The sequence below is a fragment of the Pseudophryne corroboree genome, chromosome 6, assembly GCF_028390025.1.
Source record: "Pseudophryne corroboree isolate aPseCor3 chromosome 6, aPseCor3.hap2, whole genome shotgun sequence".
NCBI lineage: Eukaryota > Metazoa > Chordata > Amphibia > Anura > Myobatrachidae > Pseudophryne > Pseudophryne corroboree.
In genome coordinates this window covers 265,456,158-265,600,336 of record NC_086449.1, presented here as the reverse complement: position 1 = coordinate 265,600,336, position 144,179 = coordinate 265,456,158, and the positions used below count along the sequence as shown (strand labels likewise).

The 144,179-nt window shown below is 45.9% G+C and overlaps 1 protein-coding gene across 1 annotated transcript; it reads left to right on the top strand.

Moving 5' to 3' along the window:
- The first annotated feature begins 81,172 nt into the window (after window positions 1-81,172).
- GATM (glycine amidinotransferase) lies at window positions 81,173-123,188 on the top strand. Its single transcript, XM_063925985.1, has 9 exons — window positions 81,173-81,335; window positions 87,037-87,240; window positions 88,470-88,665; window positions 95,773-95,963; window positions 98,656-98,793; window positions 114,740-114,904; window positions 115,039-115,102; window positions 120,865-120,981; window positions 121,805-123,188. Exons 1-9 carry the CDS (start codon window positions 81,267-81,269, stop codon window positions 121,915-121,917), a joined length of 1,257 nt encoding a protein of 418 aa, XP_063782055.1. The 5' UTR covers window positions 81,173-81,266; the 3' UTR covers window positions 121,918-123,188.
- The last annotated feature ends 20,991 nt before the right edge of the window (window positions 123,189-144,179 follow it).

The following is a 144,179-nucleotide window of genomic DNA, read 5'->3' as shown; positions in this document are numbered from 1 at the left end:
AAGAAGTTTATGAACATTTACTGTATTTGCACTTACTTATCCATGCGGCGGGAAACCCAGTTTCCCTCCCACCCGAGCTGTTGGAAATAGTCACGGCCCACCTGTATGAATCAACCTATGACCTTTTGTTATAGTGCGAGGAGGAATTCCTGTGTCCAATGAACAATGAGATTGTAGGGACCATTGAATTGTATTGTGTGTGGGGCATAAATAGACAAGCCGATCACATCCAGCTCTCACTCTTCAACGGTTATCATTGCTGAAAATCGGGAGCTGGATGTCCAGAGGCGCATGCGATCGTTTCCTTTGTGCGTAAGTTTTTCTCCGCAACTATATTGATCTTGTTGTTATTGTGGGCCAATTTCTCTCTCTCTCTCTCTTCTCCTCTTTCTCTCTTATTTTCCCTTAAATAGTAATTGTATTATATTTCCTGTGTAGTTATCTGGTTAGGTAGTCTATGTTATATTGTAGTGTATGATTTGTATTTGTATTAATTCTTTTGCAAGTATATCATTCATAATATATATATATTAGGCGTTGGACCCTAAGCCCAGGTATCTGTGTATTTCTTATAGTGTTAAGTATTCTCAGAGCGTCGGTGACGCTCAAACAGCTTTTGAGTTAATAAGGTTACACTGTGTTGCATCTACACCCTATCTCTACACTAAGGTTTTACAGCATATTACATTGTTTATGGTTTAGATTTAAAGGTTTAACATTGCGAGCATCAGCGCCGCTGGTGATCTCCTCGTGGTCCCGAGCGTCCGCTACGCTATAGCGAATCATTACGTTAGTCAGCAGCCAATAGCGTGCCTGCTTGTGATCTCTTGGCCGTGAGCGAACGTGACGCTTGAGCGTCTCGACTACGGCTAAGCGATTGTTACGCAACGAGCGTACCCTTACGGTACTTCATACGTAAATAGCGTACAGTGTTCTTAGACCTCATAAAGGGTTTTATATACGATAAATATTCAGCTTTATCAATTGGCGGCTCGCCCGTCCTTCACATATCTGCACTAGGTAATTTCAGCAGACATTATCCAGCAGCAAAGGGCGGGAGATCATATTCCTCGTAGTGCTGTTTGGATAAGCGTCTGCTTCGCTTAGTAAAGGGTGCTGAAGGAATCCGGGACCGGAGGTAAGAACAAAACGATAGTGTCCTTTTAAAACTGTTTATTTCTGTCTTGCGTACACACGCACGCATATCTGCATTTCTTTTCATTCGTGTATTTTCATATATCACTCTCCTGTTTGCCATTGTATAATTGATAAACGTACTAAGAGAGATTTGTCGCTATTTCATAGTTAAAGTGTAAAAGTAAAGGTAATACAGTTAAGGTATAGAAATACACGCAACTCTACCTAAAGGTATAAAGAGAGATTGGTGTGGTGCTTGGTAGATGGTCACGGATCATCTACATTGATAAAACGTGTTAGTTGTGTTACGGTAGACAAAGACTGGTGTACACGTGTCTCTAACAAAGGGAGAGACTCGCGTACGCAACGGCCGACGCACGCAGCGTAAATTACGCAACGGAGCGTCTGGGTACGCCCACGTAACTCAAACAACACGCGATAAATAACGCAACAGGCGATAAATAGCGAAAATTTATTTTAACATTCGAAATTTAAATTAATAGATCCTTCTCCTAATTTGTAACACATCTGGTCTAAAGAGAAATTTCTGCGCAGAAATAGAAATAGAAACAAAAGTGTACATGTGGTGAGTGAGTGTTTTTACATACAATTTTGAGGTTGAACCAAAAGAAATCATCGAGTTCTCGTGAGGTACATACGTGTAAGTGACATGCACGGTGGCTAGGGAGGCATCCTTGGTTAAACATAAAATTTGAGCATTAGAGTATAGCAGACCAGGAGGTTATACTGTAGCAGACCAGCAGGTTCAGGTACAGCAGACAAGGAAGTCCGCTATACAGTCCACAGGCACAACACCTAAAAGGGTTGGTGCAACACCCATATAGGCCATACAAGCTCTTGCTGAAGGAATTCGCAGCCGCAATTTTCGATTCCACTGGTCGCTCCGTACATAAGATTAGTTGCTTATGTGCTGAACGATTGTACCGCACGTAATTGTGTGCATTAGTAAACCTGACCGGTACTATTTGTGTACGAAGGTCATAAACGCTATTTGTACATTCTGACGTGATTTGTGTAATTTTTTATTTTTACAAAGGGAAGTTCGCTGGTCACTCAGGAATTATCCAACAACCTCACCTTTACTGGAAAGAGTAAGTGTTCTGCGGATATCCCTCGCATGTTCCAGTAAACAAAGGTTAAATAGGTGCCCTGGGTCGAGTACGCCAGCACCATATCGGTGTGATCAGGTCGTATTGGTCGGCGTGGGCAGAGTGAGTAAGGTGCTCGGTAAACCTTACCGTCAACCTATTGTGAATATCTTGGTTTTTTGTAAGGGTCCGTAACACCTGCAAATTATGGGGGCCAGTTGTTCAGGAAGGGGGCGATCAACCTCGGTTCGGGTTGATTCCATAAACCGACCAGTCGGGTCGGCAAGGTACGTAATGTGTGAAAAGTACGGAAGTCACACAGAAGCTTTATGTGATGAATGGGAGAGAATGACAGTACATGACGGGGAGAAATTCCCAAGAGTAGGTAGCTTCAGCACAGAAGTGTTAACGAATTTAAGGAGAAGGATATGTCTCATTAAATCAGCAAAGAGACGAATCAAGCATTATGATTATATGCAGTTGTGGCAACAGGAGGGTGACATACAGAGAGGATTGGCTCAGGCGGCGGGATCTGGCTCGATCAGGAAACTGATAGCCACGGCCCCACCGCCACCATACATATCAGGAGAGAAATTGGTTGCGGAGAATGACGCACTAAGGTGTAACACACAAACACTTAGCAACTGTGTAAATGTTAAAGATAATGTTAACCAATTAACCAATGCAAGTATTAACCCGTGCAAGTTGTACCCTGTTTTGAACTTTCCTCAGGAGTGTGATCAAGAGGACGAATCGGCAACAATTTCAGCGCTCTCTCTAGCAGCCACCATAGCAGAGACCACAGTAGGCACAGCTCCACCCCCGAGATTAGTAACAAAGGCCCCTAGCGGAGGGATAGGTGAGGTCGTATCAACGGGTAAGTACGGCACCATACACTATGCTGAAACTATTTCACCACAGCCTGTAGAATCTACACAGAATGAGGTTGTTAGAGTTAATCCTGTTAAGGTAATAGTAGTTCCAAATGGGAAAACAGACACTTCAGGAGTCACTCCTGTTAGGAACATTGCCATGTATAGCCCATTTTCCCGAATGGAATTAAGGACCATAGTGTCTGAATTCCCTGACCCTAGAAAAGACTTAGTTGCCAGCCAAAAATACATCAGAGACCTAGGTAACACGGTAGAGCCCAACAACAAAGACTGGCAGATATTGCTGAGAGCATGTTTACCCTCCAATGTTGACGCAACTCAATTTTTAGCTGACTGTGGATTAGATCAGGATGTACCTCTTACAGATGTGTACAACAAAGACAATGTAAAAAGAATAAGCTTACAGTTAAAAGAGTATTTCCCAGCGGTAGTTAAATGGAACAAGATTTTCTCCATTAGACAGAAAGAGTCAGAAACTGCTGCAGAATATTTTCACAGGGCATTATTAGAAATGGCAAAATACACAGGCATAGAGGACATTAAAACAAACATAAACCATCGAGAAGTAGCAGTATCGGTACTGATGGATGGTTTAAAAGAGTCATTAAAGACTAGGGTACAGACCACACAACCATGTTGGCGAGGTCTGTCTGTGGCTACTTTGAGAGAGGCTGCTATTGATCACGACCGGAATATCACCAGACACAGGGAACAACAAGGTGATAAGTTAATGGCAGTAAGTATACAGGCCTTGACCACAAAACAGCCTGTGTTAATATCACCAAACCCTGTGGGTAAGTCAAATGTGGTAACATGTTATTCTTGTCACAAACAGGGACACTTTGCACGAGACTGTAGATCGAGAAATATACAAAAATCTTATCAACCCCCTAGACAACGACACGATACACGACATTGGGATCAGGGTCCGCAGAAACGGAGTTATGATCCACATGCAGGGGAAACAAAAAGATATCCCCCGAACAGAGACTGGCAAGCCTCTGGTAGCTCCCAATTAACTCCATCACAAGTAGTTGCTGCCAGCGGGATTCAGGGAGGTCACCATACCCAATAGGGGTGTGGCCATACCTGTAATCTGCAGCCAGTAAAATTGATTGCAAGTCTTGGAAGTGAACCAGAAATTGCAATCAATGTAGCTGGTAAATCATTAAACTTTCTTGTAGACACAGGGGCGGCCAAATCAGTGATAAATTCGACAGTGGGCATGAGAACCACTGGTAAGACAATTCCAGCCATAGGGGTAACGGGAGTAGTCCAGCACTACCCTGTTAGCAAACCAGCCGAGATTACAGTAGGGCCTTTACATACCAAGCATTCCTTTTTGCTGGCTGCATCGGCACCGACTAATCTCCTGGGAAGAGACTTACTGTGTAAAATGGGGTGCGTCATTTATTGTACTCCTGAAGGTGTATTCTTGGACATACCTGAGAATCACGCTCAGGAAGTGCGAGACATGTTAGACTCCCCATCAAAATTAATGTCACATACCATTATGACAAATAGGACTCCCTCCCAAGTAGAAGAAATGACATCTCAGATACCAGAGTCACTTTGGACTAAAGATGGACAGGACACTGGATTAATGGCAAACGTAGCTCCGGTAGTTGTACAAGTAAAAGATGGTAGGATAGCTCCAAAAATCCCACAGTACCCTCTGAAGCCAGAGGTGGAATTAGGAGTTTACCCAGTAATAGAGCGCTTGCTACAACAGGGCATTCTGGTAAGAACGTCCAGCACTGCCAATAGTCCCATCTTCCCTGTTAAAAAGAGTGGGGGGAGGGGTTACCGGCTAGTGCAGGATCTAAGGGGGATTAACAAAATAGTTGAGAGTCAGTTCCCCGTAGTGCCAAATCCAGCTGTCATCCTAATGCAAATCCCTCCCGCTGCGAAATTTTTCACTGTTATTGACCTCTGCTCCGCTTTCTTTTCGGTACCTCTGCACCCTGACAGTCAATATTTGTTTGCATTTACATACAGAGGAGTCCAATACACATGGACTCGATTACCACAAGGATTCATAGATAGTCCAAGTATATTTTCCCAGGCTTTGCATGATTGTTTACAGTCTTTCCAACCAGTGAGTGGATCAGTATTAATACAGTACGTGGATGATCTACTACTGTGTTCTGATTCATTGGAAGCATCCCTGAAGGATACGAAACAGCTCCTGTTTCATCTTTCAGACACAGGACACAAGGTTTCCAAAGACAAGTTGCAATTATGCCAAACTAAGGTAAAATATTTGGGACACTGTCTAACACAAGGACTGAGACACCTGACCGCTGATAGAATTCAAGCAATTAGAGACATGACTCTGCCACAAACCCAGCAACAGATCAGAACATTTTTAGGAATGTGTGGGTATTGCCGTAACTGGATCCCAGGGTTTTCCATTCTAGCGTTACCCTTGCAGGAGATGGTCTCCTCAAACAAACCTGATCGGATTTCGCATACAGACGAGTCTGAGACAGCATTTGAGAGACTTAAACAGTGCCTAACGCAGGCACCAGCATTAGGTATGCCAGACTATGGGAAACCCTTTGAACTATACGGAACAGAAAGTGCTGGTTGCGCGGCAGGCGTACTAACCCAAAAGCACGGTGATGCCAGCAGGCCAGTAGCATATTACAGCGCTCAGCTAGATACGGTAGCGCGATCCCTCCCCACATGCTTGCGAAGCGTTGCTGCGATAGCATTGCTAGTAACGAAAAGCGAAGACGTCGTGGTAGGTCACAACCTCACAATTCATACACCACATGCAGTGTCAGCCTTGTTAAATTCTGCCCAAACCAGACACGTCTCATCAGCGCGGTTTACAAGATGGGAATTGGCACTAATGGCCCCCGTAAACATCACCATAAGGAGATGCAGTGCATTAAATCCTGCAACATATCTCCCAGGTGTGCCTGGACAGGCACAAAGGGTGGAGGATGAGAGTGGTGGGGAAGGAGGATTTAATACAAAGGAAGACACACATGATTGTATGGAATATTTGACCCAAAATTTTACCGCAAGGCCTGACATCAGTGACAACCCACTGGAAGATGTAGAACTTACGTTCTACACGGACGGTAGTTGTCATAGACAGTCAGACTCAGGAGACTTGTGTACTGGATACGCAGTCGTAGATGACCAAGGCACCATAGAAGCGGAACCGCTAGGCCCACCTCACTCAGCCCAGGTTGCTGAACTGGTCGCCCTAACCAGAGCATGTGAATTGGCTAAGGGCAAATCAGCCAATATCTACACCGATTCTAGATACGCATTCGGGGTAGTCCATGATTTCGGAGCCCTATGGCGCCTCAGAAATTTCATGACGGCAGCTGGTACACCGGTAGCGCATGCAGCTCACATAAAAAGGCTTCTAACAGCGATACAGGAACCCGACAGAGTGGCTGTTATCAAATGTAAAGCACACACATATAGCCAAGACCCAGTATCACTTGGTAACAGCCGAGCAGACGAAGCTGCTAAATTAGCAGCTGCTACCCCCAGACAGACAGACAGACACCACACAACTGATGGTATTTAATACCATCAACACACAGAAGTTGTGTGAGATGCAAAATTTGTGTTCCACACAGGAAAAGGCAGTCTGGAAGGCAAAAGGATATGGCCAGGAGTCCTCAGGACTCTGGACGGATGGACACGGTAAACCAGTGGCCCCCAGAGCATACCTTCCATGTTTAGCTGAGGCAGCTCACGGGCTGACGCATCTGGGCAAGGAAGGGATGTGCAAGTTGGTAAGAGCATATTGGTGTGCCCCAGGATTTTCATCTCATGCGAGTAAAAGAGCAATGTCATGCCTTATCTGTTTGAGAAAGAACATCGGAAAGGCAATACCTACAGAACCATCTCATATCCCACCTGCCGGCGGCCCTTTCCAGGTAATACAGATTGACTTTATTCAATTACCCCCTTGTCGAAATTTGAAATATGTACTTGTTTGTATAGATGTTTTCTCAAATTGGGTCGAAGCATTTCCAGCGGCCACAAATACCGCTATGTTTACTGCTAAGAAAATTGTGCAGGAATTTGTATGTAGATATGGTATCCCTAGAATTATCGAAAGTGATAGGGGTACCCATTTTACAGGTGATGTCTTTCAAGGAATGTGTAAATTGATGGGAATTGATAGCAAGCTGCACACTCCATACCGTCCACAGGCGAGTGCGAAAGTGGAAAGAGTGAACAGCACTATTAAAAATAAACTGAGTAAAGTGATGACAGAGACAGGATTGACATGGCCAGAAGCTTTACCCATTGTACTGTACAGCATCAGAACCACTCCCAGGTCCCCTCTTAATCTGTCTCCCTTTGAAATCTTGTTTGGTCGACAACCGCATGTTATGATTAACCCTCAGGATGATTTGAAGTGTAACAATGAAGTGACTGTAAAATACTTGATTAACATGAGTAAACAGTTAAGGAATCAAAATGATAATCTGAAGTTAGTGATTCCTGATTTACCAGATAGTAATTGTCATGACATTGAACCTGGGGATTATGTAATGATACGGAATTTTCTACGCTCAGGTTGCCTTATTGACAGATGGGAAGGACCATACCAGGTCTTATTGACTAGCACTACAGCATTGAAGGTTGCTGAGAGAGAGACTTGGGTTCATTCGTCCCACTGTAAAAAGGTTGCTGATCCAGAGAGGCCCCGTGATAAGGAACAGACGGTAGAGGTTGTATCACTGGAGTGTCTGTTCCAGGAGGATTGAGGCGGCACCTGAGCATTGAAAATCACAAGACCAAAAGCAGTTGTCGATCCCCTGTTCCCTTTTATTGTTTTTCTCCAACTTCCCATCCCCTCTCCCTCAAATTATTTTTTTTCCCCTTCTCATTCTTCTCCGTTTCCTCCTACAAGATGGACTTGCCCCAAGAGACTGTGATCCGGATTTTCCTGTTGACCATGATGTTGACCAGAGCAGTCTGTTCCGGCGAGAGTACCATGGAGGTCGAGAGAGGTTCTGGAATGGGTTCTAAAGATAAAGATGGAGGCGTAGTTTTCCAAGAACAACTTAATCAACAAGTAAAGGCGAGTATCAGAAAACGATCCGATAGCATTGACCATAGAAGGAATTGTGAAGGATTGTTAGCTGAAGAAAACTGTATCTGTCGGCTCTGTAACAATGTCATTGAGGATGGGTGCATAAAGAAATGCCAATCCAGTTTTAATATCCATATGGACCGGCATCCATTGAGTGACTATCACTCCTTAGTGGGTAGTGTGTTAAATAAAACAGATTGTTGGGTATGCTCTCAAGTACCTCAAGGTCATAGCAAATCAGGGCTAGTACCATTTCCTTTAACGTTAGGGGAGGTACTTGAGTTAAGTGGTGGGAGACCGGTGGACAGGAGATTTAATATCTCCAGCCCTCCTAGTTTGAAGCTCCACCAATACCATGTGGATAGGTCCCTATTATGTTTTAACATCTCCAATCCCTGAAAGCCGGGAAATTGGGAAGTGTCATGGAGTAATCAAACCATGACCTTTTCGCATAGAGCAGATAGAATGCCTACAGATACAGAGCTTATACGCCACATAGCCAGTAGAGGAAAATCTTTCCGGTATAGGTATACCTTAGGAAATAGGATTACGAGAGTTGGAGAGGTATCACCAGGATACTGTGCACATATCGTACAACCTGATACGTGTACTAAGCAGATGGAAGAATTAGGGTTAGGAGATTTCACATGGAAGGTGTGTAATATGGTTATGTCCTACTCCGTCCCATATGTTCTCCCCGATGATGCATATTTCATATGCGGGAGAAAGGCGTATAAGTGGCTTGCCCCAAACTCTGAAGGATTGTGTTATATTGGAAAAGTACTGCCTGAAGTAATGACTGTATCACATGACAAAATGAAAGACATACACCGTGTTGCCCAAACCCCTTATACTCACACCCATTACGAGCACGTAGTTAAACGGCACCTGATAGAAAGAACAGAGCATCCGGCCTCTGACATGATCCATGAATCCACCGGGATTCAGTTTCTAATCGCGTTAGACATCACTCGCACCGCCAGAGGAGTGTTGAATTATAAATACATATCTGCGCTTGCAAATTTGTTAGATAATATCACTGAAATGTATGATGACACGTTTAGGTATACTGGAAGGGAACTTCAAGCTTATAAAACAGAACTGGTACAGCATAGAATGGTTCTTAATTACCTCACAGCAGTGACAGGCGGATATTGTGTCACACTGGCAACACAATACGGCGTGAAATGTTGCACATATATTACGAATAGCACCGGGGACCCGGTCGAGGTCATAGACCAAAAGATGGACGATATTCTCCAACTGAAGTGGGAATTTCGCAGGAGACACAATCTCACTCTTGCTGCTGTAGGTAATGAGCTGACTGGTTGGGTGTCATGGTTGAACCCGCGAAATTGGTTCTCTGGTTTAGGAGACTGGGCTCAAGGAGTCATAATGGATGTTGGGAAGTTTCTCCTATGTATCTTAGGTGTTGTCATATCAATTGGTTTGATATTTAGATGCGGTCAGGCTTTAATGAAGTGCAATCGTCGTACTAGGGTAATGAGTTTAAGGAGTGAGGAAACTGTAATTCCAATGGATTTGATTTATGACCCAAATGTAGAAACAATGATGTGATGAAAATGCGATTTCTACGGTCCGTTTCTTTCACCTGTTTTTCCGTTTCCTCCAAGGTAAAAAGACCCACTTGGACGAGGAATTTGATGAGCCGATATACAGACAACAGATGGATTAAAGAAGAAGTTTTGACAACCTGATACACAGATTTTTGATGAACTATGCCATGGATCCCCAGTTTCCCTAGAAATTTTAAAATTACGCTAGCCCAACACTTTTGTAAATCTATGGACATTGACAGCTTTTGCTCGCACCTTATGGGCAAAAGCACAAAGAAGACTGCATTCAACAGACACCAAACAAGACCTCAATCGACGAATGTACATTTACTTGACATAGAATACCACCGCATTTACCGTAATTATGTCTTTTCTTCATTTCTACAACCCTCAGGTAATGACACACATAGTCGATAGGGAATACAGGCACAGATATCAGCAATCACATATCTCCCCCATTCATGTATCATCAACTAAAATGTGCTCCCCCATTTTGTTACAACCAAAGCCGAAAAGAGCTCGGTAAAGTTTGACAGCCCATCCACAGACCCGTACCACGGGATAAGAAGGAATTCAAATGTATACTTCGCAATACCTCGAAGCTTGATTTAAAACACGTACGGCACGATGATACATGACCCCCAAGCACGGATTCATACACACATGCTTCTGCTGTCTCACTAGGTCATACCCTTTTCCTACCTTCTCCTCTCCTCCCCTACCCAACCATGTAAATGTATTAACCCCTGACATATATTTTTCTCTTTTTTGAAATGTTTTAGAAGGTGGCAGTTATTGTTGACTGCCAAAGGGTGGACTGTCAAAGTCAGAAAAATATCTCTATGCACACTACCATATTTGCACCTCACACAGGTCCGTGCTGCGCATACTCACAGTCGCGGGCACCCGCAGGCGCACGGTATGCGTATTTACGGTAGAGTTTATGTGATCGTAGCGTGCGACTCAATCGTTACATATTTTCACTATATAATGTATTTTGTAGATCATGGTCCCTTTGATAGATTCTGAAAGTTTGGTTAATATAGAATGTTCGTGAACAGAGAAATCTCTCTTTGTATGATACGAAGGGACAGACAGGAGTAATACAGTGGTGTTTAGTACCCATCGGAAGAGTATTTAATTAGCAATATTCCGGTGTTGGTTTGAAGCGGATTAATCGCTCGTGCGAATAGTTATGGACATAAGAAGTTTATGAACATTTACTGTATTTGCACTTACTTATCCATGCGGCGGGAAACCCAGTTTCCCTCCCACCTGAGCTGTTGGAAATAGTCACGGCCCACCTGTATGAATCAACCTATGACATTTTGTTATAGTGCGAGGAGGAATTCCTGTGTCCAATGAACAATGAGATCGTAGGGACCATTGAATTGTATTGTGTGTGGGGCATAAATAGACAAGCCGATCACATCCAGCTCTCACTCTTCAACGGTTATCATTGCTGAAAATCGGGAGCTGGATGTCCAGAGGCGCATGCGATCGTTTCCTTTGTGCGTAAGTTTTTCTCCGCAACTATATTGATCTTCTTGTTATTGTGGGCCAATTTCTCTCTCTCTCTCTCTTCTCCTCTTTCTCTCTTATTTTCCCTTAAATAGTAATTGTATTATATTTCCTGTGTAGTTATCTGGTTAGGTAGTCTATGTTATATTGTAGTGTATGATTTGTATTTGTATTAATTCTTTTGCAAGTATATCATTCATAATATATATATATTAGGCGTTGGACCCTAAGCCCAGGTATCTGTGTATTTCTTATAGTGTTAAGTATTCTCAGAGCGTCGGTGACGCTCAAACAGCTTTTGAGTTAATAAGGTTACACTGTGTTGCATCTACACCCTATCTCTACACTAAGGTTTTACAGCATATTACATTGTTTATGGTTTAGATTTAAAGGTTTAACATTGTGAGCGTCAGCGCCGCTGGTGATCTCCTCGTGGTCCCGAGCGTCCGCTACGCTATAGCGAATCATTACGTTAGTCAGCAGCCAATAGCGTGCCTGCCTGTGATCTCTTGGCCGTGAGCGAACGTGACGCTTGAGCGTCTCGACTACGGCTAAGCGATTGTTACGCAACGAGCGTACCCTTACGGTACTTCATACGTAAATAGCGTACAGTGTTCTTAGACCTCATAAAGGGTTTTATATACGATAAATATTCAGCTTTATCACCACGATCTCTGAGGGCAGTCCTGGTGGTGACTGCTGGGATATCTGAGGGCAGTCCTGGTGGTGACTGCTGGGATATCTGAGGGCAGTCCTGGTGGTGACTGCTGGGATATCTGAGGGCAGTCCTGGTGGTGACTGCTTGGATATCTGAGGGCAGTCCTGGTGGTGACTGCTGGGATATCTGAGGGCAGTCCTGGTGGTGACTGCTGGGATATCTGAGGGCAGTCCTGGTGGTGACTGCTGGGATATCTGAGGGCAGTCCTGGTGGTGACTGCTTGGATATCGATACCATCCTGCAGGATAATATAACACTGCAGCACCGGGCTCCCGGTCACTGCGGAGGAGCCAGCATTTTGGTGTCATCGTGGTAGTATTAAGAGAGGAGGGGGGCCCATGTGCAGTTTCTGTCTGGGCCCTCTCCTCTCTAGCTGGCAGCGCAGAGACTCTGGACACTAGGATCACTAGGAGACAAGCGCTGTCCCAGAGTCTAGAGCACATGCCCAGGTCTCCGGAGAAATGGTGCAGCAATCATTTACCTGCTGATTTTCCTACTGCGCATGCCCAAAACGCCAGGAAAATGGCCACCGCGCTATTTTCCTGGTGATTTGTGTGTTACTGCTGCTGCAGGCAGGGGATAATGAAGAGGTACTGAAAAAATGGATGTAGGATGTTCGGTGTGGGACCCCTGGACCAAGGGGCCCGTGTGCACTGCACCCATTATAGATACGCCACTGGCTGGCAGGCCCGGCCTGATGCATACGTCGGTTACGCAGCGGCGTAGAGCGCCGAACTGCTGAGGGCGCTGCTGAAATCAGCATCACTCTCTCTGCCACCCGCCGCTCTTCACTACCCGCCACCAGCTGCTCACCGCCCGCCTTATACATGAACTCCGCTCAGCGGCTGCCCTGCACAATTCACCGCCCGCTGCCAGCCCTGCACAATTCACCGCCCGCTGCCAGCCCTGCACAATTCACCGCTCGCCGCCTGCCCTGCACAATAACAGCCAGGCTCCTCTGACAAGCGCACAGAGGAAACCTGGAACTGCATGAATCCTGATTTGCCTATCAAGCGACTGCTCTGTCTCCACAGCCCTTCCCTGATGCCAGGTAACAGGGGGAGGGAGACAGTACAGCATCTACTAATGAGGGGGAGCTATGACCTACAGATGGAAGGTATGTTCATGTAAGAGGCAACTCCCCCTGTACAATGTATATGTGTTTCACTGTGCCACTGGTCCTTTACAGTGTGTGTGTCAGTGTGCCCCCTATATAATGTGGCGTAACGTGTATAAGCGTCTCCTCTGTGGCGTAACGTGTATAAGCGTTTCCTCTGTGGTGTAACGTATATAAGCATCTCCTCTGTGGCGTAATGTGTATAAGCGTCTCTACTGGGGTGTGTATTCTGAATTTATGCTATTCTGTGGCCACGCCCCTTCCCCATGAAGCCACGCCCCTATATATTCCACTAAGGGGCGCCAAAATATATTTTCGCTTACCAAAAATTTTAGTTTCGGGCCGGCCCTGCTGGCTGGGTGTCTCCCGGCTGCAGGTTACACCCTCCACACTCCCCTCTTGTTGCTAGCATACACTTTTCTAACTTGTACATGATTCCTCAGACTGAAATCAATACAGGAGAAAAAGTGGGATGCGGTAAATTTACCTACAATCAAAATCCCGACTGTCAAAATACCGACAACCATTGATGACGGTCTGAATCCGACAAGGTCAAAATCCCAACATGGTCAAAATACCAACATTTAAAATACTGACTAGGTCATAATACCGAAATTTAAAATGTCTACATGAGTTTTTCATGATTTTTTCATTGAAACCGACTTGTTCATACTTTATCATCCCAGTGGACCTGGAGGGGGAATATAATAGTGTGCCAAGCGCAGCGAGGCACTGTGCCCGAAGCATGGCGAAAGCAGCGAGTCATGCGAGGGGACGCGGTACACTTACACGGTGTACATGTCGACCTACACACCAAAAAACAATGGAAAACTTTTGTCGACTTTTTGACCTGTCGACATTTTAAATGATGGCGTTTTGACCTTGTCGGTATTTTGACCATCGGTCAATTGTTGTCGGGATTTTAACCGTCAGGATTTTGATTGTAGGAATTTCATACTGATTCCGAAAAGTGGATATCAGATTTTATCAGTAGTTGATAGAAAATCTGTAGCTGAATAGGGAGATTGCAGGCACTCAATATGGGAATATACGCCTTCGCCATTTCAGTGGTAGAAGGTGCCTGATAATTCCCTTTAAGAAGCACACGCTGAGCACATCCATCATGTCCTTTTCCCTGTCCTCACCTTACACCCATCTAATAAATGAACCAGTAATTAGTATATACTGCTCACATGTCATATAAATGTTATCACTCTGTCTTTACTTTTCTGTCAGTGGCTAATCCAGAAAAAAACTTTTGTTGCTTAAAAATGCATTCAGTGTCAGTTAGCACTGTGACTATGGCCCTCATTCCGAGTTGCTCGCTAGCTGCTTTTAGCAGCAGTGCAAACGCTAAGCCGCCGCCCTCTGGGAGTATATCTTAGCTTAGCAGAAGTGCGAACGAAAGGATCGCAGCGCTGCTAAAAAAACAAATTGTGCAGTTTCAGAATAGCTGCAGACTTACTCCTACCTTGTGATCACTTCAGACTATTTAGTTCCTGTTTTGACGTCACAAACACGCCCTGCGTTCGGCCAGCCACTCCCCCGTTTCTCCAGCCACCCCTGCGTTTTTATCTGGCACGCCTGCGTTTTTATACACACTCCCCGAAAACGGTCAGTTACCACCCAGAAACACCCACTTCCTGTCAATCACTCAACGATTAGCAGTGTGACTGAAAAGCGTCGCTCGAGCTTGTGTAAAACTGCATCGGCTTTTGTGAAAGTATGATGCGCGTGCGCAGTGCGCCCCATACGCATGCGCAGAATTGCCGATTTTTTGCCTGATTGCTGCACTGCGAACAACGGCAGCTAGCGATCAACTCAGAATGACCCCCTATATGCAAAGTATAGAGGTTATTCTCTTGGATTTATGTTAAACAGACACGTATTTACTTTTAAATAACAATGCTCAAAGCATTTCTTAATTACATATATTTGTTTTAAGACAAAGGAAAACAATTCACTGTACAGTTATTCATTAATAACAGTAAAGATACAAGCTATTAGTGTAAAGATGACATCCCTGTCCTACTCTGTGTTACAGTCCTGCTACTAGTGTATATGCATTGGTGACTAAGCATGTTCGTAAATAACAGCAAATAGATTATAAAATGCTATTGCAGGAATAAATAACCTCTGCTACAGTATATAACTGTAAATTTGAAAATAAAGGTAAAGCACTGTCTAATTATACAAGGGTCATTCACACAGTATTACATATTAGAGAACAGAAAATGCCTTAAGTCCTGCGAGTCTGTATATATTCTTAAAGCAGCAATCTTTTTTTTTTTTTTTTTTTAGTTAGGTTTGCTTTACCTTTTAAATCAGGGATGGGGAACCTTTTCTCTGCCTGTCAATCAGGCTGAGGTGGGAGGGGGGCGGCAATGCTCCATTTTCTGGGTGGAAACGGAGCATTGCGGGGGGCGTGACAGCTCAAACGGTGGGCTGGAACACGTGAACGGGGGCGTGTCAGGGGTGCGGCCGCAGCGGCTGCGTGACGTCACGCACAGCAGCTGCGACAACAAAAACGGTGCCGGGACTCCTGCGGCCGCAGATAAGCTGCGCTGGCAGGAGTCATCCTTAATTTCTGCTAACAAGCAGAAATTGCGTGCTGTTCGCAATTTCTGCTTGTAGCAGGGGGGGAGGCGCCGGTCAGCATGCTGGGCGGCCTTGCCCGGCGCTGGGCGACCCCCAGCATGCGTGCTAATGGTTAGTAAATTCTGCTGATTAGCAGAATTTGCTAACCTTACTGAATTGGCCCCTATAGCCTCTGATTACTGTTTGATAAATGGGCCACTTATATGGACACAGTGACAGCGCATCCCCTTACAGATGAACACAGTGACAGCACCACAGCCCCAGCAGCACACTTGGACACCGCAGAGCAGAGCGCAGCATGCAGAAATGTGACTGGACGTGAGTGAAATAGTGCAGATTCTCGGCCACGGCTCCTTATATGGAATCCAAAACCCTCCAGAATCCGATGCCGGGTATATGACGTTTGCCCTTAATCTGAGAGCCGAGTCTGGTGGGAAACCCTGAGCCAGGGCTCGGTTGAGGCTCTGATTTACAAGTTCAGAGTGGTCAGATTCAATGTAATCCAGACCGCTCATCTCTATTCTTATATATCGAGGGCAGTAGTTTTGTATCATTTATTGCAGCCTTTGGCACTGCACACTCACCAGACCAATAAAAATAAGACTGGAAACAAGACTGGATACAAACTGGGGAATGGCACACAACAAGACCATTGGCTTAAGTTGGTACTAAATGCCTCTTCTGCAGCTGTGTGTTTCCTGCCAAAGTTATGTCTCCTGCAGTGGTCACTTGTATGGGGTGACCAAGGACACAAGCACTTGTGGAATACTGCCTATTGTCTAAAGTGTAAATTGAGTTTGGAATATATTAATGAATACAGTTATACAAACTTTCTCAAGTGTTTACTGGAGCAAGTGAAGATGAACCTTTAAGACATGAACAGCAATAAAAGCATCCGAATGCAAATATCTTCTGACACCCTCTTATAGGAACACAACACAAAAGAGTTTATCAATCCAGTTTGTTTAACCTTCAGAGATCAGCAATTATTTAACACTTTTTAAAAAGAACATAGAGGCTTCTATTTTAACATACAAATAATACTGTACAAATATATTGTAATTTTTTGCAACTAATTGAACATTATCTCTAATCCATCAAGTGCAAGTTCCACTACTGACAACCAATGTTGTATATGATTAGTGGGTAGAATTTAGAATATGTGTGTTCATTGCCGTACAAGACACAGTGTTGTTGATGAGGCAGATGAACTTTCGTTTGAGGTAGAATAGTTCACAAGCATAGCTGGGAACGGGATCAGTATGTAAAGCCTCCTCCTCTAGGGATCCAGTTCTATACAAATGTTACCTTATACTGCACAGGAATATGGTGTGTTCTGTACAGTACATTGCTGTTATTAATACATTCAGGGGTCTATTCATAAAGCAGTGAAGAATGTGGAGAAGTAAGCCAGTGGAGAAGTTGCCCATGGCAACCAATCAGCATTGAAATAACATTTATCATTTGCATACTGTACAATTGTACGGAGCAGCTGATTGGTTGCCATGGGCAAATTCTCCACAGGCTCACTTCTCCACTCTTTTCAGTGCTCCATGAATAGACCCCTCAAACATTATCATGCATGCACTAGCAGTATTTACTATATATATTTAGCAAGGGGCCTAGACCATACACTCTCTACATACTTACCGACTTTTTTGCTGCTCTCTCCGGGAGAGAGCAGCCAGGTCGGTTTGGCAGGGGGGCGGGCTGCGATGTGTGTGCAGAGGGGGGCGGGCCGTAGGCAGACCGGGGGCGTGGCGGAGGTGGGCCGGGGGCGTGACTATGGGGATCGTGTCGTGTAAGCCCCGCCCCCTCTGTGTAATGGCGCTATTATGGCATTATACAGCAGGGGGCGTGGCTATGATGACGCGATTCAACAAGAATCGCGTCATCGCCTGCCCGGACCGCCCACTTTACTCGCTAAGTGGGCGGCCGGGCTTGGGGGACCCCTGTAATCGGGAGACTTGCCTGCTCTTCCGGGGGGCCGGGAGGGTCACCCGATTTTCGGGAGCCTCCCGGCCATTCCGGGAGAGTAGGCAAGTCTGACTCTCTAATGATTAGCCAAGCCTCTGTGGTGAATGGCCACACCCCTCTGGAGACTGGCCACACCCCTAAGCATGGGCCCCTACCACTACATTCCTCCGATGGGCCCTTCATGCCCCAGTCCGACACAGCCTGTACGCCAACACAACTTGGGGATAAATTACCAAGATGGGATAAATTACAAGTCAATTAGAGCCATTCACCGGTGCAGAATTAGAGCAGATCCAAGCAGTGCTTTTTATGGATACTTATGACAGGAGTTGAAAAACCGTACTCTAAATACTGTAATACAGATGAAGATATGTAACTCATGATAGGAGACCTTACGCTTGGCAAGCCTGCAGCAAACATATGCATGTAAAAAGCTAATACTTTGCTGCAATCCTTACACTGACAAAACCATTGGAGTAAAACTGTAGTTGAAATGTATCTTGCCTGTACTGTATATTCTTGCCTGTATATAGAATGCATATATGATTCACTCACTCACTCTCTATTTTCTCTGGCCAGTTGTGCTGCAGTCTCTAGTCATTTCCTCCATACCCTCTCTACAATGCTCCGCTTACCAGTTTTACTCTGTTAGGACATAAGTAGGAACCCTGAGCAAGACTGTTAACTCTCATAAATCATTATGTGAAGTTGGATGCACTCTTTTTCACATGCCAGTAGAGGTGCTTTTGGCATAATTTTATAGCTACTTTCTCTTAAAATAAACAACATTGATACAACAGTATGCAACCTACATTGGCAATAGTAACACATTTATGGCATAAGAACTCTGGGGTTATTGGCCTACCTAGTTACCTAAAAAGCTATCGCAGGTTACTCTGGCTCTGGTACAATGTTACAAAAGAATATTAATAAATAATAGAAAGCAGCAACAGTGCAAGTAATCTCTGTTGGAAAAACTTACAAAACCAAGAAAATGATCACAGATGTTTTTCTAACCCTGTGGTACTGTAGTTTGTACCACTATGGCATCATGACACTTTATTTACTAATCATAAGTGATCTGTTTATTGTACATGCTCAAATATCCCATGTAGGTATAAATTATTCAATGATGTGATTGTCTATGAATGAGATCATTTGATTATAATTCATAAAATCATTGCAGTTGTGTGGGATCTTTATAAGATAAAACTATGGGGCATATATATCAATGTCCAGGTGGCCTGCTGCATTATGAATGTCCAGGTGACAAGCTTACTGTCACCAGTCATTTCAATATTCTTCTTTAAATGTTGATCTTCACGCACATACTAGACAGTGACTAAAAGCACAACTCCGCTCCAGTCAGTTGTCTGTCCGTCCTTCTGGTCTCTATACTTCTTTGCTGAATCTTAAGCCTAGATCCTCCATCCAAAGTGCCTCACTGGTGCACAAGGGGATGCTGGGAGGTGTGACATCATTGCCAGTCCCAGCAGGCAGGGACCACTGGGGGAGATGTATTATAGCACCACGTATTGTGCCACTATAGCACTTCCTGCTTCACCTCATTACTGAGGCGAAGCAGGAAAGAACAATGACAAGATGTATTACCTCTTGTCTGCTGCAGCGGTGGTGTGAAAACTCCCACGCCCGGCTATCCCCACCTGAGCCCACAGCGCATCAGCTTAGTGGTAATGCATTGTGTCTTCCTGCCCGGCCAGCTCCAGTGCGCATGTGTGAGATCTCACTACTATCACGAGATTTCACATGCAGCCCAGAGACGACAGCCACCACAGCCAGGAACAGCTCTTGCTTTTTTCACAGTTGTGCAGATGGCATGCTCACTGGTTTGTTCTGACTTGTATAGTTGTTTTCTGGCATTGTTAGTTGATGCTCCATTCCATACTTCTTTAGAAATGTTGTTATGTTCCTATTTTCATATTCTCCACCACTGTCAAATTTCAAGATTATTATCTTCCGACCACTTTGAGCTTCTGCTGATCTCTTGTAATCTCCAATCCAATCTTATCTACAGATGTGTCATCATACATCTAGTCTCAATACGCCATGCAAGCGAGATACCTGGTGCATGTGAGCCGCCAGATCCCGTGCACCTCTGCTAGCATACTGTATATATGACTAGGATGCATCAGGAGATATGTGACACTTGCACAGTCATTTGATATGCGACACTTGCTTATCTGTGTGCAACTGAGTCTATACTGTCGAAGTCAAAAAAATATTACATAAAGAGAACATACAAACTACACACATTATGAGTCGCTATACTTGCAAATACGCGCAGCGAGCACAGCAATATATGGTAACACACGCATTTACACGGACATGCCACAGAGATGGATTCGACACTTATTTCATACAGTACATAATTATAATAATATCAAGCGCCAGACATCATGATGATTTAAAATTATCTAATGAATTAATGACATGAATGTGTATTATTTGAACAAAACAAGATAGACCTGTCATGTTTACTATTGAGGCAACCAGATTGATGTGTAGATTCATTTGATGCTTGTTGTGAAGTTGTGGGACATTGCAGCGGATAATTATGATTAAATGTATAAAAGCTAAAATCACTCTTATTAGGTAAGTGGACAGGAAACTCAGGCCAGCCCATTGGATGTCTTCAAGGCTGAACCTGATTACCATATACAAAGGGACTGGTGACTCATCGTGAACCCCTCCCCCAGAAACTAGATAACACATTGATCACACAGGAGCTTAGGTGGCTTTTTGGTCTCAGAGGATGATGGACTTGCTGCCAGTTCAGTTCCTGTATTTATTTACAGAGAGAGAGAGAGACATAAGATGCATTGGAGGGAATGGTAATTGTATCGCTGGCCTGTAACTGTATGTAACTGTATGTAATTGTATGTAACTGTATGTAATTGTATGTAACTGTATGTTTTAACTGCTTACTGTGTGAGTTGTAATCATGTAACTATAGGTATACTGTGCTTTGTAATATATATTGAATCCATATCCTTTTAATAACAAATATATACGTCAATGAGCTTTGGAACTCAGATAATGTGTGGGTGTATTGTTTTCTCTTATGGGATGCAGTGTTTTGCGATGTATAGCGCACATTCATGGGATATGGTAATAAGAGGTGCAGGCATTTACAATATATATTAGAGCGGTCATTTTAAATATTTGTGAGAAATCAATTTGGCATGCTTAATATACAGAGCACAATGGAACTTGGCATGAAATAAAGCCATGGCCGCTGCAACGTAGACCTTTAGAGACTCAGTTGTGCACAGATATACAAGTGTCAAATATTATTTTAATCAGCAGAGTCTTGTAGTGTGTCCTAGAGCCTAATTAAGACCTGATTGCTCTTCTGCGAATTTGCAGAGGTTTGTGATCAGATAGTCTCCACCCAGACAGAGTGAAATTCTGCCCCGTGCAAGTCTGCGTACGTTGTGCGAAAAGTCTGTGCAGTCTGTGCGTAGCTTAGGACCTACTCCTACTGTGCGATAAAAACAGGCTGATCGGGCCGGAGCTGACGTCACACACCCTTCCTGAAAACGCTTGGGAATGCCTGCGTTTTTTCTGACACTCCCAGAAAACGGCCAGTTACCACCCACAAACATCCACTTCCTGTCAATCAACTTGCATACGCCTAGCGATCAGAAAAATCGTAGGATTCTTTCGCAGTTTGGCCTTGCGAGTGTGCACTATGATCCGTATGCATGCGCAGTTGATCGATAATCACCCGACTTGCGAATTTACACAACAGCGATCAGGTCTGACTCTGATTTAGGCCCTTAGTCACATGGTATTGTGATTAAGATGCATTCATGACAGAAATACTGCAAAAAGATGACCCATGCTAGCAGAGCCTCATAGGACTTGGTACACTGAGAGGGGCTGTTTCCCGCCACTGCAGTAAATGGTGTATGAGAATACATTTGTATTACTTCGTTCTTTGCTTTGATGAATTAAATGTGTGTCATTCTTGCAAAGTCATTGATGAATGTCAGAAAGTATCTGTACTCTCTTCCAACGGACCACACACATCTGTAGGTAGTAGTTTTTGATTGAAAAAAGCATGTTTTATTGGCATAAAGATAGCAAAAAACATATATAAACATTACATACAGGTGTACTGTGTCACAGCACAGCTAAAACACAATACACCACAAAACATAATCATGCATGCATTATAGTACATTACAAGACATTACGGATGGTGTAATGGTTGGGATCCAGACTATAGGTTGACATTCATTATGTCGACAGTCATTAGGTCGACCCCATATGGTCGACCGTCAAAATGTCGACATGGACAATATGGACAAAAGGTCGACAGTTTCATATGATCATCATGACAATGGTCAACACACATATGGTGGTTAAACGATTTTTGGTGTTTTTTTTATGTTTTTGGACTCTGTCTTTCCTTGACTTTCCATGTCACAAATCCTAACCCTTAAGGTGGCCATCCACTACACAGACTTGTCTGAACTGCAGATAGCATCAGATTTCTCTTGAACTCTACCGGGAGCGTCCCGGGAATCGGATCAGACCCTGGCTTTAATTTTAATTACATTCACTTCAGATATATCTGATGCAATATATCATGTGCCAGATCGCATCAGATATATCTGATGCACACATGCTACATGCGATTGATCTGATGCTGCTGCTGCCGCTGTTCCCCCTCTTGGTGGGTGGGAGTGGCCAGGGAGATGCCAGTCAAGTGACGCTTCAGATGAATCTGATCAGATACATCTGAAGTAAAAAAAACAATCCAATGTGCACCTGATTTCTTCAGATTCAGATAAATAGTTGGGGCAGCCTCAAAGATCTGTAGTTCAGACAAATCTGACACGGGAGTGCGCAACGGATCTGAAGAGCCATCCGATGTGACACTTTTCTTCAGATATGACGGTCAGATGCATCGAAATCTGAAGAAAACTGCCCAAATCTGACTAGTGGATGGGGGCCTTTAGTCACCTTGTGGCGAGCAGAGCAGTGTGAGACATCATGCCCGAAGCATGGCAAGCGAAGCGAGCTCTTGAGGGGACGCATTTCTACAAATGGTGGTCCCAGATGGAAAAACGTTCCATGCTAACCCCAAAGATGCAAAAAAAGTGTGTTGACCATTGTTTATGCCGAACATTGGGGGTAATTCAGATCTGATCACTGCTGTGCGTTTTCACACAGCAGGCGATCAGATCCGAACTGCGCATGCGTATGCACAGCACTGCGCCGGCATGTCACACAGCTACAACGGGCTTCGACGTTCAGCGACGGTATGGTGCGAAAGATACAATCACACGGGCGTTTACAAGGAGATTGACAGGAAGAGGCCACTTGTGGGTGGCAACTGACCGTTTTCAGGGAGTGTCCAGAAAAACGCAGGCGGGCTCAGGCGTTTTCAGGGAGGGTGTCTGATGTCAGCTCCGGCCCCAAACAGCAGGAATCAATCGCATGGGAAGAGTAAGTTCTGGGCTGTGCAGAGACTGCACAAAATTAGTTTATGCAGCTCTGCTACACATGCGATCGCACACTTGCAAAGCAAATTTACCCTCCCCCTGTAGGCAGCGACTATCTGATCGCAGGGCAGCAAAAAACTCAGCCCAGCGACCAGATCTGAATTAGGCCCATTGTCCTTCGACCTTTTGTACCTGTTGACCTTTCCAAAGTCGACCTTTAATATGTTACCCTTTTGTTCATGTTGATACAAATCCTATATTACAGTAAACATCCCCACAGCGGCTGTGTGTGATGTCACGCATCCACCCATAAAGCGGTCTGAACACGCCTGCGTAGTCCGGACCACTCCCTCCTAATGCTGCGTTGCTGCCCGCCGCTGTCAGTCACAGTGTGATCGCGTCCTTCCGGGATGTGATCACAGTCACACTGTAAAAGTTCACGCACGTGCTGTGCAGCCACAGCTCATGTACATTAGTCTGAATATCGCCCCTTCACAATATTTGGATTATTGCGACTGAACCTGAATTAGGGGTCTATTTACTAAGCCTTGGGTTGAGATAAAGTGGCTGGAGATAAAGTACTAGCCAATCAGTTCCTAACTTACATTTTTCAAACACAGCCTGTAACATGACAATTATGAGCTGATTGGCTGGGACTTCCATCCACTTTATCTCCGCCCAAGGCTTAGTAAATAGACCCCTTAGTCTCTTTGTCCAACTGCACTAATTGGGTCCAGAGATCTAATTAGCCAGCTACTTCCAATTTGGTCATGCATATATGAAGGGGTGGAGATTATTATTATTACACTTTATTTATAAGGCGCCACTAGTGGTCTGCAGAACCATACATTTACAGCAAACAATAAGACAGTACAGGGAGAACAGAACAGTGCAGTAAACAGAACATAGCAGTACACAAGCAACTAGCAGGTTAGAGCAGCTGCAAGAGATGATCGGCTACGATCGAGTGGATTATAAGGACATGGAACCTGGTCCATTTGACAGATGGCCCTGTGGGCGGTGCCATCTTCCTCCCCACTATGGCCCTGTAGCAGCAGTGTGGCACAAACACAGGCAAGCTTGAATCTACAAAGATTCAGGCTCATCCAGTGGCTCTGTGGCAGTTTAAATATGGCACTGTCCGAGACCCAATCATGTCTTGTGCACCGGCAGCCAATCCAGAACAGCCACAGTGAGCCAATCGCAGTGAGCTGCATTATAGCTATGCCCATTTGCTGCATCCTTTATTAGATGCCGCAGAGTGGGAAAAGGTAGTCAAATGGCGGAGAGCAGGCAGCGAAGATCATTGCCTGCAAAGAATTGTTCCAGCGGTGCAGGAATACTCCTGGAGCAACTGGGGAAGATTGTGCCCCTGCGGCATCGCTTTGAGGATGGTGGCAGGCGGCAGGAGTAGAAAACCAAAGTTGAAGACCAGAAAGGACTGCAGTAGTGGATAGCAAAGGAGTTATATGAATCACTCCACTGCATCCTTTCCCATCAATACTATTAGGCAGCCTTGTGCCACCACCACCTACCTATGTCCCCCTAGACCACCAATTTCCGGGCATTAGGCACAGCGCTATAGTCAAGCATCCTGGCGGTCGGAATGCTTGCGGTCATGTGACCGATGCCAGAATCCCAATACCACTCAGGAGACCGACTCCGGAACACCAACAGCCGACATCCCGAAGGTAAGTATTGGGTTCAGATTAGGGTTAGAGCCCAGGGGTGAAGGGAGGGTTAGGCACTAAGGGGTAAGGGTTAGGCACTACGGGGGTGGTCAGCCCTAGCCGCCTTTCCCTGAGGGATAGCCCTTGCCACCACCCCTCAAGGGCTAGGGTAGGGTAAAAGTACATGCCCCCTCCGATGTCAGGCTCTTCAGTGTTGGGATGCCGTGGTCGGTCATGTGACCGCCAGCATCTCAACCACCAAACCCATCAGGCCTTAGGCCTATGCGGCAGATAGGCAGACAGTTTGTCTGAGCTCCCCATGGTGAATGAGTGGCATTTGGTCCAGGTCACTATAAATCAATTAGACAGGCACAGGCCTGAGCCCCTTTGTAAGCAATCTGAGAAATAGGCCCAAGCTACCTGTAACATGAGTAGTGAATCATGGAGAGGCGGGCGTGCAGCATGCATATGCAATCTGAGAAATAGGCCCAAGCTACCTGTAACATGAGTAGTGAATCATGGAGAGGCGGGCGTGCAGCATGCATATCCTCTACAAAGATGAGTACTCTGACACTGAAGCGGAGAAGGTGGGCATCGCCTCAGTGACCGGGAGGTAGTACCGTTTCTTGCGGCAGTTGAGCCATTCAATCACACGAGGCGCCCACCTCGACACTTTGTCCCCTTTCTGCTCCCTCTCCTCCCTCCTCTTTCCTGGTACGCCTCTCGAGGATAGAATTTCACGGAATGACACGGTTGCATCGTGACATCACAACTCAACCGTGTCATTCTGTGAAAATCCCCCCCTTAAACGGAGTACTAGGGAAGAGTGATGAGGGGGAGCATGTTATTAGTGCTGGCGGATCTTCTTTATTATTCCCCTTGGCAATGAGCATTCCCCTTGGCAACGAACATTCCCCTTGGCAACGAGCATGGATCCCAGAGCATGAAACCCCTGACAACGAGCATGACACCCAGCTTGTGAAACCCCTGGCAACATGCATTACATCCAGCGCATTATACCCCTGCAACGAACATGATACCCAGCACATGAAACCCCTGGCAACGAGCATGAAACAGAGCACGTGAAACCCCTGGCAATGAGCAGGTAATTTAAAGGAATTAGAAGCTTTACTGTAGGGCATAATTTATCAATGGGCATTACTGTGTGAGGGTTAATATGGTTGTATCTTTTTTTTTTTTTTCTGTGGTGGCCGAGGTCTGTTGCAGGGTCAAAAACTGGGGTGTAAGGTAGTCTTTTCCTGCAAGGCCACACCCATTTTAAATGAAGCTATGCCCATTATAGTGATGCAACGCCCCCTTGCCGGGAGCATGTGCACCTCTGCCGTGCGCAAAATTGTGAATGCCTATGGAGGGAGGGGCGCATTTTTTCCTGTTCGCACTGGAAGCCAAATTGTCTAGAAACAGCCCTGCTTTGACATTATGCAGCGCCTGCTCCTGGCTTCTGTCATTTTAGTGTCGCCCCCTCGGATGGTGTCACCCAGTGTAGGCCGCAGCCCCTGGCCCCACCAATTGACGCTATTACTTTACAATCTTCGGGGGGGGGGGGGGGGGGGGAAGATAGGCTCTTATTGGAGCCACTGTCTCACTGGAGTATCATTTTGCTCTGATTGTATATGGTATTAATGGTAAGCCAGGGAAGTTGATAACTAAATATTACATAGGTAATACAAGGAAAAATACAAATAATAGGGATAACCATTGTTAAATCTGTGCTACTAGATGAAACTGAAGGAAGGAAAATGACTGTGACAGAAAATGACATATTTAGCTATACTGAAATGAATCTTAAATGAGGTAATATTTATTTTGTGTTACCTTGTAATTGTAGATAAGTATTTGCTCTCAGCAAGATTCAGAGATAAAAAATAGCAATGCTAGTAAGATCTGATGGACTCTTAAGGACAATGCACTCTGAGGTTCAGCTATTTAACTGGATCACTGCTATTGTATCTTGAATCGCTGCCAGCATAAATATAATACTGTATACAATATTTTGGGTGTCAGTCAATATAAACGAGGCATATACTGTCCAGGAAAAAAGGACAAATACTGGGCTGGCAGCCAGTTCCGGCATAGCACAGTACTAACTAACAAACAAATTCACATGACACTCTGCACTTCAGCCATAGATTAGTATTAGCTCAGTGGTGCTAGAAATAAAGCTACATAATGCTCAATGAAGTATTACATAATTATTACATTGAAGGACCTATAACATCAGCTTCATTGCATAACTGAATTGCATAATTGTGCCTAGTACAGGTTATGCTGTCTGTCATATTTTCTATTCTCTAAAACCTGGTGGCCTATTATGAAATAACCCAGAAAATGTCCATTTTCTATTGCCGTCATGGTTAAATATTAAAAAACAAAAACGTTATGCTCAGCTCCTTATATGCGTATGTGGGAATATACATATATATGTGCTGCTGTCAGTGAGGCAGTGATGTGTTGCTGTCAGTGAGGCAGTGATGTGCTGCTGTCAGTGAGGCAATGATGTGCCGCTATCAGTGAGGCAGGGATGTGCTGCTGTCAGTGAGGCAGTGATGTGTTGCTGTCAGTGAGGCAGTGATGTGCTACTGTCAGTGAGGCAGTGATGTGCTGCTATCAGTGAGGCAGGGATGTGCTGCTGTCAGTGAGGCAGGGATGTGCTGCTGTCAGTGAGGCAGGGATGTGCTGCTGTCAGTGAGGCAGGGATGTGCTGCTGTCAGTGAGGCAGTGATGTGTTGCTGTCAGTGAGGCAGTGATGTGCTACTGTCAGTGAGGCAGTGATGTGCTGCTGTCAGTGAGGCAGCGATGTGCTGCTGTCAGTGAGGCAGGGATGTGCTGCTGTCAGTGAGGCAGGGGTGTGCTGCTGTCAGTGAGGCAGGGATGTGCTGCTGTCAGTGAGGCAGGGGTGTGCTGCTGTCAGTGAGGCAGGGATGTGCTGCTATCAGTGAGGCAGGGGTGTGCTGCTGTCAGTGAGGCAGGGATGTGCTGCTGTCAGTGAGGTAGGGATGTGCTGCTGTCAGTGAGGCGGTGATGTGCTACTGTCAGTGAGGCAGTGATGTGCTGCTGTCAGTGAGGCGGCGATGTGCTGCTGTCAGTGAGGCGGTGATGTGCTGCTGTCAGTGAGGCAGCAGTGTACTGTTGTCAGTGAGACAGGTATGTGCTGCTGTCAGTGAGACAGGTATGTGCTGCTGTCAGTGAGGCAGTGATGTGTTGCTGTCAGTGAGGCAGGGATGTGCTGCTGTCAGTGAGGCAGGGATGTGCTGCTGTCAGTGAGGCAGGGATGTGCTGCTGTCAGTGAGGCAGGGATGTGCTGCTGTCAGTGAGGCGGTGATGTGCTGCTGTCAGTGAGGCAGGGATGTGCTGCTAAAAAAAAACAAAAAACAAAATGGCACTTCCCTGCGCTGGACGTGTTACAGCTGCAAATCTAGATATACTCCGGAGTTATCGACCGGAAAAACAACAATGTCACAATGTAAAAAGTTATATCATATGCGCTAAAACACTTGATGGGTATATAAACACAAAATATCAGACCGGTTTGTTTTCAAATGTCCCAAAGATCTCAATTGCAGTCTCAATAGGATTTCTCCATAAACAGGTACATGTGAAGAAAAAACAAAAACAAAGATCTCCAATGTGTAGTAGTTCCTTTCAGAATGTGAGAAATATGGCGTAACTATGGGGTATCGATTATCCACTCCTTTGTGTCTTCATATGGTGTTATGGGACCACCCGGAGAGTGTCTTGGTCAAAAAACACAGAATGCTCACTTTCTTGCTTACTTTAGAATGCATGAACGAACTCCTATAACGGTTTCTTTCAATTTCTCCAAAGAACACCCCCTTCACTGGATAACTTGCTTTTGTAGACGTATCTCCAGATAATGGTATATAAAGGAAAAGAGAAAAATCCCAATGTGTGGTGGTTCTCTTGAACCATGTATTATAAGTAGGTGAGATTTACGAGTTATAATATGACCCTTTTTCCTTTGTGTCTTATGAGATATTCAAGGACCACCCGAAATGTGTGATGGGTCACCAGTACAAAATGCTTACTTTTGCTTACATAAACACAGGCAGGTATATGCATATAAAGGTATCTTTCAGACTTTTGTAGAATCCACAAAATCTGGATTCTTCTAACATGACATGCTTACACGTATGCTTACTTGAAGTGTGCAGGGTATGTTCCTATAGCGGTTTCTTTCAATCCCCTCCGTATGGTATCTCCACCAAAAAAAAAGGCAGTTTTATAATAAAAAACGGATTTTTATTGTGTACAAAATACAAATTAAAAACATAAAAAACAAAAAACACTAAAAATGAGAGCGAGGGTCACCTTATTTAGGCAGATGTAATGATCCCAGTAGAAGGTGGGAAACACAAAGGGGCCCAGATGTTCTCACCAATTCTGCTGGGTGCCACAAAAATGAAGGTTACCAAGTTCTCACTAAAAGCATGCCACCAACGCGTTTCGACTACTCTAGTCTTCCTCAGGGTGATGTTGGTGGTGGGATCCCAGAGCAATCTATTTAAGCTCTGGCCGATCCCACCCCTTTTCCAATAATTAGCGGAGAAACGGGCTGCACTGCCTAAATTGTGGATATATGACACATATTGTACAAATAATATTATTCCTGGTACAAAGGAGGTATAAAATACTAAAAATGACTTGCATAAAGATTTAAAACAGCCTAGATAAATTATTTCGCCGTCAATAGGGGTTGTCATGGAGACCCGGACTTTAACCAATGAAAAGATGCTCTAATACATAAAAAACTAGCGGTAACTGCAGGTCCTCTAGTGATGGGAGGTTCGTGGAACGCACTTTCCGGGTTTGCGCCTCAAACACCGGAAGTGCGGGTGACGTATTTCCTCTACACGTCCGCGATTACAAGAATTGGCTGGGATGTGCTGCTGTCAGTGAGGCAGGGATGTGCTGCTGTCAGTGAGGCAGGGATGTGCTGCTGTCAGTGAGGCAGTGATGTGTTGGTGTCAGTGAGGCATAGTTGTGCTACTGTCAGTGAGGTGGTGATGTGCTGCTGTCAGTGAGGCGGTGATGTCAGTGAAGTAAGTAAATTAGTCAAATCAAAGGGGGAATGAAAACTACAGAAAAATGTGGTTATCTATATTTACATGCTAGTAAATGTTTTAATCAAAAAATCTATAAATAAAAAATCACTGGCAGATGGCACATCGATATCTGTATTACAAAATGACAGCACAGTTGTGTTTTATTTTTATTTTTTTAAACAGCACTATTTCCCACTATGGTTTTTTTCAAGGCATGTGTCCCTATTTTTTCACTCAATGGCCCTCATTCCGAGTCGTTCGCTCGGTATTTTTCATCGCATCGCAATGAAAATCCGCTTAGTACGCATGCGCAATATTCGCACTGCGACTGCGCCAAGTAATTTAACAATGAAGATAGTATTTTTACTCACGGCTTTTTCATCGCTCCGGCGATCGTAATGTGATTGACAGGAAATGGGTGTTACTGGGCGGAAACAAGGCGTTTTATGGGCGTGTGGATGAAAACGCTACCGTTTCCGGAAAAAACGCAGGAGTGGCTGGAGAAACGGGGGAGTGTCTGAGCGAACGCTGGGTGTGTTTGTGACGTCAAACCAGGAACGACAAGCACTGAACTGATCGCAGATGCCGAGTAAGTCTGAAGCTACTCTGAAACTGCTAAGTAGTTTGTAATCGCAATATTGCGAATACATCGGTCGCAATTTTAAGAAGCTAAGATACACTCCAAGTAGGCGTAGGCTTAGCGTGTGTAACTCTGCTAAATTCGCCTTGCGACCGATCAACTCGGAATGAGGGCCAATATATTTATCTCAAAATGCCTTTTTTAGAAAAAATTTATTGTTTTGATGCACTCGCCTAATTCAGAGTTGTCCGCCTGCGCAGTCATTCACATTGTAAGCGCATCCCCGAAGGATGCATCAGCAACATGATTGACAGAGGTGGGCATTGGGTGGGCGACAATGCAGCCTTTTGCGTGCGTGGGGTGCCGAACGGGGTCGTGCCGGAAGCATTTTTGTGATGTTGTGCAGCCGGTCCAATTAAAAAAATTGCAATGGACCTCCTGACAGAGCAGCCAGGCTGCGCTGGCAGGGGTCAACATTAATTTGATGCGTCCACAATTAAATTGTGGATTCATCATAAGGTGGCGCCAAACATGCTGGGTGGTAGGGAAGCCAATCTGGGGCCATTTTTTCAATCCCGGGTTTCGGGATTGAAAAATGTCCAATCCCGGGATTCCCAGGATACCTGGGATTGGCTTTTAAGTGTGTGGCCGCCCCCTTGCCCCATTCCGCCCGCCCCGCACACATTACTAACCGTATACCGAGGGCGGGCAGGTGGGGATCTCTTCCTGCACTCCCTCAGTGACGGCTGACGGCACAGCGTGACCTCATGCTGCGTCGGGGGAGCCAGAAGGATGAAGCCGTGCAGCGTCTGAGCGTCCTGTGGACGCTCAACGCTGATCCCTCAATCCCCGGGATTGGACCTTCCAATCCCGGGATTAAATCCCGGACTTTTTTGGGCCTAAATCCCCGGATCCCGCCGATCCCGGGATTGGCCACCATACTGGGTGGCCTTGCCCTGTGTTTGGTGGCCCCAGCATGTGAAGAGATGGACACAAATCTTGCTGCAGATGCAGCAGTCTGCGTCCATCTCTGAATAGTTGGACGCAGTGTCCTGTGAAGTGTCAGTGTAGCGCTATGGTGATTTTGTCAGTCAAACCTGTGGTTTGTAGTGCCCAAACATAAATCATTGGTGATCTGCAGGAGTTGTGAAACCCCTAAATCACTTGACATTTAACCCAGAAACTGCACTCAGACTGTAGAGACTTCACAGGTACAGTATCAATGCACTTGAGCATCTGTGTCCCACTCACTTATGCCTTACAGGACATATGTGGAAAGATCATTCAAAAATGACTTACAGCTCTCCTCTAAAGGTAAATGTAACCTTTACCCTGTTGCATGGAAGAATAAAATGATTACTAGATAGGGTAGAGGTGATCAACCTTGAGGGTAAAGTATAACATATTTAACTATATGACAAAGAATTGCTTTATTTACTTATTCTGTATTCATCAATATAGTACAGTAAGTTTCAGATTTACTGTGTGTTTTGGACACATCAGTGTTATGTGACGATAATATTATTTTTATCATCATCTATAGACAGAGATGCCAATTCAGAGCTCCACGCAAGACGGCCGCAATTACACTGGCATTGTGTGCATGGAACTAAAGGCAGATATTTGCCTGTATACTGAGTTGTACACATCTATTGTGTGTAATCCCCCTATTTATACAATTAGTCCATCATTGAGAGCAGCACTTGCTCCAGACCATTGCCCATGCACAACTCCGCACAGCCCGCAGTTCTGTCTAACCCATCTCTAAACGTAGCCTACAAAAAAATGTTCCATCACCACCCGATTACACCCATTTAGTCACAAGTGAAGTTGTGAATAAGCAGTGTAAAAAAGTGGAGAAGTGAGCCCATGGCAAGCAATCAGCTTTGAGGTAACATTTATGAAGTACATTATTATTATTATTATTAATATTATTACCAGTTATTTATATAGCGCACACATATTCCGCAGCGCTTTACAGAGAACATTTGGCTATTCACATCAGTCCCTGCCCCAGTGGAGCTTACAATCTATTCCCTTCCACATTTACACGTACACACATTCACGCTAGGGTTAATTTTGTTGGGATCCAATTAACCTACCAGCATATTTTTGGATTGTGGTAGGAAACCGGAGTACCCGGAGGAAACCCACACAAGTACGGGGAGAATATACAAACTCCACCCAGTTAGAGCCATCGTGGGAATCATTCTATAAAAGTATAGGTAGAATGGTCATATAGTGCCACCCTTCTCTCTATGCCAGCGTGTATCTATAGAATTTACTGACCAAGGGGTCTATTCATGAAGCAGTGAAAAGTGTGGAGAAGTTAGCCAGTGGAAAAGTTTCCCATGGCAATCAATCAGCATTGAAGTTACATTTATAATTTGCATACTATACAATTGTAAAGAGCAGCTGATTGGTTGCCATGGGCAACTTCTCCACAGGCTCACTTCTCCACTATTTTCACTGCTTCATGAATAGACCCCCAAGAGAGGTATAGCGGTCTATTCATGAAGCAGTGAAAAGAGTGGAGAAGTGAGCCAGTGAAGAAGTTGCCCATGGCAACCAATCAGCTGCTACATATCATTTGATAGAATGCATTTTATAAATGTTACCTCAGCACTGTGGGTGCCATACTGACTCACTTCTCGCACTTTTTACTGCTTTATGAATAGACCCTATAGTTCTTTAACCAACATTAACATTCTCTCACATGAATCAGAAATCAGAGGTTGTTTTGGTGGCTGGGAGGTAAGCTTATGTGGGGGGAGATGTATTAGCACGTTCTCAGTCTGGCATTGAACATTCACCATGTTTACCATACATATCTGACAGGAGCATTATATTTTGGGAGGAATATTTTGTTCCATTTACGAAATTCTGGTGTGTTTTTTTTCACAAAACCCACTAGGGATGCCATCAAACTGAACTGCTAATGAATAGGTCATGTTTTATTAGCCAAATAAGAGAGTGATGAAACATGTCTTGCCTTTTACAATGATTAAAAACAAATAAACCTAACTAAAATAGTAAAGGAGTTATCCATATGTTTTTAAACTAAAGGTGAATTGTGAATGAAGCGACTGGAGATGGACCATGGTCTCCCAGTGAGGTGCCGTATTTATTATGCACCTTTCCCAGCAGCTGGAAACCCAAGAAGGGGTTCAGCCTGCAAACGCTACCACTTCTACCTCTTGTGCTATGGACCTCATTGAGTTTGGAGGGGAACGAGATCTAACATTTCCCCTGCATGCCTCCTACCCCTTTGCCCCTCCCCCCCCAAATAAAAATAAAAAAAAACATTTGCACGTCTTGCATCCCAACATGGGGGTCATTCTGAGTTGATCGCTCTCTGCCTAGTTTTAGCAGCCGTGCAAACGCTATGCCGCCGTCCAATGGGGAGTGTATTTTAGCTTAGCAGAAGTGCGAACGCATATGCAGCCGAGATCTGCAAAAACAGTTTGTGCAGATTCTGAGTAGCTCTGAACCTACTCAGTGCTTGCGATCACTTCAGCCTATTCGTGTCCGGATTTGACGTCATACACCCCCCCCAGCGAACGCCTAGCCATGCTTGCATTTTTTCAGACAAGTCTGCGTTTTTGCAAACCCTCCCTGAAAACAGTCAGTTGACACCCAGAAACACCCCCTTCCTGTCAATCTTCTTGCGGCCGTCAGTGCGACTGAAAACTTTGCTAGAACCTGTGCACAACCACAATGGGCTTTGTACCCATACGTCGCGCGTGCGCATTGCGGGGCATACGCATGCGCAGAAATGCTATTTTTCAGCCTGATCGCTGTGCTGCGAACAACGGCAGCTAGCGATCAACTCGGAATGACCACCATGATCTGTCCAGGTGAAACTTTGCACTGCATAGCTACATTTGCTCCTACCCCTAAGAGTCCTATTTATCTTTAAATTTTTCAGCATATCCCCTGAAAACACACATTTTTAGGGGATACCAGCAAATATTAAGTATCATTGCAATGTATGAAGGAGGAACTGCAGCGGATATCTCCATAGCATTCTGGACTTTTCCCCAGCAGATAGTGTTACATAGAAACATAGAATTTGACGGCAGATAAGAACCACTTGGCCCATCTAGTCTGCCCCTTTTTTTTTATCCTTTAGGCAATCTCAACCCTTTTTGAACCTTAATTCTTTGTAAGGATATTCATATGCCTATCCCAAGCATGTTTAAATTGCTCTACAGTCTTAGCCTCCCCCACCTCTGATGGGAGACTATTCCACTTAACCAGTACCCTTTCTGTGAAGTAATTTTCCCTTAAATTTCCCCTGAACCTCCCCCCCTCCAGTCTCAGTGTATGTCCTCGAGTTCTAATATTTCTCTTCCTTTGAAGAATGTTTCCCTCCTGGACTTTGTTAAGACCCTTGATATATTTGAAAGATTCTATCATGTCCCCCCTTTCCCTTCTCTCCTCCAAACTATACATGTTAAGATCTTTTAGCCATTCTGATATTTTCCAAGAATCTTGCGGAGCACATAGTACAGGTCAAAGAGGTACTTCACCGTCTACGAAGGAATCGTCTCTACGGCAAAATTTCCAAATGTACCTTTGAGGTCCCTTCAATTCCGTTTCTTGGTTATGTCATCTCGGGTACGGAACTTCGCATGGATCTGGAAAAACTCACGGCCATTCGGGATTGGACTCAGCCTCTCTCTCTGAAAGCAGTACAAAGATTCCAGGGCTTTGCGAATTGCTACAGGAAATTAATTAAGGGATTCTCCACCATTGTTGCCCCCATTACTGCATTGACCAAAAAGGGGTCCGATCCAAGTCTCTGGTCTTCCGAAGCCGTAGTAGCGTTTGCCCGGTTGAAATCAGCTTTTATGTCAGCTCCGGTACTCCAACAGCCAATTTTCACAGAACCATTCTTCTTGGAAGTCGATGCCTCCTCAGTCGGCATCGGAGCTGTTCTTTCTCAGTACTCTTCTGATGGGAAGTTGCATCCATGTGGTTTCCATTCTCGTAAGTTCTCTCCTGCTGAACGGAACTACACTATTGGAAATCAGGAACTTTTGGCAATAAAATCCACCTTGGAAGAATGGAGATATTTATTGGAAGGTGCTAAACATCTCATTACTATTTACACCGATCACAAGAACTTATTGTACATCAAAACTGCCCAATGCTTGAACCCCCGTCAAGCTAGATGGGCGCTCTTCTTCACTCGGTTCTCGTTTGTTATTAAGTACCGGGCTGGGACTCTCAATGCCAAAGCTGATGCTCTGTCCCGTTCTCTAACGGCCTCGGATGAAGAGAATTCCTTTGAAAAGAGTTTAATTCTCAGTCCAGTTTCCATTTCTGCAGCTCCCACTTCTCTAGGTCCTCCTCCTGGAAGAATGTCTGTACCAGTTGAATTTCGACCAAAGATACTGCAGTGGGCCCATATCTCCAAGTTCTCCGGTCACCCGGGAGTCCAAAAAATGTGCGAATTTCTGCGAAGGTCATATTGGTGGGACACCATGAAGAGGGATACACAAGATTATGTTAACTCTTGTCCTCAATGTGCCCAGTACAAAACTCCTTGTCTGCCTCCTGCTGGTTTGCTTCGTCCACTGTCCAATACCTAGGAAACCTTGGACCCATATTTCTATGGACTTCATTACCGAGTTACCCCTCTCCAAGGGTTGCAATACCATCTGGGTGATTATTGATCGCTTTTCATAAATGGCACATTTTGTTCCGTTGACTGGTCTACCAACGGCTCCCAAGTTGGCTCTACTATTTATCCGAGAACACTTTCACCTGCATGGGTTACCTCAGGAGGTAGTCTCTGATCGAGGGGTACAGTTCACTGCAAGGTTTTGGAGGGCTCTCTGCTCAGCCTTACAAATAAAACTCAAGTTCTCATCTGCTTACCATCCACAAACCAATGGGCAGACCGAACGTGTCAACCAGGATTTAGAGACTTTTCTCCGCGTTTATCTCTCTCCTTCACAGGACGACTGGGTGGAGCTGTTACCCTGGGCTGAGTTTGCCCATAACCATCTGTATCACTCCTTCACTGGCGAGTCCCCATTCTTCATTAACTATGGATTCTATCCACGAGTTCCAGAATTACCACTCCTTCCTTCGGAGGATGTTCCTGCTGTAACTTCCACTCTACAGCACTTCAGTCAAATCTGGAGTAGGATTCATGCTAACCTCAAGAAAATCTCCAGCCGATACAAATTCTTTGTGGACAAAAAACAGCGGGCAGCTCCTCAATACAAAGTTGGCTACAGGGTATGGCTCTCAACCCGCAACCTTCGTCTTAGAGTACCTGCTATGAAATTTGCTCCGCGATTCATCGGTCCTTACCCTGTTTTGCAAGTCCTGAATCCTGCTGTCTGCAAATTAGGTTTGCCTCCTCACTTTCGGGTACCAAATTCTTTCCATGTTTCTCTCCTTCGTCCTCTTATTTTAAATCGTTTCCATTCGGAGTCTCCTAGTCCAACCTTGGTGGAGACCGAAGCTGGAACAGAATTTGAAATCAAAACTATTCTTGACTCTCGTTACCATCACAAGAATCTACAATACCTGGTAGAATGGAAGGGTTATGGACCCGAGGAGAGAAGCTGGGTAAAGGCTTCCGAAGTCACTGCTCCTCGACTAGTTCGGATCTTCCATTCTAGGCATCCAACGAAACCAGGAAAGTGTCCAGGGGCCACTCCTAGAGGAGAGGGTACTGTCACATCAGCGGCGCTGCGGCCACCGTGCTTACCCCTCCATGTGCGCTGGGTCTCCCGGCGGTCATCACCTCCGGTGGGCTCCGGGTCTCTGCGTCTCGTCGGCGCTGTCCCCGGCGGTCTCCCGGAGTGTGGACGCCGCCATTACACCCGGCGTCCACGGGAGGGCAGTGAGCGGGTGACGTCATCGGCCCCTTCCGCCAATCAGTCCAGGGCTGGGAATTCAAAAGCAGACGCCGGACAGAGCCCCGGCGCCTGAGTATCGTCTCTTCTTTGGAAGTGATCTCCAGTGCCCCTGTTGCTGTGCTCTGCTGCTGTACAAGTTTCCAGTGTTTCCAGCATATTTCTCTACAAACCATTCTGTGTGCTCCCAGCGTCCAGTGTGCTTTTCTATGGTACAAATCTCCAGTGTTTCCAGCATATCTCTCTACACACCATCCCGTGTGCTCCCAGTGGTCAGTGTGCTTCAAGCCTCACACCATTCAGTGTGCTTCAGCTTTGCTCTCAAGCCTCACACCATTCAGTGTGCTTCAGCTTTGCTCTCAAGCCTCACACCATTCAGTGTTCCTCAGCATCGCTCTCAAGTTTCGATCATTCTGAAAATCTCTAGCATCAACCACGAACTTTGGTGGCTGCTAAATTCTGCATGAGGAAAACCTATATCCGCCCATCTCTACTCCGGCCCAGCTGTAGTCCCTCTTCCTGATCATCAGAAGAACCCCCGAGTTCTCAATACTCCCAACCCAGGTCAGTGACAATAGTACCCTTGATACTATATTTAGCCTTTGGGTTTTTGAGACCCAAGTGCATGATTTAGCATTTTTTAGCATTAAACTGTAGTTGCCAAGTTCTTGACCATTTCTCAAGCCTACCTAGGTCATCAATCATTTGTTTTACCCCTCCCGGTGTGTCTACCCTGTTGCATATCTTTGTATCATCTGCAAAAAGGCATACCTTCCCTTCAATACCATCTGCGATGTCACCAACAAAGATATTAAAGAGGACTGGATTAAGTACAGATCCCTGGGGTACTCCACTGGTAACATTTCCCTCCATAGATTGCACTCCATTAACTACAACTGTCTGTTTCCTATCCTGCAACCAGGTTCTTATCCATTTAACTGTTTTATAATCCACCCCCACGCTTTCAAGTTTATTTAGCAGTCTGCGATGTGGGACAGTGTCAAATGCCTTACTAAAGTCTAGATATGCTACATCTACAGCTCCCCCTTGATCTATTATTTTCGTCACAGAGTCAAAAAAGTCAATAAGATTTGTTTGGCATGATCTCCCACCAGTAAATCCATGCTGTTTTGGATCCTGTAAGTGGTTTGATTTAAGATATTCCACAACTCTTTCTTTTAATAGTTTTTACTTTACTTTCTACTACTGATGTAAGACTTACTGGTCTGTAGTTACTTGCTTCTTCCTTGCTTCCACTTTTGTGCAGTGGAACTACATTTTCTCTTTTCCAGTCCTCTGGAATTGCACCTGTATTTAGTGACTGGTTAAATAATTCTGTTTAAAGGTGTAACCAACACATCTTTTAGCTCTTTGAGTATCCTTGGGTGTATCCCATCTGGTCCTACTGATTTATCAACTTTTAGTTGTGAAAGTTCTGTTAGGACCTTCTCCTCTGTAAATGTACTTTCATCTACCTTATTTTTATGAATGTCCTTGCAACTTAACTGTGGCCCCATCCCTTCTTCTGTAGTAAATACTGAGCAAAAATAATTATTTACGTGATCTGCTATTGCCTTGTCACCCTCCACCAAATGCTCACTCTCTGTCTTAAGTCTTATTATTCCTCCATTTGATTTTCTCCTTTCACTTATATACTTAAAAAAAGTTTGGCCCCCTTTATCTACTGGCTGGGCCATTTTCTCCTCAGCTTCTGCCTTTGCATGTCTGATCACTTTCTTAGCATCCTTCCGTCTGTCAAGATACACCTCTTTGTCATTATTATTTTGAGTCTGTTTGTATTTCCTAAAAGCCATCTTTTTTGCTTTCACACTAGTTGATACTTCTTTTGTGAACCACACTGGCTTACTTTTCCTGGTGCTTTTCCTAACCCTTTTGATACAAAGATCAGTTGCACTTAGTATTGCACTTTTCAGTTTTTCCCACCTCTCCTGCACTCCTTCCAAGTTCCTCCAGTCCACCAATGAATCACTTAAACAGTTAGCCATTGTAGCCTACATTTTACAAAAAATACTGGGAGAAGGTTTCATAGGAGCTATCCATAGGCAATGGCCACTGCACATCCATGGTCAGCAGGGCCGGCGCTACCACTAGGCAGCTTTAGGCAGCTGCCTATGGGCGGCGACCACTGGAGGGCGGCACCGCTTAGTGAACGAAAGTGAAAGAGAACACTTTTTTATCATCTGCCAAACTCCTCCTATTCTTTAAGAAACAGAGGAGCAGCTCGTGGGCGCCCACCACGTCTCTGTCTGCCTGTGCCTGCAAACGTGAGTTGACTGACTGTGTGCCTACTTCTGCAACCCTGCCGTGCCGCCGCCCCCCCCCCCCTCTGCGATCATAGCCCACATAGTGGAATGTGTATGTGATATGTGCAGCCTGCTTCCGCCTGCCGCATGTGCCGTTATGACTGGCTATCAGTCTATCCCTGACTACCCGCCGCTCTCCCACGCGATGGTCTCCCGCGTCCGCGTCCCCCCTCATCACCCCTGCATTTGGGCACAGGAAGGAGTCACCCGTGACCCGCTGGCCTGGTTCGCTCCGCTGCCGCCTGCCGCATCGGGCGCCGCCTCCCCCTACAATCCAGTGCAAATTATGGTCCGCTCCGCTGCCGCATCGGGTGCCGCCTCTCCCTACAATCGAGTGCCAATTGTTATCCGCGCTCCCCCCGCAATCCCGCGACTGGCTCCCGCATCTGGCTCTCTTTGTTACCAGCGCAGCGCCTCCACAGCTATTGGGCTCCGCTGCACTCTCCCCCCCCCCCCCTTCCTGCATCTTGCTCCTAGCTAAGTTCATGTCTCCCCCCCCCCCCCCCTCTGCTGCTGCCTCTTCTTATTACCAGCTCTCCCCCGCAGCTATTAGGCTCCCGCTGTTCCCCCCCCTCCTGCATCTTGTACCTAGTTTCATTTTTTAACCCCCCCCCCTCTGCTGCTGCCACCTCTTCTTATTACCAGCTCCCCCACACAGGGCTGGCGCCACCATTAGGCAGCTGCCTATGGGCGGCGGCCACTAAAGGGTGGCACTAAACACTGGCCTCCCATATATTACCAACTCCCCCCCTCCGTTATTGGGCTCCCGCACTCCACATCATTATGTCACCCGCCCCCACCCCCCCAGCCCCCCACGATTGAGCTCCCGGACTCCCGTATGTCACCCGCTCCCCCCTCCGTAATTGGGCTCCCACATGCCGCTTCTTGTCACACGCATCTTGTAACCTGCTCTCTCCCCTCCGCCCCCCCCACGCCTTCCCCCGACCCTGCTCCCGCTGCCTGTTACCCGCACCCACTGGGCTCCTTCATCTTGTAACCTGCTCTCCTCTCTCCACGCCCCCCCTCCCTGCGACTCTGCTCCCGCAGCTTGTTAATCGCACACACTGGGCTCCTGCATGCATCTTGTAACCCGCTCTCCTCTCTCTGTGAGGGCGGGATGTACTAAGCGATGCTACTATTACAAATCTGCCGCGGAGCGGCCGCAGTGGGAGTTCGGGGCTGAGTTTCCCCACTCATTGTCCGATTCAGTCCTGGTAAGGGCGGCGCTGCGGGGTCCGGTAACCTCAATGTTATTCTATTATTGCTGCTGCTAAGGGCTGTATCTGGCAGTAACTCCCCATGCCACGCCCAGGACGGGGGAACGATCCAGTTACCCAGCTGCGGCACAATGTACGTCCGGTGTACTCGGGGTGGCGGGGGCGATCTGACCGTGCCAGAGCTGGGTGCAGGGTGAAGTTGTGCCTGTAATACGCCAGACGCTGTCCAGCTACAGTACCTCTGCCCTGCTGCCCCTGCCTGGGTGAGAGTAGCATGAGGGCTCCTGGCAGGGGGCTTCTGATTTTATGTAGTGTGTGTCATTTACTGTGCGTCTTACTGTGTCATATTTAATATTGTGTGTGTCACTGTAATAATGTGAATTTTGGCTCATTCTGTGTGCTATAATGTGAACTGCGGCTCATTCCGTGTGCTATAATGTGAACTGCGGCTCATTCCGTGTGCTATAATGTGAACTGCGGCTCATTCCGTGTGCTCTAATGTGAATTTCGGCTCATTCAGTGTACTATAATGTGAATTTCGGCTCATTCCGTGTGCTATAATGTGAATTTCGGCACCAGTACTAGATAGTATAAGGGGTCCTACTATTGTGGTGCATAATGTGTATAAGGGGTACAGTATATGGTGTGGTAAACTATACTGAAGGTCACGTCCCCTTTTGAGTGGCCATGCCCCCTCTCTGGAGCGCACGCGCGCTAAATTGCAACCTTTACTTTTCCATACACCCACTTCAAAATTTCTACTTCGACTGCTGTGTGTATGTGTGTGTATATATATATATATATATATATATATCTCCGGGAGCAGGGCCGGATTATAAGATCGGCGACTGGGGGGGGGGGGGGGTGTTATGCGTTAAGTTTTGCCTAGGGTGCCAAAAAACCTTGCACCGGCCCTGATGGTCAGTGGACTGCACATGCACAGCAGTGCTCCTGGGGTTCTGATATAGAAGTGAAGTGACTGCTAATATGAACACCTCACAACTAAAATACATCACAGGAACGGGTTCCTTTGGGAGCCCCTGTCCATGGATATGGTTTTTGATACATTTGGGTAGTATTTAACCTCTTATTGCCGCGAATAACGTGATACATTTGCCCCTTAAAGAGGCCCTACACTATAAGGTAATGCCTTTATAATTTCTATGTGCATTGCATGGCACATGGTGGGAGGAGGCCACTTGTAGTTAGAGGGAAGTTTTACAGCACATACATCCCCCTTATATTTACTCATTTGTGTACTACATGTATATAGAGGACAATGCATTATCACTTTGTTACCTTTGCTCACATTATCATAAATTTGCTTTGCATATTGACCTAGTCAGCATGCTGCTGGCATTTTTACCTTTGCTCTTTGTTAATACCCTCTCCCTCACTTTGTCAATTACCATTGTTTAATTCTTTTGACTGTTTTAAAAATGCTGAATATTTAAAAAAAAAGAAAAGAAAAGAAAAAGATCTACTTGGAATTCAGCCTAAAAAAGTTACAAGTGGTAACATTTTAACAGATACTGTATCTATGCGGTATTACAATGTGTTTGCATGAGTGTTTGAGACAACTCTGAATTGTTGCATTGTCACAACACTAATTAAAGAAAATCCCCACCCGCACTGCAATAAATAATCACTATATTTCTCTAACGTCCTAGTGGATGCTGGGGACTCCGTAAGGACCATGGGGAATAGACGGGCTCCGCAGGAGACTGGGCACTCTAAGAAAGAATTAGGACTACTGGTGTGCACTGGCTCCTCCCTCTATGCCCCTCCTCCAGACCTCAGTTAGAATCTGTGCCCGGACGGAGCTGGGTGCATTTTAGTGAGCTCTCCTGAGCTTGCTAATAAGAAAGTATTTTAGTTAGGTTTCTTATTTTCAGAGAGCTTCTGCTGGCAACAGACTCTCTGCTACGTGGGACTGAGGGGAGAGAAGCAAACCTACTAACTGCGGCTAGGTTGCGCTTCTTAGGCTACTGGACACCATTAGCTCCAGAGGGATCGAACACAGGAACTTAACCTTGGTCGTCCGTTCCCGGAGCCGCGCCGCCATCCCCCTCGCAGAGCCAGAAGACAGAAGCCGGCGGGTGAAGCAAGAAGACGTCAAAATCGGCGGCAGAAGACTCCTGTCTTCATATGAGGTAGCGCACAGCACTGCAGCTGTGCGCCATTCCTCCCACATTACACCCACACACTCCGGTCACTGTAGGGTGCAGGGCGCAGGGGGGGGGCGCCCTGGGCAGCAATTGAGTACCTCCTGGCAAAATAGGGCATATATACAGCTGGGCACTGTTTATATGCATGAGCCCCCGCCATTATTTTTATACAAAATCGCGGGACAGAAGCCCGCCACTGAGGGGGCGGGGCTTCTTCCTCAGCACTCACCAGCGCCATTTTCTCTCCACAGCTCCGCTGAGAGGAAGCTCCCCAGGCTCTCCCCTGCAGAAGCACGATAGAAGACTGTGAAAAGAGAGGGGGGGCACATAAATTTGGCGTAAAAACAATGGCCCTCATTCCGAGTTGATCGGTCGCAAGGCGAATTTAGCAGAGTTACACACGCTAAGCCGCCGCCTACTGGGAGTGAATCTTAGCTTCTTAAAATTGCGACCGATATATTCGCAATATTGCGATTACTAACTACTTAGCAGTTTCAGAGTAGCTCCAGACTTACTCTGCCTGTGCGATCAGTTCAGTGCTTGTCGTTCCTGGTTGACGTCACAAACACACCCAGCGTTCGCCCAGGCACTCCCACCGTTTCCCCGGCCACTCCTGCGTTTTTTCCGGAAACGGTAGCGTTTTCAGCCACACGCCCCTGAAACGCCGTGTTTCCGCCCAGTAACACCCATTCCCTGTCAATCACATTACGATCGCCGGAGCGAAGAAAAAGCCGTGAGTAAAAATACTTTCTTCATAGTAAAGTTACTTGGCGCAGTCGCAGTGCGAACATTGCGCATGCGTACTAAGCGGATTTTCACTGCGATGCGATGAAAAAGAACGAGCGAACAACTCGGAATGAGGGCCAATATATACAGCAGCTACTGGGTTAACACTACATTACTGTGTGATTCCTGGGTCATATAGCGCTGGGGTGTGTGCTGGCATACTCTCTCTCTCTGTCTCTCCAAAGGGCCTTGTGGGGGAACTGTCTTCAAATAGAGCATCCCCTGTGTGTGTGGTGTGTCGGTACGTGTGTGTCGACATGTCTGAGGTAAAAGGCTCCCCTAAGGAGGAGATAGAGCAAATATGTGTGTGAGGGTGTCTCCGTCGACAACGCCGACACCTGTTGGATATGTGTAATTAAGTGCTGAGGTGAATTTATTGCACAAAAGATTAGAGAACAGACAGGAAATCTACCCATGTCTGTCCCTCTGTCGCAGAGACCTTCAGTGTCTCTCAATGCTCACTATCCAAAATAATAAACACTGATGTCGACACGGAGATTAACTCCAGTGTCGACTACGATAATGCAAAGTTACAGCCAAAATGGTAGAAAAGTATTCAATATATGATTATTGTAATAAAAGATGATTTGCATATCACTGATGACTCATCTGTCCCTGACACAAGGGTACACATGTTTCTCTGACGTCCTAGTGGATGCTGGGAACTCCGAAAGGACCATGGGGAATAGCGGGCTCCGAAGGAGGCTGGGCACTCTAGAAAGATTTATGACTACCTGGTGTGCACTGGCTCCTCCCACTATGACCCTCCTCCAAGCCTCAGTTAGATTTTGTGCCCGGCCGAGGTTGGATGCACACTAGGGGCTCTCCTGAGCCCTTAGACAGAAACTATAGATTTAGGTTTTTTATTTTCAGTGAGACCTGCTGGCAACAGGCTCACTGCAGCGAGGGACTAAGGGGAGAAGAAGCGAACTCGCCTGCTTGCAGCCGGATTGGGCTTCTTAGGCTACTGGACACCATTAGCTCCAGAGGGATCGACCGCAGGCGCAGCCTTGATGTTCGGTCCCGGAGCCGCGCCGCCGTCCCCCTTACAGAGCCAGAAGCAAGAAGAGGTCCGGAAAATCGGCGGCATGAAGACTTCTGTCTTCACCAAGGTAGCGCACAGCACTGCAGCTGTGCGCCATTGCTCCTCATACACACTTCACACTCCGGTCACTGAGGGTGCAGGGCGCTGGGGGGGGGGGCGCCCTGAGCAGCAATAAAAACACCTTGGCTGGCAAAAATACCACAATATATAGCCCCAGAGGCTATATATGTGGTAAATACCCCTGCCAGATTCCACAAAAAAGCGGGAGAATAGGCCGCGGAAAAGGGGCGGAGCTATCTCCCTCAGACACACTGGCGCCATTTTCTCTTCACAGTGCAACTGGAAGAAAGCTCCCCAGGCTCTGCCCTGTAGTTTTCAGGCTCAAAGGGTTAAAAAGAGAGAGGGGGGGCACTAAATTTAGGCGCAATATTGTATATACAAGCAGCTATGGGGGAAAATTCACTCAGTTATAGTGTTAATCCCCACATTATATAGCGCTCTGGTGTGTGCTGGCATACTCTCTCTCTGTCTCCCCAAAGGGCTTTGTGGGGTCCTGTCCTCAGTCAGAGCATTCCCTGTGTGTGTGCGGTGTGTCGGTACGGCTGTGTCGACATGTTTGAGGAGGAGGCTTATATAGTGACGGAGCAGATGCCGATAAATGTGATGTCGCCCCCTGTGGGGCCGACACCAGAGTGGATGGTTAGGTGAAAGGTATTAACCGACAGTGTCAACTCCTTACATAAAAGGGCGGATGACGTAACAGCTGTGGGACAGCCGGCTTCTCAGCCCGCGCCTGCCCAGGCGTCTCAAAGGCCATCAGGGGCTCAAAAACGCCCGCTCATTCAGATGGCAGACACAGATGTCGACACGGAGTCTGACTCCAGTGTCGACAAGGTTGAGACATATACACAATCCACTAGGAACATCCGTGACTTGATCCCGGCAATAAAAAATGTGTTACACATTTCTGACATTAACCTCTAAAAATGGGTTTTTATGTTTGGGGCGAAAAAGCAGGCAGTGTTTTGTTCCCCCATCAGATGAATGAATGAAGTGTGTGAAAAGCGTGGGTTCCCCCTGATAAGAAACTGGTAATTTCTAAAAAGTTACTGATGGCGTACCTTTTCCCGCCAGAGGATAAGTTACGCTGGGAGATATCCCCTAGGGTGGATAAGGCGCTCACACGGTTGTCAAAATAGGTGGCACTGCCGTTTTAGGAACGGCCACTTTGAAGGTACCTGTTGATAACAAGCAGGAGGCTATCCTGAAGTCTGTATTTACACACTCAGGTACTAGACTGAAACCTGCAGAGCGTGCTGCTGCAGCGTGGTCGGTGACCCTGTCAAACATACTAGTTTGCTAACATGAGAACATATTAAAGACGTCGTCTTATATATGAGGGATGCACAGAGGGATATTTTGCCGGCTGGCATCCAAAATGAATGTAATGTCCATTCTGTCAGGAGGGTATTAGAGACCTGTCACTGGACAGGTGATGCTGACTTAAAAGGCGCATAGAGATTCTGCCTTATAAGGGTGAGGAATTATTTGGGGATGGTCTCTGGGACCTCGTATCCGCAGCAACAGCTGGGAAGAAAATTTTTTACCTCAGTTTTCCTCACAGACTAAGAAAGCACTGTATTATCAGGTACAGTCCTTTCGGCTTCAGAAAAGCATGCGGGTCAAAGGCGCTTCCTTTCTGTACAGAGACAAGGGAAGAGGGAAAAAGCTGCACCAGTCAGCCTGTTCCCAGAATCATAATTCTTCTCTCGCTTCCTCTGAGTCCACAGCATGACGCGGGGGCTCCACAGGTGTAGCCAGGTACGGTGGGGAGCCGTCTCAAAAATTTCAGCGATCAGTGGGCTCGCTCACAGGTGGATCCCTGTTTCATTCAAGTAGTATTTCAGAGGTACAAGCTGGAATTCGAGATGTCTTCCCCCCGCCGTTTCCTCAAATATGCCTTGCCGACAACTCCCTCAGGCAGGGAGGCTGTGCTAGAGGCAATTAATAAGCTGTATTCCCAGCAGGTAATACTTAAGGTGCCCCTACTTCAACAAGGACGGGGTTACTATTCCACACGGTTTGGGGTACCGGAACCGCATGGTTCGGTGTGACCCTTTTTTATATTTAAAATCCTTGAACACATACATAAAAAAATTCAAGTTCAAGATGGAATCGCTCAGGGCGGTTATTGCAAGCCTGGACGAGGGGGATTACATGGTATCCCGGGACATCAAGGATGCTTACCTGCATGTCCCCATTTACTATCCTCGCCAGGAGTACCTCAGATTTGTGGTACAGGATTACCATTACCAAGTCCAGACTCTGCCGTTTGGACTGTACATGGCACCGAGGGTGTTACCAAGGTAATGGCCGGAATGATGATACTCCTTCGAAAAAGGGGAGTTTTAATTATCCCGTACTTGGACAATCTCCTTATAAGGGCGAGGTCCAAGGAGCAGTTGCTAGTCGGGGTAGCACTATTTTGGAAAGTGCTACAACAGCACGGTTGGATTCTAAACAGTCCAAAGTCACAGCTGGTTCCTACGACACGTCTACTGTTCCTGGGGATGGTTCTGGACACAGACCAGAAATAAGTGTTTCTCCCGGAGGAGAAAGCCAAGGAGCTGTCATCTCTAGTCAGAGACCTCCTGAAGCCAAAACAGTTATCGGTGCATCATTGCACGCGAGTCCTGGGAAAAATGATAGCTTCCTACGAAGCAATCCCATTCGGCAGGTTCCATGCACAGAGTGCCCATCTTCAAGAGGGCCGCAGGTTCGACATACAGGACTAGGTCCTAGTGACCATGGATGCCAGCCTTTGAGGCTGGGGGGCAGTCACACAGGGAAGAAACTTCCAGGGACTTTGGTCAAGTCAGGTGACTTCCCTACAGAAATATTCTGGAACTGAGGGCCATTTACAATGCCCTGAGTCAGGCAAGGCCTCTGCTTCAAAACCAGCCGGTCCTGATCCAATCAGACAACATCACGGCAGTCGCCCATGTAAACCAACAGGGCGGCACAAGAAGCAGGAGGGCGATGGCAGAAGCCACAAGGATTCTCCGATGGGCGGAAAATCATGTGTTAGCACTGTCAGCAGTGTTCATTCCCGGAGTGGACAACTGGGAAGCAGATCTTCTCAGCAGACACGACTTCCACCCGAGAGAGTGGGGACTTCATCCAGAAGTCTTCCAAAGAATTGTACACCATTGGGAAAGGCAACAGGTGGACATGAAGGCGTCCCGCCTCAACAAAAAGCAATAAAAGATATTGCGCCAGGTCAAGGGACCTTCAGGCGATAGCTGTGGATGCTCTGGTAGCACCGTGGGTGTACCAGTCGGTTTATGTGTTCCCCCCTCTGCCTCTCATACCAAAGGTACTGAGAATAATAAGAAGGCGAGGAGTAAGAACGATACTCGTGGTTCCGGATTGGCCAAGAAGAGCCTGGTACCCAGAACTTCAAGAAATTATATCAGAGGACCCATGGCCTCTGCCGCTCAGACAGGACCTGCTGCAGCAGGGGCCCTGTCTGTTCCAAGACTTACCGCGGCTACGTTTTGATGGCATGGCGGTTGAACGCCGGATCCTAAAGGAAAAGGGCATTCCGGAGGAAGTCATTCCTACGCTGATTCAAGCCAGGAAAGATGTAACTGCAAAACATTATCACCGCATATGGCGGAAATATGTTGCTTGGTGTGAGGCCAAAAAAGGCCCCAACAGAGGAATTTCAACTAGGTCGATTTCTGCATTTCCTACAAGCAGGAGTGTCTATGGGCCTAAAATTAGGCTCCATTAAGATACAGATCTCGGCTCTGTCGATTTTCTTCCAGAAAGAATTAGCTTCAGTACCTGAAGTTCAGACATTGTAAAAGGAGTGCTGCATATTCAGCCCCCGGTTGTGCCTCCAGTGGCACCTTGGGATCTCAACGTGGTGTTGAGTTTCTTCAAATCACATTGGTTTGAACCACTAAAAACCGTGGATCTAAAATATCTCACGCGGAAAGTGGTCATGTTATTGGCCTTGGCTTCGACCAGGCGTGTATCAGAATTGGCGGCTTTGTTATATAAAAGTCCTTATCTGATTTTCCATATGGATAGGGCAGAATTGAGGACTCGTCCCCAGTTTCTCCCTAAGGTGGTATCAGCGTTTCACTTGAACCAACCTATTGTGGTGCCTGCGGCTACTAGGGACTTGGAGGATTCCAAGTTACTGGACGTAGTCAGGGCCTTGAAAAATTATGTTTCCAGGACGGCTAGAGTCAGGAAAATTGACTCGCTATTTATCCTGCATGCACCCAACAGGCTGGGTGCTCCTGCTTCTAAGCAGACTATCGCTCGCTGGATCTGTGACACGATTCAGCAGGCGCATTCTGCGGCTGGACTGCCGCATCCTAAATCAGTGAAAGCCCATTCCACAGGGAAGGTGGGCTCATCTTGGGCGGCTGCCCGAGGGGTCTCGGCTTTACAACTTTGCCGAGCTGTTACTTGGTCAGGGGCAAACACGTTTGCAAAATTCTACAAATTTGATACCCTGGCTGACAGGGCCGGATTAACAATGGGGCGGGTGGAGCTGCAGCTCCAGGCCCCCCATGAAAATAGGCCCAGACAGTCCTGGTAGATATTGGTGACAAGAAAAAATTACTTTTTTTCTGTCACCATCGGCGGCTGTCCAATGCCCCGCTCACTCACTCCCCCCTCACCCCTATCTAGTACACATACACACTGACTAGTGCAGCGCAGTGCAGTAGAACGCACTCCATGCGCCTCGGTGCGGATCCAGTGCTAAGAGGCTGGTCGCTGGCCGAAGCAGTCCAGCCTTTCCACTCTTGGTTCCTCCCCCTCCTCTCACCTTCTTCCCTCGTGCGCTGCTTGCTGTTGCCGGGGCTCAACAGCGCTAAAACCAAATAACGCGACTCACTGCTGCCAGCGCTAATGACGGGGACCCGCCGCACTGCTGCCGGGTGCTAATAACGTGGACCTGCTGCTGTCAAAGGTACAAGGGGGGGGGGGGGGTTGTTGGTACACAGTGCTGCCTGTATTGGATGGGGGGGTTGGTACTCAATGTTGCCTGTATGAGGTTTGAGTGAGCGTGTGTGTGTGTGTGTGTGGGGGGGGGGGGGGGGGGGTGTTACCCAGTGCTGCCTGTATGGGGTGGGGGTGCACAGTGCTGCCTGTATGGGGGGGCGGGGGGGACACAATGCTGCTTGTATAAGGGAGGAAAGGTTGGGGGGTTTACCCAGTGCTGCCTGTATGGGGTGGGGGTACACAATGCTGCCTGTATGAGGGGGGGGGGACACACACACACAATGCTGCCTGTATAAGGGAGGAAGGGGGGGGGGGGTTTACACATTGCGCCTGTATGGGGTGGGTCTACACAATGCTGCCTGTATGAGGGAGGGGGGGGGGTTACACAGTGCTGCCTGTATGGGGTGGGGAAAAGGTACACAGTGCTGCCTGTACGGGGTGGGGGAGGGGAGGTACACAGTGGTGCATTTATTGGGTGGGGGGGTACACAGTGCTGCCTGTATGGGCTGTAACACATGCGCCGGCTCCCGCCGCCCGGCGGGTCCCAGCGCGGCTGCCGGGTTGCAGCCGGAAATATCCACTGGAAGGTCCGGCTGCAGGGCCGTCTTTGTAGGCCGTGAGCCAGGTATGTGTGAAGTAGAGATGAGCGCCTGAAATTTTTCGGGTTTTGGTTTTGGTTTTGGGTTCGGTTCCGCGGCCGTGTTTTGGGTTCGAACGCGTTTTGGCAAAACCTCACCGAATTTTTTTTGTCGGATTCGGGTGTGTTTTGGATTCGGGTGTTTTTTTCAAAAAACACTAAAAAACAGCTTAAATCATAGAATTTGGGGGTCATTTTGATCCCAAAGTATTATTAACCTCAAAAACCATAATTTACACTCATTTTCAGTCTATTCTGAATACCTCACACCTCACAATATTATTTTTAGTCCTAAAATTTGCACCGAGGTCGCTGTGTGAGTAAGATAAGCGACCCTAGTGGCCGACACAAACACCGGGCCCATCTAGGAGTGGCACTGCAGTGTCACGCAGGATGTCCCTTCCAACAAACCCTCCCCAAACAGCACATGACGCAAAGAAAAAAAGAGGCGCAATGAGGTAGCTGTGTGAGTAAGATTAGCGACCCTAGTGGCCGACACAAACACCGGGCCCATCTAGGAGTGGCACTGCAGTGTCACGCAGGATGGCCCTTCCAAAAAACCCTCCCCAAACAGCACATGACGCAAAGAAAAAAAGAGGCGCAATGAGGTAGCTGTGTGAGTAAGATTAGCGACCCTAGTGGCCGACACAAACACCGGGCCCATCTAGGAGTGGCACTGCAGTGTCACGCAGGATGTCCCTTCCAAAAAACCCTCCCCAAACAGCACATGACGCAAAGAAAAAAAGAGGCGCAATGAGGTAGCTGTGTGAGTAAGATTAGCGACCCTAGTGGCCGACACAAACACCGGGCCCATCTAGGAGTGGCACTGCAGTGTCACGCAGGATGTCCCTTCCAAAAAACCCTCCCCAAACAGCACATGACGCAAAGAAAAAAAGAGGCGCAATGAGGTAGCTGACTGTGTGAGTAAGATTAGCGACCCTAGTGGCCGACACAAACACCGGGCCCATCTAGGAGTGGCACTGCAGTGTCACGCAGGATGTCCCTTCCAAAAAACCCTCCCCAATCAGCACATGATGCAAAGAAAAAGAAAAGAAAAAAGAGGTGCAAGATGGAATTGTCCTTGGGCCCTCCCACCCACCCTTATGTTGTATAAACAAAACAGGACATGCACACTTTAACCAACCCATCAATTCAGTGACAGGGTCTGCCACACGACTGTGACTGATATGACGGGTTGGTTTGGACCCCCCCCAAAAAAGAAGCAATTAATCTCTCCTTGCACAAACTGGCTCTACAGAGGCAAGATGTCCACCTCATCTTCACCCTCCGATATATCACCGTGTACATCCCCCTCCTCACAGATTATCAATTCGTCCCCACTGGAATCCACCATCTCAGCTCCCTGTGTACTTTGTGGAGGCAATTGCTGCTGGTCAATGTCTCCGCGGAGGAATTGATTATAATTCATTTTAATGAACATCATCTTCTCCACATTTTCTGGATGTAACCTCGTACGCCGATTGCTGACAAGGTGAGCGGCGGCACTAAACACTCTTTCGGAGTACACACTTGTGGGAGGGCAACTTAGGTAGAATAAAGCCAGTTTGTGCAAGGGCCTCCAAATTGCCTCTTTTTCCTGCCAGTATAAGTACGGACTGTGTGACGTGCCTACTTGGATGCGGTCACTCATATAATCCTCCACCATTCTATCAATGTTGAGAGAATCATATGCAGTGACAGTAGACGACATGTCCGTAATCGTTGTCAGGTCCTTCAGTCCGGACCAGATGTCAGCATCAGCAGTCGCTCCAGACTGCCCTGCATCACCGCCAGCGGGTGGGCTCGGAATTCTGAGCCTTTTCCTCGCACCCCCAGTTGCGGGAGAATGTGAAGGAGGAGATGTTGACAGGTCGCGTTCCGCTTGACTTGACAATTTTGTCACCAGCAGGTCTTTCAACCCCAGCAGACTTGTGTCTGCCGGAAAGAGAGATCCAAGGTAGGCTTTAAATCTAGGATCGAGCACGGTGGCCAAAATGTAGTGCTCTGATTTCAACAGATTGACCACCCGTGAATCCTTGTTAAGCGAATTAAGGGCTGCATCCACAAGTCCCACATGCCTAGCGGAATCGCTCCCTTTTAGCTCCTTCTTCAATGCCTCCAGCTTCTTCTGCAAAAGCCTGATGAGGGGAATGACCTGACTCAGGCTGGCAGTGTCTGAACTGACTTCACGTGTGGCAAGTTCAAAGGGCATCAGAACCTTGCACAACGTTGAAATCATTCTCCACTGCACTTGAGACAGGTGCATTCCACCTCCTATATCGTGCTCAATTGTATAGGCTTGAATGGCCTTTTGCTGCTCCTCCAACCTCTGAAGCATATAGAGGGTTGAATTCCACCTCGTTACCACTTCTTGCTTCAGATGATGGCAGGGCAGGTTCAGTAGTTTTTGGTGGTGCTCCAGTCTTCTGTACGTGGTGCCTGTACGCCGAAAGTGTCCCGCAATTCTTCTGGCCACCGACAGCATCTCTTGCACGCCCCTGTCGTTTTTTAAAAAATTCTGCACCACCAAATTCAAGGTATGTGCAAAACATGGGACGTGCTGGAATTTGCCCATATTTAATGCACACACAATATTGCTGGCGTTGTCCGATGCCACAAATCCACAGGAGAGTCCAATTGGGGTAAGCCATTCCGCGATGATCTTCCTCAGTTGCCGTAAGAGGTTTTCAGCTGTGTGCGTATTCTGGAAAGCGGTGATACAAAGCGTAGCCTGCCTAGGAAAGAGTTGGCGTTTGCGAGATGCTGCTACTGGTGCCGCCGCTGCTGTTCTTGCGGCGGGAGTCCATACATCTACCCAGTGGGCTGTCACAGTCATATAGTCCTGACCCTGCCCTGCTCCACTTGTCCACATGTCCGTGGTTAAGTGGACATTGGGTACAACTGCATTTTTTAGGACACTGGTGAGTCTTTTTCTGACGTCCGTGTACATTCTCGGTATCGCCTGCCTAGAGAAGTGGAACCTAGATGGTATTTGGTAATGGGGGCACACTGCCTCAATAAATTGTCTAGTTCCCTGTGAACTAACGGCGGATACCGGACGCACGTCTAACACCAACATAGTTGTCAAGGCCTCAGTTATCCGCTTTGCAGTAGGATGACTGCTGTGATATTTCATCTTCCTCGCAAAGGACTGTTGAACAGTCAATTGCTTACTGGAAGTAGTACAAGTGGGCTTACGACTTCCCCTCTGGGATGACCATCGACTCCCAGCGGCAACAACAGCAGCGCCAGCAGCAGTAGGCGTTACACGCAAGGATGCATCGGAGGAATCCCAGGCAGGAGAGGACTCGTCAGAATTGCCAGTGACATGGCCTGCAGGACTATTGGCATTCCTGGGGAAGGAGGAAATTGACACTGAGGGAGTTGGTGGGGTGGTGTGCGTGAGCTTGGTTACAAGAGGAAGGGATTTACTGGTCAGTGGACTGCTTCCGCTGTCACCCAAAGTTTTTGAACTTGTCACTGACTTATTATGAATGCGCTGCAGGTGACGTATAAGGGTGGATGTTCCGAGGTGGTTAACGTCCTTACCCCTACTTATTACAGCTTGACAAAGGGAACACACGGCTTGACACCTGTTGTCCGCATTTCTGGTGAAATACCTCCACACCGAAGAGCTGATTTTTTTGGTATTTTCACCTGGCATGTCAACGGCCATATTCCTCCCACGGACAACAGGTGTCTCCCCGGGTGCCTGACTTAAACAAACCACCTCACCATCAGAATCCTCCTGGTCAATTTCCTCCCCAGCGCCAGCAACACCCATATCCTCCTCATCCTGGTGTACTTCAACACTGACATCTTCAATCTGACTATCAGGAACTGGACTGCGGGTGCTCCTTCCAGCACTTGCAGGGGGCGTGCAAATGGTGGAAGGCGCATGCTCTTCACGTCCAGTGTTGGGAAGGTCAGGCATCGCAACCGACACAATTGGACTCTCCTTGTGGATTTGGGATTTCGAAGAATGCACAGTTCTTTGCTGTGCTGCTTTTGCCAGCTTGAGTCTTTTCATTTTTCTAGCGAGAGGCTGAGTGCTTCCATCCTCATGTGAAGCTGAACCACTAGCCATGAACATAGGCCAGGGCCTCAGCCGTTCCTTGCCACTCCGTGTGGTAAATGGCATATTGGCAAGTTTACGCTTCTCCTCCGACAATTTTATTTTAGGTTTTGGAGTCCTTTTTTTTCTGATATTTGGTGTTTTGGATTTGACATGCTCTGTACTATGACATTGGGCATCGGCCTTGGCAGACGACGTTGCTGGCATTTCATCGTCTCGGCCATGACTAGTGGCAGCAGCTTCAGCACGAGGTGGAAGTGGATCTTGATCTTTCCCTAATTTTGGAACCTCAACATTTTTGTTCTCCATATTTTAATAGGCACAACTAAAAGGCACCTCAGGTAAACAATGGAGATGGATACTAGTATACAATTATGGACTGCCTGCCGACTGCAGACACAGAGGTAGCCACAGCCGTGAACTACCGTACTGTACTGTGTCTGCAGCTAATATAGACTGGTTGATAAAGAGAAGATGTCTATGTAACTATGTATGTATAAAGAAGAATGAAAAAAAACCACGGTTAGGTGGTATACAATTATGGACGGACTGCCTGCCGAGTGCAGACACAGAGGTAGCCACAGCCGTGAACTACCGTACTGTACTGTGTCTGCAGCTAATATAGACTGGTTGATAAAGAGAAGATGTCTATGTAACTATGTATGTATAAAGAAGAATGAAAAAAATCCACGGTTAGGTGGTATTACAATTATGGACGGACTGCCTGCCGAGTGCAGAGACACAGAGGTAGCCACAGCCGTGAACTACCGTACTGTGTCTGCTGCGACTGGATGATAAATGATATAAAAAATATATATATATCACTACTGCAGCCGGACAGGTATATATTATATATTATATAATGACGGACCTGCTGGACACTGTCTGTCAGCAGAATGAGTTTTATTTTTATAGAATAAAAAAAAAAACCACACACAAGTGAAGTCACACGACGAGTGTTTAACTTTTTCAGGCAATCACAATATAAGTATACTACTAACTATACTGGTGGTCAGTGTGGTCAGGTCACTGGTCAGTCACACTGGCAGTGGCACTCCTGCAGCAAAAGTGTGCACTGTTTAATTTTAATATAATATGTACTCCTGGCTCCTGCTATAACCTATAACTGGCACTGCAGTAGTGCTCCCCAGTCTCCCCCACAATTATAAGCTGTGTGAGCTGAGCAGTCAGACAGATATATAATATATATAGATGATGCAGCACACTGGCCTGAGCCTGAGCAGTGCACACAGATATGGTATGTGACTGACTGAGTCACTGTGTGTATCGCTTTTTTCAGGCAGAGAACGGATATATTAAATAAACTGCACTGTGTGTCTGGTGGTCACTCACTATATAATATATTATGTACTCCTGGCTCCTGCTATAACCTATAACTGGCACTGCAGTAGTGCTCCCCAGTCTCCCCCACAATTATAAGCTGTGTGAGCTGAGCAGTCAGACAGATATATATAATATTATATATAGATAATAGATGATGCAGCACACTGGCCTGAGCCTGAGCAGTGCACACAGATATGGTATGTGACTGACTGAGTCACTGTGTGTATCGCTTTTTTCAGGCAGAGAACGGATATATTAAATAAACTGCACTGTGTGTCTGGTGGTCACTCACTATATAATATATTATGTACTCCTGGCTCCTGCTATAACCTATAACTGGCACTGCAGTAGTGCTCCCCAGTCTCCCCCACAATTATACGCTGTGTGAGCTGAGCAGTCAGACAGATATATATAATATTATATATAGATAATAGATGATGCAGCACACTGGCCTGAGCCTGAGCAGTGCACACAGATATGGTATGTGACTGACTGAGTCACTGTGTGTATCGCTTTTTTCAGGCAGAGAACGGATATATTAAATAAACTGCACTGTGTGTCTGGTGGTCACTCACTATATAATATATTATGTACTCCTGGCTCCTGCTATAACCTATAACTGGCACTGCAGTAGTGCTCCCCAGTCTCCCCCACAATTATAAGCTGTGTGAGCTGAGCAGTCAGACAGATATATATAATATTATATATAGATAATAGATGATGCAGCACACTGGCCTGAGCCTGAGCAGTGCACACAGATATGGTATGTGACTGACTGAGTCACTGTGTGTATCGCTTTTTTCAGGCAGAGAACGGATATATTAAATAAACTGCACTGTGTGTCTGGTGGTCACTCACTATATAATATATTATGTACTCCTGGCTCCTGCTATAACCTATAACTGGCACTGCAGTAGTGCTCCCCAGTCTCCCCCACAATTATAAGCTGTGTGAGCTGAGCAGTCAGACAGATATATATAATATTATATATAGATAATAGATGATGCAGCACACTGGCCTGAGCCTGAGCAGTGCACACAGATATGGTATGTGACTGACTGAGTCACTGTGTGTATCGCTTTTTTCAGGCAGAGAACGGATATATTAAATAAACTGCACTGTGTGTCTGGTGGTCACTCACTATATAATATATTATGTACTCCTGGCTCCTGCTATAACCTATAACTGGCACTGCAGTAGTGCTCCCCAGTCTCCCCCACAATTATAAGCTGTGTGAGCTGAGCAGTCAGACAGATATATATAATATTATATATAGATAATAGATGATGCAGCACACTGGCCTGAGCCTGAGCAGTGCACACAGATATGGTATGTGACTGACTGAGTCACTGTGTGTATCGCTTTTTTCAGGCAGAGAACGGATATATTAAATAAACTGCACTGTGTGTCTGGTGGTCACTCACTATATAATATATTATGTACTCCTGGCTCCTGCTATAACCTATAACTGGCACTGCAGTAGTGCTCCCCAGTCTCCCCCACAATTATAAGCTGTGTGAGCTGAGCAGTCAGACAGATATATATAATATTATATATAGATAATAGATGATGCAGCACACTGGCCTGAGCCTGAGCAGTGCACACAGATATGGTATGTGACTGAGTCACTGTGTGCTGTGTATCGCTTTTTTCAGGCAGAGAACGGATTATAAAGTAAACTGCACTGTCCTCACTAGTAAACTCTCTCCACTCAGTCTCTACACTTCTACAGTAACAGTACTCCTCCTAGTCAGCTCCAGTAAATCTCTCTCAGTCTCTTATAATCTAAATGGAGAGGACGCCAGCCACGTCCTCTCCCTATCAATCTCAATGCACGTGTGAAAATGGCGGCGACGCGCGGCTCCTTATATAGAATCCGAGTCTCGCGATAGAATCCGAGCCTCGCGAGAATCCGACAGCGTCATGATGACGTTCGGGCGCGCTCGGGTTAACCGAGCAAGGCGGGAAGATCCGAGTCGCTCGGACCCGTGAAAAAAAACATGAAGTTCTGGCGGGTTCGGATTCAGAGAAACCGAACCCGCTCATCTCTAGTGTGAAGGGGAGCTTTCACGCACAACGGATTTTTTTAGCCGCTGCTGCGCATGCACCCAGCATTACACACGTTTTAAAGCTGTTGTGTGTGAAAGACCCTCCTGGATGGCAAAAAGCCGGACTGCCAGCGTGTTTTACAACCCTATGGGGTGGGGGAGGTATACAGTGCCGCCTGTATGGGGTGGAGGGGAGGTACACAATGCCGACTGTATGGGGTGGGGAGGAGGTACACAGTTCCGCCGGGGTGCGGTGGTACACAGTGCCACTTGTATGGAGGGGCTACACAGTGCCGCCTGTACGAGGGGGAGGAGGTACTCAGTGCCACCTGTAAGGGAGGAGTGCTGCCTGTAGCGGAGGAGGTACACAGTGCTGCCTGTAGCGGAGGAGGTACACAGTACTGCCTGTAGGGAAGGAGATACACAGTGCTGCCTGTAGGGGGGGTTAGGGGATGCCTATTTCAACCCTTATTTTCTCTGTCTCCCCTCTCTCTTTCTCTCTGTATCCACCTTCTCTCTCTCTCTGTGTGTCTCCCCGTTCTCTCTCTGTCTCACCCTTTCTTTCTCTCTCTGTCTCCCCTTCTCTCTCAGGATGTATTAAAATAAAAATACGCGATGCTAATCGCATATTTACTAACATATGCGATTAACATCACAATACGTGACAGAGGCCCCCTGCGATACCTGTGAAAAGGTTTGCAGGGGATCTGTCACCTCCCAGCCCCGGAATCTCAAATCTCATCCTAAACCTCTGTTCCACGCTCTCTATGTACCCCATCTGTGTCACCCCTGTCTGTCTACCCCTCCCCTTAGAATGTAAGCTCTCACGAGCAGGGCCCTCTTCCCTCATGTGCTTACCCTTTTCTTACTTTAATAATCTTCAACTGCACCAAATCCAGCAGTCTTCTGCCACCTGATACTTATTCCAGTGTCATCTGCTGATGTAGCTATGTGTATTTACCCTGTACTTGTCCTATATTGTCGTCAACTGTAAGTTGCTGTTTTCTTGTTTGATTATTTGTTTATGTACTCTGTAATTGGGCGCTGCGGAACCCTTGTGGCGCCATATAAATAAAGGATAATAATAATAATGTGCTGGGAGTCCCTGGGCTCCTCCTCCTTGCAGCCAGAAGGAGACATGGCTGTGATGCGGGGAGGAGGAGGTGGCGGATCGTGGAGCCGGTGAGGGGAGGTCGGCGTAAGCGGCCGGTGTGGTGCTGTGCGACGGGTTGCGGAAAGAAGCCCATAGGCTTCTATAGGGTTTCGACATAAAAAGATGGCGATACCCTCCACAACGATATGTGTGCGGCCAGGTCTTAGTACATTTGAAAATGCGGGGGGTTTCATCACATTTTTCCCCTAGTACATCCCGCTGTAAGTGTGTGTCTCCCACCCTTCTTTCTCTTTCTTTCTCTGTCTCCCTCCTTCTTACTCTCTCTCTCTCTCTCTCTCTCTCTCTCTCTCCCTCTCTCTGTGTCTCACAGCCTTCTTTTTCTCTCTCTGTCTCCCCCTTCTCTCTCTCTGTCTCCCATCCTTCTCTCTCTCTCTCTCTCTCTCTTTGTCTTCCACCCTTCCCTCTCTCTCTCCCCTTCTCTTTTTTCTCTCTCTCTCTCTGACTCCCCCATTCTCTCTCCTCTCTCACTCTCCACCCCTCTCCCTCTCTCTCACATCCCCCTCTGTCTGTCTCCCCCTTTTTCTCTCTCCCCTCCCCTCTCTCTCTCTCTCTCTCTCTGTCTCCCCCTTCTGTCTATCTCTTTCTGTCTCCCCCTTCACTCTCTCTCGGTCTCCTCCCCTTCTCTTTCTCTCTGTATGTCTCTCTCTATGTCCCTCCTATCTTCCTCCCCCATCCCCCTTTCGCTCTCCTCTCCCTCCCCCAATCTCTCACTGTCTCTCCCTTCTTTCTCTGTCTCTCCCCCTTCTCTCTCTCTTCTTTCTCCCCCTTTTCTCTCCTCTCTCACCCTCACCTCTCTCTCTGTATCTTCCCCCTTCTCTCTCTCTCTCTCTCTCTCTCTCTCTCTATCTTCCCCCTTCTCTCTCTCTCTCTCTCTGCCCCCTTCTCTCTCTGTCTCTTCCCTCTTCTCTCTCATCCTTCTCTCTCCCCTTTCTCTCTCTCACCCCATATCTCTCTCGCTCTCTGTGTCCCCACTCTTTTGTCTATATGTCTACCCCACTTCTCTCACTGTGTGCCTCCTCCTTCTCTCTCTCTCTCTGTCCCCTTCTCTATTGTCTCTCCCCTTCTCTCTGTCTCCCACCCTTCTCTCTCTCTCTCCCCCCTTTTCTTTTTTTCTCTCTCTTACTCCCCCACTCTCTCACCTCCCCCTTTCTCTCTTTCCCCTCCCTTCCTCTCTCTCTCTTTGTCTCTCCCTTCTGTCTATTTCTGTCTCCCCCTTGACTCTCTCCCCTTCTCTTTCTCTGTCTGTCTCTCTCTATCTCCCTCCTATCTTTCTCCCCAGCCCCCCTTCTCTCTCCTCTTCCTCCCCCCTCTCTCTCACTGTCTCTCCCTTCTCTCTCTCTCTGTCTCTCTTTCTCTCTGTGTCTCCCCCTTCTCTCTTTCTCCCCCCCTTTTCTCTCTCTGCCCCTCCTTTCTCTCTCTCTGTATCTTCCCCCTTCTCTCTTTCTTTCTTTCTTTCTTTCTTTCTTTCTTTCTTTCTTTCTTTCTTTCTTTCTTTCTCTCTCCCCTTCCCTCACTCCCCCTTCTCTCTTTCATACTTCTCTCTCTCCTTTCTCTCTCTTACCCCGTCTCTCTCGCGCTCTCTGTGTCCCCACTCTATTGTCTATCTGTCTACCCCACTTCTCTCATTGAGTGTGTCTCCCCCTTCTCGCTCTCTCTCTGTGTCCTCTTCTTTCTTGTCTCTCTTTGTTTCTCCCCCTCTCTCTGTCTCCCACCCTTTTCTCTCTCCCCTTCTCTTTTTTTCTCTTTCTACTCTCTCTCTCTCTATCTATCTCCCCTTCTCTCCTAGTATGCCAAGCAGGGTTAGGGTTTGGCTGCAGGAGGGGAGGTTAGGGTTAGGCACTAGGGTGAAAGTTAGTGTTAGGCTGTGGGAGGGGAAGGTTAGGGTTAGGCTGCATGAAGTGAAGGTTAGGCTGTGGGAGGGTTAGGGGTAGGGTTAGTTTACTTACCAAGAAGTGTCAGTATTCTGACCAACGGCATCCTCACTGTCAGGATCACGTACCCAACCCATAGAGTGACACATATAGATATAGATACATACCGACATAGCGGAGCACATACAGACATAGGTACATATGGACATACAGGAGCACATTCAGGCATAGGCACATAAAGACATAGAAGCACACATATAGGCATACTAAAGGCACATATGGACATACAGAAGCACATACGGATGTAGAGGAACACATACAGACATAGGCACATCCGAACATAGAGGAGCACATATGGACATAGAGGAGCACATACGGACATAGAGGAGCATGTACAGACATAGGCACATACAGACATAGAGGAGCACATATGGACATAGAGGAGCACATATGGACATAGAGGAGCACATACGGACATAGAGGAGCACGTACAGACATAGGCACATACAGACATAGAGGAGCACATACAGACATAGAGGAGCACATATGGACACATGGGGGGGTGGGGGTATTCAAATGTTTGAAAAGTCGGTTGGGTGTCTGTTTTTTCCTGTCTATTAGAAAAAAACAGACACCCAACCGACTTTTCAAACATGAATTCCCTGCATTGGGTCATGTACAGACATAGAGGAGCACATGAGCGCCAAATTCTAACTTGCCACTGGAATGACTATACACTCCTGGATGCTGCCCCACAGCACAACCCCACATCACTTACACCGTCACAGCACACAATAGGCCCTTCAACAATTTCAGCTCCAGGCCCTTGTGGACCTTAATCTGGCACTGCTGGCTGAGGAGGACCTTGAGTTCTCTCATTCGGTGCTGCAGAGTCATCCGCGCTCTCCCGCCCGTTTGGGAGCTTTGGTATAATCCCCATGGTCCTTTCGGAGTTCCCAGCATCCACTAGGATGTCAGAGAAAATAAGATTTTGCTCACCGGTAAATCTATTTCTCGTAGTCCGTAGTGGATGCTGGGCGCCCATCCCAAGTGCGGATTGTCTGCAATACTTGTAAATAGTTATTGCTAACTAAAGGGTTATTGTTGAGCCATCTGTTGAGAGGCTCAGTTGTTTTCATACTGTCAAACTGGATATAGTATCACGAGTTGTACGGTGTGATTGGTGTGGCTGGTATGAGTCTTACCCGGGATTCAAAATCCTTCCTTATTATGTCAGCTCGTCCGGGCACAGTGTCCTAACTGAGGCTTGGAGGAGGGTCATAGTGGGAGGAGCCAGTGCACACCAGATAGTCATAAATCTTTCTAGAGTGCCCAGCCTCCTTTGGAGCCCGCTATTCCCCATGGTCCTTTCGGAGTTCCCAGCATCCACTACGGACTACGAGAAATAGATTTACCGGTGAGTAAAATCTTATTTTAAGGGGAAGAAAGCTGAGGTAAATTTCCCTCCTCTCATGAGGAAAAAGAGCGGGAATCTCCAGACAAGAGACTGCAGTTTCCCACAAAGAATTCTCAGGCAGTATCCTTTCCCCACTAGGGCCAGGATACGATGGGAATCTTCCCCTAGGGTGTCACGTTTGCCCAAAAGGTAACCTGTCGTAACAGCTATTCTCAGGGATCCTGCAGATAGCGTGCACATTCTGGTACACTACTCAGATCGGCGATTGTGTCGGCATGGGTTTATAGCGCTGGGGCAGAGTGGACAGGTCCCTTATCAGCAGAGATTGAGACCCTAGTATGTAGATATATATATATATGTATATATATATATATATATATATATATTAAAGATGCTGTATTAAGAGATTTATATATATATATATATATATATATATATATATATAAAACATGCCCAAAGAGACATGAGTATACTGGGTCCTAAAGAATGTCGATTTCTGCTTGATGTGTCCTGTAGAATATGCAATGGACAGATGATGCCGACTTAAGAGGCATATGGAAGGCTGAGGATTGTGTGGAGAAGGGTTCTCGGACCTGGTCTCCACAGCTATAGCTGGTAATTCTGTTGTTTGCCTTATATTCCTGCACAGCCTAGGAAAGCGCGACATTATCAAATGCAGCCTTTAGAACAAAGAAACAAGAAAGTCCGAGGTGCGTCCTTTCTTGCCAGAGGCGGGGGCAGAGGAAAGAAGCTGCACAACACAGCTAGGTCCCAGGAACAGAAGTCCTCCCCGGCCTCTACAAAAATCCACTGCATGTCGCTGGGGCTCCACAGGCGGAGCTAGGCCCGGTGGTGGCACGCCTGCGTAAGTTCAGCCACAAGTGGGTTCGCTCCCTGTTAGGTCCCTGGACAATAGATATGGTGTCTCAGGGATGCAAGCTGGACTTTGAGAAGATGCCCCCTCACCGACGGCCCTGCCAGCTTCCCCCCACGAGAGGGAAACAGTGTTAACTGCAATTCACAAATTGTATCTTCAGCAGGTGGTGGTCAAGGTTCCCCTCCTTCAACAGGGAAAGGGTTATTATTCGACCATGTTTGTAGTACCGAAACCGGACGGTTCGGTCAGACCCATATTGAATTTAAAATTCCTGAACATATACCTGAAAAGGTTCAAGTTCAAGATGGAATCGCTCAGAGCGGTCATCGCAAGCCTGGAAGGGGGGGATTATATGGTGTCTCGGGACATAAAGGATGCATACCTTCATGTCACCATTTATCCACCTCATCAGGCGTACCTCAGATTTGTGGTACAGGATTGTCATTACCCATTCCAGACGTTGCCGTTTGGTCTGTCCACGGCACCGAGAATATTTACCAAGGTAATGGCAGAAATGATGATGCTTCTGTGAAAGCAAGGAGTTACAATTATCCCATACTTGGACGATCTCCTCATAAAGGCGAGGTCCAGAGAGCAGTTGCTGATCAGCGTAGCACACTCTCGGGAGGTGTTGCAACAGCACGGCTGGGTTCTGAATATTCCAAAGTCGCAGCTGATTCCTACGACGCATCTGCCCTTCTTGGGCATGATTCTGGACACAGACCAGAAGAAGGTTTTTCTCCCGGCGGAGAAGGCTCAGGAGCTCGTGACTCTGGTCAGAGGCCTCTTAAAACCAAAACAGAAAGATGGTGGCGTCATACGAAGCCATTCCCTTCGGCAGGTTCCATGCGAGGACCTGTCAGTGGGATCTGTTGGACAGGTGGTCCGGATCGCATCTTCAGATGCAGCGGCTGATCACCCTATCCCCCAGGGCCAGGGTGTCTCTTCTGTGGTGGCTGCAGAGTGCTCACCTTATCGAGGGTCGCAGGTTCGGCATTCAGGACTGGGTCCTGGTGACCACGGATGCAAGCCTCTGAGGGTGGGGGGCAGTCACACAGGGAAGAAATTTCCAGGGTCTGTGGTCAAGTCAGGAGGCTTGTCTGCACATCAATATCCTGGTACTAAGGGCCATATACAACGCCCTAAGTCAAGCGGAGCCTCTGCTTCGCAACCAACCGGTGCTGTTCAGACATCACCGCAGTGGCTCATGTAAACCGCCAAGGCGGCACAAGGAGCAGGGTGGCGATGGCGGAAGCCACCAGAATTCTTCGCGGGGCGGAGAATCACGTAAAAGCACTGTCAGCAGTGTTCATTCCGGGAGTTGACAACTGGGAAGCAGACTTCCTCAGCAGGCACAACCTCCACCCGGGAGAATGGGGACTTCATCAAGAAGTCTTCACACAGATTACAAATCGATGGGAACTGCCACAGGTGGACATGATGGCATCCCGTCTCAACAAAAAGCTACAAAGGTATTGCGCCAGGTCAAGAGACCCTCAGGCGATAGCTGTGGACGCACTAGTAACACCGTGGGTGTTCCAGTCGGTCTATGTGTTTCCTCCTCTTCCTCTCATACCCAAGGTGCTGAGAATCGTAAGAAAAAGAGGAGTGAGAACAATACTCATTGTTCCGGATTGGCCAAGAAGGACTTGGTACCCGGAACTGCAAGAAATGCTCACAGAGGACCCATGGCCTCTGCCTCTCAGACAGGATCTGTTGCAACAGGGGCCCTGTCTGCTCCAAAACTTACCGCGGCTGCGTTTGACGGCATGGCGGTTGAACGCAGGATCCTAGCGGAAAAAGGCATTCCGGATGAAGTTATTCCTACGCTGATAAAGGCTGGGAAGGACGTGACAGCAAAACATTATCACCGTATATGGCGAAAATATGTTGCTTGGTGTGAGGCCAGGAAGGCCCCTACCGAGGAATTCCAGCTGGGCAGGTTCCTGCACTTCCTACAGTCAGGAGTGACTATGGGCTTAAAATTAGGGTTCATAAAGGTCCAGATTTCGGCCCTATCTATTTTCTTTCAAAAGGAACTGGCTTCACTTCCTGAGGTTCAGATGTTTGTAAAGGGAGTGCTGCATATTCAGCCCCCTTTTGTGCCACCAGTGGCACCTTGGGATCTTAACGTGGTGTTGAGTTTCCTGAAATCTCACTGGTTTGAGCCACTTAAGACCGTGGAGCTAAAGTATCTCACGTGGAAAGTGGTCATGCTATTGGCCTTAGCTTCGGCTAGGCGGGTGTCAGAATTGGCGGCTTTGTCATGTAAAAGCCCCTATCTGGTTTTCCATATGGATAGAGCAGAATTACGGACTCGTCCGCAATTTCTGCCGAAAGTGGTGTCATCTTTTCATTTGAACCAACCTATTGTGGTGCCTGCGGCTAATCGTGACTTGGAGGATTCCAAGTTGCTAGATGTAGTCAGGGCTTTGAAGATTTATGTAGCCAGAACGGCTGGAGTCAGGAAAACTGAGTCGTTGTTTATCCTGTATGCATCCAACAAGCTGGGTGCTCCTGCTTCAAAGCAAACTATTGCTCGCTGGATCTGTAACACGATTCAGCAGGCTCATTTTGCGGCTGGATTGCCGCCTCCAAAATCAGTAAAAGCCCATTCCACAAGGAAGGTGGGCTCTTCTTGGGCGGCTGCCCGAGGGGTCTCGGCAATACGGCTTTGCCAAGCAGCTACTTGGTCGGGTTCAAACACGTTTGCAAAATTCTACTAGTTTGATACCCTGGCTGAGGAGGACCTTGTGTTTGCTCATTCGGTGCTGCAGAGTCATCCGCACTCTCCCGCCTGTTTGGGAGCTTTGGTATAATCCCCATGGTCCTTACGGAGTCCCCAGCATCCACTAGGACGTTAGAGAAAATAAGATTTTACTCACCGGTAAATCTATTTCTCGTAGTCCGTAGTGGATGCTGGGCGCCCGTCCCAAGTGCGGACTTCTTCTGCAATACTTGTATATAGTTATTGCTTAAATAAGGGTTATTTTATGTTGCATCAGGTTGTCTGATGCTCTGTTGTTTTTCATACTGTTAACTGGGTATGTTATCACAAGTTATACGGTGTGATTGGTGTGGCTGGTATGAGTCTTACCCTGGATTCCAAAATCCTTTCCTTGTAATGTCAGCTCGTCCGGGCACAGTTTCCTTAACTGAGGTCTGGAGGAGGGGCATAGAGGGAGGAGCCAGTGCACACCAGTAGTCCTAATTCTTTCTTAGAGTGCCCAGTCTCCTGCGGAGCCCGTCTATTCCCCATGGTCCTTACAGAGTCCCCAGCATCCACTACGGACTACGAGAAATAGATTTACCGGTGAGTAAAATCTTATTTTTATTTTATTCCCTTCACTGTTTGTTCTTGGACAGAATGTTCAATTTGATTAACCATTGTGGTGAAATACTAATTGCCTTGTGTGTTTGTTACTTTAGTTTATTTTACTAGAGCTGATTTTTGACTTTTCCTACCTTTTCCACTTTCCCAGACTTAGCATCCGTTTCCCTGCTCCTTGTAAAATAAAGGTTTTACTGTACAGTATTTAGTAGTAAGAAAAAATTCTTCCTTCAAGATGTTGGTAGAGGGTCAGGTACCGGTTCTTCCTGCTGTGTAGGAAATTCTCGCCCACCTGGCAGTTGTAAAACAGCTGACTCTCCTAGGCTGACACTTCAGTAGCTTGTAATACAACCAATCAGGTTCTGGGCATTTTACAAACAACAATGTATCATAATAGTAGAGCGTCACATTTCAGCAGCAGGACAATCAGCTGTTACACATAGTAGATGAAGTTTCCCCCAAATGGCAGAAGTCTTAGGCACTGGAACACTAAGTGGGTTACTGGTAAAATATTTCTTTGGATGGGCAACTCCTTAACACAAAAAGCAAAGAGAGAGGGAAAAGGTGGAGCAAATGATTATTGTGCAATCTATAATTAGGATGTAGCGAATTCAACCCAGTTTTGTTGTCATTGTTTCCTCATACTCATCAATTATCAGCAACCAGTTTTTTTTTCATCCTCCATGTTGTTAATACTAGATTTTAGTCTCTTTGTTAAAAAAAAACAGGTCATTTCAAAGCATACAGAACTTGCCCACTTTTTAGACTTCCCCTCTCGGAGATCATAGAGGGTAAGTCCCAGGGCAAGTGTGGGAAATGTTATGATTCTTTATTGAGCAGCAGATGGCAATCCATGTTGATGCAATTCCTATAATCTGGCCCTGCCTGACACTACGCTGTGACACAAATTGATTCATCCACTTCTCAGGAAAGATAAGGAAAATGTAGGATGGTCTGCCCTACCTTGAGCCCAAAAGGACTTCTCAGAATTTGGGAGTCTTGCGGACGTTACTAGAGAGTAGGCAAATGTGTTTCAAAGAAAGCAGAAACTAGAATTATGTTTTTATTGTATGAGACGCTCATCTTCTACAGAGAAAAACGTAATACACCAATGACTGAGAGCTGAATCCTGCTCAAAACGCATATTATACATTCTTTTGGCACCCAAGTATCCAACATGCCGCAATCATTGCTCTGGTGTGGGGACAGATGAATGGTTCCGGTATGAATAGCCAACCATGTTAAGGTCGGCAGTCATTAGGTCGACCACTATTGGTTGACATTGACTTGGTTGACATGGACTAATGGTCGACACTTGAAAATGGTCGACACATGACAGGTCATTACATGAAAAGGTCAACGTGGATTTTTGGACTGTTTTTGGTGTAATTTTTTCCATAACATGAACAGGAACCCCAATTAGTGTACCGTGTCCCCTTGCCTGGCTCGCTTCGCTCGCCAAGCTGCGGGCAAGGTGTCTCGCTTCGCTACCGCTGCACTCAGCAAAGGTTACCGTTCCCAATCGTAGTCCACGTGGATGGTAAAGTATAACAAATCTAAAAATCATATTTAAAAAAAAAAACATGTTGACCTTTTCATATGTCAACCTGTCATGTGTTGACCATTTTCATGTGTCGACCATGTGTCCATGTCGACCATGTCAATGTTGACCAATAGTGGTCGACCTAATGACTGTCGACCATAACATGGTCGACCATGCAAACGGATACCCAGATGAATAGACCCCTTCAAATTTATTACAAGTTCCAGAGTTATCTGAATTTGCTTGTGCATGGCAGTCATGGATAATATTGCCGTTAGACTGTGAAGAAAGAAAGAAATGCTAGTCTAATGAGGATTACACCCTGATGAGTTGCATTGATGGGCACAACAATTTTCCTAGCTAGTTAAAATGTACCCCTATGATTTCATTTTCATTATATTTCCAGGCTTCATTCAAAAGGATCTGCGATAAATTAGAAACCCCATTGCTATTGTGGTTTATGTGTTAGATGCATGATCTGTACTAAAGGATAGACATTGGAAGCCGATGGTTATCAACCATTGATGTTCCTGATTCACTGGAAGTACTTCAAATCCAATTGTTGCCAGCCATCACATGCAACTTTCCAATGCCCATCCAATGGTTAGCTGCAGGGGCGTAGCCAGAACTTTGTGGGCCTCATAGCAACATTTTGTAGAGGCCCTTGTCCCAGTGCTTATAGAGAGACACTTTTCTGCAACAGTTGTTCATTGTATACCCCATAATAGTGCCCTAGTTCATTTACTATAGTAGTGCCTTTGTTAATGTTATGTCCCATAGTAATGATCTTGTTTATTTTATATACAGTACCAAAGTATTTCACATTGTAGGGCTGCCAGTACACATTATGCAATACAGTACCCCTAAGTAGGCGCTGGTATGTGCATGTGCAAAGTCCTAAACTGCATTCTCTTCAGAACGCAGTTTAAGACCTGGAGGGGGGCGGGAACAGGGCATCGATGCTGTATTTTGTGTGCATCGACGCTCCGTTTTAGAGGCGTGGTCCGGACAACGTAGGCGTGTCTGGACCGTTGGAGGGGCGGGCCACGGTGGCTGCATGACGTTGCATGCAGCCGCTGTGACCCTTAACATGGCGGGTAGCCATCTGCCTTCACAGCTAGGCTACGTAGGCAGAGGGCTGCTTGAACCATGCAAAAGCATCACCGCCATATGATGCTTTCGCAAGTGTGTGTGTGTGGGGGGGGGGGGGGGCATGTTCCGGAATGTGGAGCAGACTTGCCCTGTACTGGGTCCCCCCCCTGCATGTCAAGGAAAATGATATAAGATGTGCATTTTCTCGCACATCGATGATTAAGTATGAATTAGGCCCTTTATTCATGAGGCATTATCCATTTTTGCTGAGGCTTTGTTACCTGCTCCCTAGGGGTCCAATGGTTAAAGGCACTTTGTACTCTGCGCCGTAGAAAGGCACACTTGTAGTCAGATGAGGCTTGTTTGGAAACAATGAAAGGGTGGTGGTGGGGGGGAGGCAGCGGGCCAATAGCGCTGTAGGGTATAATATGGTGCAAGGGGCATTATTATGGGGCATAATATGGTGTGTGTTATTACCCAGTTTTGTTATATCACTTGTGTTTCCAAATGTAACTGCAAATGAATTTGCTGCCCTATGTAAGAAACTATATTTATATATACACACACACACGCACACACACACACACACACACACACACACACACACACACACACACACACACACACATATATATATATATATATATATATATATATATATATACTGTTCCTGTGCCCGGCACTCCTCGTGTATGAAATATGTTCCTAGCTGCGGTGCCTTCCCGAGGGTGTTAACCCCATGGACCTGTGTTGCAATGGGGCGGCACTCACCAGACTTGCAAAACGATAAAAGACATCCTTTATTGAATTCCTACATTTCTTGTCCCTGGCGACGGGAAACGTAAGAATTCAATAAAGGACGTTTTATATCATTTGCAAGTCTGGTGAGTGCCGCCTCATTGCCACTATATATATATATATACACTGCTCAAAAAAATAAAGGGAACACTAAAATAACACATCCTAGATCTGAATGAATGAAATATTCTTATTAAATACTTTGTTCTTTACATAGTTGAATGTGCTGACAACAAAATCACACAAAAATTATCAATGGAAATCAAATTTATTAACCCATGGAGGTCTGGATTTGGAGTCACCCTCAAAATTAAAGTGGAAAAAGACACTACAGGCTGATCCAACTTTGATGTAATGTCCTTAAAACAAGTCAAAATGAGGCTCAGTAGTGTGTGTGGCCTCCACGTGCCTGTAAGATCTCCCTACAACCCACACAAGTGGCTCAGGTAGTACAGCTCTTCCAGGATGGCACATCAATGCGAGCTGTGGCAAGAAGGTTTGCTGTGTCTGTCAGCGTAGTGTCCAGAGCATGGAGGCGCTACCAGGAGACAGGCCAGTACATCAGAAGACGTGGAGGAGGCTGTAGGAGGGCAACAACCCAGCAGCAGGACCGCTACCTCCGCCTTTGTGCAAAGAGGAACAGGAGGAGCACTGCCAGAGCCCTGCAAAATGACCTCCAGCAAGCCACAAATGTGCATTTGTCTACTGAAACGATCAGAAACAGACTCCATGAGGGTGGTATGAGGGCCCGACGTCCACAGGTGGGGATTGTGCTTTCAGCCGAACACCGTGCAGGACGTTTGGCATTTGCCAGAGAACACCAAGATTGGCAAAATTGCCACTGGCGCCCTGTGCTCTTCACAGATGAAAGCAGGTTCTCACTGAGCACATGTGACAGACGTGACAGAGTCTGGAGACGCCAAGGAGAATGTTCTGCTGCCTGCAACATCCTCCAGCATGACCGGTCTGGCAGTGGGTCAGTAATGGTGTGGGGTAGCATTTCTTTGGGGGGCCGCACAGCCCTCCATGTGCTCGCCAGAGGTAGCCTGACTGCCATTAGGTACCGAGATGAGATCCTCAGACCCCTTGTGAGACCATATGCTGGTGCGGTTGGCCCTGGGTTCCTCCTAATGCAAGACAATGCTAGACCTCATGTGGCTGGAGTGTGCCAGCAGTTCCTGCAAGACGAAGGCATTGATGCTATGGACTGGCCCGCCCGTTCCCCAGACCTGAATCCAATTGAGCACATCTGGGACATCATGTCTCGCTCCATCCACCAACGCTACGTTGCACCACGGACTGTCCAGGAGTTGGCGGATGCTTTAGTCCAGGTCTGGGAGGAGATCCCTCAGGAGACCATCCGCCACCTCATCAGGAGCATGCCCAGGCGTTGTAGGGAGGTCATACAGGCACGTGTAGGCCACAGACACTACTGAGCCTCAGTTTGACTTGTTTTAAAGACATTACATCAAAGTTGGATCAGCCTGTAGTGTGTTTTTCCACTTTAATTTTGAGGGTGACTCCAAATCCAGACCTCCATGGGTTAATAAATTTGATTTCCATTGTTAATTTTTGTGTGATTTTGTTGTCAGCACATTCAACTATGTAAAGAACAAAGTATTTAATAAGAATATTTCATTAATTCAGATCTAGGATGTGTTATTGTAGTGTTCCCTTTATTTTTTTGAGCAGTGTATATATATATATATATATATATATATATATAAATATAAAAATAAGAAAAAATCAACAAATCAGTTTCTAGTTAGCATCTATCAAGTATATACTATACAAGTATAACTAGCAGCTGGTTGGTTGCAATGGGCAGCTCTGCTATTTGTCCACTATGTCACTCTTTAGAATGTTAGAGACATCTCCTCCTTGAGGTGCCCATGAATTGCATAATGAACGCGATCTGGGCGGGATCTTACAGCCCAGGATCGCATTGCAATATGCAATTCTATTGGCCCCTGCAGGGACAGAGGCTCCAAAAGGGTCCCGTGCATGCGCTGTCACACGTGACTGTGATGCAATCTTCTTGCAGTAGCTGTGGGGACAATATCGAGAATTCTTCGCATTCCCGATATTGATACACCGAGCAGCATCGCATCCCCCATAGAGTACTATGGCTGCGGATGGAAATGGAAAGATCGCAGCAGGTATCGATTTCTGCGATCCCTATTAATACTTAATATTAGCGGCTAACCCCTGAAAACTGGTGTTTTCGGGGACATAGCCACAAATATTATTTGATAAATTGGCCCCTAAATGGGAAGACTTGCAGGGAGCCAATCTGGTCCCTTTCAGTATGTCATGCATACAAGTAAAGCTGACCAAATTTGAAGGCCATTTCCTTCTTCAATGCTTACAGTATATCAGTGGGGGGCGGGGGAGGTGGTGTAACTGTGGGACTGCAGGATTGTAAAACAGCTAAATAATTTGACCAATACAGCTCTTACACATTGTTGTTAAGGTTTCTTCATTAAATCTGTATAATTTTGTAATGTCAGATCTGAAGACTATGGACACTGAGATGGTGAATTGCAGCAATGATTAATATGGTGCAATTGAATCGTTTTAGGATTCAAATTCAGGAAAAGTGATTATTCTGAAATGCCACTCAGATGGCAGCCCTATAAGATGGTGCATAGCCAACAGGGTACATACATGGATTATAACTAAACATTAGCACGTTTCATTCCTCAAATAATTAGCTGGTCAAGACGTGACTTAAACTACTACCTTGTAAGTACCATTTCCCAGAATTCTCTTCTCAATACTTGTGACTAAACAGTCTCTTCACAATTCACAAATGTCATTGCGTTATTTTCTTGTCACAACGAGCTTGATTCAGACTTGTACGCTAACCTGATGTGTTGTGTACAAGTTCAGTGGTGGGGACACTGCACATGTGTAGGACCCATTCTGCAGAACAGGCCCTGCGTCCTCGCATGCAGTGCCCCCTAGATGGAAATCTTAGTAACCTGAAGGTTACTCAGATGATTTATGGCTCCGCAGAGTGATCCGATGGGGCATCTTGAGACACAACAGCTAATCACGGAAGCAAGCCTGTAGGAGTCTGTTCACACCAGATGCCTCCTGCTGCATTAGCTTATAAGCTGTACAGTATTGCACAGCCATTTCCATGTGGCTGTGCAATATCATACAACTCTGAATCAGGCCCAATGTACCTATATGGAGTCAGGTGCTGTGCTGCCATGTTTATGTATATTTGTTCCTTTCATTAATCACATATTGTAAATGGGTATCCAGTCTCTAGGTCAACCACACTTAGGTCGACATGCATTAAGACCACTATTGGTCAACATGCATTAGGTCGACATGGATTCTAGGTCAATGTGGCTACTAGGTCGACATGCCAAAAGGTCGACATGAGTTTTTCACAATTTTTTTTAATCTTTTGAACTTTTTCATACTTCACACTCCACATGGACTACAATTAGGAACGGTAACCTGCTCGAAGCATGGCGAGTGAAGCGAGCCATGCGAGGGGACACGGTGCACTAATTGGTGTTCCCGGTTACTCTACGAAGAACACGACACCAAAAAATAATAACAGATCACAGATCTGTACATGCATATACTACTGCATCCTCTGCTGTGAGACTTCCTACATAACATACTTTCCACGATTACAGTGGCCACAGCAGGACACTTCAGATTAATATAAACCTACTGTACTAACTTTTGGTTCTGTTACAACTATACATGCGCCCACAGCTTTTGCAGACCTAGGGGTATATGCAATTGCGGTCGAATTCCCGAAAATGTCGAAAAACGGGACATTTTCGCCCAAAAAAATTATTTGACAATGCAATTCAGTACTTTTCGTCAAAAAAACGGACTTTCCAAATTCGACTTTTTGAAATTCGACATTTGTCAAATTCGACATTTCTGCAATGGTACAAATGCGGCAATTCGACAAAAGTATATTCAATTGAAGATTGTAAATTCGACAACAGTGCTTTTAGACAGTAAATTCGTCATTTTCAATCCGCCACACTTTGCTGGGGGAATCTAATAAAAATTTTTAAAAACATGGTTTTGTTTGTGTTTTTTTATTGGTAATAGCATATCTATTTATATTAGAAGGGATTAGGTACTTGGTTTGTCTATTTTGGAGGCACAAGTATTATTTATATATTTTTAAAAATATTATTATTATTATTATTATTTTTTTTAAATGGAATGGTAAAAATCAGAAAAAAAAATGCGTGGGGTCCCCCCTCCTAAGCATAACCAGCCTCGGGCTCTTCAAGCCGGTCCTGGTTCTAAAAATTCGGGGGGAAAACTGACAGGGGATCCCCCGTATTTTTAAAACCAGCACCGGGCTCTGCGCCTGGTGCTGGTGCAAAAAATACGGGGGACAAAAAGCGTAGGGGTCCCCCATATTTTTTACACCAGCACCGGGCTCCACTAGCTGGACAGATAATGCCACAGCCGGGGGTCACTTTTATACAGTGCCCTGCGGCCGTGGCATTAAATATCCAACTAGTCACCCCTGGCCGGGGTACCCTGGAGGAGTGGGGACCCCTTCAATCAAGGGGTCCCCCCTCCAGCCACCCAAGGCCCAGGGGTGAAGCCCGAGGCTGTCCCCCCCCATCCAAGGGCTGCGGATGGGGGGCTGATAGCCTTGAGTAAAATGATTGAATATTGTTTTTTCCAGAAGAACTACAAGTCCCAGCAAGCCTCCCCCGCAAGCTGGTACTTGGAGAACCACAAGTACCAGCATGCGGGTGGAAAAACAGGCCCGCTGGTACCTGTAGTTCTACTGGAAAAAAAATACCCAAATAAAAACAGGAGACACACACCGTGAAAGTAAAACTTTATTTCAGACATGCCGACACATACATACTTACCTATGTTGACCCGCCGACTGCCACGTCTCCTGATCCGACGATCCGGGGTACCTGTGAATAAAATTATACTCACCTGATCCACTGTCCTGTGTTTTGTAATCCACGTACTTGGCAAAACAAAAAAACGAATACCCGGACCACACGGACTGAAAGGGGTCCCATGTTTACACATGGGACCCCTTTCCCCGAATGCAGAGATACCCCCCGTGACTGCTGTCACAGAAAGGTCCCTTCAGCCAATCAGGAAGCGCCACTTCGTGGCACTCTCCTGATTGGCTGTATGCGCGTCTGAGCTGGCAGACAGCGCATCGCACAGCTCCCTCCATTAGTTTCAATGGTGGGAACTTTGCGGTCAGCGGTGGGGTTACCCGCGGTGGCGCTTCCTGATTGGCTGAAGGGACCTTTCTGTGACAGGAGTCACGGGGGGTCTCTGCATTCGGGGAAAGATGTATTGGAAGCGAGTGTGAGATGTGAGGGTGAGATGTATTGCCCAAAACTCCCTCTTGTCCAAAGTCACCCCGGCGTGTCCCAAGTGTAGCCCTCCGGCATTTGTAAAACTGCACATCCAATCATGCCCTGACAGCAATGCTTACGCTGCGTCAGGGAATGTTTGGATGTGTAGTTACGCAAGTGCCGGAGGGTTGCATTTGGGGCCGCTGTAACCTGCTTGTGTCGTGTTGCTTGTACCTTTACCTTTTCCATAGAAGGGTGACACTACCAATAGCTGGAACCTCATACTATTCTCTTCCACAGGTCTTGCGGAGTATCCTTCCCAAGTGGCTTGAATCCTCATGGATGAAAAGGGACACGACAGTTCCCCTGCTGTACCATGGGCGACCTAACACAATACCACTGCATCTCATATTTAACATTGTATTTACTAATAATTTAAATAAAAACCACAGAAAACTTCTCATTTTAAAAATGTATTGAAGAAATATATAAAATTGTATTTTATTTTTGAAATAAAAAATGAAATGTAATAAAACAAAAAAGTAGTTTGTTCTTCTTTGCATTCTTTTCTTGTGTAGATATCTGTAGGGTTCTATTTATCAAGAATTGCATACACACTACTGTGTGGTGTAACGTGTATAAGGAGCACTACTGTGTGGCGAAACATGTATAAGAAGCATTACTTCATGGTGTAACGTGTATAAGGAGCACTACTGTGTTTAGCGTAAAATGTATAAGGATCTCTACTGCGTGGCGTAACGTGTACAAGGAGTACTACTGTGCAGTGTAATGTGAGGTTGCACTACTGTGTAGCATAATTTGAATTGGGGGTACTTTTGTGTGGCTTGCCCCTTCTCAGTGAGGTCACAACGCTTCTCTGTGATTCCACGTCCTTTCGGTGCGCACTGTCCATATTTAGAATATGGGGGGGGGGGGGGCAATGCATATTGTTGCACCTGGATCCACCACTCTCTAGTTCCACCACTGTACACGCCCACAACATACCCGCACCCATGTCATGCTCATGAGCCAAGAGTTCTGTGCAATTGCATGGCTACCATCAGAGGAACTTTAAGAGAGGAAGGACCCGTGTGCATGATCCAATCAGGCCCCCTCTTCTCTGGCAATGCAGTAGTCTCTGGCATTGTGCCAGAGTCTACTGCGCTGAACTCTGGGAACAAAGCTCCCGTACAGCTTTCCCGGGGACATCTTTACTGTGCATACGCAAATCACCAGAAACATGGTTGCCGTCTTCCATTTTCCCAGTGATTTCTGCAGATCTGCAGCCAGCACCAGGCCAACGGCAGTGGCGGATTTAGCAGGGGGCAATGAGGGTGATCTCCCCCCATAACATACAGGCACAGCCCCGTCCACTTGCTGATGCTGCAGCAGCTCTGGGTAGTCAGCATGCTGCTAATGTGCTAAAGTTCCCTGAACTTCCGGAAGCAGCCGCATGTGCAGCGCATGGGAGGACTAGGCATCGTCATGCACGTGCGGCTGCTTCCGGAAGAGTGAAGTAGCCCCGCATCAGAGACCCCACCAGCGGAGAGAACGGACCGGCAGCCACACAGAGAGCTCCCTCCAGCCCGCACACTCACCCCCTGGCTGCCGGCGTAGAGCGCGGGACTACAATCAGTGACAGTGAGTCACTGTCACTCCCGCTGCAGCAATCCGCACTGGATATTACAGTCTCCTCTGACAGGGGAGCCTTCACGCAGACTGCCTGTCTCTGGCAGCTCTGAACACACAGCAGCCCTCCCCCATGCTGGGAACAGGGGGAGGGACACAGTACATCAGCAGCATCTGAACGAGGGGGAGCTGGAGCTGGCCTGTGATGATTGGGAAGGTATGCTCCCCCTATACAACGTGTGTGTGTGTGTGTGTGTGTGTGTGTGTGTGTGTGTGTGTGTGTGTGTGTGTGTGTGTGTGTGTGTGTCAGTGTGCATCTGGTCCCTATTCGGTGTGTGTGTGTCAGTGTGCACCTGGGGGGGTCATTCCGAGTTGTTCGCTCGTTGCAGATTTTCGCTATGCTGCGATTTGCTGCTAAATGCGCATGTGCATGGTACGCAGGACGCATGCGCTTAGTAATTTAACTAAAAACTTAGCAGTTTTGCTGTTGTTCGTGTGGCGCTTTTCAGTCGCACTGCTGATCGGTGAGTGATTGACAGGAAAGGGGCGTTTCTGGGTGGTAACTGAGCGTTTTCCGGGAGTGTGCTAAAAAACGCAGGCGTGTCAGGTAAAAACGCGGGAGTGTCTGGAGAAACGGGGGAGTGGCTGGCCGAACGCAGGGCGTGTTTGTGACGTCAAACCAGGAACTAAACGGACTGAGATGATCGCAATCTAGGAGTTGGTCTGGAGCTACTCAGAAACTGCAAAGAATTATTTAGTAGCAGTTCTGCTAATCTTTTGTTCGCTATTCTGCTAAGCTAAGATACACTCCCAGAGGGCAGTGGCCTAGCGTGTGCAATGCTGCTAAAAGCAGCTAGCGAGCGAACAACTCGGAATGACCACCCTGGTCCCTATACAGTGTGTGTGTATCAGTGTGCATCTGCTCCCTATACAGTGTGTGTGTGTGTGTGTGTGTGTGTGTGTGTGTGTGTGTGTGTGTGTGTGTGTCAGTGTGCATCTTGTCCCTATACAGTGTGTGTGTGTGTCGGTGTGCATCTGGTCCCTATACAGTGTGTGTGTGTGTGTGTGTGTGTGTGTGTGTGTGTGTGTGTGTGTGTATACGGTCGTTAGGTCAACACAACTTAGGTTGACAGTCATTAGGTCAACCACTATAGGTCGACATGCATTAGGTCGACAGGAACACTAGGTCGACAGGTCAAAAGGTCGACATAAGATTTAAAAAAAAAAAAATTTTTTTAACTTTTTCATACTTTACGATCCACATGGACTACAATTGGGAATGGTAGCCTGTGCCGAGCACAGCGGTAGCGGAGCAGGGACACGGTGCACTAATTGGGGTTCCCCGTCACTTTACAAAGAAAATTATACCAAAAACAGTCCAAAAACTCATGTCGACCTTTTGACCTGTCGACCTAGCACATGTTGACCTAATGCCCATGTTGACCTAGTGTCCCTGTCGACCTAATGCATGTCGACCTATAGTGGTCGACCTAATGACTGTCGACCTAATTCGGGTCGATCCAACGACCCATACCGCGCGTGTGTGTGTGTGTGTGTGTGTGTGTGTATGTGTCAGTGTGCCTCCGGTCCCTGATAAGAGTGTATGTTTGCACAAGGACAGCAGAGCGGTCTAAAGGAATTTGCGCAACTGCGCCCCAGCCACTTGACAAAATCACTGATAATTAGTTTGGTGCTGTCTGCTGACACATCTATATTTATGTACCGTGTACATGTCCTGTATTGAATTGCAGGTCACTGTTTTCTTGTTTTACTTATTTGTTTATGTACTCTGTCACTAGGCTCTGTGGATCCCTTGTGGCACCATATAAATTAAAGGATAATATATGCTCTGAAAATGGGAGGAGTCAGGGCTGGAATTGGGAGAAATAAGTAGAAAGAGGAGGAGTCAGGATTTTGAAACCACCTCCCGTATAAGAAAAGTCTCCGCCCCTGGCCGATGGAGTGGTAGGTATAATTAAATGGGTGCAGGATGCGTGGTGTGTTGGCCCCCCTGGACTGTACAGGTTGCACCCGTTATAGATTTTCCAGTGGTTACCACCCAGAAACACCCATTTCACAAAAGCATGGTCCGTCGACAGACGGGTCAATCTGTAGGCTCTAGCAATTTCCTTTGTGCAGATTCCTGATACGGCATAAGCACAGAAGCCAATTTCTTTCTTTGGTGCATGCGCAGTATTCTGAAATCTGCATGATAAGTTTGCATTGCAACTTGTGCCCAGGTCGGAATCAACCCCCCCGCATATGCAGGCTTCATATTATATGGGGATCATTTCTCCATGCAGAGTTAGGCAAAGAACGTAAGAAAACTTTTCAAGAGCACCTTCTTTCTTAAGGCAATGACACAATAAACTTTTGCATGTGCGCTTGCCATTGTATGTTGATGAATGGATAGTAAATGGCTCTTAACAGGGTAGTGAGAAGGAGGATTTACTCCTATTTAACAACCAAGAAAGGGTCAGATTTCTTACCCCCCATTTGTTCTTAGACAGGACCCTGAAGGATTGTCCTTTAATCTTTCCAACTCCTTCCACCCCCTCCCCCCCTCTACTCTTTGTTGAAATATTTTATTTTTACTTCTTAACTCTCCTTTTCACCTTTCATGTATGACATACTATGCTTTTAAGACCTGCAGTTGCATCCTTTTACTGCTTTTTTTGATTATTTCCATTATTTCATTTAATCTAGTACTAGCAAGTGTAAAATAGATATTTTGAAATCAATGAGCAGGAACTTGATTGTTTATATTGTAAACTGCTGTTTAATACGCCTTGTAGAGAAAGAACGCTCTCCTTGAGTTCTAGTAGAGGAAGAACGCTCTCCTTGAGTTCTAGTAGAGAAAGAATGCTCGCCTTGAGTCCTATTGGAAAAAGAACACTATATAAATAAAATTACATGCTATTCTGACAATTATGCTGACTTTCTGGTTGCCCCTCCAGGAGGGGGAAGCTAAGTTGGCACAGCGAGAGGCTGTGTGGGAGGGGGGGCATGGCTTGGCTTAAGCTACAGTGCAGGAGCATGATGCTGCATAGGAGATTGTTCAGTTGGCGTCATTGTGGCCCTGGTCCCCACTATACCGGCATTGTACAGCGCATGAGGGGGAAACATGATTATGATGACACGATTCTGTGCGAATCGAGTCATCAACAGCCCAGGTGAAGTAGGCGGCTGGGTGGGGTAGGGGCTGAAACTCTGAGTCTCTGAGAGACTTGCCCACACCTTCTGGCGGACAGGAGCACCACACAATTTTGGGGAGTCTCCCACACATTTCAGGAGACTAAGCAAATATTGATTAAATTATTTTTTTTTAAATCACAAACTGACCTGCAATTACATATTTCTGCCCCATTTAAAGAACAAAAAAAAACAAAAAACATATTTATAAGTATTTTGGATTATAGGCCTGAAATAATCACATGGTCATTATTAATAATATTATTGTTTACTTATATATTGCTAATCACACTGCACAGAGAATATGTCAGCATTCACATCAGTCACTGGAGCTTACAGTCTAAATTCCCTAACACACACACACACACACACACACACACACACACACACACACACACACACACACACAGGCGCGCGCGGAGCTAACCCGTTCCGCCTGGGCATGATCAGCGTGTAAAAAATAATAATATTTAATTGCCCCCCCCCCCCCCCCCCCCCGCTCATGATTTCATGTCACTCTAGACTGGAGTTTAGCAAAAATAACAACTGAATTCTTTCCAGAGTGTCACCAGATGTTCTCCTAGCAGTTGTTTACATGCTCAGTATTTACATTGTCTGTATAGGTCCTGCAGATGTTACTATGTTTTGTTTTCTTACACACTGATCCCCACTGTCTTGTTGCAGCTAAAAAAGGGAAAAGCTGTTACGTTTCTTGGAAGAGACACGTTCTAATCTGGGAATGTGTGACCTTTAGCTCTGACACTAGTATCACCACCTGTTATCAGCAGCAGCCAATGGAGAGGGATGTGGAGTTCATATAAAGAGCTAAACAGCTCTGACTTGCTCTATGCCAGTAGTGGAGATATCCCAGGGCTCACAACTCTTTATCATTCATTGAGAACATTCCTACCTATAGGTGATCTAGGCACCATGCTGCGTGTGAGGTGTGTGAGAGGAGGAAGCAGGGGAGCTGAAGCTGTTCACTACATAGGATCTATGGTCTGTATTCCTGGTATATTTGCTGCCTTACATCCCATGCCTGTTCACATTGCATAACCTTGGCTCAGTCAGGTTTTCCCGATAAGTGTCTGGTTACTGCAGTTCATGCAGTATTATGTCAGATCATGTGACACATTTACATGCAGTAATATATAGAATGAGGCTGCTGCCATAGTGCCATTACGGGTTTATCTTTCTGGTGCCTTGTTACATACAGCATCCTTACAATGAGTTTTCTATCGCTAATCTGTATTATCTTTCATCATGATATCGCCAAGGCTGCAATGTCTATGTTCCCGGATCTGCTCTGTTCTTTTCATATTCACATTGTGAGCTGCACTCAGCTCATTCATCTCCCTGTATCTGTCAGAGGCGCCTGGGAACCGGGGGTGATACATCTAGTTTACAGATTAGAATTTTATTTCCATGTATCAAGAAAATAGAAAGATCACAATTCCCCACAAGTGCCATAGAATTAAATGCTGATGTTAAAAATAATTTGTCCCTTTCCAGGGCACCCCCCTGGTAACTAATTCTAGACAAAACATATTCCACATAGCTGTGCATGTGTATTTCTAGGAGAAGCGTACTGTAGCTCTGCTGACTACAGTCCCAATCAACACAGGGTGCAGGGCTTTGCAGCTGTACAGCCCCCCCCCCCCCCCCCCTCCACCCCCCCTCCAAAAAAAAGAAAAAGTTTTCCATATAATTTGCAGATTCCCAATAGTTTTATATGACAAGTGCATGCCAGTCTTATTAACTCTGGCTTTCAGGCTTGAGTGGCAGTTTTGGAAAATGATCATGAATCCTGTAATAAAGCAGTCCGTCATACCCACTGGTTTTAATTACATGTATTTTTCTGCCACTGTAATTACCAGTACAACACATGTTAATGGGTCTGGGGATATTTTTTAGTTCATTTTGTGTTCATAATGTTTTTACAGTAGGGGGCGCTTTATAAAATAATATTTCTGGGATATCCCTCAAAAACACCTGTTCATGGGGGTCCCCACAAATAGTAAGAATCCCCTGGATGTACTATATAGATATCTCTGATATCTGCCATGGCCTCTCCATTTCCAGTACCAGAAGCAGCCCCCATAAGTTGCGAATGTGAAGCAACTTGGAGCTTGTCCCTGGCAGCTAAAACCATCTTTAGCTGTCATTAGCCCGCTGTAGGTCTATGGGCATCATTTGCAGAATTTTTATGGTTAGATATCTGTAGGATGTCTCCCCACTGCTGCCCGCTAACACATGCGCTGCCGGATGTCTGCGCATATTGCAGTTAGCCAAAGCAGAAATTAAAGTGATTGCGGATGCTTATCTCCGGCATGGGCTCCTAGCAATAATACACTCAGTAATAATACATTCAAGCAAAAAATAATTCCTTATTGCTGTGAATTGCAGCGATAAGAAATCCTTATTATCAGGGGCAGATTGCATATTAATAAATAGGTCTCTTACTGTAAATAACCAACTAGGGAAACCTATAGTGACCACCCAACATAAGAATACTAATAACAAACCCATATTTATTTATTACCAGTTATTTATATAGCGCACACATTTACAGAGAATATTTGGCCATTCACATCGGTCCCTGCCCCAGTGGAACTTACAATCTATATTCCCTACCACATGTACACACACTCACATTAGGGTTAATTTTGCTGGGAGCCAATTAGCCTACCTGAATATTTTTGGATTGTGGGAGGAAACCAGAGTACCCGGAGGAAACACAGGCAAGTACGGGGAGAATATACAAACTCCACACAGTTAGGGCCATGGTGGGAATGGAACCCATGACCTCAGTGCTGTGAGGCAGTAATGCTAACCATTACACCATCCATACTGCCATCAAGCACATGTGCATTTGACAATGCATTTTCATTCACTTTTTCCTAGTGTTAACAAATGCAACAACAGCAGGTAACTGGGCTGAGGCAATTGGACTCCTTGTGTAAAGTAGGGATGAGCGAGGTTCGGTTTTACTCGGTTTTACTCGGTTCTCAAAACGGCATCTTATTGGCTATCCAAAACACGTGACATCCGTGAGCCAATAAGATGCCGTTTTGAGAACCGAGTAAAACCGAGTAAAACCGAGTAAAACCGAATCCGCTCATCACTAGTGTAAAGTACATTTTAGCACAAATGAGTAAGTGTTGTGGACCTAAGAATGCAAATTTAAACTAAAATGCTTATACAATCTGTATGGCATTACTATTTATTACTTAACATATTCATCTAGTTTTTGCTCTAAGATAAATCACAAGCCACATGCCAGCAATGAAAAATAATTTTAATATTTACTGTTTATATCTATCATTTTGCAGCCAAACTGTCTGTAAAGATACTAAATATCCATAATGAGAAAACAATGGTAGGCAACTTTTGGTTATCCTGATATTGTGGATCTACAAATCCCAACATGTCCTGCTATTTGCTGACCTGCCAGGAATGTTGGGAGTGGTCATTGCCCAATAGTTAGTATACTGGTTCCACAAGTTCTAGGGACTTGCACATTAACAGCAGCAGGGGATCAGTGGGGCTCATTTAAGTTGGTTGCATTTGCACATGCACCATACATAGTAGCATTTTTGCCACATTTATGTTATGTGTACATGTGTGTATCCTTATATACCCTGATACCATAGAGATGTGGCTTGACTCTGTTGTGAAAGTCACATTTCCCTATTTGTACGCATTATAATCATATAATGAAGCGTCATAGGGTCATATATACATACAAGTGCAGAGAGGGGGTGGCAGAGTATTGGGCCCCAGGCTTTACAAACATGGCATGTCCATGCCCCCAGCACTTGGCAATTACTAATAAATATGAAAATCGTATTTTCTATATAAAATGTATTTAAACGCGAAGACTTCCACATCTGTGGTTTTATACCTTAAAAATGGAATGGGAATCTTCTTCCCTGCATTAGGCCAAATAGACATGTCTATTAAATAATATGAATAAGCAGCAACAGTCGCAACTTGATATAATATAGCTGCAATGCTAATGATTTCATTTCTGAAGGTGGCGTTAGTTCCTGCAGTCAAACTCTGGAAACTTAAAATGTTTTAATTTCTACGTCCCTATACTAGTGTAAAGGGACAGCATTGCACATATTAGGCGAGATGTAATAGTGTTCAAGATGGGCGAAGGTGCGGAATGCTGGACCATCTGGGACTTTTTTTTTAAAACTATAGCTTGTAAATGACTGATCGGCTTAATCCCGTACCTTCGGCAATCTTGGACACTATTACATCTCACCTAACATCTTTAATGTATACAGGGACATACGTGATGTCTCCTGGGTTACAGTAATGATGAATGGGTCTGTAACATAAATATAAGCATGTGGAAATGACTGTTTCCGCATGTATGACAGACTTAGTCACACTTCTTAATCAGCCCCACAGTCACTTGGACACTATGGGCCTAATTCCGAGTTGATCGCAGCAGCAAATTTGTTAGCAGTTGGGCAAAACCATGTGCACTGCAGGGGAGGCAGATATAACATGTGCAAAGAGAGTTAGATTTGGGTGGGTTGTGTTCAAACTGAAATCTAAATTGCAGTGTAGAAATAAAGCAGCTAGTATTTACCCTGCACAGAAACAAAATAACCCACCCAAATCTAACTCTCTCTGCACATGTTATATCTCCCACACCTGCAGTGCACATGGGGGGTAATTCCAAGTTGATCGCAGCAGGATTTTTGTTAGCAATTGGGCAAAACCATGTGCACTGCAGGGGAGGCAGATATAACATGTGCAGAGAGTTAGATTTGGGTGGGGTGTGTTCAATCTGCAATCTAATTTGCAGTGTAAAAATAAAGCAGACAGTATTTACCTTGCACAGAAACAAAATAACCCACCCAAATCTAACTCTCTCTGCACGTTATATCTGCCTCCCCTGCAGTGCACATGGTTTTGCCCAATTGCTATCAAAAATCCTGCTGTGATCAACTTGGAATTACCCCCATGGTTTTGCCCAACTGCCAACAAACTTGCTGCTGCGATCAACTCGGAATTAGGCCAAATATTCCTTTGCATTGGTTAAGAAAAGTGATCCCATTCTGTTGTTTGGTTGTTTTTTTTTTTTTTGTCCTGGCTATATAAGGATTAAGCAAGACGTAATAGATAATAGATGTACAAATTGTTCTGGCTGCCAGGCATCCTATATGTGCTCTCTCCATAGGAGAACTGTTTGCTCAGACCAGGGTTTCTAGATAAGATAGGAACAATGTGTTTACAGCAGCTGTTATTTGGTTTATTTTTTGACCACTAGGTTTCTTTCCAACAGTAAAGGGGTCACAGTGCAACTCTCTGGACTGTTTGACAAAGCAAGTGAGCTGTGTACGTGCAGGGGAGCATGAAAGAAAGACTAGAAGTGCACACAGCATGGCCATAAATTCCTGCTCAGACAAGATGCACTTACAAGGAGTACTTCCCCAAGTCATGGAAGCATGCAGTACCAACACTCACCACAAAGGGGATGCATAAGGGTTTCCCTTTAAAGGGGAAAGAGATACTCACATTATTTAATAACACTGTGTATAGTATTTTAGATTTCACTTTATAAATATTAATTAGTTTTTACCAAAATATTTTAAGTTTCAAAATACATGTTTTCAGGAGACTTTTTACAAGGCACGCTGTATGTGCACTGCAAGTAACGCTGGATTTTGCAATGTTCACAACGGAAGGCGGCTTCACAAACTGCAAGTGCGCCTAGGCGTGCGGAGAGGTGTACTGTAAATCTGAAGGGGCGTACAGTGCAAAAGTGTAAATGCCACATCAAAGTCCAAGCTCCTACCACTTTAGATCCACCCCTGATATGCAATTATACTTTTTCTTTTTTTATCCTAAAATAAGTTTTGGCCTCATCTTTAGTTTAAATTAATCATGACAATGAGGGGACATTGTAACATACTGGCCTACCCTCCCAGAATGGCCGGGAGGCTACCAAAAATTGGGTGGCTGGAAAGGTAGACAAGTTTCCCGCTTTCGCTGGCAGCCCCCTGCATCCCCTTCGGCCGTCCACAGCAGAGAACAAGTGGGCGGGATTCAATGACATGATTTGTACATCATCATAGCTACGCCCCCCGCTATACAGTGCCTGTTTTCGCGGCACTGTATCAGGGGAGGGGCCATGATAACGCGATCAAGTCCATTTGCAGAGTGGAAATAACAATGACAAAGATAATCTCTAAAATCCAATTTGCTTTATTTTTTTGTTCCATAGCTAAATTAATCTTATGTGTAATTTCAGTGTAACCTCTCTGCTTGTTATAATAGCAGAACACCAGGGATGCGGTCAAGATCCCGCCGGACGAAATCCCGGCGGTCGAAATACCGACACCGGGATCCCGACCGGCACAATCCCGATATATTCTCCCTCTGTGGGTGTCCACGATACCCATAGAGGGAGAATAAATTAGTGTGCCGAGCGTAGCGAGGCACCGTGCTCGCAGCGTGGCGAGCGCAGCAAGCCCGCAAGGGGCTGCGTTGTGCTCGCCCCCCTGTCGGGATTGTGCCAGTCGGGATCCTGGTGTCGGTATTCCGACCGCCGGGATCCTATCCGGCGGGATTTCGTACTGAACCCGAACACCATATTAGTAAAGCTCAGCAATGTAATAATGTTATTGCCAAAAAATGGCCATGTCTAGTTGTTACCAAGCTTCTCCTTTCATTTCAGCTGAGGAAAGGCCTCGTTGGATGGGTGCAGCGAACTTTCCAGAGCACCCAGGCAGCTGCAGCAACCCAAAAAGTCTGCACTGCCGATGAAACGGTCCCCCAGGACTGTCCTGTCTCCTCTTACAATGAATGGGACCCACTGGAGGAAGTCATTGTGGGGAGACCAGAAAATGCAAATGTTCCTCCATTTACAGTAGAAGTGAAGGTAAGTGGATAACTTAATTTAAAATAAAATAAAAACTACACAAGCAACAAAACAGCAGCAACACTATCCACATCCAATGGCAGAACTACAATGGTTACAGGGCTATGAGACAAAAGGGGTCTTCCTGAGACACCTGCTTACCCCAGTTAGATTAAAACTTGGGAAGAAACACTATAATCGCCACCGAAATTAGGAGGCGCATTTTAAACCAGACAGTAAATGGTTATGATTTGCGCTAGGTAGATATAATTATATATACAATTAAAGGGATATCTTCGGGCTTTCAAAATATATAAAGTAATTATACACGCAAAATGCCAAAGTGGAGGAAACTAATACAGAAATTGAAATAATAAAACAAAGCTGCATCATTCCATCCTGTAAACTGTTTCCTTTTAAATAGTTTTTTTTAATTGTGTATTGTAAGCTTTGCTTTAAATAGTAGGATTGAGTAGTAAGATACTGCTGCATGATATTCCCCTTCTGCTAACTAAAAGATGCACACATGCAAAATAATGTGGGTGACCTGGCTAAGGGGTGGATAAGAAAATACTAATATTATATGGTACTTGTTACTGATACACAGATAGCATCTGGCTTCTGTGCAGTTAAGTGGACACAGGAAGAATGTGTGAGACCTCACACCAGAGGCATGTGACACGGGACAGCTGGAGTTCAGACATCAGACACACAGGGACACCAAACTCTCCCAAACAAATCTTTCCTAGCAAACCCTTCCCTGCAGCACACTTTGTGGTTTCTCAATGGGGGAGGGGGGCTTTATTTTAAATGTTACAATACTTCCCTAAATTGTGTCATAAACATTTGTTAAACAGCATCATTTTCAGCCATTTGAAGGCCAGCCGAGGCAGCCAAAGGGTTAATATGTAGACGTCACCAGAGAAATGTAGTAGTGACAGCGTTGGTCTGGCAAAGTCATTAACTGGTATCAGGAGGCAGCTGTCCATGACATCTAGTGTTGCATCTGGTTCTCAAAATATTTTTACCAGAAAGTAAAAGAGAAGATGAATTGACTGGATTAAGTAACATACAGTAAGCAGGAAACCGAGCGTGTATTGGATAGAGGCAACAGACACATTATAATATTCTAATCTGACATATGACATTACCAAATTTACAGAAGTAGCTTCCATGAGAAAAGAAAATTAGATCAGTAGTATTCCCACAGTATTGATGTATAAATTGTTTTCTTCACTATCCATATTTAGGCAAACACGTATGAAAAGTACTGGCCTTTTTACCAGAAGCATGGAGGACACGGATTTCCTCAGGAACACGTGAAGAAAGCTGTACAGGAGATCGAGGAAATGTGCAATATTTTACGACTTGAAGGCGTTACTGTACAGAGGCCTGAAGTAATCGATTGGTCAGTTCAGTACAAAACACCTCATTTCGAATCTTCAGGTAAGTTACTAAAAAGTATGGAACTGAAAGAAACACTAGTTTGCAGGAATCTATGACCTGCAAACTCTCTTTGTTCTAGGAAATAGGATTGCCACCTAGCAACAGCTGGTGGGTTAGGTGCAAGCCTCCCGACGGATCGCTGGGAAGGTATAGTGAAAGAAAAACTTTCACTAACCTTCCCACAGCCTGGGGGGAACGGGGACAGAGCCACGGATCGCGACAGCGCTAGTATCCATGCACGCGCATGGTGCGCATCAGGGACAGCAGATTTTACGGAAGCTTACAGATGGCAATCCCAACTAGAACAAGAGAGAAATTTAGAGGGGTAAGATCACCTTACCTCCTATAACCTAGTAACGAAGGACACAATAGACCATATAGATGCAGAAACTAATGTGTTTACTAGAAACCTTTCAACAGTGATACAGGTGATAAGAAAAACAACTGGCAATGGTCAAAGAGAGAACTGTTATGCTGCTTTGAAATTAGCAGTGCGAGTGGACGACCAACGTGCGGCCTGCATTATGGATTGTAATGTTAAGCCTCTAGCCGCCGCTGAGGTGACAGCGGCACCACGGATGGAGTGTCCTTTGAAAATAGAGGTGTCTATCCCTGAGCTTTGGATGGCAGAAACTATCCAACCCCTGATTGTAGAGGGTCTGGCCGGACGAAAAGGCTTCTGGCATGTGATTAAAAGGGTAGAAATGTCATCTCTCCATGGAGCTGTTGTTGTGAGGTAAGTGGATAAGCACTCAACTATGCAAAGATCCGTGTGTAGCTGGTCTCTGACTAGATCAAACTCCACCAAAGGGGTTTGAATGGAGCTGGTCTTTGTGTGACCTTTTAGGACGATATGGAAACCCATTGGAGTGGTCGTCATCCAGGGTTTGGATGTGTCTATTAAGGAAAGTTTGGCTCCTCTAGCTGCGAAAGCTAGTGCTAGTAGTGAAGCCAGTTTTCTTGAAAGATTGGAGATGTTGGCACCTGAAGGGATTGTGGCTAAGTAGTTTAAGAAAGGATTAATGTCCCACGTGGAAAAGTATCGCGGACATGGTGGCCTAGACAAGAAAATACCTTTGAGTTATCTAAGGTACAGCTTGTTTTCTGTGAGCCCTGGAATGAGAAGAGCTAGGGCCGAACCATACAACCGTATGGTGGCGGAGGCTAGGCCTGACTCAAACTTAACGGCCAGGAAATCTAGCGCTAAGTTAGGCTCTGAAAGAGAAGCTAAAGGAGGATTCTGAGAAGCCTGCCAAGACACAAACTCATTTATGATGGACTGGTATCTGGATTTTGTTCTGGGTCTAAGGGATGCATTTATCAAGGCTACTGAGGAGGCCGAGAGGTTAGTTGTGGTCAGCAACCGAGTAATGTCACTATCCACATGCAATGTGGAAGTTCCTGTAGAAGGTCAGGAGTCCCTTGGAAGCAATCCTTGGACATGCCTAGGGGAAGCTTGGGTCCCTTGCAAAGAGGGTTGATTAAGGGGAACCAAACTCTGGAAGGCCAAACGGGGTAAACCAAGACGAGCTGAGACACTCTGTCTTGATCTTGTGATGTACCTTCAGTAGCATAGCTGGAGGAGTCAAAGCATATGGAAGAATCAGATCTGTCCACGGAAAGGACATCGAATCCATGTGGAGAGCCCATTGAGTCCAGATTTTGGACACAAAGGTTGGGACCTGTGTGTTCGATAGAGTTGCAAACAGGTCCACCTGTGGTTGACCAAAGGTTTTCACGATACTGATGAAAACTTCCGGTCTTAGTGACGCCCGATCCAGTGTTAATTTTTTCCTGGATAAGGAGTCGGCTAACTCGTTTAGCTCTCCTGGGACGTATATTGCGGAGAAGAGTATGGACCATTCCACCACCCAGTTCCAGATGTCTATTGCTTCTTGGCAGAGAATCAGAGATCGAGTGCCTCCCATACGGTTCCGGTATGAATGGTCGACCATGTTATGGTCGACAGTCATTAGGTCAACCACTATTGATCGACATTGGCATGGTCGACATGGACAAATGGTCGACACATGAAAGGTTGACGCATGAAAAGGTCGACATGAGTTTTTTTTTTTACTTTTTTTTGTGCTGTTTTATGTGTTAAGTGACGGGGAACCCCACTTAGTGCACCGCGTCCCCTCGCATGGTGAGCGCAAGGTGCCTCGCTCCGCTACCGCTGTGCTCGGCATAGATTATAGATTACGTTTAATGTGTTAAGTGACGGGGAACCCCAATTAGTGCACCGCGTCCCCTCGCATGGTGAGCGCAAGGTGCCTCGCTTCGCTACCGCTGTGCTCGGCATAGATTACCGTTCCCAATCGTAGTCCATGTGGATCATAAAGTATGGAAAAGTTCCCAAAAAGAAAAAAGTGAAAAACTCATGTTGACTTTTTCATGTGTCAACCTTTCATGTGGTGACCATTTTCATGTGTTGACCATGTGTCCATGTCGAACATGTCAATGTCGACCAATAGTGGTCAACCTAATGACTGTCGACCATAACATGGTCGACCATCCAAACGGATACCATCCCATACTGTTGAGGTAGGACACTGCAGTTCTTTTGTTTAGACAGAGTAGAATTGAGTTGTCCCGCCAGTTCAGGGGAACTAGAGAGGAAAGTGCTAACTTGGCCGCCCTCAATTCTAAGAGATTGATGTGCGCTGTCGATTCCTGAGCGGACCATTTTCCTCTTACCGCCTGGTCTCTTGTAAATGCTCCCCAACCTGAGAGGGATGCATCTGATGTGATGACCATGTCTGGTGGAGGAGGTAGGAGAGGTCTGGGAGATGGCAGTGGAAGGTCCCTCCAACTGCTAACCTCTTTGAGAACTGTGGGTGTCAAGAGGATTTTGTCTAAGTCCATCCCCGATGAAGGAGAGCTGAAAGAAGAATCTGAGAGTGTCTGCAGACAAGAGGAGCATGAAGAAATCCTGGGTCTAAGGACCTCATTTCCCCTATCACCCTGGCCAAGTCTCTCAGCGAGAAACAGTGTTAGAGGGTTCGAGTTACGAAGTCTTGAATGTCTTTCCACTTGTCTGGGGGAACTGCTATCGAGAAAGAAGGGGTATCTATCAAGAAACCCAGAAAAACGATTGACTGGGCAGGTGTTAACATGGAGTTGTCATAATTTATAGTAAACCCTATGTTCTGGAGGAGAGAAAGAATGAGCTCTTTATGAAACAAAAGGGTTTTTTGGTCTGAGTGGACTACTAACAAGTCGTCTAGGTAGATTATACAACGGACCACTTTCTGGCGAATGTGAGAGATCACTGCTTTCATAAGACAAGTGAAGTGAGGCGTTGGAAAGGCCAAAGACCATGATGGTCCACCAATAGAGAACGTCCCTCCAAAGGACCTCAGAAGTCTTCTGTGGTTTGGATGTATTTGAATTGTATGAAAGGCCTCCTTGAGGCCTATTTTGATACAGAAATCGTTCTTTGTTAGTAGGAAAGGTATGTCGGCTAAGCCCTCCATACGGAAGGAACAAGGTTTTATGTGTCAGTTGAGAGATTTGACATTTAAGACTGGTCTGTATGAACCCTCCTGTTTCCTGACAGGAAAAAGGTGACTGACCCAACCTTTTGTGGAAGTATCTGCCAACTCTATCTTGCCTAGCTGCAGGGCAAGGGATAGGACCCCATCTGATAACTGACTGCCGTTTTTTGTACAGGGAAAAATTTGGCGTGGAAAATGAAAAAGGGGCAGGGATAGACCTTTTTCCACGATTTTTAACAACCACCTGTCTGTGGTAATCTGCCTCCAGGAGGCTATTGCCTGGGAAAGACAAGGCGGAGGTTGTAGAGTAAGGTGACTTCCCGTATCCTCTGTCTTTCCTTGGGGCGTATATGCCGCCGGACCCTGTGCCTCTCGTGGTCCGTGTCCGGGGTGGGCCACCTCTGTGAGCTCTGGGGGCACCTCTGTGATCTCGGGTCAAACTGCTGGCTCCCGCAGGATGACCCTCCTGATGAAAGGGCCGTCTGGAAGGCTGAGGTCCTTTAAGGTCTGCAAAGGACTTACGAGCTTTATAGCGGACCTTCACTTCGTCTATGAAGTCGGGTCCAAAAAGGTCAGAATCTGTCAGATTGGGGACATCTACTGGTCTGGGTGCTAGGTTAGTTAGCCCTACATTAGCTAGCCAGCGAGTCCTACGTGAATTTGATATGAAATCAAATGTCTGACCAATTATTAGGGTAGCCCTACTAATAGCTTTTAAAAGGGCCATTTTGGAAGCTACCAGGGAATCTAGAGAGCCCCCTCAGACGCCTTCTTTTTCTGCCTTGTCAAGGGCAAATAAAGGACCGGCAGCGTCTGAGACTTTAAGTTTAATTTTTCTCAGTTTATCCATAGTGTCACTCTGGACCTTTTCTCCCACGAGTGAAGTTAAAGCCGGATCGATGTCCGGGGCAAATAGGGCCGGAATGTCTGGGATGCCAGTGTGGTTACGGAGAACCATTTAATCCTCCTTAACAAGTGCTCTTCTAAAGGCTAACTGGGCGAAATTGTATACTTGAGAGCGCTCGCTCAGAGCACAGTGAGCTGAATATATTTTAGATGGTGGCATTCTGCCTGCTAAGGCTACACGGGCCATCTGCAAGTCATTATATTCGCCTCTGCGAGAGGATGCGCTAATCCTGGTTACCTCCTCTGACTCCCAATCTACTGGAGGGTAACCAGTTTCCCTATATAAAAGTGGGAAGTATGACTATGACTGGGCCCCTTATCAGCGCGGTCCTGCGCAGATTGCCGGTCAGAGACCGGAAATGTATGTTGGCTGTGGGCAGGAGAGGGGGGTCTGCTATGGACCTTAGAGGTATTCCGACTACTGGCAATACCTGGGAAAGAGATGTTTTTTTACCTGAATAGGCATCTCTAGAAGAAACATGGTCAGTTTGTTTCTTTTTACTTGTGCACTTTCTCACCACTCTGTGAGAATATGCAGGAGGAGAAGGAGTCTCAGCATTCTGACTAACTTCTCCCTCCTCAGAGCTGTCTCTGCTGTCTTCCGACCTGACAGGGTTAATAATTCTTCTACTTTTAAATATAATGTCCTCATCTGAGGAAGTAGTGTCGGCAGCTTTATCTAGGTTCTGCCTAGAAGGCTGCCTGCCTTTTTTGCTACGCTGTGGGGACACTGTCAGAGTGTCTGTGGCTGACACAGACACTGTGCCCTCCATCCTGCAGCGCTGAGGTAAAATCTGCTGTCTGGGGGCGGGGCCTTGCGCCTTATAGGGTGCACACGTGCCAGGCGGTGGGCGCGTGCTCCCGTGACGCGCGCCATGCACGCGCACGGGTACTAGCGCTGCCGCGATCCGCGTCTCTGTCCCCGTTCCCCCCAGGCTGTGGGAAGGTAAGTGACAGTTTTTCTTTCATTGTACCTTCCCAGCAATGCGCCTGGCACGCGCGCACCCTAACTCACCAATTTTTGCTAGGTGGCAAGCCTACCTATGAACAAACAGGCATACCTTATGTGTGCTGTATGTGGCTGTGATACCATCTGTCCCTTGCCACTCCATTTCCAGTGGCCCTAACTCGATAATTGCAGAGTGTACAAATAACACTTATGATACTACAAAAATAAATTATGTACCTTTCCTACTTTACACCTTCCGCTACCTTAGCATTCATTCCCAGGTTGTCTAGAGATTACAGCCAGTGCATACAGTACAAAGGAAAATGTGCAAATTAACTCATCAGTGAATTACCCTATTACAGTACCGATGCCGTCATCCCGATCTTTGAAATCCCGACAGGGGAGATGTAACTATGTTATCCCCTCTCCCCTAACCCTACCCTTCCTGCAGCCTAACCCTAACCTCACCTCTTAGAGCCTAACCCTAACCTCCCCCACAGCCTAACCCTAGCCCTCCCCACTTAGTGCCTAAACTTAACCTCCCCTGGTGGTGCCTAACCCTAAACCCCCCACCCCGCAGCTTAACCCTCCCCCCTTCCCCTAAACCTAACCCCCGTCCCTTTCCCGGCCCTAGCCCGCCCGCTCGTTATACTTACGGCCGGGATTATAGCTTCAACATTCTCACGCGTGCTGGGATTCCGGCGTCAGCATTCCTACTGCTGTGATCCCCACAGCCGGCATCTTAACCGTATCCCCTGTGCCCCTACTCTTGTAAAGGTATGAGAAATTAGCTGGTGAAGGCAGGGATATGCTGGAGTGGGCACAACCTGGCATGTCTTCCTCGGCTGCCTTACAGTCTGCTACCTCAGCAAAATGTTATCATAACAACAAAATGGAGGCGCCCTTGCCTCCTAACATGGCAGCAGTCTTCACTTGGAAATGTAACTATGCACTGGAGATAATATTGTTTACACCATAAACTACCCATTTACAGGAAGAAATACATTATTTTCTTAAGATTTGAATGGAACCTTTTTCCCTAGATAATTTGACAAAATATTGAGAACGTTAAAAATTATCACAGTTTAATGAATTCATGTTTTGGACTTTGTTCTACGTACTGCAATTCTAGCACAGAAGAGGCCAGCTTTGTTCAGAATAAAGTGAGTTATCATTTACTTCAGCATGGGAAAAACACAGCAGGCTGATAAGAACCTATCAATAATGTGCCTTATGCGCTAATACTTAACAAAAAAAAAAAAAGTTTGTACTGGTATTTTTTTATTTTTTTATCAGGTTTAATGATATAAACTGGGCTTGTATTATTTTGTTTTGAATTCTTCCAGTTTTTAGTCCATGCAAGCCCAAAGGCACATTGGTCAGATCTTGTTGAGCTGGCAAAGAATAGTGAGGGGCACTTATCTATCCACAAGCAGCCAGATGAAAAAGGCATTCATTAAGTAGTCCACTCAGAACTCATGAGTAGAAGCTTTGTTGCCGGGATTCTCATGCCAATGTATGTTGCCATGGCAACACATGGCTTTCAATCATAATCACCAGTTCCACAGTCTGTGGGTTTGCACTGACCATTGAGGGAATAAGTTTTAGTGGTGTCAAGTCATTGCCAGAACAGTCTCTTATTAAATGCTCTGTCCCGGCATGGCTTTAATGCTAAGAAACCATGTTAATGAATCTTTCATCATTGCAAATAGCATCAATAATGGATGTAGCAGAAATAAATCTTTGTGTCTTTAGGTTTATATGCTGCTATGCCTAGAGACATTCTGCTGGTTGTTGGTAACGAGATTATTGAAGCCCCCATGGCATGGAGATCCCGCTTCTTTGAATACTCTGCCTACCGTCCTCTAATAAAGGATTATTTCCGCCGTGGGGCAAAGTGGACCACTGCACCCAAACCAACAATGGCTGATGAACTCTATGACCAGGTAACTTATCAGCTTTCTTCCAATGATATCATGTGCTCAAACTATGAAATTAAGAAAAAGGGCTAATGTGCTGCCTTTTCCAGCTTTTACTCCCCCATTGGTACTTTCTCTCATGTATAGTTGGTGGCAGGACTGCCAAATGGGCTAAAGGAGAGGAGATGCTGGCAGTGTGCAGCTCTCTGCAGTCTCAGACCACCAGAGGGTGCTGAAGAGCACAGGCTGAGGCTTGTTGCAGGGCCCTGGCTCCTCTGCAGCATGATGCCAGGTGTGTTTTGTGAGTGCAGGTATATTGTATCTTGTGTGTACCCTATGTTTGTGCCGCATGTGTAGTGTATGTCTGTGTACAGATGTAGTCCATGTTATTTTATCATTTCATGTGACTATGGTCTTACCTTAATGGAGATGCACCAAGTGACTTGCTAGGAATCCACGAAGGTCCTCCCATTTTACTGCACCAATGAGCAAGTCATATTGGGTAGTGTGTAAGTATTTGTTGTGAGTATTTCCAGTTTATGCATATGTACGTAGTGGGGGTAGGGACATTTTATACCATGTTTATGCTACAATAACTGCATTCACTCAGCTCTTTTCCACCAGCAATATGTTTAGTGGCAGTTATCACATGTAACAGATTTATACTATCAGTCTTTGTTTAGCATAAAACCACTATAATAAAAAGTTACTAATATTATTATAAAACATAGTAAAAGTTACTAATATTTTATAATAGAAAAAAACACGTGTAGCTTGTTTTGGACTCTGGTTATTACCAATGCACACAACAAACATAATAAGCAGAGGACTATACAATTGCATTCTACAAATTAAATTGCTTACTACATTTATTTTGTTATAAAACCCCACAGAGCAGGATCCTGACAGTCGGGATCCTGGAGGTGGAAATACAGACGGCAGAACACCAATACTAGCCGGTGCCGGCATCCCGAATGGGATCACAATCCCGGCACCGGCATCCCGACACCCAGGATCCCGAACAAGTGGCTTCCGGGCTGCCAGAAAGGGGGGCGTTAGGTTTAGGCTGCGGGGGGAGGGTTAGGGTTAGGCTGAAGGGGGGGGGGTTAGGTTTAGACATGCGGGGAGGGAGGGTAGGTTTAGCCATCCACGGGGAGAGTTAGGGTTAGGCTGCTGGGTTTAGGTTAAGGCTGCGGGAAAGGGAGGGGTTAGGTTTAGGCACCACTGGGGAGAGTTAGGTTTAGGCTGCAGGGTGGAAAAGGTTAGGTTTAGGAGGAAGGGTTAGTATACCATACCCTCCAACATTTAACACATAAAAATTGGTACAAATCCGAAAAGGGGCCGTGGCCACGTCCCTTTTTCTATACTTTCAATGTTAGTTTGGAGAGCCAAAAATTGGTACAGACCATAATTTTTTTTTACTGTACCTGCCAAAAAGGTACAGTTGGAGGGTATGCTATACTTACCTGACCCCTGTCGGGATTCTAACAATCAGGATGCAGCAGTCGGTATTCTGACTAGCCTTTTAGCCCCAACCCATGGGATGGTATGGGAATAGCCAATAATATATTTTTCAAAATCTCTATAATGCTGAGTTTTTTTTAAAGCTGCTCACAGTCTTGTGCTTTCTCACTAAAAGCACGCTGCCTGCCTTTAATACACTAGCTAAATGACACATGCTTATGTAAACAAACAAAAAAAGCCCTGGGCCATTGTGAGAGCATTGGAACACCAGCAACGGCACACTACATCACCACTAAAACACCCGTACATCCCCCATACACCCAGCATTTTAAATGCATCCCCTTAGGGTTGTGTTCTAAAATACCTTATGTACGGAATTTGTACGCGCTACACATTTCCCGTACATCATGCTAGAATTAACCATTTTACATTGCCCCTAAGTGAATTTACCCCATATTCTCTATTTATACTGTTTGGTCTTATAAAAAGAAAAAGGCTGCAACACAAAACATACATGTATTCTCCACAAGGGGGGGTTGTAGTGCAGCATAGAGCTATAACACACAATGCATAGAACCTCAACTACAGTTCTTCTAATTGCCAGTTAGTGCTTGTGCAATACTTTTACTGCCACATCAGTTCTCCATGCACAAAAGCAGGAATGTTACCTGATAACACTGTTATCAGGTCTTTATTGCTGCCTTGGTTGTCAATATGAAATCATATTATTATTACTTATGACAGATTTTTAAAGCACTAACATCTCTGTATTGTAATCTGTAGTACTCAGCACAGACATGGCATAAACATTCATTTACAAGCCATGGAGACTCAAAAGGAACGAGGACCCTACTCTTCAGGGCCCATAGTTAAATTACTTTTTGTAGCCGCCCATCAGGGATGATATCACTGTGTGAACATTAAAATACAATAGCAGTTTCTGTAAAGCAAACCGTAAAACATAATGCTATATTTAATGCATGTTACTGTAATAAAGTTTCCATTGTTGCTATATATGTTACGAGATACATAAATAACTGTTTCATTGATTAGTGGTGTTTTATATGGTCCTTAGATGTAGTTTGTTAACAACCCTCGTGTACTGATTCTGTGTACCCGTCACATTCACACTAATAAACTGGGTGGTTTCTCATTGACTATAACACACAATTTGACCAAGAGAACGCAGGATGGAATAATTTGTAGGTCTCAATGTGATGATTGGATATTTACTATTTGAGTGTCTTTATTTTAGGAATACCCTATCCGTACTGTAGAAGACCGGCACAAGCTTGCTGCTCAGGGGAAATTTGTTACTACAGAATTTGAGCCCTGTTTTGATGCTGCTGACTTCATGAGAGCTGGGAGAGATATATTTGCACAGCGAAGCCAGGTAAAGGGATTCTGTCCAGTTCTTGGAGATATCGCCGGGTGTAATGACACCCGAGTTCAGTGTCCGTGCGGGATGCCGGCCGAACTCAGACATTAGTTTTAAAGGGGCAGTCACTAACAAGGCTTAGTTTTGCCTTGTAAGTGATTGCCCCTTTAAAAAAAAAGTCAGAGTTCGGCCGGCATCCCACACGGCCGCCGAACTTGGACGTCATTACATCTGGACCATTGTCTGAATTTCTCTGTAATGAACATATTTAACTTTTATTCACAGTCACAAACAACTTTAATAATAAAATAGGCTATCTATGGCACTGCAAATGTAAATAGGAGTATGGGCTTGTCTTTATGTAACATATTAATGCCCTTTTGGCCGTCATAGCTTATTTCCTTTTCTAAATGGCCCCATACACTAGAACGATAATGCCCGATTTCAGCCAATTTCGGGCATTCGGGCCGATATATCGGGTGAAATTGGGCATTTTGGAGGTGTTTCCGATCCGATCCGGGTTTCCATGAGGGTCGGATCGTTAGTGCTGCACTCGTGATATGTCGGTTCCTGCAGGCATGGCTGGGATCGCAAACGATATATCGCATGCAAAATGTATCAAATCATTTGAAATCGTATGTAACCACTCCCAGGAAGCTCCCGGGAGAGTTCAAGGGAAATCGCCTCCGACTTCAGCCTCAGACATATCGTTCTCGTGTATGGGGCCCTTAACATTTAGAATTGTTGTTGGATAGTGGATTTATAAGCGTGAATTACTCATCCAGTATCCTAAAATACCTGGTACACGTAACATTTTTTTGAAGGTTTCTGTCTGGGTGTTTTGTTTTTTATAATACTGACCAACTCACAGTATGACTTTTTGCTCAATTTGCATCTGTTCTCATGCGTGGGCTGCAAAAGTTGATATAATTAAATTATTGAATGTCACATTGAACTATATAGTGTCTCATGTTCATCTATAATCCATCAAATGTAAGGAACACAGATGTAATCACAAATTATCCATAGAGATATTATTTAACAGGTAGCATCTATGAGAGTCTTGTAACATACACTATTGAGAGACATTAGTATATTAATATCTACATTTCTCTAACGTTCTAGAGGATGCTGGGGACTCCGTAAGGACCATGGGGAATAGACGGGCTCCGCAGGAGATAGGGCACTTTAAGAAAGCTTTGGATTCTGGGTGTGCACTGGCTCCTCCCTCTATGTCCCTCCTCCAGACCTCAGTTTTACACTGTGCCCAGAGGAAGATGGGCGCACTGCAGGGAGCTCTCCTGAGTTCTTTGCATTAGAAAGCATTTTTGTTTGGATTTTTCTATTTTTACAGGGAGCACTGCTGGCAACAGGCTCCCTGCATCGAGTGATCATGTCAATTATTATCTTCAAACATAAAGCTATACACTATTTCCGTGGAGCCGCTTGGCCGCTAGACCACGTGCACGTGCTACGCACTTTGTACGCTATTTGCGTACAGAGTCCCGCACGTGGTACGCACTTGGCGTACACACGCTGCGCTGAGTGTACGGAATACACACAGCGGGTGCACACACAGTTGATAACCTTTAAACCTTGTTAATAAAATACAGTAAGAATATGCTTTATACTCTAAACCTCTAGTAGTCAAATACTGTAATGATGTAATGCTTAAAAACCTTAACAATGTGTATGCTGTTTGAGCGATTGAGACGCTAAGAGAGCCCTTTGCAGGAAAGTGAAAACACAACACCGGGTTTGGTTAAAACCACAGCAGCTCTAACACTGCCGTGGATTATTCTAATAAAAGGTAAAACAATACAAGTCATACACTACAAACTAACAAGTAAATCTAAACAGAATAATGGAGAATAATGGCTACAGAGAATATACATACGTGAGAATGTTTCGCAGGCGCAACCTGAATTCAGTCCTCCGCTATCAGGGAGAAAGCCTTCAGAGTCTTGTGTGACCAAGGCTGCTGCAAGCTCTATTTATTCACTTCATCCAAAACAATACAATGGTCACTGTAATCCCTTTGTTCATTGGACACAGGGATGTGTCTCTACATTACAGCAAAGGTCATAGGTGGATTTGAACAGGTGGGCTGTGTCTTTCTCCAACTGCTCTGGTGGGAGGTATCCTCAGGATTCCCGCCGCATGTGTAATTTACAGCAAATACAGTTAATGTTCATAATCTACTTCTGTACATAACTATATGCAGGAGCGAGCGATCCTTTCCTAACTAACATCGGAATGTTACCCTTAAAATACCCTACAGCTGGATACTAGACACCACCTTTCAACCTTTATCTGACCCTTCCTATCATGCAAAGAGGAATCTCTCTGTCCAGGAACAGTTTAAACTAATCATACTCACTGACATGGTCTAGGGGAATATTAACTACAAAATGCACTATTTGGGTTAAATATGCTACGATCGAGTCGCACGCTACACGCTCACAAACTCTGCCGTAAATACACATCTTATGCGCACGAGACGCTGGAGCGTCCCCTACGCAACCTGCGGGTATGTGTACGCACGGGGGACCAGGTGCACGAGCAGCATGCATGTGCATGAGGGGTTAGTACAAAAGGATATGCATCATTATATTTTTCGACTTTGACAGTCCACCCTTTGGCAGTCAACAATAACTGCCACTATCCAAACACTTAAGCAGAAAAATATACAATACAATGAAATACCTATAAATGATTGGGTGGAGGGAGGAGAGGAGAAAGTGGGAAATGTATGACCTAGTGGGATAGTAAAAGCATGTATGTATGAAATTCATGTCTGAGGGGTCATGTATCATCGTGCCATACATGTTCTAGATAAGCTTCGAGGTATTGCGAAGTATACATTAAATCCTTCTTATCCCGTATTAAGGGTCTGTAAGTGGGCTAACAAACACTACCGAGCTCTTTTCGGCTTTTTTTTGTTCCAACAAATGGGGTGCACATTAGTTGATGATACATGGAGGGGGAGAAATATGTGAGTGCTAATATATGTACCTATATCACCTGTCGACTATGTGTGTCACTACCTGAAGATCGTAGAGATGAAGATAAGAAACATGTGTTACAAATACATTCATATGATAATGTGTGTAATTGTTCTTGGATGTCTGTTGAAGTCTTGTCCGGATAGGTGTATCTTTGCTGTGGGTGATAAGCAAAGTTTTTCAAGTGTCCATAAAAAGTTAAAGTCTCTAAAGTGTCTCGCAAAGTCTGCGAAAAAGTTCATCAAAGGTCTGTGGATATGTTCATCAACGGTCTGTGGAAATGTGCATCAAAATCTTCTTCCGAGTGGATGTCTTTTTACCTTGGAGAAAAACAAAGGAGAAACGGGTGAAAGAAACGGACCGTGGAATCACGTCTTATCACAACATTGTCTCGATTGATGGGTCATAAATTAAACCAGTTGTTGTAACAATGCCCTCGCTCCTCAAACTCATCAATTTGGTACTGCGCTTGCAATGCATTAAAATCCGAACACATCTAAATATCAAACCAATCATTATGACAACTTCCAGGATACACAAGAGAAATTTCCCTACATTCACGATAACATTTTGAGCCCATTCTCCTAAACCTGAGAACCAATTGCGTGGGTTCAACCATGAAACCCAGCCGGTCAGTTCATTACTCACAGCAGTAAGGGTAAGGTTGTGTCTCCTTCGGAACTCCCACTTCAATTGCAAGATATCGTCCATCTTTTGATCTATGACCTCGGTTGGGTCATCGGTGCTGTTTGTGATATATGTACAGCACTTCACACCATACTGAGTTGCTAGGGTGACACAATACCCGCCTGTCACCGCTGTGATGTAATTGAGAACCATCCTGTGCTGGATCAGTTCCGTTTTGTAAGTTTGCAATTTCCTCCCAGTATACCTGAAGGTGTTATCATACATTTCGGTGATATTGTCTATCAGGTTCGCTAGCGCATTAATATACCTAAAATGTATAACTCCTCTGGCGGTATGGGTGATATCTAGCGCGAGTAGGAATTGAATCCCGGTGGATTCGTGGATCAAATCAGAGGCTACGTGCTCTGTCCTATCTATAAGGTGTCTCTTAACAACGTGTTCGTAGTGAGTATGAGTGTAAGGAGCTTGAGCATTGCGGTGAACGTTTTTCATCTTATCATGGGTAATGGTCATTACTTCTGGCAACACTCTTCCAATGTAACACAATCCCTCTGAGTTTGGGGCAACCCACTTATACGCCTTCCTCCCACATATGAAATATGCATCATCGGGGAGGACATATGGGACAGAATATGACATCACCATATTGCAAACCTTCCAGGTGAAAAATCCTATCCCTAACTTTCTCATTTGTTCAGTACACGTATCAGGCTGTATGATATGCGCACAGTATCCTGGTGATACTTCTCCAACCCGCATGGTCCTACTTCCTAGAATATACCTATACTTAAAATATCTCCCACCGTTGGCTATTTGGCGTATAAGTTCTGAGTCTACGGGCATTCTATCAGCTCTGTGTGAAAATGCCATGGTTTGGTTGTTCTATGTCACTTCCCAATAGCCCAGCTTTCGGGGATTGGAAATGTTAAAACATACTAAGGACCTATCCACATGATATTGGTGGAGCTTCAAACTAGGAGGCCTAGAAATATTAAATTTCTTGTCCACCGGTCTCCCACCCCTTAATTCAAGTACCTCATCTATTGTTAAAGAGTATGGCACTAGTTCTGACTTGCTCTGACCTTGAGGTACTTGTGAGCACACCCAGCATTCTGTTTGGTTTAAAACCTTACCCACTAATGAGTGATAGTCACTCAATGGATGACGGTCCATGTTGATATTAAGGCTGGACTGACATCTCTGGATGCACCCGTCCTCAACTATGTTTTCACAATTTCTACAGATACATTTCTCCTCAGCTAACAATCCTTCACAATGTCTCCTAGTGTCATGACTACCAGATCGTTTTCTGATACTCGCCTTTGCTCGGTGACTGTGTTGCTCTTGGAATTCTACTAATCCATCCTTGTCATCAGAACCCATTCCAGATCCTTTCTCGACCTCTCTGGTACTCTCACCGAAATGGACTGTTCTGGTCAACAACAGGGTCAACAGGAAAACCCGGAACGCAGTCTCTTGGGGTAAGTCCATCTTGCAGGATGAGAAAGAAAGAGTGGTAATGGGAGGTAAAGAAAATAATAGAAGGGAAAGAAAACTGGTACGACAACCGCCTCTGATCTTGTAATTCTCTGTGCTCAGGTGTCGTCTCAACAGTGCTGCCTCTCAGTCTTCCCAAAACGGACACTCCAGTGATACGATCTTCTTTCCGAATCAGCGACCTTTCTGTAAGGAGCATAAATCTTACATTACCATTTGTTTAACTGTTGTGTGACATACCATCCGTAGAACATGAAAAAACAAAAAGAGAGAGAATAATAGAAAAAGAGAAAAATTGTCAGATTTCCGTTCACCATCAGGCTGTCACACCAACATGTCTATCGGTATCTCTGCACAGTCTCCCCCACCAGTATTTCCACTCTCCACCCTCTGTGCATGGCCAGGCACAATGATGCTGGTAAGATATACTGGGGTTGGGTAGACCTCTGAAAAGACCAAGTAGACATGTGACGTTTGAGCTGTGGTTCTGCTGGTGAACGTCAGAGATGAAGAGGAAACATTTAAAGATAAATCACAGAGTTTACCTGGCCGCCCCTGTGTCTACAAGGAATGACCTACCAATTACATCAACTGTGACCTCAGGTTTACTACCTAGGCTAATAATCAACTTCACTGGCTGCAAATTACAGGTGCGGCCCAAAATTTTTCCTATATGATCCCTGATTACAATTACATGCGTCATACAGTGTGTCATGTTCAGGTCTAAGGGGTCGATATACCTTATGTGGGTCTCTAAATCTGCAACTCTGTGCATAATGTCCTTCCCTCTGGCAGTTATAACATTTTACCACATACGACTTACCAACAGGGGTCTGGGGTTTAAGCTGATGTGGCTTCGTTGTCAGGACTTTTATACTTATTTTCATCAGCTTACCCCCCTGTGACTCCCTGTGTTTACTGATGTTCCGATCGTGCTTAACAGCGGACTCTCTTAATGCAGCCACCGAGATACCTCTCCAGTTAGGTTGAGTGGTTTGTACTCTGGTTCTCAACGTTTCTTTTAAACCTTCCATTAATACGGACACCGCTACCTCTCTATGATGCACATTATCCTTACTCTACAATGTGAGGTGCAATTGTCTGTGCATAATGTACAATACCGTACTTACCTGTGGACACGACCTCACCTGTCCCTCCACTAGGGGCCTTCGCTACTGCTCTTACTGGTTGGGCCGTGCCCACTGTAGTATCTTGTATGGTGGCTGCTAGAGAGAGTGCCGATATCGTGGTGGGCTCATCTTCCTGGTCGCAGTCCTGAAGGAAGTTTAAGATGGGATACAACTTGCACGGGTTAGCATTAGCATCAATACATTTATCTACTTTACTCTTATCACCATTAATACATTTATTAAGTGCACTTTTATCGTATACCAGTATGCCATTCTCTGTAGCCATTTTCTCCTGTTATGTACGGTGGTTGTGCAGTTGCTATCAGTTTCCTGCTAGGGTTAGAACCAGCTGTGTAAGCTAGTTCCCTCTGTATATCACTCTCTCGTTGCCATAACTGTAAATAATCATAATGTCTAATCCTTTGCTTTCCGGATTTTATCAGACATATCCTTCTCCTTAAATTTTGCAACACCTCAGGATTAAAACTGCCTACCCTAGGGAACGGTTCCCTATCGTCCACAGTCATTCGTTCCCACTCATTGCATAAGACCTCTGCGTGTGATCCATATTTCTCACACATTATGTACCTCGCCGACCCTTTGGGCCGACAAATATCAACGTGAACCCTTGTTGATCGTCCCTTACTTGAGCAACTGGCCCCCATTCTTTGCAGGTATTGCCTTCTTAGCTAATCCTTACAAAAACCAAATTACTCAGTGATAAGGCGACGGTGAAAGTTCTCTGAGCGCTCTCACCCACTCACGCCCCTGTTGGCCAATACACCGAACACTGTGCCCAATGCTGGTCGTACCCAACCTCGGGCCCCTGTGTAACCATTATTTACTGAGAGCATGTGGGAGTATGCTACCCCTCCCAGTAAATATCAGTTGTTGGAGATTTCCTGAGTGACCAGCAAAACTCCCTTAAAATAAAAAAAACTGTTACACAAATCACGTTACGTGTACAATTAGCGTTTATGACCCCGCAAATTGAGTGGGTATCAAGGTGAACTAACTAATGCACACAGTAACGTGCGGTACAGTCGCACTGCGTATAAGTAACTATTACTTATCCGCCGAACGACCAGCGGAATCGATTGTTTAGGTTGCGAAACCTCAGCCGGAGTGTATTCTCAAAACGGGCCTATATGGGTACTACGCAAACCCCCGGGGCTGCGCTCTCTACCTCTGACCTTTCTCAGGCCAGGGTTTTCAGAACTTCGCTTGACCTGGTCAGCGGATTTCTGACTTCGCCGACCTTTTGGTCTGCTGATTGCTACCTTGCTCCTTTATACCTTATACAATGTTAACGTGAGAAAGCCACTCCCACGCCACCAAGTGTCCACTCACCTGATGTGGTCTCCTACGGGATCCCGAATTCTGGGTTCACAAAACCTTTATTGTTTGCACACTCACTCTTGCTCACTCATATACACTTCGATTTTTCTGTACAGAAAATTACTTTCATTCAGGTGAAACAGGCTAATCCCAGAGGTGATGCAATAAGAGAAGGTTCTTTTAAACTAAAATATTGGAAACTGAACAAATTTGTGCTATTATCGCGTGGCTACTGTATCGCCTAAACTAAAACAATGCTATTGTGTGATTTGTATTAAGTGGGCGTACCTGTACGCACGTTGCGTAAAATACGCCACGTGTGTAGGCCCTTGCGTTGCATACGCAGTCTCGCACGCTGTCCGAGACACGTGTACAAAGGCCGGATACGTCCGTTGCCATACAAATAACACGCTTCTATAAATGTAAACGATATTCAACTATAATCGCTTACCAAACACCACACAGTATCTCCTGTATAAACCTTTATAACTGGGCCAGGCTACGTGTGTGTTTTACACTTACTCCCTTAAATATTACTTTTTACTTTTAACTAAATAGCAACAAATTTTTCAGCACGTAATCAATGCTAATGGCAAACAAGCGGGTAGATATGCAAAATACACAAAATACAGGTCTAAATGAATCTAGTAATCAATGCTTCCAATAGTATGATTCATATTGGATAGCTATCTTGCAGAACATACATTGATATAAACACACACACATAATTATAATATTATATCTATGTACCATTCACTGGTCTCCTGAGACTCATTTACTCATTAAGTGCTTCTAATTTGCATATGAATGTGCTTTTGACTGTCTGTGAAGGTGGTTTTTCACTGCCAGGAAAAAGCAGCCACACAGGTTAATTTGCATTTCAATGGCTATCTTACAACAAGCAGAGTTTAACTGAGTCCTAGAGGTAAAGAAAAAAACTTTGTTTATATCTGTATGTGGTTCTTACATGACGTACTCATCTTACTATTAACTTTTATTAAGCCCCATCTGATTCTATTTGTAATTGACTATGGCATGGGTTAAATAAATGCATTGGTAACTCATAAATGGTGATTTCTTTTTGACCAAGGACGGCTGATTATTCGGGCAGTGGAAATCAGCCATTTAGAAAAAATTGACCTTCCCAAAATGGCCACTGCTCCTCCCCCTTCCACATCCATAAGGGTTACACAAAATGATGGACAGGCCATGTGGTTAGTCCAAAATGGAGGACAAACCATGCGGCTTCATTTGTCACTAAGAAATCACACATCATGCGAGCCCCTGAAGTTATTTTACCTTGTTTTGCAACAATATGATCAGATATACAGAGTACAGGTGTATGCTTGTATTGTGTGCGCATTTGGCACAAAACAGAAATTTACAGATTTAAAATAGCTTTGCGTTCTTATCTTCCGGATCCCACCAGCATCCCAACAAACCTTGCAGAGCAGACACCATCTTATCAGCAATGAAATAGGGTTTACCAGTGTATTCTACAGCCAAAAAAACTTACGTAGGATACCTGTCCACCCTTTTGCTGATAGATAGAGTCTGCTTTAACCTGTTAGGCTGTGGGTATGAGGAAAACCAGGACGTGGCCCCCAATTGATAATGTCAATTATTATCTTCAAACATAAAGCTATACACTATTTCCGTGGAGCCGCTATGGCCGCTAGACCACATGCACGTGCTACGCACTTTGTACGCTATTTGCGTACAGAGTCCCACACATGGTACGCACTTGGCGTACACACGCTGCGCTGAGTGTACGGAATACACACAGCGGGCGCACACACAGTTGATAACCTTTAAACCTTGTTAATAAAATACAGTAAGAATATGCTTTATACTCTAAACCTTAGTAGTCAAATACTGTAATGATGTAACGCTTAAAAACCTTAACAATGTGCATGCTGTTTGAGCGATTGAGACGCTAAGAGAGCCCTTTGCAGGAAAGTGAAAACACAACACCGGGTTTGGTTAAAACCACAGCAGCTCTAACACTGCCGTGGATTATTCTAATAAAAGGTAAAACAATACAAGTCTTACACTACAAACTAACAAGTAAATCTAAACAGAATAATGGAGAATAATGGCTACAGAGAATATACATACGTGAGAATGTTTCGCAGGCGCAACCTGAATTCAGTCCTCAGCTATCAGGGAGAACTTCAGAGTCTTGTGTGACCAAGCCTGCTGCAAGCTCTATTTATTCACTTCATCCAAAACAATACAATGGTCACTGTAATCCCTTTGTTCATTGGACACAGGGATGTGTCTCTGCATTACAGCAAAGGTCATAGGTGGATTTGAACAGGTGGGCTGTGTCTTTCTCCAACTGCTCTGGTGGGGGGTATCCTCAGGATTCCCGCCGCATTTGTAATTTACAGCAAATACAGTTAATGTTCATAATCTACTTCTGTACATAACTATATGCAGGAGCGAGCGATCCTTTCCTAACTAACATCGGAATGTTACCCTTAAAATACCCTACAGCTGGATACTAGACACCACCTTTCAACCTTTATCTGACCCTTCCTATCATGCAAAGAGGAATCTCTCTGTCCAGGAACAGTTTAAACTAATCATACTCGCTGACATGGTCTAGGGGAATATTAACTACAAAATGCACTATTTGGGTTAAATATGCTACGATCGAGTCGCACGCTACACGCTCACAAACTCCGCCGTAAATACACATCTTATGCGCACGAGATGCTGGAGCGTCCCCTACGCAACCTGCGGGTATGTGTACGCACGGGGGACCAGGTGCACGAGCAGCGTGCATGTGCATGAGGGGTTAGTACAAAAGGATATGCATCATGATATTTTTCGACTTTGACACGAGGGACTGTGGAGAGAGGAGAGGACCGACTTAAATGATAGGATCTGCTTCCTCGGCTACTGGACACCATTAGCTCCAGAGGGGGTGAACACAGGTTCGTCCTGGGCGTCCACCCCCGGAGCCACGCCGCCGTTCTCCTCACAGAGCCAGAAGAACAGAAGCAAGAAGCCTTCAGCGGCTTCACTGAGGTAACGCACAGCACCGCAGCTGTGCGTCATTGCTCCACACACCTCACACACTCCGGTCACTGTATGGGTGCAGGGCGCAGGGGGGGCGCCCTGGGCAGCAATAATAACACCTCAAAACATGGCAAAAAGATATATACATGTACAGCTGGGCACTGTACATGTATATAAAAGAGCCCCCGCCATTTTTACACAAATTTGAGCGGGACCGAAGCCTGCCGCCGAGGGGGCGGGGCTTCTCCCTCAGCACTCACCAGCGCCATTTTTCTCTCCACAGAACGCTGAAAGGAAGCTCCCCGGACTCTCCCCTGCTTACACACGTGAAGGGGTGTTTAAAAGAGAGGGGGGGGGGGGCACATCATTGGCGGATAAGATATTATACAGCGCTGCTGGGGAAAAACATTTTGTGTTGGTCTCCAGGGTCATTGCGCTGGGGTGTGTACTGGCATACTCTCTCTCTGTCTCTCCAAAGGGCCTTAAAGGGGATACTGTCTTCAGAAAAGAGTTTCCCTGTGTGTATGAAGTGTGTCGGTACGTGTGTGTCGACATGTTTGATGAGGAAGGCTCGCTTAATGTGGAGGGGGAGTGTTTGAATGTCAGGTCGCCGTCGGCAACGCCGACACTGGACTGGGTGGATATGCTGAATGTCTTAAATGCAAATGTGAATCTCCTGCATAAAAGTTAGACCAGGCTGAGGCTAGGGATCAGTCAGGTAGCCAGACCGTGCCTGTCCCTGTGGCGCCAGGACCTTCAGGGTCTCAAAAGCGCCCCATATCCCAGGTCGCTGACACAGATACAGACACAGATACTGACTCTAGTGTCGACTATGAGGATGCAAAATTACAGCCGAAGGTGGCAAAGGGTATTCGATACATGATTATTGCCATAAAAGAGGTTTTGCATATCACTGAGGAACCCCCTGTCCCTGACACGAGGGTTCACATGTATAAAGGGAAAAAGACTGAGGTCACGTTTCCGTCCTCATTTGAGCTAAGCGAATTGTGCAAAAAGGCTTGGGAGTCTCCGGATAGGAGACTACACGTTCCCAAAAGGATTCTTATGGCGTATCCTTTTCCACAGAAGGATAGGATACGATGGGAATCTTCGCCTAAAGTAGACAAGGCACTGACACGCTTATCCAAGAAGGTGGCACTGCCTTCTCCGGATACTGCTTTCCTCAAGGATCCTGCTGATTGCAAGCAGGAAATTACCATGAAGCACATTTACACACATTCAGGAACTATCGTTAGACCGGCCATGGCGTCGGCCTGGGTTTGTAGTGCTGTCGTGGCATGGGCAGACTCCTTATCTACGGAGATTGACACCTTAGATAGGGATACCATTCTAATGACCATTGAGCATATCAGAGATGCTGCCTTGTATATGAGGGATGCTCAGAGAGACATTTGTTTACTAAGCTCCAGAATAAACGCTATGTCTATTTCTGCTATTTCTTGTGGACCCGACAGTGGACGGGAGACGCAGATTCAAAGCGGCATATGGAGTCATTGCCTTACAAGGGGGAGGAGTTGTTTGGAGAAGGCCTCTCGGACCTTGTCTCTACTGCTACGGCCGGTAAATCGAATTTTTTACCTTATGTTCCCCCGCAGCATGCTAAGAAGGTACCGCATTATCAAATGCAGTCCTTTCGTTCCAATAAAAGCAAGAAGGTACGAGGATCGTCCTTTGTTGCCAGAGGTAAAGGCAAGGGAAAAAAGCTGCACTCGGCTAGTTCCCAAGAGCAGAAGTTCTCCCCTACTTCCGCAAAGTCCACCGCATGACGCTGGGGCTTTCCGGGGAAGGGGGGGGGGTCAGATCAAGTGGGGGCACGTCTTCGTCTGTTCAGCCACGTCTGGGTTGTCTCACACGTGAATCCCTGGGCAATAGAGATGGTTTCCCAGGGATACAGACTGGAATTCGAAGACATGCCTCCTTGCCGGTTTTTCAAATTGGCTCTGCCGGCTTCCCCATCGGAGAGGGAGCTGGTGTTAGCTGCAATTCACAAATTGTACATTCAACAGGTGATGGTCAAAGTTCCTCATCTCCAGCAAGGAGAGGGTTATTATTCATCCCTGTTTGTGGTACCGAAACCGGACGGTTCGGTCAGACCCATTTTAAATCTGAAATCCCTGAACCTGTACTTGAAGAGGTTCAAGTTCAAAATGGAATCGCTCAGAGCGGTCATAGCCAGCCTGGAGGGAGGGGATTGGATGGTGTCCCTGGACATAAAGGATGCGTACCTTCATGTTCCGATTTTCCCTCCTCACCAGGCGTTCCTGAGATTTGCAGTACAGGACTGTCACTACCAATTTCAGATGTTGCTGTTTGGTCTTTCCACGATACCGAGAATTTTCACCAAGGTAATGGCGGAAATGATGGTGCTCCTGCGCAGGGAGGGCGTCACAATTATCCCGTACTTGGACGATCTCCTCATAAAGGCGAGATCTCGGGAGAAGTTGCTGGACAGCGTGTCTCTGTCCGTGAAGATATTGCAGAGGCACTGCTGGATTCTCAATTTACCGAAATCCCAGCTAGTCCCTGCAACGCGTCTGCCCTTTTTGGGCCTGATTCTAGACACAGACCAAAAAAGAGTTTTTCTTCCAGTGGAGAAGGCTCAGGAGCTCGTATCTCTGGTCAGGAACCTATTGAAGCCAAAAAAGGTTTCGGTGCATCATTGCACGAGGGTTCTGGGGAAGATGGTGGCTTCATACGAGGCCATCCCCTTCGGCAGGTTCCATGCAAGGACCTTTCAATGGGACCTATTGGACAAATGGTCTGGGTCCCATCTACACATGCAAAAACGGACCACCCTGTCTCCCAGGGTCAGGGTGTCTCTCCTGTGGTGGCTGCGCAGTGCTCACCTCCTGGAGGGTCGCAGGTTCGGCATTCAGGACTGGGTCCTGGTGACCACGGACGCGAGCCTCCGAGGTTGGGGAGCTGTCGCACTAGGAAGAAATTTCCAGGGTCTCTGGTCAAGCCTAGAGACTGGTCTCCACATCAATGTCCTGGTGTTGAGGGCCATATACAATGCCCTACGCCAAGCGGAAGAATGGCTTCGGAACAAACCGGTTCTGATTCAGTCAGACAATGTCACGGCAGTGGCTCATATAAAACCGCCAAGGCGGCACAAGGAGCAGAGTGGCCATGGCAGAGGTGACCAGGATTCTACGCTGGGCGGAAGGCCATGTAAGCGCACTATCAGCAGTGTTCATCCCGGGGGTGGACAACTGGGAGGCGGACTTTCTCAGCAGGCACGACCTGCATCCGGGAGAGTGGGGACTTCATCAAGAAGTCTTCACACAGATCACGGATCGGTGGGGACTGCCTCAGATAGACATGATGGTGTCCCGCCTCAACATAAAGCTAAAGAGGTATTGCGCCAGGTCAAGAGACCCTCACGGGGTTGCGGTAGACGTTCTGGTGACACCTTGGGTGTTCAGATCGGTCTATGTGTTTCCTCCTCTACCTCTCATACCCAAGGTGTTGAGGATAATAAGAATAAGAAAGGTCAGAACAATCCTCATTGTTCCAGATTGGCCAAGGAGGACTTGGTATCCGGATCTGCAAGAGTTGCTCACAGAAGATCCGTGGCCTCTTCCTCTAAGGCAGGACCTGCTGCAGCAGGGGCCCTGTCTGTTCCAAGACTTGCCGCGGCTGCGTTTGATGGCATGGCGGTTGAACGCCGGATCCTAGCGGAAAAAGGGATTCCGGTGGAGGTCATTCCTACCCTGATCAAGGCTAGGAAGGACGTGATGTCGAAACATTATCACCGTATATGGCGAAAATATGTTTCTTGGTGTGCGGCCAGAACTGCTCCTACGGAGGAGTTCCAGTTGGGCCGTCTGCTTCACTTCCTTCAAACGGGAGTGAATTTGGGCCTAAAATTAGGGTCCATAAAGGTTCAAATTTCGGCCTTATCCATTTTCTTTCAAAGAGAATTGGCTTCTCTTCCTGAAGTACAGACTTTTGTGAAGGGCGTGCTGTATATTCAGCCTCCCTTTGTACCTCCGGTGGCGCCTTGGGACCTTAACGTGGTATTAAGTTTCCTCAAGTCACCTTGGTTTGAACCACTCAAAACAGTAGAGTTGAAATACCTCACTTGGAAAGTGGTCATGTTGTTGGCCTTAGCTTCTGCAAGGCGGGTTTCGGAATTGGCGGCTTTATCATATAAAAGCCCATACCTGATTTTTCACGTGGATAGGGCAGAGTTGAGGACTCGTCCTCAATTTCTGCCCAAGGTGGTCTCATCTTTTCATATGAACCAACCTATTGTCGTGCCTGTGGCTACAAGGGACTTGGGGGATTCCGAGTCCCTGGATGTGGTCAGGGTTTTGAAGATTTATGTGACCAGAACGGCTAGGATCAGGAAGACCGAAGCTCTGTTTGTTCTGTATGCGGCCAACAAGGTTGGCGCTCCTGCTTCAAAGCAGACTATTGCTAGCTGGATCTGTAACACGATTCAGCAGGCGCATTCTTCGGCAGGATTGCCATTGCCTAAATCGGTTAAGGCCCATTCCACTAGGAAGGTGGGCTCTTCTTGGGCGGCTGCCCGAGGGGTCTCGGCACTACAACTGTGCCGAGCTGCTACTTGGTCGGGGTCAAACACCTTTGCAAAGTTCTGTAAGTTTGATACCCTGGCTGAGGAGGACCTCCTGTTTGCTCAATCGGTGCTGTAGAGTCATCTGCACTCTGCCGCCCGTTTGGGAGCTTTGGTATAATCCCCATGGTCCGTACGGAGTCCCCAGCATCCTCTAGGACGTTAGAGAAAATAAGATTTTACTTACCGGTAAATCTATTTCTCGTAGTCCGTAGAGGATGCTGGGCGCCCGTCCCAAGTGCGGACTTCTTCTGCAAGACTTGTATATAGTTATTGCTTACATAAGGGTTATGTTATAGTTGATCGGGTTTGAACCGAGGCTATGTTATTGTTCATACTGTTAACTGGGTAGTTTATCACAAGTTATACGGTGTGATTGGTGTGGCTGGTATGAATCTTGCCCTTAGATTTACAAAATTCCTCTCCTTGTACTGTTCATCTCCTCTTGGCATAGTTTCTCTAACTGAGGTCTGGAGGAGGGACATAGAGGGAGGAGCCAGTGCACACCCAGAATCCAAAGCTTTCTGAAAGTGCCCTATCTCCTGCGGAGCCCATCTATTCCCCATGGTCCTTACGGAGTCCCCAGCATCCTCTACGGACTACGAGAAATAGATTTACCGGTAAGTAAAATCTTATTTTTCTTTTCCCATTACAAAACTAACAGTCAAATAATTGGGACAGCTGCTGTTAATCATTTGTGTGTGTATTGTTAGGTGACAAACTACCTCGGAATTGAATGGATGAGCCGACATCTGGCACCAGAGTACAAAGTGCATGTCATCTCATTTAAGGATCCTAATCCTATGCATATTGATGCCACCTTCAATATTATTGGACCAGGCCTTGTGCTTTCTAACCCAGATCGACCCTGCCATCAGGTGACTGACAATAAATGTCTTTTGTTGTGAAAGAACAACACATATATCTACACAACTGTTGTTATGACCTGATTGTAAATGGCTTTTCCTAACACAGTAACTGACTCTCTTTTTAAATATATATATATTAATAGATTGAACTGTTCAAGAAGGCTGGCTGGACTGTGGTCACTCCCCCCACTCCACTCATCCCAGATGGTAGGAATAAGTCATGTGTTTTTTTTTTTATAAATTCTTTATTTTCAAGAATCATCATCAGAACAGAAAATCAATGTACAGATCAAATATAAGCAATAGTATACAATAATACACGAAAGCAACAAAAAGGCCATAGTACTTAGTCAATATTCCTAACAGACTAATACGAGGAATTTGAAAAACTAAGCACAGTGACAAATAGTAATAGACAGATAAATATCTAGAAAGATAGCTAACTGAAGAGAAGAAAAAGGGGAGATAAAAAAAGGGGAAATTATTCCACCTGACCGGGGGTCCCCAGGTGCTAGTACTGTCAAATCAGTCTGAAAGACTGATTGAAAGTGAAATGAATGTTAAGACTAACAATAATATCATCAACAATTTCCGTATCCATATCAGTCAGGGTCAAGCAGTACCAGGGCCTTATATGAGGAGGACGATTTGAACTCCAACCATCTGTGCCAAATAGCCATGTAGATGCTGTGTTTCTCAGGAGTAGAATCGTAGATATCGTCCATAGCCATATATAAATCCATACGTTGCCACCGGGTGGTCTTCAGTTTGCGGGCTGTCGGGGGCCCGGCGCACAGCATACCGACGGCGGAATCCCGACAGCCGGCATACTGACACCGTTTCTCCCTCTTGGGGGTCCACGACACCCCTGGAGGGAGAATAGATAACGCGGTGTGCGCATCGCGCCACCGTGCCCACAAGGGGCTCATTTGCACTCGCCACGCTGTCGGTCGGGGTTCCGGCGTGGTAATGCTGTGCTCCGGGACTCCGACAGCCGGCATACCATACTACACCCGTTGTCACCAATCCCACACAGTAAGTGGTGAAGAGGAGTTCCAGTAAACCACTCTGGCTGCATTATTCAAGTGCCTGAGTAGTGACTTTTTATATGTAGACATACTGTAGGTATGTCCGAATGAGATCATAACAAAAAATCAGGACCCTCCGGGACAGGAGAACCCAGTATCTCCGCAGCCAGTTGTCTAATCCTATCCCAGTATGGGATGATCAACGAACAATCGCACCAAAGATGCAGTAATGAGGCCTGCTCCCGACCACAACCCAGCAGAGAGGGGATATGCTCAGACAATACTTACGTAAAATAGTTGGGCAGTGGTACCATCTCGATAGCAAGTTATATTCAGTCTCCACTACTTTCATACTAGTCAAGCAGGCACTAATTGTCTGGTACACCTTATCCCAATTAACCTGGATCCCTCTAGAGGTAAATTCTCTGTCCCAGGGCTCTTGAAACGTCGGACTACAGGGTAAAAGTGGTGTTAGGAGAATCGTAGACCAAAGTCCGCTGCCTGCCACCCTTTGACTTACATCTAAATAGTGTTTGATGCTTTGGCCAAAAAATATATTCCCATTATGTTTCTTTGTTTTCTCAAAACTATATGATACCTGCCTCTGTATGTGCAAGTCAATCAAATATTATTGTACTCTCCCCAAAATGCCATCTTATAGTTAACAGGGGTTACTAGACACTTCACGATGGTGATCAAGTAACGTGGTGAGACTAGGACTAAATGTAGATCCTGGTTACCTCCTGTAGTTTGGCGAGAAGTGTAGTGTTGGAATCCTGATCTTTAGAAGTGGAGATGGTTCCCATAGCAATCAATTAGATTCTAATTATTGGGGGGAATGTAATAGGTTGTGAAAGTCAGAAAGTGAGAGATTTTGCGAGAGTTCATCTTGTTTATTTAAAGTGGCAATCATTTACAAGGTGAAATCAACCTGGCTGCTTTGCCATGTAAATGATTGCCACTTTAAATAAGCAGGAAAACAGGAAAACTCTCACAAAATCTCTCACTTTATGAGTCTCTCACGTTATCTCCCCCCTTCCCTATTATCTTCTAGAAGGTGCTAGATAAATTTTATGCAGAATGTGATTGGTTGCTATAGGCAACATCTCCACTTCTAAAACCCTGCAGTATAGTAAATATACCCCATGGAGAGGAGTGTATGGATGATGGCAGAATCTTGTTTCTCTCCTGTAACTTGAAGGGTATAGGTCTGAAGGTGGATTTTTTTTTTAAAACTCTTGTAGCTTATACAGTGTTATATGGCTGAATGTGGAATCAGGTTTCTCTTTCTTGTAAGAGTGCACGGCTGAAGGTGGAATCCTGGTTACCTCTTGAAACGTATGGATGATGATGATGATGACTTCTGGTTTCTCTATTGTACCTTACTAATATCGTACTAAGGGGGTAATTCAGACCTGATCGTAGATGTGCTAAATTTAGCATATCTACAATCAGTTTCTCTGACAAGCGGGGGAACGCGCAGCACAGAGCTAGTCCGCCCCGCGTGTCATGCCCTACCCCCCGCCCAGGTACAAAAGGATCGCATGGCGCCGATGCTTTTGTACCTGACAAGTAGCTCCCTGTCAGCGCAGCTCCTGCGCACTGGCAGTGGGCTAACCACCGCCCCCCGGGTCGCAGCGGCTGCGTGTGATGTCATGCAGCCACCGAGTCCCGCCCCCCCAATGGTCTGGACACGCCTCCGTTGTCCAGACCGTTCCCAGCCAGCAGTGTTCTATCGCCGTTGGCACACCCCCTCCCGTCCGATAGCATCTCACTGGGCTCCCGGGGTGCGCACGCGCAGTGTGGCCGCTGCGCATGCGCACTCCACAAAGTAATTCAGATGGGGATCACTGCCACTGCAGCGATGCAGTCTGAATTACCCCCTAAGCCTAAGGGCCTAATTCAAGGTTGATCGCACAAGCAAAATCTTCCTCTAATGGGCAAAACCATGTGCACTGCACGGGAGGCAGATATAACATTTGCAGAGAGAGTTAGATTTGGGTGGGGTGTGTTCAAACTGAAATCTAAATTGCAGTGTAAAAATAAAAGCAAAAGGGATTTTTCCCACGCACTCTGCTTGGCTGTTAGTAAGAAGAACTATATACTATGTAATAATAGAAAATGTAGAGCTCTTCGTTACATATGTTTTGCAAAAGATATGATAAGCCTCCAGGCCACTTCACGGCTGCTCTATTACTGGAGGTCCCTAACTAAGCATAAGTCCAGGGCTTGGACCCCACAAAGTCGGCTCAGGCCCGACCACCCTAGGGCAGCACACCATTGAAATACTAATGTTTTAATATGTGTTAGGAAAGAAGCAGAAGCTATGGGTTAGAAAGTGCTACAGAAATAAGGGTGTTAATAAAATACTCAAAAGAGTAATATTAGTGAAAAAATAGGAGTGTTACATAAGTGCTAAATAAATAATATTGCGTGCTGCCCCAAGGTAGCCCAGTCACACCAGACCTGAGGGGTACCACTCCCCAAACTCACACACAGCATAATAATAATATTCACTATGGGTCATACAATTGCTTAATGTACGGCCACATGATAATGGCACATACAAAACATATCCAGATTGAGAGCTAGCTTACCTGGAGGCACCCCTGTATCCTCCAAATGGCACCACAGGACCCAGCATGCCCTCCTAATGCTGGCTCCATCTATGCCTCACTGAACTGCAATAAATGGTGGCAAACTGCTCTAATCAAGCTGGTAATAATCCTCAGGTGCTACGGGAGGGGGTTACTCTAGACAAGAAAAACAAAAGGGATTTTTCCCACGCACTCTGCTTGGCTGTTAGTAAGAAGAACTATATACTATGCAATAATAGAAAATGTAGAGCTCTTCGTTACATATGTTTTGCAAAAGATATGATAAGCCTCCAGGCCACTTCACGGCTGCTCTATTACTGGAGGTCCCTAACTAAGCATAAGTCCAGGGCTTGGACCCCACAAAGTCGGCTCAGGCCCGACTACCTTAGGGCAGCACACCATTGAAATACTAAAGTGTTAATATGTGTTAAGAAAGAAGCAGAAGCTATGGGTTAGAAAGTGCTACAGAAATAAGGGTGTTAATAAAATACTCAAAAGAGTAATATTAGTGAAAAAATAGGAGTGTTACATAAGTGCTAAATAAATAATATTGTGTGCTGCCCCAAGGTAGCCCAGTCACACCAGACCTGAGGGGTACCACTCCCCAAACTCACACACATAAAAGCAGCCTGTATTTACCCTGCACAGAAACAATATAACCCACCCATATCTAATTCTCTCTGCACATGTTACATTTGCCCCATCTGCAGTGCACATGATTTTGCCCATTAGAGGAAGATTTTGCTTTTGCAATCAACCTTGAATTAGGCCCTAAATGGTGGAGTCCGGGTTACATCTTCTAACCTGCTGAGGGATGTAGGGTGGTTGGAGGAATCCTGTATAACTCTTCCACTGTAGCCATTGGGATATTCCAAGTTTATGAAAATGTTTTCCCTTAGGCCAAAACTATTATTGTCTAATTATAAACCAATATATTGTAGATGAAGTGCATTGACTGTAGCTGGTGCAGCACTCCTGTATCTTTCATAGGCTACTGATGTATCTAAGGAACACAATGATTCACACAGAATAATGGCAGTCATTCCGAGTTGATCACTCGCTAGCAGTTTTTAGCAGCCTTGCAAACGCATTGTCGCCGCCCACTGGGGAGTGTATTTTCTCTTTGCAGAAGTGCGAACACTTGTGCAGCAGAGCGCCTGCAAAATCTTTTTGTGCAAAACAAGACCAGCCCTGTAGTTACTCTTCATGTGCGTTGATTCTAATGACGGAGGGGCGGCTTTTGATGTCACACACCCGCCCAGCCACGCCTGCATTTTTTCTGCCACGCCTGCGTTTTTCTAAGCACTCCTTGAAAACGGTCAGTTGACACCCAGAAACGCCCACTTCATGTCTATCTTCCTGCGTTCGGCCGTGCGTCTGGAATGTTCGTTACACTCTGTGCAAACCCACGATGCTCATTGTACCCGTACGACGCGCCTGCGCATTGTGGTGCATACACATGCGCAGAAATGCCGATTTTTAGCCTGATCGCTGCGCTTCGAACAACGGCAGCTAGCGATCAACTCGGAATGACCCCCAATGTCAGAAGTCTTGAATGAAAAGGGGAGGAATATCAAATTAAATTCCTTTCAATTTTTGAACCCCACAATCGGAAGATAACTCAATTGATTAGTCACACTACTGCTTTAATAGTTGTATTCCAATATACCTTACAGTCAGAGAGTTGTCTTACATTGTTCAAGTCTATACATTCAGGCTGTTGAACAAACATGGGCCCTCATTCAGTACCAGTTGCAATTTTGCTTAAATCGCAAATGGACACTTGTCAACCATTTGCGCATGCTCTGTGGCCACAATGCGTGTGCACGGGCATTCACATTGCGATCACACCCCAAAAAGTATGCGATCGCAATGTGATTGACAGGCGGCGGTCATTCGAGTGCAGCGACGCGGCCTTTAAGGGGGGTTGGGGAAGCAGGAAATGCAGGCATGTCATGGCTGTTTTAGGGCAGCCCGATGACGTCAACTGCGTTTCCTGTGAGGAAACACAGTGGCGGTTAGCCTGCATATGCAGTATGGCTACGTATGCAGAGAGGCTTCCACTAACTGACAATTTCTGCAATGCGATCGCAGTTGGGCAACACTTAACATGCTGTTCGAGCTTGCCCTGTGCTGGGCGGTTCCAGCATGCGATTGTAAGCAGTAGCAGTTTTGCTTTTTTAGCAAAACTGCTACTGAAGCTGAATTAGGCCAATAGGCATATCATATTTCCATCCCTCTCTTTTTGTAAAGTTTAACACATATTACTTTCCTTATTTTTATTTAAGCTAAATTAAAACCAATGCCAGTCCTAGCCATACTCAATACACCTGTTCTGTTTTAGATCATCCTCTGTGGATGTCCTCAAAATGGCTCTCAATGAATGTCTTAATGTTGGATGAGAAACGTGTAATGGTGGATGCCAATGAGACTTCCATTCATAAGATGTTTGAGAAATTAGGTGAGTGCCCCAGGCGACCCTGATTACACTACTGTTGATATCCTGATACATTGAATAAGTGACTTTTGCATATATATGCACAGTATGAGTGCAGAAGTATTCTGTAGACCAAAGAATAAATAAATACACTTTTTCTCCATACAATTATTAACCCCAACACACACACACACACACACACACACACACACACACACACACACACACACACACACACACACACACACACACACACACACACACACACATATCCCCCTGAATCTATGAATGTGGTTCTTCCATCAGACAACTGTGTGTAACAACCAATCTGATTCTAGCTATGGTGTATATAGTACACTCTAAAAAATGCTAGCTACATTGTGATTGGTTGTTATGGGCAACGTCTCCATTTGTCCTCTTTGAAGGTTTGATAAATCTCCCAGTTGAGTCACTCAGCAGTCATGCTAAACGACAATATTGCTATTTGCATTATAATGGAATATGAGCTGAAAATGAAGTCTACATTTCCTCAAATCTTCTAAAAAAGACAAGGAGAGGTGTAGCCCAGAGCAACCAATCAGATTTTTGCTAGCATTTTATAGAGAGTAGTAGAAAAAGTGAATGCTAGAATCTGATGTTTGATAGGCAACACCTCCACTTGTCATCTGTAGAAGGTTTGATAAATCTCATAGGTTTTTTTATGCAACATTTCAGAAAATTATGGCATATTGAAAAAAAAAACACAAAACGTAATTCAAAATGACATGAATACGCAGTTTTGGTAAAGTGCTATTTGTTTTATCAACTGAGAAATAACTGATAAATAACAATCTGTTTTCATTGACAGGCATCTCCACCATTAAAGTGAGTATTCGCCATGCGAATTCATTAGGAGGAGGATTCCATTGCTGGACTTGTGATGTTCGTCGCCGTGGAAGCCTTCAATCCTATTTCAGCTAATAAATAAAGCTGGAAATTAGTTGTACATCAGCTTATTAGCTCCTCGTTTTGTATACAAAGCTATTATCACAATGTAGCCTTTGCAGGACGACCTGCAAACTTTTAGGCCATGAAAGGGTTTAGTGACAAAGATAATTATTTATCCCTCTAAAATTGAGCTTTTTTTTAAGACCTGAGAAAATGCTGAGTGATGCATTATTTTGCTGCTTCCGCTGAGTTAAAACATTTTACTAGTGTATGTTGCATTTGCATTCAAGAGTTAAATAATAAATAGCCCACCGCTGCACAATGACAAGGAAAATGGGTGCATTCATTTATCTGTCTACCTCTGCAGTATCATAACAGGAAACTATGGGGGTAATTCCAAGTTGATCGCAGCAGGAAATTTTTTAGCAGTTGGGCAAAACCATGTGCAATGCAGGGGAGGCAGATATAACATTTGCAGAGAGAGTTAGATTTGGGTGGGTTATTTTGTTTCTGTGCAGGGTAAATACTGGCTGCTTTATTTTTACACTGCAATTTAGATTGCAGATTGAACACACCGCACCCAAATCTAACTCTCTCTGCACATGTTATATCTGCCTCCCCTGCAGTGCACATGGTTTTGCTCAACTGCTAAAAAATTTCCTGCTGCGATCAACTTGGAATAACCCCCTATGATTGTGCCACATAATTACTGTCTCTGTTAATCCAATAAATCTGGTTTTTGACACTTCAGCAAGTCATACTAAGGAGAATCACAAGACAGCAATAGCTACATGTTCATTTTGAAAAACAGACTTCTGGCTATTATTTTTCATGTCACTTGGAATAATCCATACATTTGTATACTACTGTTACATAATATGAATAATATAATCTGTTTATTTTAAAATAACTAAATTATGAGTGTCATGCCTAACTGAAAAAGAATGCAAATATCAGCAGCATTTTACCTCATGAAATGACACAAGCTGCGTTTGCTGTTGCTGTGTATGCCAAGGTTTAGTCATCACCTAACAGCAACAGTGACACCAAGAAAGGTGCTATTAACAATAATACTATAGAAGAAATGGAAATAATAAATTTCACTTGCTACCTACAATTTGGGAACTGACCCAATATTCAGGTGTCCCTGGTTCCTAGGAAACTTTTTGGTTGCATTCTGATTAGTATGGTTACAGTCCATTTGTGTGCGGGGAGTGGGTATTCTTTTATGTGTTATAACTATGCAGATTTTGTATGGTAAACTATTCTTTATTCTGAAACACATTAAATAATCATAATTCTTATATGGTGCTCATATCATCAATTCATTTAATACATGGAAGCTAATAAAAAGAGATTGTATAATATTTTGGGAAAGATAAACAAAAACAACAAAACTAATTGTGCTTTAAAGAAATCTCATGGACCTTTATGGTTTCATGCAAACTCATATGGTAAGAAAATGATGATTTATTTTTTATTTACACAATATATTGTGTTTGTTTTTACATGAGAATGTTTTTATCAGTATGTGGGAAGATTTTAAATGTATTGATTCCCTGAATGGAAGAAAACCCAGGTTTTAAAACCTAGGTTTTTAGTGGTTGAAATATAAAGTCCATATATTGGATTGCAAAGGTGGGACAGTTCACCAGTAAAGAAGAGGAAATCAGCTCTGCGCACTGTGCCGCCCAACGCATTTGCCTGGGTACGAGGCTGCATAAAGCGCAGGACTGTAGAGGTCGCTGGTAGTGGTATAAATAACGTGGTTCCCCCAATAGAATTGGCACTGCTGGGAGAAGGGAGCCAACAGCAGCTGCAGGCAGGTAATGGGGTCCGGCAGGGTAATACTGGGTAATAATTCCCATGAGACTTCTCTAGAACAGTCGCTCCAGCTCCTCCTGTACACACATATACATTCTGCATCTTTATCTGCTCATCACAGCTTAGCAGAGCAAGCGGTGAATAGATGCTTTGCGCAGCAGGAGACAGGGACTGAGGGTATACCTAGCAGCTCCTGGAGCTCTGGGCATGCTGCCAGCATGATGGTAATGCGGGGCATAGTTGATTGACACTGCAAAGTGGGGGGCACTCAGGTAAGTTTTGCCACTTTTGCAATGTGTGTATTTGCCCAGCAGATTTAGAGTGGGTATTTGAAGGCACCAGACTCTTTGACCACTTTAAGAGACATAAGGAGAGTGCTACCGGATTCTATCTTTCTCTCTCTCTCTACAGAACAGATATCTCTATATCTACATATCTATCCTGCTCACACAGCAACCATACGCTCTGATGCTGAGTTCACAATTATAAAATTAGTCTGTAACTAAATACAAATTATAGATAGAGGGCGGGATGTACTAAAGGGAAAATGCGATAAAACCCCCGTTTTATCGCATTTTCGTATGTACTAACCCCCGTCTGCTGCATTTTCGCCCCTAAGAGTATCGCCATCTTCGGATGGCGATACCCTATAGAAGCCTAGGGGCTTCTTATCGCCGGCCGCCGCAACCCGCCGCCTCTGCCACAGACCCGACCCCGACCTTCCAGCTGCAGGGAGGAGGCGCTGGGGACAGTCTGCTGCTGCTGCTTCCCGGCGTGGGAGGAGTGTGGAGAGCCCAGGGAGGTGACGGAGACGCCACACACACACACACACACACACACACCACCTCACAGGTATCGCGGGGGGGCCTCCGTCACCGCATTGCGATGTCAATCGCATGTTAGTACATATGCGATCAACAGCGTTGCGATGGGTGGCAATGTATGTTAATACATCCCGCCCAAAATGTTTTATAGCAACAGTTACACGGCTTTCAGTAAAATTGTTTTAGAAGACTCATTTTTTTAAATCCATGGGGCTCATTTCTCAACGAGTTGTGAATGATAAAACGCGTGATAAATGGTGCTCCAGCCAATCAGCTCCTGTCATGTGTTCAGCTCCTAACTTTCATGTGATTGAAAAATGACAGTTGTGAGCTGATTGACTGGAGCACCATTTATCACGGGAAACAAGTTTTATCATCCACAACCAGGTTTGTCACTTAACCAAGAAAAAATTTGGCTACGGGTACCATCAGGCGCCTAAATACAATAAATGTCAAAGTGCTAACGTGCAGAGTACATAAAACAAAACAAAAAACAAATATACAACCCTTAACGTCGACGTGAAAGTCCAGTTCTCACTCCTCTCACTTCCTCCTCTTAATTTGATAGCATGTAAAACAGAGGGGAGAGGGAAACCACATGTGCAGTACAGTAATTTAATAACATATACACACATACAAGGGACATGGACAATAACAATACAGGGTCACAATAAATGTGCAGAATAATAACAATTTTCCAGGTGTGCCAGCCACAAGGAGATATGCAGAACAATTACCAGAGAGTCCGAGAACCCAAAAGAGTTCTCAAACAAGTTCTTTAATTTCCAAAGTCCACCCGGGCAGGAGCTGGAAGATCCTCTGGTTTTTGAAGATGCAGACCACCATAGGCGCTGACCACAGATGGAATACGCCAACGCGTTTCAACTCCTGTTCCTGTAGTCTTTCTCAAGGCTGGATATTTGCTGCACACATACCATCCGGATTTTAAATGCTTCTGTAGCCAATCACAAACACCTTCTTAACAGGTTTCACCTGCCATCGCGTGTATACGCCGCCGGGTTCCCATAGAAACCGAAAGCTCCTCTCCGTCACTTCCGCCCCCGGATTTGTGATGCTGTCTCCATGGTAACTGGATACAGCGGAATGTCACTTCCGGTTGTGGCACCCTCGGTCAAGTTGTGATAGTAACTAGCCGCACGGCCCGTCTCTCTCGGAAGCGCGTCTATTGTTGTCTCCAAATTCCAGTATACACTGCCATGGTTACGCTATCAACAAACCCGTTATAGACGGCTACGAGTGTTCAGTTTTGGTCCCTTACAATTAGAAACATTCATCCAGCATATACATCTGGTGGTCCCAGTTATATGCAGTTAGCAAAGTTGTATAATGATTCTAAAATAGAGAAATACATAAAATAAAACACACAATACATTCTAAAATACAATAGCTGATATAAAACAAACTAAATTAAAAACCCTACATGAACCACTTCAGTTCAAAATCATTATTAAGACCCATAGGGTGTAAAGTGTTAAATTCATAAATAAACTGCATCTCACTTTTAGCTAAAAGGGTAGCTATGTCCCGGTATCTCGACCCACATTTCACCACCTTAATGGCTCCAAATCTAACTATTCCTCCTGTAGAGCTCTTATGGTGCGTTTTAAAATGGTTCGACAGGGCATGAGACTCCAAACTTTTCTTAATATTTCTGCAGTGTTCACTTAAACGTATTTTAAGGGGTCTGGTGGTTCGGCCTATATAAAAAAGGTGACATCTACACTCAATAAAATAAATAACATTTTTGACATTACATGTAATAAAATCAGGAAATGATCTCCCCAAAACACTGACTTATATACATGCTGAGAGTTGTCACCATCATAACTGGTTGGAGTCTATTCCTTATGGACAACTGAAGAGATTAAAGAGAAACTGCTCTAAGGCCGAGGCCTATCAGGACCAAGCCCAGGAACTGAGAGGAAGATTTGAAAGGAGTGGTTATAATTCTGTTCAGTTAGAGAAAGCAATGGGGGAGATAGAGAAAATTGAGAGAGCAGATTTATTGGCGGATAAGCCCTTTAAGGTGTCTAATAAAGAGAAATTTGAGTGGGCATTTATCACTGGCTACAACTCCCAACATAAGGCCCTGGAGAAATCAGTGAGACGAAATTGGAAGATCCTCAAAAAGGACCCTGTTTTGGGGAGATCATTACCTGATTACCCCACTTTTATCTATAAAAAGGCCCCCAATTTAAAGACCTCCCTGGTTAATAGTTACATACCCCCCAAGAAAAGAGAAGGTAGGGTTTTAACTCAGGGTTTCCATCGCTGTGGTATGTGTATCTGTTGTAGAGAAGTACCAAGCGATGGGATGAAAAAACTTGAATCCGTGTGTATTAATGGAAAAAATGTCAGAATTAGGGATTTTATTACATGTAATGTCAAAAATGTTATTTATTTTATTGAGTGTAGATGTCACCTTTTTTATATAGGCCGAACCACCAGACCCCTTAAAATACGTTTAAGTGAACACTGCAGAAATATTAAGAAAAGTTTGGAGTCTCATGCCTTGTCGAACCATTTTAAAACACACCATAAGAGCTCTACAGGAGGAATAGTTAGATTTGGAGCCATTAAGGTGGTGAAATGTGGGCCGAGATACCGGGACATAGCTACCCTTTTAGCTAAAAGTGAGATGCAGTTTATTTATGAATTTAACACTTTACACCCTATGGGTCTTAATAATGATTTTGAACTGAAGTGGTTCATGTAGGGTTTTTAATTTAGTTTGTTTTATATCAGCTATTGTATTTTAGAATGTATTGTGTGTTTTATTTTATGTATTTCTCTATTTTAGAATCATTATACAACTTTGCTAACTGCATATAACTGGGACCACCAGATGTATATGCTGGATGAATGTTTCTAATTGTAAGGGACCAAAACTGAACACTCGTAGCCGTCTATAACGGGTTTGTTGATAGCGTAACCATGGCAGTGTATACTGGAATTTGGAGACAACAATAGACGCGCTTCCGAGAGAGACGGGCCGTGCGGCTAGTTACTATGACAACTTGACCGAGGGCGCCACAACCGGAAGTGACGTTCCGCTGTATCCAGTTACCATGGAGACAGCATCACAAATCCGGGGGCGGAAGTGACGGAGAGGAGCTTTCGGTTTCTATGGGAACCCAGCGGCGTATACACGCGATGACATGTGAAACCTGTTAAGAAGGTGTTTGTGATTGGCTACAGAAGCATTTAAAATCCGGATGTTATGTGTGCAGCAAATATCCAGCCTTGAGAAAGACTCCAGGAACAGGAGTTGAAACGCGTTGGCGTATTCCATCTGTGGTCAGCGCCTATGGTGGTCTGCATCTTCAAAAACCAGAGGATCTTCCAGCTCCTGCCCGGGTGGACTTTGGAAAATAAGAATTTACTCACCGGTAATTCTATTTCTCGTAGTCCGTAGTGGATGCTGGGTACTCCGTAAGGACTATAGTGTATAGACGGGCTCCGCAGGAGACTGGGCACTCTTAAAAGAAAGATTAGGTACTATATCTGGTGTGCACTAGCTCCTCCCTCTATGCCCCTCCTCCAGACCTCAGTTAGGGAAACTGTGCCCGGAAGAGCTGACATTACTAGGAAAGGATTTGGAATCCAGGGTAAGACTCATACCAGCCACACCAATCACACCGTACAACTCGTGATAACTATACCCAATTAACAGTATGAACAATAACTAAGCCTCTCTCAACAGATGGCTCATACAATAACCCTTTAGTTAAGCAATAACTATATACAAGTATTGCAGAGAGTCCGCACTTCGGACGGGCTCCCAGCATCCACTACGGACTACGAGAAATAGAATTACCGGTGAGTAAATTCTTATTTTCTCTGACGTCCTAGTGGATGCTGGGTACTCCGTAAGGACCATGGGGATAATACCAAAGCTCCCAAACGGGCGGGAGAGTGCGGATGACTCTGCAGCACCGAATGAGCAAACTCAAGGTCCCCCTCAGCCAGGGTATCAAACTTGTAGAATTTTGCAAAAGTGTTTGAACCCGACCAAGTAGCAGCTCGGCAAAGTTGTAAAGCCGAGACCCCTCGGGCAGCCGCCCAAGAAGAGCCCACCTTCCTCGTGGAATGGGCTTTTACTAATTTAGGATGCGGCAGTCCAGCCGCAGAATGTGCAAGCTGAATCGTGCTACAGATCCAGCGAGCAATAGTCTGCTTTGAAGCAGGAGCACCCAGCTTGTTGGGTGCATGCAGGAGAAATAGCGAGTCAGTTTTTCTGACTCTAGCCGTCCTGGAAACATAAAGTTTCAGGGCCCTGACTACGTCCAGCAACTTGGAATCCTCCAAGTCCCTAGTAGCCGCAGGCACCACAATAGGTTGGTTCAAATGAAACGATGATACCACCTTAGGGAGAAAGTGGGGACGAGTCCTCCATTCTGCCCTTTCCATATGGAAGATCAGATATGGGCTTTTACATGACAAAGCCGCCAATTCTGACACACGCCTAGCCCAAGCTAAGGCCAAAAGCATGACCACTTTCCACGTGAGATATTTTAGCTCCACAATCTTAAGTGGCTCAAACCAGTGGGATTTTAGGAATCCAACACACGTTAAGATCCCAAGGTGCCACTGGAGGCACAAAAGGGGCTGAATATGCAGCACCCCTGTAACAACGTCCGAACTTCAGGCAGTGAAGCCAGTTCTTTTTGAGAGAAAAAGGGATAGGGACGAAATCTTGGCCTTTATGGATCCTAATTTTAGGCTCATAGTCACTCCTGACTGTATGAAGTGCAGGAATCGACCCCCCTGGAATTCCTCTGTAGGGCCTTCCCGGCCACACACTAAGCAACCTATTTTCGCCATATACAGTGAAAAAGTCTTGCTGTCACGTCTTTCCTAGCCTTTATCAGCGTAGGAATAACTGCATCCGGAATGCCCTTTTCCGCTAGGATCCGGCGTTCAACCGCTATGCCGTCCAACGCAGCCGCGGTAAGTCTTGGATCAGACAGGGTCCCTGTTGCAACATGTCCTGACTGAGAGGCAGAGGCCATGGGTCCTCTGAGAGCATTTCTTGCAGTTCCGGGTACCGAGTCCTTCTTGGCCAATCCGGAGCAAAGAATGTTGTTCACACTCCTCCGTTTATTACAATTCTCAGCCCTTGGGTCTGAGAGGAAGAGGAGGGAATATATAGACCGACTGGAACACCCACGGTGTTACTAGTGCGACCACAGCTATCGCCTGAGAGTCCCTTGACCCAGCGTAAAACCTTTTTTATCTTTTTATTGAGGTGGGACGCCATGTAGTCCACCTGAGGCAGTTTCCATCAATTTGCAAAACTGCGTGAAGACTTCCTGATGAAGTCACCACTTTCCCGGGTGGAGGTCGTGTCCACTCCCGGAATGAACACTGCTGACAGTGCGCTTACTTGATTCTCCGCCCAGCGAAGAATTCTGGTGGCTTCTACCTCGCCACCCTGCTCCTTGTGCCGCCCTGGCGGTTTACATGAGCCCCTGCGGTCTGACTGGATCAGAACCGGTTGGTCGCAAAGCAGGAACTCCGCTTGACTTAGGGCGTTGTATATGGCCCTTAGTTCCAGGATATTGATGTGAAGGCAAGTCTGTTGGCTTGACCACAAACCTTGGAATTTTCTTCCCTGTGTAACTGCCCCCCACCCTCGGAGGCTTGCATCCGTGGTCACCAGGACCCAGTCCTGAATGCCGAATCTACGGCCCTCGAGAAGGTGAGCACTCCGCAGCCACCACAGGAGAGACACCCTGGCCCTGGGGGATAGGGTGATTAACCGATGCATCTGAAGATGTGATCCGGACCACTTGTCCAGTAAGTTTCATTGTCCTTGCATGGAACCAGCCGAAGGGGATGGCCTCGTATGATGCCATCATCCTTCCCAGGACTCGAGTGCAGTGATGCACTGACACCTGTTTTGTTTTCAATGGATTCCTGACCAGTGTCATGAGCTCCTGAGCTCTCTCTATCGGGAGATAAACCCTCTTCTGGTCTGTGTCTAGGATCATGCCTAGGCGAGGCAGATTAGCTGTAGGAACCAACTGCGACTTCGGAATATATAGAATCCAGTCGTGTTGCCGTTTCACCTCCAGAGAAGGTGATACGCTGTCCAGCAACTGCTCTCTTGATCTCGCTTTTATGAGGAGATCATCCAAGTATGTGATAATAGTGACACCTTGCTTCCGCAGGAGCACCATCATATCCGCCATTACCTTGGTGAAATTGGTAATGACAATCCCGTACCGCAATTCTGAGGTACGCCTGATGAGGTGGATAAATGGGGACACGAAGGTATGCATCCCTTATGTCCCGATTCATTTCAGGCTTGCAATGACCGCTCTTAGCGATTCCATCTTGAACCTGAACCTTTTCAGGTATATGTTCAGGTATTTTAATACAATATGGGTCTAACTGAACCGTCTGGTTTCGGGATTATAACATGGTCGAATAATAACACCCTCTTGTTGAAGGAGGGGACCCTTGACCACCACCTGTTGAAGATACAATTTACGAATTGCAGTTAACACTGGCTCCCTCTCTTGGGGGGAAGCCCGCCGGGTCCCCGGTGAGGGGGCATCTTCTCACAGTCCAGCCTGTATCCCTGCGATACAATTTCTATTGCCCAGGGATCTAACAGGGAGTGAACCATACTTGCCTACTTTTGAAAACTAAAATCAGGGAGATTACAGTAGCATGTGCCGTGCAAAGCGCGGCGTGCCGTCATGGGGGCGTGTCAAACTCTACCCAAAGGGCGTGTCTAGTTCCACAAATAGGCGTGCCTATGCTTAAATGCTTGTTGTTGCAAGATATTTCTATATAACATTAGTAACAATATATTTTGGGAAGTTTTGCAAGTATTGATACTAACATTACTGGCTGAAATACAGGGTTAATTATTTGCAATATGTTTTCGCTGTGATATTTCTTTTCTTCTCACTCAGCACAATATGCATGGTAAATGTGATGCCTACTGTATGCAATAAATTCCAAATGCAAGTTGACCGTGTGTGAATTCATCCCTAAACATATAAGTAAATGATTATTTTGGTGTTGTAGATGTTATTTTTATTGGGAACACTGGATTGTCTGCATCTTGTAGGCATTACCTATATTTATTGGATGTGCTATTTTCCATTCCATTGCAGCATTAACCAAATCATTACAGATACCAGCTACTCTAATTAAACAAATGTGTTTAACTACAGAAAGATTACTAACAACAATTCTTACACCAGCAGCAGCAGAGGCATGCTATGGGTCAGTGCACACCAGCACAGATAAGAGGAGTGTGTGATCAGGTACTGCTATCTCTCTCTCTCTCTTAGTGGATACACAAGGGGGATAATGAGAGCCGTCAGCAGTGATTCCTGAGCAACTACAGCAACTCACTGTTCTTGCAAAGAAACTCCTTAGTGTCACCCCTGACAGAATCTGAAGAATCCGGGAGAATTGACCTATAAAGCAGGGGATCAGGAGATTTATGGCTGAAACGGGAGGCTCCCGCAGGATGCGGGAGGGTAGGCAACTATGGAGTGAACCCACTTGTGGCTGAACTTACGAAGGCGTGTCCCCACCGGGCCTAGCTCCGCCTGTGGAGCCCCAGCGACATGTGGTGGATTTTTGTAGAGGCCGGGGAGGACTTCTGTTCCTGGGGACTAGCTGTGTTGTACAGCTTCTTTCCTCTGCCCCCGGCTCTGACAAGAAAGGACGCACCTAAGACTTTCTTGTTTCTTTATTCGAAAAGCTGCATTTAATAATGTCGTGCTTTCCTAGGCTGTGCAGGAATATAAGGCAAAATATCAGAATTACCAGCTATAGCTGTGGAGACCAGGCCCGAGAACCTTTCTCCACACAATCCTCAGCCTTCCATATGCCTCTTAAGTCGGCATCATCTGTCCAATGTATATTCTACAGGACACGTCAAGCAGAAATCGACATTGCTTTTGTCTCTAGGACCCAGTATACTCATGTCCCTTTGGGCATGCTTTATAATTATATATCTATCACTTAAGACAGCATCTTAAAATATTTATATGCATACTAGGGTCTCAATCTCTGCTGATAAGGTACCTGTCCACGCTGCCACAGCGCTATAAACCCATGCCGACACAATCGCCGGTCTGGGTAGTATACTAGAATGTGCACACTATCTGCAGGATCCCTGAGAATAGTTAGTGCAAACAGGACACCCAAGGGGAAGATTCTCAACACATCCTGGCCCTAGTGGGGAAAGGATACAGCCTGAGAATTCTCTTGTGGGAAGCTGCCGTCTCTTGTCTGGAGATTCCCGCTCTTTTTCCTCATGAGAGGAGGGAAATTTACCTCAGCATTCTTCCCCTTAACATGTGTACTCTCGTGTCAGGGACAGATGAGTCATCAGTGATATGCAAATCATCTTTTATTCCAATAATCATATATTGAATATCTTTTAGCCCTCTTGGCTGTAACTTTGCATTATCGTAGTCGACAGTGGAGTTAAACTCTGTGTCAATACTTTGTTATTTTGGATAGTGAACATAGAGAGACTCTGAAGGACTCTGTGACATAGGGACAGACCAGGGTAGATTTCCTTTCTGTTCCCTAACCTTTTGTGCAATAATTTTACCTCAGCACTTACACATATCCAAACAGGTGTCGGCGTTGTCGACGGAGACACCCTCCCACACACATATCCGCTCTATCACCTCCTTAGAGGAGCCTTTTACCTCAGACATGTCGACACACGCGTACCGACACACCACACACACAGGGGATGCTCTATTTGAAGACAGTTCCCCCACCAGGCCCTTTGGAGAGACAGAGAGAGAGTATGCCAGCACACACCACAGCGCTATATAATACAGGGATGTACACTATACTGAGTGATTTTTCCCCTATAGCAGCTTATATACACAGTTTTGCGCCTAAATTTATGTGCCCCCCCTCTCTTTTTTACCCTTTGTGTACCAGGATACTGCAGGGGAGAGCCTGGGGAGCTTCCTTCCAGCTGAGCTGTGAAGAGAAAATGGCGCCGGTGTGCTGAGGAAGAAGGCCCGGCCCCCTCAGCGGCGGGCTTCTGTCCTTTTATGTACTTTAATGGCGGGGGTTAATGCACATATACAGTTTATCAGACTGTATTATGTGCTTTTCGCCAAGTAAGGTAATCTAATTGCTGCCCAGGGCTCCCCCCCCAGCGCCCTGCACCCATCAGTGACCGGAGTGTGTGGTGTGCTAAGGGAGCAATGGCGCACAGCTGCAGTGCTGTGCGCTACCTTAATGAAGACCGGAGTCTTCAGCCGCCGATTTTCAACTTCTCTTCGTTCTTCTGGCTCTGCAAGAGGGACGGCGGCGCGGCTCCAGGGCCGGACGACCGAGGACTGGGCCTGTGTTCGATCCCTCTGGAGCTAATGGTGTCCAGTAGCCTTAGAAGCCCAAGCTAGCTGCAAGCAGGTAGGTTCGCTTCTCTCCCCTCAGTCCCACGTAGCAGTGAGTCTGTTGCCAGCAGATCTCACTGAAAATAAAAAACCTAACAAATACTTTCTTTTCTAGGAAGCTCAGGAGAGCCCCTAGGGTGCATCCAGCTCTGGCCGGGCACAGATACTAACTGAGGTCTGGAGGAGGGGCATAGAGGGAGGAGCCAGTGCACACCAGATATAGTACCTAATCTTTCTTTTAAGAGTGCCCAGTCTCCTGCGGAGCCCGTCTATACCCCATGGTCCTTACGGAGTACCCAGCATCCACTAGGACGTCAGAGAAATTAAAGAACTTGTTTGAGAACTCTTTTGGGTTCTCGGACTCTCTGGTAATTGTTCTGCATATCTCCTTGTGGCTGGCACACCTGGAAAATTGTTATTATTCTGCACATTTATTGTGACCCTGTATTGTTATTGTCCATGTCCCTTGTATGTGTGTATATGTTATTAAATTACTGTACTGCACATGTGGTTTCCCTCTCCCCTCTGTTTTACATGCTTTCAAATTAAGAGGAGGAAGTGAGAGGAGTGAGAACTGGACTTTCACGTAGAGATGAGCGGGTTCGGTTTCTCTGAATCCGAACCCGCCCGAACTTCATGGTTTTTTTCACGGGTCCGAGCAGACTCGGATCCTGCCGCCTTGCTCGGTTAACCCGAGCGCGCCCGAACGTCATCATGACGCTGTCGGATTCTCGCGAGACTCGGATTCTATATAAGGAGCCGCGCGTCGCCGCCATTTTCACACGTGCATTGAGATTGATAGGGAGAGGACGTGGCTGGCGTCCTCTCCATTTAGATTAGAAGAGAGAGAGAGAGAGAGAGATTGACCTGATTTACTGGAGCTTAGGAGTACTGTAGAAGTGTAGAGAGTGCAGAGTTTACTAGTGACTGACCACAGTGACCACCAGACAGTGCAGTTTTATTTAATATATCCGTTCTCTGCCTGAAAAAAACGATACACACAGTGACTCAGTCACATACCATATCTGTGTGCACTGCTCAGCCCAGTGTGCTGCATCATCTATGTATATATATCTGACTGTGCTCAGCTCACACAGCTTATAATTGTGGGGGAGACTGGGGAGCACTGCAGTGCCAGTTATAGGTTATAGCAGGAGCCAGGAGTACATATTATATTAAAATTAAACAGTGCACACTTTTGCTGCAGGAGTGCCACTGCCAGTGTGACTGACCAGTGACCTGACCACACTGACCACCAGTATAGTTAGTAGTATACTATATTGTGATTGCCTGAAAAAGTTAAACACTCGTCGTGTGACTTCACTTGTGTGGTGTGTTTTTTTTTATTCTATAAAAAACTCATTCTGCTGACAGACAGTGTCCAGCAGGTCCGTCATTATATAATATATACCTGTCCGGCTGCAGTAGTGATATATATATATTTTTTATATCATTATTTATCATCCAGTCGCAGCAGACACAGTACGGTAGTTCACGGCTGTAGCTACCTCTGTGTCGGCACTCGGCAGTCCATCCATAATTGTATACCACCTACCCGTGGTTTTTATTTCTTTCTTCTTTATACATACATACTACTACATCTCTTTATCAACCAGTCTATATTAGCAGCAGACACAGTACAGTACGGTAGTCCACGGCTGTAGCTACCTCTGTGTCGGCACTCGGCAGTCCGTCCATAATTGTATACCACCTACCCGTGGTTTTTTTTTCTTTCTTCTTTATACATACATACTACTACATCTCTTTATCAACCAGTCTATATTAGCAGCAGACACAGTACAGTACGGTAGTTCACGGCTGTAGCTACCTCTGTGTCGGCACTCGGCAGTCCGTCCATAATTGTATACCACCTACCCGAGGTTTTTTTTTCTTTCTTCTTTATACATACATACTACTACATCTCTTTATCAACCAGTCTATATTAGCAGCAGACACAGTACAGTACGGTAGTTCACGGCTGTAGCTACCTCTGTGTCGGCACTCGGCAGTCCGTCCATAATTGTATACCACCTACCCGAGGTTTTTTTTTCTTTCTTCTTTATACATACATACTACTACATCTCTTTATCAACCAGTCTATATTAGCAGCAGACACAGTACAGTACGGTAGTCCACGGCTGTAGCTACCTCTGTGTCGGCACTCGGCAGTCCGTCCATAATTGTATACCACCTACCCGTGGTTTTTTTTTCTTTCTTCTTTATACATACATACTACTACATCTCTTTATCAACCAGTCTATATTAGCAGCAGACACAGTACAGTACGGTAGTCTACGGCTGTAGCTACCTCTGTGTCAGCACTCGGCAGTCCGTCCATAATTGTATACCACCTACCCGAGGTTTTTTTTTCTTTCTTCTTTATACATACATACTACTACATCTCTTTATCAACCAGTCTATATTAGCAGCAGACACAGTACAGTACGGTAGTCCACGGCTGTAGCTACCTCTGTGTCGGCACTCGGCAGTCCGTCCATAATTGTATACCACCTACCCGTGGTTTTTTTTTCTTTCTTCTTTATACATACATACTACTACATCTCTTTATCAACCAGTCTATATTAGCAGCAGACACAGTACAGTACGGTAGTCCACGGCTGTAGCTACCTCTGTGTCGGCACTCGGCAGTCCGTCCATAATTGTATACCACCTACCCGAGGTTTTTTTTTTCTTTCTTCTTTATACATACATACTACTACATCTCTTTATCAACCAGTCTATATTAGCAGCAGACACAGTACAGTACGGTAGTTCACGGCTGTAGCTACCTCTGTGTCGGCACTCGGCAGTCCGTCCATAATTGTATACTAGTATCCATCCATCTCCATTGTTTACCTGAGGTGCCTTTTAGTTGTGCCTATTAAAATATGGAGAACAAAAATGTTGAGGTTCCAAAATTAGGGAAAGATCAAGATCCACTTCCACCTCGTGCTGAAGCTGCTGCCACTAGTCATGGCCGAGACGATGAAATGCCAGCAACGTCGTCTGCCAAGGCCGATGCCCAATGTCATAGTACAGAGCATGTCAAATCCAAAACACCAAATATCAGTAAAAAAAGGACTCCAAAACCTAAAATAAAATTGTCGGAGGAGAAGCGTAAACTTGCCAATATGCCATTTACCACACGGAGTGGCAAGGAACGGCTGAGGCCCTGGCCTATGTTCATGGCTAGTGGTTCAGCTTCACATGAGGATGGAGGCACTCAGCCTCTCGCTAGAAAAATGAAAAGACTCAAGCTGGCAAAAGCAGTAGCACCGCAAAGAACTGTGCGTTCTTCGAAATCCCAAATCCACAAGGAGAGTCCAATTGTGTCGGTTGCGATGCCTGACCTTCCCAACACTGGACGTGAAGAGCATGCGCCTTCCACCATTTGCACGCCCCCTGCAAGTGCTGGAAGGAGCACCCGCAGTCCAGTTCCTGATAGTCAGATTGAAGATGTCAGTGTTGAAGTACACCAGGATGAGGAGGATATGGGTGTTGCTGGCGCTGGGGAGGAAATTGACCAGGAGGATTCTGATGGTGAGGTGGTTTGTTTAAGTCAGGCACCCGGGGAGACACCTGTTGTCCGTGGGAGGAATATGGCCGTTGACATGCCTGGTGAAAATACCAAAAAAATCAGCTCTTCGGTGTGGAGGTATTTCAACAGAAATGCGGACAACAGGTGTCAAGCCGTGTGTTCCCTTTGTCAAGCTGTAATAAGTAGGGGTAAGGACGTTAACCACCTCGGAACATCCTCCCTTATACGTCACCTGCAGCGCATTCATAATAAGTCAGTGACAAGTTCAAAAACTTTGGGTGACAGCGGAAGCAGTCCACTGACCAGTAAATCCCTTCCTCTTGTAACCAAGCTCACGCAAACCACCCCACCAACTCCCTCAGTGTCAATTTCCTCCTTCCCCAGGAATGCCAATAGTCCTGCAGGCCATGTCACTGGCAATTCTGACGATTCCTCTCCTGCCTGGGATTCCTCCGATGCATCCTTGCGTGTAACGCCTACTGCTGCTGGCGCTGCTGTTGTTGCTGCTGGGAGTCGATGGTCATCCCAGAGGGGAAGTCGTAAGACCACTTTTACTACTTCCACCAAGCAATTGACTGTCCAACAGTCCTTTGCGAGGAAGATGAAATATCACAGCAGTCATCCTACTGCAAAGCGGATAACTGAGGCCTTGGCATCCTTGGTGGTGAGAAACGTGGTTCCGGTATCCATCATTACTGCAGAGCCAACTAGAGACTTGTTGGAGGTACTGTGTCCCCGGTACCAAATACCATCTAGGTTCCATTTCTCTAGGCAGGCGATACCGAAAATGTACACAGACCTCAGAAAAAGAGTCACCAGTGTCCTAAAAAATGCAGCTGTACCCAATGTCCACTTAACCACGGACATGTGGACAAGTGGAGCAGGGCAGGGTCAGGACTATATGACTGTGACAGCCCACTGGGTAGATGTATGGACTCCCGCCGCAAGAACAGCAGCGGCGGCACCAGTAGCAGCATCTCGCAAACGCCAACTCTTTCCTAGGCAGGCTACGCTTTGTATCACCGCTTTCCAGAATACGCACACAGCTGAAAACCTCTTACGGCAACTGAGGAAGATCATCGCGGAATGGCTTACCCCAATTGGACTCTCCTGTGGATTTGTGGCATCGGACAACGCCAGCAATATTGTGTGTGCATTAAATATGGGCAAATTCCAGCACGTCCCATGTTTTGCACATACCTTGAATTTGGTGGTGCAGAATTATTTAAGAAACGACAGGGGCGTGCAAGAGATGCTGTCGGTGGCCAGAAGAATTGCGGGACACTTTCGGCGTACAGGCACCACGTACAGAAGACTGGAGCACCACCAAAAAACGCCTGAACCTGCCCTGCCATCATCTGAAGCAAGAAGTGGTAACGAGGTGGAATTCAACCCTCTATATGCTTCAGAGGTTGGAGGAGCAGCAAAAGGCCATTCAAGCCTATACAATTGAGCACGATATAGGAGGTGGAATACACCTGTCTCAAGCGCAGTGGAGAATGATTTCAACGTTGTGCAAGGTTCTGCTGCCCTTTGAACTTGCCACACGTGAAGTCAGTTCAGACACTGTCAGCCTGAGTCAGGTCATTCCCCTCATCAGGCTTTTGCAGAAGAAGCTGGAGACATTGAAGGAGGAGCTAACACGGAGCGATTCCGCTAGGCATGTGGGACTTGTGGATGGAGCCCTTAATTCGCTTAACAAGGATTCACGGGTGGTCAATCTGTTGAAATCAGAGCACTACATTTTGGCCACCATGCTCGATCCTAGATTTAAAGCCTACCTTGGATCTCTCTTTCCGGCAGACACAAGTCTGCTGGGGTTGAAAGACCTGCTGGTGAGAAAATTGTCAAGTCAAGCGGAACGCGACCTGTCAACATCTCCTCCTTCACATTCTCCCGCAACTGGGGGTGCGAGGAAAAGGCTCAGAATTCCGAGCCCACCCGCTGGCGGTGATGCAGGGCAGTCTGGAGCGACTGCTGATGCTGACATCTGGTCCGGACTGAAGGACCTGACAACGATTACGGACATGTCGTCTACTGTCACTGCATATGATTCTCTCACCATTGAAAGAATGGTGGAGGATTATATGAGTGACCGCATCCAAGTAGGCACGTCACACAGTCCATACTTATACTGGCAGGAAAAAGAGGCAATTTGGAGGCCCTTGCACAAACTGGCTTTATTCTACCTAAGTTGCCCTCCCACAAGTGTGTACTCCGAAAGAGTGTTTAGTGCCGCCGCTCACCTTGTCAGCAATCGGCGTACGAGGTTACATCCAGAAAATGTGGAGAAGATGATGTTCATTAAAATGAATTATAATCAATTCCTCCGCGGAGACATTGACCAGCAGCAATTGCCTCCACAAAGTACACAGGGAGCTGAGATGGTGGATTCCAGTGGGGACGAATTGATAATCTGTGAGGAGGGGGATGTACACGGTGATATATCGGAGGATGATGATGAGGTGGACATCTTGCCTCTGTAGAGCCAGTTTGTGCAAGGAGAGATTAATTGCTTCTTTTTTGGGGGGGGTCCAAACCAACCCGTCATATCAGTCACAGTCGTGTGGCAGACCCTGTCACTGAAATGATGGGTTGGTTAAAGTGTGCATGTCCTGTTTTGTTTATACAACATAAGGGTGGGTGGGAGGGCCCAAGGACAATTCCATCTTGCACCTCTTTTTTCTTTTATTTTTCTTTGCGTCATGTGCTGTTTGGGGAGGGTTTTTTGGAAGGGACATCCTGCGTGACACTGCAGTGCCACTCCTAAATGGGCCCGGTGTTTGTGTCGGCCACTAGGGTCGCTTATCTTACTCACACAGTCAGCTACCTCATTGCGCCTCTTTTTTTCTTTGCGTCATGTGCTGTTTGGGGAGGGTTTTTTGGAAGGGCCATCCTGCGTGACACTGCAGTGCCACTCCTAGATGGGCCCGGTGTTTGTGTCGGCCACTAGGGTCGCTAATCTTACTCACACAGCTACCTCATTGCGCCTCTTTTTTTCTTTGCGTCATGTGCTGTTTGGGGAGGGTTTTTTGGAAGGGACATCCTGCGTGACACTGCAGTGCCACTCCTAAATGGGCCCGGTGTTTGTTTCGGCCACTAGGGTCGCTTATCTTACTCACACAGTCAGCTACCTCATTGCGCCTCTTTTTTTCTTTGCGTCATGTGCTGTTTGGGGAGTGTTTTTTGGAAGGGCCATCCTGCGTGACACTGCAGTGCCACTCCTAGATGGGCCCGGTGTTTGTGTCGGCCACTAGGGTCGCTAATCTTACTCACACAGCTACCTCATTGCGCCTCTTTTTTTCTTTGCGTCATGTGCTGTTTGGGGAGGGTTTTTTGGAAGGGACATCCTGCGTGACACTGCAGTGCCACTCCTAGATGGGCCAGGTGTTTGTGTCGGCCACTAGGGTTGCTTAGCTTAGTCATCCAGCGACCTCGGTGCAAATTTTAGGACTAAAAATAATATTGTGAGGTGTGAGGTATTCAGAATAGACTGAAAATGAGTGGAAATTATGGTTTTTGAGGTTAATAATAATATGGGATCAAAATGACCCCCAAATTCTATGATTTAAGCTGTTTTTTAGGGTTTTTTGAAAAAAACACCCGAATCCAAAACACACCCGAATCCGACAAAAAAAATTCGATGAGGTTTTGCCAAAACGCGTTCGAACCCAAAACACGGCCGCGGAACCGAACCCAAAACCAAAACACAAAACCCGAAAAATTTCAGGCGCTCATCACTACTTTCACGTCGACCTTAAGGGTTGTATATTTGTTTTTTGTTTTGTTTTATGTACTCTGCACGTTAGCACTTTGACATTTATTGTATTTAGGCGCCTGATGGTACCCGTAGCCAAATTTTTTCTTGGTTTAGCTATTTGTGGTGTTCTGGAGAAACACTGTTTCTGGCCACGAGAACTATAGGGCAGCCTTTTTATCAGACTGCGCGACACGCGGGACGATCAGACAGATTCTTTGTTCTTAGGTTTGTGACTTGTTGATAAATGACCTCCCACATTTGCTTTCCCCCTGTGAAGAAGCCAGGGAACATGAGCAGAGCAGCAGCACCGTGACAGACGGAGCCTGCAATACTGGCTAACGAGCTGATGTGGTAACTCCCCCTCTGGATGAATGAGCTGCGGTCCTGGGCGAGCCTCCCCTGGTACCTGTGCAGTGATACGGAGACAGGAGCTGCGGTGCACGGCGACCAGGAACCATTCAAACTCCCCTCTGTGTCCGGTAGAGATGGCTACTGACTCACTGTCTCAACACAGTGACTCGAATCATCAGGAAGTGTGAATGATTCGAGTCACTCACTGTTTAATGAGTTGAGACAGCTGCAGCAGTAGCCTCTCTCAGCCAGAGGGAGGAGACTCAGTGTGTCCTTCAGTCAGTGTGTTCTGCTGAGTGTCTTTAGCTGTGATTGGCCAGAGGCTATACCAGGTGACACCCAGTGTGGGAGGGGGAGGGAGCAGTCACGACTCACCAGTCAGTGTGAGTGCTGTGCTGCTGTGCCTGATCCATTTCATGAATCATGATTCATCCTGAGTCTGCCAGTGAGTTGAGACAGTTGTACACTGTGTAGACTCAGTGACTCAGTGGATGGATCTGATTCATGCAGCATAAGCCTGCAGGAGGTGGAGCCCCTGTGGTACAGTGTTCTCAACTTACTGTTCCTGCTCAATGTGATTGTGGGTGGCAAACTCCCTGGAGGCTAGATAGTGGATAATATAATAAATCCAAGCCCACCTAAAATCATCCAATTAGCAAAGTATGCAAAGTAAAAAATAAAAAATGTATTTGGTTAAGTTACAGACTGAATGATGTGTTTCATGGCTGTTAAGCTTTCTCTCCTCAGCCAGAAGTAATGTGCATATTGTAACTAGTATGCAATAAGTGGTTATTAATAATATATCAACATAACAGTGAATCTATGTTAATATATTATTAACAATCAGTGCATAAGCAGCTGCCTCCCCCAGATACACTGCACATTCACTGCAGCTGAATAACTCCCTCCATGAGTCCAGCACTGATCTGCCAGCACTGGCAACTCACTGATTCATGTGCAGTCTCTGCAATACATTCCAGTACAAATGAGTCATGACTCATGTGCCGAGACACTGACTCGAGACACTTCACTGAACTGAGTCATGTGTCTCAACTCAGTTCAGTGAATCACTTTGCCCATGACTACGTGTCCGGGCCTCTCTCACGCTGGCTGTCGGCGCTGCTGATTGGTTGTTCCCTAGCTCATTTACATTGACGTCAATAAAGGCTGTAGTGGCTGTGCTGCTGTCACGGCGGCTAAGAGGTGCGCGGGGAGAGCGGTGCTGGGTACAGGCGGCAGGAGGAGGAGGGCAGCGCAGGAGGCAGAGGGGAGAGCAGAGCGCTGCTGGCTCTGCACTCACACACACATAGCAGCAGCACTGACACACGCGTAGCAGCTGCATATGTGCGCCCCAACACCTGCTGGGACTGCGGCTCTCTGTGCTCCCATGGTGGCCCTGTGAGGCTAGGCAGCAGCGCCGGGGTACGTATGTGTGTCCGGATAACGCTGCGCGTCTTCACAGCGGTCTTCAGGGGGCAGAGAGGGGGAATCTTCCTGCTGCCAAGAAGAGCGAAGTGTGCAGATGTAAATAAGACTCTTCCTCCTTCTCCTCCGCTGCTGCTGCTGGGTGGTGAGGAGGAGCCCCAGGGTCCCCACCAAGACTTCGTAGCCGCGGAGGAGGCTCAGGCAGCGCACAACTCTTTATCATTCATTGAGAACATTCCCACCTATAGGTGATCTAGGCACCATGCTGCGTGTGAGGTGTGTGAGAGGAGGAAGCAGGGGAGCTGAAGCTGTTCACTACATAGGATCTATGGTCTGTATTCCTGGTATATTTGCTGCCTTACATCCCATGCCTGTTCACATTGCATAACCTTGGCTCAGTCAGGTTTTCCCGATAAGTGTCTGGTTACTGCAGTTCATGCAGTATTATGTCAGATCATGTGACACATTTACATGCAGTAATATATAGAATGAGGCTGCTGCCATAGTGCCATTACGGGTTTATCTTTCTGGTGCCTTGTTACATACAGCATCTTTACAATGAGTTTTCTATCGCTAATCTGTATTATCTTTCATCATGATATCGCCAAGGCTGCAATGTTTATGTTCCCGGATCTGCTCTGTTCTTTTCATATTCACATTGTGAGCTGCACTCAGCTCATTCATCTCCCTGTATCTGTCAGAGGCGCCTGGGAACCGGGGGTGATACATCTAGTTTACAGATTAGAATTTTATTTCCATGTATCAAGAAAATAGAAAGATCACAATTCCCCACACGTGCCATAGAAATAAATGCTGATGAATGAGGAGGGGGCAGCGGTGCTGGGGGGAAGGATGGTTAGAAGTTTGGAGGAGATTTTAAACTAGGTGCCTGGGGGGAGGGATTAAAAAGAATTAGTGGGACAACTAGAGAGCAAAGAATAGTGGGATGTATAAAGTATAATGGGGGTGGAGAGGGGGGAAGGAGTGAAAGAGTCAGCAATGGTAGTTTAAGAGATACCATGATTGCTAAGGAAATGTCATGTACAACAGAACTTGCGGATCAGGGAATTAATAAACTTAAGTGTATGATTGCAAATGCAAGAAGCCTAATAAATAAAATGGGGAAATTAGAGGCAATTGCACATAATGACCAT

What these genes read in the sequence shown, in the direction of transcription:
- GATM (XM_063925985.1), top strand. Translation starts at nt 81,267, where the DNA reads ATGCTGCGTGTGAGGTGTGTGAGAGGAGGAAGCAGGGGAGCTGAAGCT. An exon ending in CATTTACAGTAGAAGTGAAG is followed by an intron (nt 87,241 to 88,469) that starts GTAAGTGGATAA and finishes ATCCATATTTAG; the next exon opens with GCAAACACGTATGAAAAGTA. An exon ending in ACCTCATTTCGAATCTTCAG is followed by an intron (nt 88,666 to 95,772) that starts GTAAGTTACTAA and finishes TTGTGTCTTTAG; the next exon opens with GTTTATATGCTGCTATGCCT.